The 137,376-nt window shown below is 50.6% G+C and overlaps 13 protein-coding genes across 21 annotated transcripts; 3 read left to right on the top strand and 10 right to left on the bottom strand.

The window, feature by feature from the left end:
* Positions 1-7,492: 7,492 nt before the first annotated feature.
* On the bottom strand, positions 7,493-12,664 carry LOC149299381 (uncharacterized). The gene is made up of 2 exons (XM_089486373.1): positions 12,501-12,664; positions 7,493-9,182 (listed from the first exon to the last, which is right to left on the bottom strand). Exons 1-2 carry the CDS (start codon positions 12,662-12,664, stop codon positions 7,493-7,495), a joined length of 1,854 nt encoding a protein of 617 aa, XP_089342499.1.
* A 303-nt stretch (positions 12,665-12,967) lies between these two features.
* LOC149299380 (U6 snRNA phosphodiesterase 1-like) lies at positions 12,968-15,413 on the top strand. The gene is made up of 7 exons (XM_089486542.1): positions 12,968-13,001; positions 13,356-13,535; positions 13,678-13,861; positions 14,355-14,408; positions 14,810-14,915; positions 15,089-15,172; positions 15,309-15,413. The coding sequence occupies exons 2-7, from the start codon at positions 13,421-13,423 to the stop codon at positions 15,411-15,413; spliced, it is 648 nt and encodes a 215-aa protein (XP_089342668.1). The 5' UTR covers positions 12,968-13,001; positions 13,356-13,420.
* Positions 15,414-16,056: 643 nt separating this feature from the next.
* On the bottom strand, positions 16,057-20,467 carry LOC149299379 (N-lysine methyltransferase setd6-like). The gene is made up of 8 exons (XM_089486372.1): positions 20,276-20,467; positions 19,733-19,877; positions 18,973-19,114; positions 18,598-18,792; positions 17,990-18,113; positions 17,543-17,723; positions 16,648-16,790; positions 16,057-16,368 (listed from the first exon to the last, which is right to left on the bottom strand). The coding sequence occupies exons 1-8, from the start codon at positions 20,465-20,467 to the stop codon at positions 16,057-16,059; spliced, it is 1,434 nt and encodes a 477-aa protein (XP_089342498.1).
* A 5,575-nt stretch (positions 20,468-26,042) lies between these two features.
* LOC149299378 (protein NDRG4-B) lies at positions 26,043-41,638 on the bottom strand. 4 transcript variants are annotated; one of them, XM_089486524.1, is made up of 17 exons: positions 41,602-41,638; positions 39,748-39,839; positions 38,760-38,804; positions 34,777-34,882; positions 34,570-34,690; positions 34,435-34,497; positions 34,281-34,341; positions 33,930-34,016; positions 33,059-33,115; positions 31,106-31,209; positions 30,962-31,018; positions 30,772-30,823; positions 30,420-30,467; positions 28,130-28,165; positions 27,647-27,698; positions 26,917-26,955; positions 26,043-26,197 (listed from the first exon to the last, which is right to left on the bottom strand). In XM_089486524.1, the coding sequence occupies exons 1-17, from the start codon at positions 41,636-41,638 to the stop codon at positions 26,043-26,045; spliced, it is 1,212 nt and encodes a 403-aa protein (XP_089342650.1). The 4 variants fall into 4 exon arrangements, with proteins under 4 accessions (XP_089342650.1, XP_089342651.1, XP_089342652.1 ...); XM_089486525.1 differs by lacking the exon at positions 26,917-26,955; XM_089486526.1 differs by lacking the exons at positions 38,760-38,804; positions 39,748-39,839; positions 41,602-41,638 and adding an exon at positions 36,262-36,282.
* Positions 41,639-44,569: 2,931 nt separating this feature from the next.
* On the bottom strand, positions 44,570-46,394 carry LOC149299377 (DNA replication complex GINS protein PSF3). Of its 2 annotated transcripts, none has more exons than XM_089486558.1 (3): positions 46,204-46,394; positions 45,254-45,479; positions 44,570-44,800 (listed from the first exon to the last, which is right to left on the bottom strand). In XM_089486558.1, the coding sequence occupies exons 1-3, from the start codon at positions 46,392-46,394 to the stop codon at positions 44,570-44,572; spliced, it is 648 nt and encodes a 215-aa protein (XP_089342684.1). The 2 variants fall into 2 exon arrangements, with proteins under 2 accessions (XP_089342684.1, XP_089342685.1); XM_089486559.1 differs by having other exon boundaries at positions 45,254-45,487; positions 46,227-46,394.
* Positions 46,395-47,160: 766 nt separating this feature from the next.
* On the bottom strand, positions 47,161-54,318 carry LOC149299376 (cilia- and flagella-associated protein 263-like). Its single transcript, XM_089486371.1, has 9 exons — positions 54,203-54,318; positions 50,810-50,953; positions 50,548-50,704; positions 50,311-50,469; positions 48,692-48,772; positions 48,394-48,549; positions 47,875-47,982; positions 47,411-47,566; positions 47,161-47,250 (listed from the first exon to the last, which is right to left on the bottom strand). Exons 1-9 carry the CDS (start codon positions 54,316-54,318, stop codon positions 47,161-47,163), a joined length of 1,167 nt encoding a protein of 388 aa, XP_089342497.1.
* Positions 54,319-54,879: 561 nt separating this feature from the next.
* Positions 54,880-58,204, top strand: LOC149299375 (casein kinase II subunit alpha'-like). The gene is made up of 11 exons (XM_089486296.1): positions 54,880-54,983; positions 55,436-55,547; positions 56,108-56,209; positions 56,312-56,362; positions 56,567-56,626; positions 56,727-56,810; positions 56,897-57,007; positions 57,086-57,187; positions 57,707-57,807; positions 57,890-58,038; positions 58,131-58,204. The coding sequence occupies exons 1-11, from the start codon at positions 54,880-54,882 to the stop codon at positions 58,202-58,204; spliced, it is 1,050 nt and encodes a 349-aa protein (XP_089342422.1).
* A 3,520-nt stretch (positions 58,205-61,724) lies between these two features.
* Positions 61,725-67,504, bottom strand: LOC149299374 (matrix metalloproteinase-15-like). 3 transcript variants are annotated; one of them, XM_089486397.1, is made up of 10 exons: positions 67,454-67,504; positions 66,789-66,937; positions 65,930-66,052; positions 65,553-65,857; positions 65,235-65,396; positions 64,769-64,989; positions 64,468-64,606; positions 63,092-63,242; positions 62,350-62,465; positions 61,725-62,122 (listed from the first exon to the last, which is right to left on the bottom strand). In XM_089486397.1, the coding sequence occupies exons 2-10, from the start codon at positions 66,890-66,892 to the stop codon at positions 61,725-61,727; spliced, it is 1,719 nt and encodes a 572-aa protein (XP_089342523.1). In that variant the 5' UTR covers positions 66,893-66,937; positions 67,454-67,504. The 3 variants fall into 3 exon arrangements, with proteins under 3 accessions (XP_089342523.1, XP_089342522.1, XP_089342521.1); XM_089486396.1 differs by lacking the exon at positions 67,454-67,504 and having other exon boundaries at positions 61,725-61,934; positions 62,007-62,122; positions 66,789-66,892; XM_089486395.1 differs by lacking the exon at positions 67,454-67,504 and having other exon boundaries at positions 64,769-64,998; positions 65,232-65,396; positions 66,789-66,892.
* A 2,842-nt stretch (positions 67,505-70,346) lies between these two features.
* LOC149299373 (CCR4-NOT transcription complex subunit 1) lies at positions 70,347-86,700 on the bottom strand. 3 transcript variants are annotated; one of them, XM_089486273.1, is made up of 48 exons: positions 86,599-86,700; positions 86,237-86,344; positions 86,044-86,142; positions 85,845-85,913; positions 85,712-85,766; positions 85,395-85,598; positions 85,022-85,190; positions 84,753-84,879; positions 84,559-84,669; positions 84,222-84,392; positions 84,015-84,146; positions 83,666-83,902; positions 83,242-83,361; positions 83,023-83,145; positions 82,592-82,743; positions 82,175-82,325; positions 81,796-81,994; positions 81,506-81,655; positions 81,192-81,316; positions 80,797-81,083; positions 80,627-80,705; positions 80,313-80,540; positions 80,069-80,209; positions 79,216-79,395; positions 79,016-79,132; positions 78,714-78,824; positions 78,563-78,640; positions 78,239-78,410; positions 77,933-78,063; positions 77,469-77,765; positions 76,994-77,134; positions 75,087-75,191; positions 74,743-74,862; positions 74,457-74,648; positions 74,226-74,365; positions 73,951-74,059; positions 73,678-73,847; positions 73,122-73,353; positions 72,701-72,970; positions 72,459-72,622; positions 72,227-72,344; positions 72,054-72,155; positions 71,806-71,979; positions 71,282-71,431; positions 71,016-71,196; positions 70,805-70,937; positions 70,572-70,706; positions 70,347-70,425 (listed from the first exon to the last, which is right to left on the bottom strand). In XM_089486273.1, the coding sequence occupies exons 1-48, from the start codon at positions 86,698-86,700 to the stop codon at positions 70,347-70,349; spliced, it is 7,140 nt and encodes a 2,379-aa protein (XP_089342399.1). The 3 variants fall into 3 exon arrangements, with proteins under 3 accessions (XP_089342399.1, XP_089342400.1, XP_089342401.1); XM_089486274.1 differs by having other exon boundaries at positions 72,701-72,949; XM_089486275.1 differs by having other exon boundaries at positions 72,701-72,949; positions 81,527-81,655.
* A 6,864-nt stretch (positions 86,701-93,564) lies between these two features.
* LOC149299372 (sodium-coupled neutral amino acid transporter 7) lies at positions 93,565-98,619 on the bottom strand. The gene is made up of 10 exons (XM_089486520.1): positions 98,380-98,619; positions 97,916-98,114; positions 97,438-97,579; positions 97,131-97,229; positions 96,529-96,586; positions 96,295-96,409; positions 95,012-95,159; positions 94,509-94,708; positions 94,267-94,321; positions 93,565-93,667 (listed from the first exon to the last, which is right to left on the bottom strand). Exons 1-10 carry the CDS (start codon positions 98,617-98,619, stop codon positions 93,565-93,567), a joined length of 1,359 nt encoding a protein of 452 aa, XP_089342646.1.
* A 1,829-nt stretch (positions 98,620-100,448) lies between these two features.
* On the bottom strand, positions 100,449-106,803 carry LOC149299371 (aspartate aminotransferase, mitochondrial). The gene is made up of 10 exons (XM_089486459.1): positions 106,724-106,803; positions 104,299-104,455; positions 103,519-103,647; positions 103,003-103,062; positions 102,516-102,677; positions 101,849-101,953; positions 101,350-101,500; positions 100,995-101,160; positions 100,708-100,858; positions 100,449-100,571 (listed from the first exon to the last, which is right to left on the bottom strand). Exons 1-10 carry the CDS (start codon positions 106,801-106,803, stop codon positions 100,449-100,451), a joined length of 1,284 nt encoding a protein of 427 aa, XP_089342585.1.
* A 2,825-nt stretch (positions 106,804-109,628) lies between these two features.
* On the bottom strand, positions 109,629-121,208 carry LOC149299370 (calretinin-like). The gene is made up of 11 exons (XM_089486370.1): positions 121,118-121,208; positions 119,070-119,146; positions 118,445-118,534; positions 118,283-118,363; positions 118,020-118,076; positions 117,840-117,917; positions 117,506-117,561; positions 112,920-112,959; positions 112,655-112,708; positions 110,275-110,346; positions 109,629-109,751 (listed from the first exon to the last, which is right to left on the bottom strand). The coding sequence occupies exons 1-11, from the start codon at positions 121,206-121,208 to the stop codon at positions 109,629-109,631; spliced, it is 819 nt and encodes a 272-aa protein (XP_089342496.1).
* Positions 121,209-125,392: 4,184 nt separating this feature from the next.
* On the top strand, positions 125,393-127,627 carry LOC149299369 (cap-specific mRNA (nucleoside-2'-O-)-methyltransferase 2-like). The gene has a single exon (XM_089486369.1). The coding sequence runs from the start codon at positions 125,393-125,395 to the stop codon at positions 127,625-127,627; it is 2,235 nt and encodes a 744-aa protein (XP_089342495.1).
* The last annotated feature ends 9,749 nt before the right edge of the window (positions 127,628-137,376 follow it).

The following is a 137,376-nucleotide window of genomic DNA, read 5'->3' as shown; positions in this document are numbered from 1 at the left end:
CAAGGATTTCTACCAAAAGCATGTACTAGACTCAGCCTTTTCTATTGAGAGAGACACATGGGAGGATAGAGGGGTTTATTAGTATTATTTGTTTTATATAGCGCCATCATATTCCGTAGCGCTGTGCAATGCGTAGACAGTGGTATGTAACATAATCATTTTAATTACAGAAGCAACAGTTGAGGAGGACTTTGCGCGCAGGAGCTTATTAGAGTTTATTTACTAAACAGTGAGTTACAGGGATCAGAAATGTCATCTCACTGATTAAGTCAGAGGCAAATGGAACCCAGAGATCGGTCTTGAGTAAGGACATCCACTGAAAAGCAGTGCTATGCTTTATACACACGGCCCGGCCGCGATGCATCGGATGCACAGACGTTTTCACTCTCACTCATTCGGACCGAGACATACAGTAACTTACCTCCCCTTGGAGTCTCTCCGGGTCACTGTAAAGAGACAGGACTCCGTCATTGATTGTATTAGCCATGACTAGTTGCTATTCACCGGGTTTTTTTACGGGCTCGTGTTTGTATGCCCTCAGAGGCACTTACACACTGCAGGGTGCTCCTCCACCTTGGGCTCTTCATCCTAGTAAAGGAACATCACATCAGGCTTGTATATCGCGTCCTATCAGTTTGGGTAGGAGCTTCAGCTAAAAGACGCCTTCGTATACAGAGACTTAGAAAAGCATGTAATCCAGAGAAGGCACAAGCTGTAAAATCCCAGGGATACCGTAAACCAGTAATATCTATGCCTGTAAATAGTATCTATATTTTATTAATATTTAGTAGGTCTGGATTGGAACTTCATTCATTTTACTTTACCATTGTGGACCTCTTGAAACTGTGTCCCAGACTTACCTCCACCGGTTTAGCAGGTGAAACGGGGACGTCTGGTAGAGGTACCACCTTCCCAATGCCCTGCATGAGCCAGTTCAGAACCCCTGCTCCGGACCTGGAGAGATACCGACACAACATTATTTTACATGATAACTGACCTCCTCAGGGTGTCCGCAGTGGGATGGGTGCAATGCTGCACCACGTATGGTCTGAACCCTAACACACACACACACACACACACACCATGTAGCACATATAACAACATCCTTATTCACGGTTCAGACCTCCATAACCTGGGGTATGAAAGCCAAGCACTGAAAACACCTCTGCTAGGACTAGACTCATACCCTTTGTCCGAAGCCATAGCCTGGGGTTCTGAAGTGGGTGCTGGATGAACCTCAATGATGGCTGGCGCAGACACGATCACCGGGGTCGGAGAAGGACTTGGGGGTGGAGAGGATGGTACAACAGCTGCTTCTAACAAGGAAAACAATAACTAAACACATTTAGGATTACAAATGATTTTCAAATAGCAGACCCCTCAGCCCATCCTTAGACACTACCCCTTACTTGCTATATAAAAGCTGTCCGCACTCTCTTTTGCAACCCTGTCTGCTCATGTCTCTCTCAGAAATGAGACTCTGCGTCGCCGTCTGCTCCTGCCTCTCCCTCCTAAATTTGTTTGACCCACCTTGCTCTCCTTTTTTAAAAAAAAAAACAAAAAACTAACCTTCACTTTTTGAGGGTTTCTCCTCTATGTGAGCTTTCTGGTGGAACAAGCATATCTTGCATTAGCCATAATTTGTAAATCAGCATATTTTCAGTTACAGGTTTTACCATTCTGTCTAATCACTCACCTGCTCAACACTCACTGAACTAGCCCCAGACCCCCCACTGACACTCGTCCTATGGGTCGAAGCTGGCTGAGGAACCACCTTCTCCAAGCCTTGGGACAACCAGGAAAGGACTCCTACTGAAGAGCTGTCACATGGGAAAGAGATATCGTGAAAACACGACATCGCATTGTGTCGCTGATACATGCCCAGACACCCTTTAGAAACAAGTTAGTATCCCTACAAAGACTAATAAAATGAACGTTACATAGCACTGTACACAAATGGTTCCTTCCTTTCTGCAGGTGCACATGTAAATGAGGTGAACTTACACTTCAGTCTGCTCTGTAGGTCCATTCTCGGTTCTCTTTCCCACTAAAAAATAAATACACAGTGATATACAGAATTATCACGTCAGACAAAGACTGGGGGGACAGCTATTGGCACAAAATCTACTGTACAGCTATAGCCATCATACACAGTCCTTACTCTTCATACTGACTCGAAACTCAATGCATTTATATGACCTCACACAAATAAAATAGATAACACAAATTACACACACACACACACACACATATATATACACATACATGTGACATAAGAAGGGTTGCTACCACTTCTAAGAAGAAACCGCATCCTTACCTGTCTCATTGCCTGCCGTTTGCTTCTGGAAGATAAAAACACACACCCATTAGACAACGATGCCAGTGAATGGCAGGAGGCATACGGCTCTTAATGCCAACTCTCCCCAGTCTTGCGCCAGCCTCACAGTACAGGGATGACACCGCTCCAAGGGGAAGCAGAGAGTCTGAGTACCTGCTGTTCCACTGCTTCGGGGCTCTCTTTGCTTGCACGGATCAGTGTGGGGCTCTCCACAGGCTGAGGGACAACTCTACCCAAACCCTGAGCCAGCCAGCCGAGTACTCCTCCAGGACTGCATCAAAAAACAAATCCAGAGAGAACGAGAGAAATAATAAATGTAGACTTTGTCCGCACAGGAAGACCCAACAGCCTCTGATAAACCTTAGCCTAAACCGCGTCTTTACGGACTTTAAGGAACTATCGGAAAAACAACTCTGCGGATTCCCTCCCTCCTCTGCTCTCAGTGCGGAAGGTATGGGTTATGAGGGACCAGACGACACCACAGCGATCATAATGTCCATCTACACCCTAACGATAACATTTAAAATCATGGCCGTTTCATTTCTATTAACGTATGAGAGGAGCTGCCATGGGGGCTGACTATGGACTAACCTACTTACCTGAACATGAGCGTCTTGTGAGTGAACCAATTCTAGCTTTAGAAACCCCAAGAAAACAGCAAGGTTTAAATGGGATACAACTAGATTATGGCCTGGCAGAGGTAGCCCAGCTGCTAAACATTACTGCCGTTTTACATTGCCGTCCATAAATGTGAAATAATAAAAATTATGAAAGCTACTATATACCTTTTCTCGGCCTCCAGCGGGGGCTCCTGTTCTTTTAATTCAACTGTAAAGAAGGAGGAAGCCAGATTCTGCTAAGTTTTTTAGTTTTTTTTGTTACAGAATCCTTGTATTAATACATTATTCAGCATGTCAACAGTATCCCGTTATAAAGCACTAACCAATATCCCGTTATAAAGCACTAACCAATATCCCGTTATAAAGCACTAACCAATATCCCGTTATAAAGCACTAACCAATATCCCGTTATAAAGCACTAACCAATATCCCGTTATAAAGCACTAACCAATATCCCGTTATAAAGCACTAACCAATATCCCGTTATAAAGCACTAACCAATATCCCGTGTAAAGCACTAACCAATATCCCGTTATAAAGCACTAACCAATATCCCGTGTAAAGCACTAACCAATATCCCGTTATAAAGCACTAACCAATATCCCGTTATAAAGCACTAACCAATATCCCGTTATAAAGCACTAACCAATATCCCGTTATAAAGCACTAACCAATATCCCGTTATAAAGCACTAACCAATATCCCGTGTAAAGCACTAACCAATATCCCGTTATAAAGCACTAACCAATATCCCGTGTAAAGCACTAACCAATATCCCGTTATAAAGCACTAACCAATATCCCGTGTAAAGCACTAACCAATATCCCGTGTAAAGCACTAACCAATATCCCGTTATAAAGCACTAACCAATATCCCGTGTAAAGCACTAACCAAAAAGGCATAAAAGTGCCATTTACTTACCGGGGGGGTTGCTGGTTTCTTTCACCATGGCCTCCACATTCTGAAATAGAAGCAGAATTATTCACACACGGATATTTGGAGAATAAACGTACGTTGCACCCCTGCCCCAGGAAGCCCTCTCACCTGGACGCATCTTGCTGGTTCCTGAGGGTCTGCAGCAGTTCTCGTTGGTGTTTCTGGGGGATGCGGGATGACTTTTTCAATCCAACCAAACATTGCAAGTCCTGCAGGAAAAGCAAATCATATCCTGAAGTCAGAGAAGCCACGAGTGCTTAAAAAGGGCCACGACAGAGAATGGGTGCTTCCTCACAAACCTTTTACATTTACAAAACATATAAATGGCACCTGCAGCACTGCGACTCCTTGTCTTCTCCTTGGGATGTCGGCCAGGCTCTTACCGAGAATCAAGGCGTAAGCTAAGGTCTGTGCCGCGGTGCTGAAAGGAGAAAGAAGCACCATACAGAGGACCTATTACCAATGTAATTTACACCTCTACAGGGAACACTGCCAACCATTTACGCCACATGGGGACTCCTGAGCCTGCCGCTTAGACTGAGCGACCAGATGTATGTGAAATGTACCAGAGCAGACCTAGTAAACTCCTCTTTTTACTGCTGACATCTCTTCATCATGTTACGGCATATACGTTGTCTTTACCTGCCACGCGTTTTAGCTGAGTATCTTCTCCACGGATGCAGGAGTCACTCAGGCACCCAGGCGAGGCAAGCAGGAGGACCTGCGTCCTTGGACTTAATCTCCCTTGTGCAGAGTCAGCCGATTACAGCCTGATCTCGTTAAGTGGCACACGAGTTAACTGGATTTCATGCTTACAGCCGTTCATAAACCCACGCTGGACAGCACTATGCAGGACCTGGATACGTGTTACTATGATGCAATGGAGAGTTAAACACTTCCACTCGATCATATCATATGTGCATCATCAAGGGCTAATTCCTGTATGCCGGGCCCTGCATAATGCATTGGTAAAACACGCCTCACTGATTGCACTATACATTACACAGGGCCGGCTCAATGGCTTATCTATACATTATACAGGGAAAACACAGCCCACCCTGCAGGAAAAGCTCCCCTGGGTCAGTTCTCTCCCCAAGGAGGTCCCCCCGGACTGACAGACATCAGCGTGATTCACATCTGCATGACTTTCACCCTAAGAGAGAGTGAAATTCTGCTTTGCACTGACATGTCGTACCTTCCCAAAGTGACTTCCGCTTCATAATAATAAGCAGGAAGAAAACGACTTTTATGGGTAAATGATATCTTTTTTCCTATTAATGCAAACAATTATTAACGCAGCCTGGATGGGCTTCACAAAGGGATTAAAAAGGAAAGCACTCATGCATCCCGTTTGGGATAAAATACAAGCTTTTCTGTAAACACTTACCATCCGGGAAACAGTAAACTTCTAGTGCGTTAAGCAGTGCAAAAACACACGACTTTGTAATGACGATCGCGTATGCGCTGCACATTCTTAAAGGGATTCCGACGCGTTTCATTCCGCTTCTGTAACGCAGGTCACCGCACGGGGTTACGTGCCCACAGCGGCTACGGCCGTTCTCAAGCATTGGAAGCTCGTTTGAGCCGGGCCCTCCTCACCTGTTGTCTCTGTAAGTCAATTTGTTATGTTACATGCTACTTGTTATGTCCTGTCCACCCGTTGTACAGCGCTACGGAATTTGATGGCGCTATATAAAACAATAAATAATAATAATGTGTCCCTCGCAGCTCATTGCCTGGGAGTAACAGTCTCCAAAAATGCAGAGCAAGGCCAGCGACACACACTCCAGACAGACACAAGGAGAGCAAGAGGATCCCCGTCAGCGAGACAACATCCTAACCGGCTCCGGGGCCGGCAACCCATCGATGCACGCAATATGCATATACCAGAACTTCTCTCACCCAATTGTGAAGGCTTATTAACTCAGGAGGGCGTTTAATCTGGCGTGGCCATCACTCAAGGACCAGGGCTCGCTCGGTTCACATGGCCCTGTCCACAAATTGGCTGGATGAAGCAAGCATTATAGCACCCATTACTACCCATTCTCCACAGAATGGGAACGGTCAGCACAGGGCATAAGCTGAGTGATGAACACTTAAGAACGAGCACGCCATATACCAGAGCTGCGAGGCTGGCAGAACAGTCTGCGGTTACACCATCGTTCTTTCCTTCAACATATGCTAAAAAAAAGGCTTATGACTTTGTGTCGGTTTGCGATATGCATCCCTCGGGTGATTAGTAAACCCTAATCGTCCTAAGCCCATTGAACGCTGCCTGAGCCTCACAAAGTATTTATTTGTACATCCTGGATAGATCAGCAACGCCACACATCACACGCGCTCTGGAATATCGCCGTCTCTCCAACCTAAACGCAACCATCTCGCACACACACACAATACGGTAACCTACCCATCTCAGGAGGTTACAGACATCGCACACAGCCAAGGGGCATGGTGGGGCCGCTAGTCACAGGTATACCGGAGAAAGAATGGAGCGGCTTCACCAAAGCAGCCAACTGGTCTAAAACCGGTTACTGCCCCTTCCTCTCCTCACATAGATACCCCCGGCTGCCCCTTTCTCTCCACACATATAACCCAGGGGCCCCTTCCTCTCCTCAAACAGACTGCCAAAAGGGATCCTTCTTCTCCAGAGTCGGGCAGTAGGTGTTTGTCTGTATTCATAAAGACATAGCCTAAAACACAGGGGTTTGTTTCTGTGTTCACACAGAGATAGCCTAAAACACAGAGTGGGGCAGGGGTTTGTCTTTCTTCATAGAGACATAGCCTAAAACACAGAGTGGGGCAGGGGTTTGTCTTTGTTCATAGAGACATAGCCTAAAACACAGAGTGGGGCAGGGGTTTGTCTTTGTTCATAGAGACATAGCCTAAAACACAGAGTGGGGCAGGGGTTTGTCTTTGTTCATAGAGACATAGCCTAAAACACAGAGTGGGGCAGGGGTTTGTCTTTGTTCATAGAGACATAGCCTAAAACACAGAGTGGGGCAGGGGTTTGTCTTTGTTCATAGAGACATAGCCTAAAACACAGAGTGGGGCAGGGGTTTGTCTCTGTGTTCATACAGACATAGCCTAAAACACTAAATGTGGGGCAGAGAAAGTGTGTGTCTGTGTGTTGATGAGGTTGTGTAAATGTGTGCCAATGCACATGTCAGTTACCAAGGGGGGCCGATGGGGTCACTTAGCTTTACCCGACACCCCCCCCCAAGCGTCAGCCCTCCCCATTTGTTTTCTGCTCATTCATAAATACATCTTGTGAAGATCAGACTTATGGACACACGCTGGATACGTATGTCTCAAAGGATAAAAAGAAATCTACAGACAGCCCCTGAAGCCGTCTCTTTTGCAGGTTAACGTGTGCGGCTTCTTAAACCTCTCTCACTTATTTGGCACTCAGTAAATGGCGGCTGTTAAAAGCTGTTTTTTATTTAAAAAAAAACAAACCCTTTAAAGCGATAAACACAAGGACAGGCAGACATGGGGTAACAGTGCAGGGTGTTTGTACGTCATGTGCCGACAAGGTGCATTTAGCATTAAACGGGACAGGGTGTAGAGGGTTGGTCCCTTTGACGGTTACGGTCTGTTAGGACAGACAGGAGGCCACCTGGTAGCCTCCGTCGGCAGTGTGCTGAGCGCTGTGTTCCTGCAGCAGGCCCAGCTCGTGGAACCGCTCGCCGCACCACAAGCACTTGTACTGCTGCTCCCGGTTGTGAACACTTTGGTGTTTGTTTAGATGCTCTCGCTGTTTGAAGCTTTTGTCACACGATGGGCACTTGTAGGGCTTTTCGCCCGTGTGTACCCGCCGGTGCCTTTGCATGTCCGAGGCGTATTTGAAGCGTTTTTCACAGTCTGAACACTTGAGCGGTTTCTCCCTGGCTGGATCGCAGCGGTGCTGTACAAACTCTGAGGAAGAGAAAAAGCGGTGCTCGCATGCAGTGCATCGCAGAGGTTTCTCCGTGCAGTGGGACGCCTGGTGTTTCTGCAGGGCTGAGGACCGCTTATAAGCCTTGTGACAAACGCCGCACTGGAAAGGCCGCTCTGAGCTGCTCTGCCCACACTTGTGCCGCAGCAGCTCCTGCGACTGGCTGAAGCCGCGCTGGCAAGCGTTGCATTTGAAGATGCTCTCGGCCCCATGCTGGTGGAAGAGGAGCTGCGTCGGCTGCCCCAGACCTTTCTCGCACACGGTACATTTGGCTGGATCGTCTGCTTTGTGCGTGCGTCGGTGCCTCATGAGCGCGTATTGCTGCTTGAAGCTCATTTGACACAGGTCACAGTGAAAAGGCCGCTCTTCGCTGTGGGTGCGCTCGTGCTGCCTCAGGTCCGACGGCCGACGAAAGGTTTTCTGGCAGGCGCTGCACTGGAAGGGTCTCTCTCCAGCAGGAGTGCAGGGGTGCTGCATGAGCTGCGCCGACTCCTTGAAACGCAGCAGACAGGTCTGGCACTGGAACAGCTGCTCGCCGGCGTGGGCATACATATGGCGCAGCAAGTGCGACCGGTGCTTAAAGCTCTTCTCGCAAACAGTGCACTTGTAGGGCCGCTCTGAGCTGTGAGTGCGCTTATGGTGCACAAGGTGCGAAGACTGGCTGAAGCTTTTGTCGCAAAGGGTGCATCTATAGGGCTTCTCTCCTGTGTGGACGCGCTCGTGCCGAGACAGCTCGGAGAGGTGCTTGAATGGCTTCTGGCAGAGGGTGCAGCTGAACGGTTTGTCGTGGGAGTCCTGGCTAAGCACGGAAACGCTGGGGACTGGAAGCCGCTCCGCCTCAGAAGCCTTGTATGTTTTCTCACAGATGGAGCATTTGAGGGAGCTGCCGTTATGGACATTGTGATGCTGGGCAAGCGAGGTAAGTAGCGAGAAGCCCATTTTACAGACACCGCACACAAATGGCTTTTGCTCAACCTGTGTGCATTGGTGCTCAAGGAGATCGGTGGCTTGATGAAAGATCTTCAGACACTGCGTGCACTGAAACGAGCGGTCCTGGCTCGCCGGGGCCACACACTGATGGTCCTGTGGATTTGCCAGATGGGATAGGTCCTGCCCGCACAGCCCACACTTGTGTATAGGCTCACTGGATGGTATTGGAGGGTGCGGAACCCCAAGGTCTGCTTGGAGCAGGATGCCATAGACGGCACAACCTAATGTGTTCTCAGTAGAGCCTGTAGTGGTGACGGGGTGCTCGCCAAGTGTGATGGTCCCAGGATGCTGTGCTGGTTGTTGCTGGTTGGGCTGGAGCGAGGCAGAGGGGGCCTGGGCTTGGGGCCAGCCCTCTGACATACTGAGAACACAGGGGGTCTCAGGGGGTCAGAGGCAACACAGAAAATGGGGCTTAAGGAAAGAGTCAAGACAGCAGAACCATCCTATACAGCTACGAGCCGCTCGGGACGGATGGAGCGCAGAGATCCCTGTAAAAGAACACACAGTGTGAACACGCAGCGTGTGCTGCAGCGAGACAGCATCTATGAACCCTGCGGTGTCCCCGACTGCCTGTCCGTCACCAGAGCTCTATCACACGGACACCACAAAATACTAAACAACGGGACCCGAAACCTCCCAGACCAAACACCCAGCACAAAACACAGCAGGTAATCCATACGAGAAGCACAGACCATTTGTTTACAAATCCACTGCACTGTGGCCCCCGCAGCCCACATCAGGAGCCAACATTCCCTCGGACCCACCAGCAGCCCACATCAGGAGCCAACATTCCCTCGGACCCACCAGCAGCCCACATCAGGAGCCAACATTCCCTCGGACCCACCAGCAGCCACGGGTTTGAGTCCCTCCACATGTCACATCGCTCTGCACCTGCCACCCTCCAGTCTTTACCCACAGACACCATGCATAGTGGATAGAAAGACGCCTACATACCCGAGTGCTAAGTGTGAGGGACCCCTGCGTGGGAGCTGGAGAGCGCTGCTCTATTTGGAAATGAAGCAGCTCAGTGTGAAGGCATCTGGTGCAGGGGTAGTTGGGCGTAGCGGCATCAGTAGGTGCTGGATGAGGAGGTACACCCCCATTATTTGTGTGGGATCTCTGCTACTGAGCAGAGGACCCTCTTATTGGGGAGCCTAGTGCTAGTTATGTGTGCGTTTAGGTGCAGTTTTATTTTTTGGAGAGGAAAACCGTCCTAGTTTGGAGACCTCTGTGCAATTTGGGGGTAGCCATTCTGAGAGCCCATAGCAACTGAGGGGTTTTAGGGACCACAGAAAATAGGGGGGTAGTTGGAAGGTTTTCTATTGGACATCAGTGCTAAATTATTTTGCTGTTTAGGGGTGCTAGTTAGAGGCCAGTGTGTCGGATTATCAGTGCCGTTTAGGTGTTGGGGGCCTGTATGATGGATTATCAGCACCGTTTAGGTGTTGGGGGCCCGTGTGCCGGATTATCAGTGGCGTTTATGTGTTGGGGGGCCCGTGTGCCGGATTATCAGAGCCGTTTGGGTGTTGGGGGGCCGTGTGCCGGATTATCAGTGCCGTTTGGGTGTTGGGGGCCCGTGTGCCGGATTATCAGAGCTGTTAAGGTATTGGGGGCCCCATGTGCCGGATTATCAGCGCCGTTTAGGTGTTGGGGGGCCGTGTGCCGGATTATTAGTGCCGTTTAGGTGTTGGTGGGCCGTGTGCCGGATTATCAGTGCCGTTTATGTGTTGGGGGGACGTGTGCCGTATTATCAGTGCCGTTTAGGTGTTGGGGGGCCGTGTGCCGGATTATCAGTGCCGTTTAGGTGTTGGGGGGCCGTGTGCCGGATTATCAGTGCCGTTTAGGTGTTGGGGGGCCCGTGTGCAGGATTATCAGTGCCGTTTAGGTGTTGGGGGGCCGTGTGCCGTATTATCAGTGCCGTTTAGGTGTTGGGGGGCCGTGTGCCGGATTATCAGTGCCGTTTAGGTGTTGGGGGGCCGTGTGCCGGATTATCAGTGGGGTTTAGGTGTTGGGGGGCCCGTGTGCCGGATTATCAGTGCCGTTTAGGTGTTGGGGGGCCCGTGTGCCGGATTATCAGTGCCGTTTAGGTGTTGGGGGGCCGTGTGCCGGATTATCAGTGCCGTTTAGGTGTTGGGGGGCCGTGTGCCGTTTTATCAGTGGGGTTAAGGTGTTGGGGGGCCGTGTGCCGTTTTATCAGTGGGGTTTAGGTGTTGGGGGGCCGTGTGCCGGATTATCAATGCCGTTTAGGTGTTGGGGGGCCCGTGTGCCGGATTATCAGTGCCGTTTAGGTGTTGGGGGGCCCGTGTGCCGGATTATCAGTGCCGTTTAGGTGTTGGGGGGCCGTGTGCCGGATTATCAGTGCCGTTTAGGTGTTGGGGGGCCGTGTGCCGTTTTATCAGTGGGGTTAAGGTGTTGGGGGGCCGTGTGCCGTTTTATCAGTGGGGTTTAGGTGTTGGGGGGCCGTGTGCCGGATTATCAGTGCCGTTTAGGTGTTGGGGGGCCCGTGTGCCGGATTATCAGTGGGGTTTAGGTGTTGGGGGGCCGTGTGCCGGATTATCAGTGCCGTTTAGGTGTTGGGGGGCCGTGTGCCAGATTATCAATGCCGTTTAGGTGTTGGGGGGCCGTGTGCCGGATTATCAGTGCCGTTTAGGTGTTGGGGGGGCATGTGCCGGATTATCAGTGCCGTTTAGGTGTTGGGGGCCCATGTGCCGGATTATCAGTGCCGTTTAGGTTTTGGGGGCCGTGTACCGGATTATCAGTGCCGTTTAGGTGTTGGGGGGCCGTGTGCCGGATTATCAGTGCCGTTTAGGTGTTGGGGGGCCGTGTGCCGTTTTATCAGTGGGGTTTAGGTGTTGGGGGGCCGTGTGCCGGATTATCAGTGCCGTTTAGGTGTTGGGGGGCCCGTGTGCAGGATTATCAGTGCCGTTTAGGTGTTGGGGGGCCGTGTGCCGGATTATCAGTGCCGTTTAGGTGTTGGGGGGCCCGTGTGCCGGATTATCAGTGCCGTTTAGGTGTTGGGGGGCCCGTGTGCCGGATTATCAGTGGGGTTTAGGTGTTGGGGGGCCGTGTGCCGGATTATCAGTGCCATTTAGGTGTTGGGGGGCCGTGTGCCGGATTATCAGTGCCGTTTAGGTGTTGGGGGGCCGTGTGCCGGATTATCAGTGCCGTTTAGGTGTTGGGGGGCCGTGTGCCGGATTATCAGTGCCGTTTAGGTGTTGGGGGGGCCGTGTGCCGTATTATCAGTGGGGTTTAGGTGTTGGGGGGCCGTGTCCCGGATTATCAGTGCCGTTTAGGTGTTGGGGGGCCGTGTGCCGGATTATCAGTGCCGTTTAGGTGTTGGGGGGCCGTGTGCCGGATTATCAGTGCCGTTTAGGTGTTGGGGGGCCGTGTGCCGGATTATCAGTGCCGTTTAGGTGTTGGGGGGCCGTGTGCCGGATTATCAGTGCCGTTTAGGTGTTGGGGGGCCGTGTGCCGGATTATCAGTGCCGTTTAGGTGTTGGTGGCCCCGTGGGGTACGTGCACAGTACCCCGAGCCACACGCTGAAAGGATGCGCTGCACGGACGGCTGGATTCCCAGAGATATTCAAGCCGAACCATGTAGGCCAGACTCGAAGCAATGGAGTTTCCTGCTCCCTCCAGCCGCCTACCACACGCGAGTTCCCGCGCCACTACCCGTTACCTGTCTGGGAGCTGGACCGGTGGGGCCTGCAGAGTTGAAATGGGCAGATCCGGACGGGCGACAAGAGGCGGGGCGAGAACCATAGACAACTGCCCCCTACCGGCCACCAGTGGGAGAAATGACAGCTCCGCGACCGGGCACATGGAAGTGACAATCACTCGCATGTAACGTACGTTCCCCCCATGGGTAACAAGCGTCCACGGGGTGATAGAGGCAAAACCACTGGGGTATTGGGGTACGGCCACTGAGTGTGGTTGACGGGAGTGTGTCTGTGGGCTACGGGCACTGAATGCGGTTGACGGGACAGTGTCTGTGGGCTACCGTCCCTGAGTGTGGTTGACGGGATTGTGTCTTTTACGTACGGTGCATGCAGGATGTTCGGGTAAGGGGGCGGAACTCTTCGAGCTGCTTGGTTTCCAGGAGGAAGAGATTGTGCGGACTCCGCTCTCTCCGCGTGAACAGTGGCTTTAGTAAGTTACAGCAGCTCTGACGATGAGGAGGAAGTGGCCGGATCCGCTTGCAGGTGAGCACCGGGCTGACATTGGGGCATATTTCTACGCAGCAACATTATCAACGGTTCCAGTATACACTGTCAGCCGCTCCTTCATAGGCGTGCAGTGCCACCTGCCCCAGTGTACATTATCAGCCGCTCCTTCATAGGCGTGCAGTGCCACCTGCCCCAGCATACATGTCACCTGTAATGTGTAACTCACGTTAAGTATACATTGTTCAGGGCCGGCCACGTAGGAGAGGCTGTCTGGGTGTCATACTGTTTGAGTTTCTCTGTTGGGAGGACCAGTCTGGAGAGCGTGCTGGGATAGAAGTGATCATGGAGATGGGTATGTGACATCACGTGTGTAACGTGTCTCTGTCCCCCTAGAGTGGCTCCTCTTCTCCAAGTACCAGAAAGCGTATTATGCATGTTTCAAGACCCAGACGATGTAAGGAGATCCGATGATGTCACTCAACATGGCGGCCGAATCCGCAGTTTTAAACATGAACGGGGCAATTGGGCCACACATGTGTATGTTCCGTGTAAGTATCAGATGCACGTTACGGATTCCCGTGATGCCTGATTATGGAGTGTGTGAGAAACTGCCGCCGCGTGGTCTCAGCTAAGCGCCACGTATGGCAGCAGGTTGGGGTTCTAGGCCAGTTACCCGCGTTCTTCTTTCAGGTCAGCCACATGAGGAATTTCAAGACCTGCTTGAAAAAATGGGCTCACTGTTGGTAAAACATGGAGTTGCATTGACTACGATGAAAGAGTTTCACATCAGCCAATCACAGACCGTCGTATTACGACATCACTGGATCAATCCATTTGTGCAATCACTCAGGGTCCGCCTGGGCTCCATGCACCGGTGAGTACCTTTTCTATATGGTGTGTTGGGCCGGTGCTGGACTGTATGCAGTGCTCGGTACCTGTCCCGCATGGCATAGCTTTTACACGGTTTCTTATTGTCTGAGATTTCATGGGGCACTTTATTGTGCCGGCACCTCGACAAGGGGGAGATGGCGCCAGTTTATGTACTGTGTTGGGGCAGATGATAGGGTGCGATATTATGCACAGTATTCAGTGGGGGGGGTCAGATGGGTGCAGTGTTATATGGGGATGGGTTGATGATGCCAGGGCTTGGCGGGGGATTAGTTGGGGGCACAGTATTCAGTGGGGGGTCAGATGGGTGCAGTGTTATATGGGGATGGGTTGATGATGCCAGGGCTTGGCGTGTGGGGGGGGGCAGTATTCAGTGAATTTGTGGGTGGGTGCGATACTCTGCAGGATGCTGGGGATTATTGACAGTAAGATTTCATGGCTGCTGTTCATTAATTCATTGTTTTTTTGCCGGCCTAAAGGTTTCTCTGCATCGCTGACAGGATACAGGTTTATACCAACAAGGAAAGAACCCGGTGAGTGGTGAGAAGCTATCACATTCCTGTGTGTTGTGTCCAAGGGGGCTGCATTAGGGCCACCACACTGTCTAGGAATTTAGCTGTATGTTCTGTTAATTGCCGGCTCTGGGTCATCGTTGTAAAGTGCGTATGAGACAGATTTGGGATAATGTGTAGGAATTATCGCTCCCCATGTGAGTTGCTTTCCTAAAGCAGGAGTTCGTATCTCAACTATACATTATACAGGGCCGGCTCCCTGATTGGACTATACAGAGCTGGCGTATCTACCATGTGGTTATCTCTCTAGCAGCCGCCTGTACTCTAGGCAGAGCCTAAACACTGAACTGAGCCATGTTATCCGTGGTTTCGCTCATTCGGTCGGCAGCCATGCGTGTGACCTCTTTCCTCTCTCTGCCTAGAACGTTTGTGGGCTTAGAAGTCTCCGTGGGAAGTGACCATCTCCTGGAGGTTGTGTCGGAGGTGGACCAGTCCTTGAAGGAGTTTAATCTGGAGACTTTCTACCAGGTGATTGATTCTCGCATCATGTAACATGACCGTTCCTTCGTTTTCAGTACTAGGTTTATGAAATGCAGAGTCCGCACTCTGTTGTTTTAATCCCTGTGGCTACCAACGTTGCAGTTATAATTCACCATGCCGCACAGACGTTGCTTTAACATGTTCCGGGGCTGTGTCTGTAGGACCCTTCCTTCCATGTGAGTCTGGCCTGGTGTGTGGGAGATGCCGCCGGGAAGATAGGAGGACCGTGCCTGGAGGAGCTGCAGGTAGGATTCTTACACTAGCCCTCCAGTCTTAAACGTCAATGGCATGAAGCCTGCTGGGGTCACCCTGTCATTCAGATTATTCTATCAACCCAGGGAAATGCCTGCTTTATTTACAACGTTCTTCTGATAACCGCAGAAAGCGCTGGACGCTCACGAAGACGCTGAGAGACTGACGCGCTTCTACGCTGAAGAGATTCGATGCAAAGCTGGGAACAAAGTCTTCTGTATTCCACTAAAATAAGACAGACGGTGGCGGAGAAGGTCTGAGCGGTGTGAAGGACAGTGAGGGGCTATGCAGCTAAAGCAGCAGCCCCCTACGCACCAAGCTTCTTGCCAAAAACCCACACAATAGACCAAATTGTCGCAACTGATGCAACTTGCAGCAAAGCTAACAGACTGTCAGGTCCGTTCCGTGCCGCTCTATGACCGTACGGACTCTAGCCGGCAATAAGTATATCTCCTAACCTTTCTAATAAAACTCACTGAAACGACGGCCCGTGGTCAGACGTCTTACTATCATCAGTGCTCCTAGTTTAGGAAATCCTCCCCTCCTCATGCTAGACGTTTGTTAAACGTTCCCATGTCTGCTTTGCGTTCTGGTTTTGTGGGTTATAATGTATAGTAAATGTGGGAAGATTTAAGTCATTGATTTAGCTATAGATTAATCGGGCAGTATAAACCCCGCTGTAACAGGAACAGCTCTCCTGCTAACTCCCCATACTCTGTCCACGAGAGAGAAATCAGGTATTCCACGCTGCGATTTTGGCTATATTGGTGTTTATTTAAAACGGATCTCGTTTCATGTTATAAACTACACGGAAAGGTACGGTCCTCCGCTCCACGGCTTCGGGCCCCAGGTACACGTAGCATGGATGGAACAGTTCCTAGCAGGCCGTATGCTCCAGGATCTGCTGTAAGATGACTTTCTGGCCGTATCGAACCTGCAGAGCGTGCTTCTCCCTGGAGCTCAGCTTGGAATATGCTGCAGCATCTGTTATCGCGGAGTGGTCTGTACCCAGGTCCGTCGCGTACGTTTCGAGGGTGAGCGTTGCACTGATATGCAGTAACTTGCGCCAGCGTACCGGCAGTCTAGATAGCATCTGTATTGTCATTGTCTGCTCTTCCTCCTCATCATCTTCCTCCCAGCCCTCGTTCTCCTTGAACTCCTCAAACTCCTCGGCAGTCATACAGAGCACCTGGTCGGGGGGAGAGCACAGCATGGAGTCACTCACCTTACTAGACAGGCAGTGAAGACATGACTGAAGGTGGACAGAAATGGCTGCGTCTGTTCCAAGCTCGACCAGTGGAAGATAGCAGCTGGCCTGACTGTCCTGTCTTAGGCCGGGTCACCTGCTCAGAGTTTAACCGCAGCCAGTAAGACAGGACCTCGCTGCCAGTATAGGTTGGGGGCCGAATACGTTCTGTCCACTCCCAGGTCTCACTGGAACGGGGCAACTATAGTTTTATCGCGTCACCTTCAGACACATTTGCAGTTCCTCCTCAGTCATGACCTCCTTGGCTCCAAAGACGAAGGCTCTGTCTTCTCCCACCATTTCCATGAGGCGCAGGAATTCCCAGCGCTCGCTCACGCGGCATCGCTCCGCTTCTGAGCCTGCAACTGGAACACAGCACAAAATGCTAGCTGCTCCGGAATAAAACGACACATCTTGTTTGCGTGGTTGGTACGGGTGTCTGAGCATGAAAACAAACGCAGAATGTGTGTAGGTTCAGCCGCGAGTCGAGTGCGCTGTGAGGACTTTACCACATGAATAAAGAGCATGCGCGAGGGAGAAGCTGCAGCACTACAGCAACCTGCTTCCGCAAGGTCTGATTCCTGCCAGCTGCTAATGAAGTCAGCCGGAGCGCTTTCCACATATGGGGGTCTCACCTGAACCGTGACCCTGGAGTCAACTGGCGGCAAGCAAACCGTGCACGGAGCTCCTGCATCTTCACCCAAAACAGCTTGGGGGCTGAAGGGGCAAATAGGGAATGCTGCAGATCCCCTCTGTGCATTTACAAAAGGGACACGATGGAACTTTTTTTTTTTTAGGGTATATTAACGTCTGTCACTGCGGCAGCCAATAAAGCGTTTACCTGCTCAGTCAGCTGCTGTGGTGGCAATAAACCCCCTTTGTATATACACGTTACGGGAAGGTTAGTACAGAGCTGCAAACAGCGTATCCTGCATGCCTAGCAGCAGCTTCGTTTGGTGTTTAACTCAGATGCTGGAGTCAGGTGGAAGACGTAGATGTGAGTGTGGGATAGGGTAGATGTGAGTGTGGGATAGGGTAGATGTGAGTGTGGGATAGGGTAGATGTGAGTGTGGGATAGGGTAGATGTGAGTGTGGGATAGGCCACGCTTCCACTAACCCTGCAGGGCAGCCTCCCGGAGGGTCTTCATCTGAATATCGGCAGTCTCATTGCTGTTCTGTGGATGTTCCTCGGAGAAGCCGTACATGTGCAAGAGCTGCCAGTTTGCCATCTGCCCGTACGTGTTGAAGAGCTCCTGCCCGGCCTGGACCGGGCGCGTGGTGGTCATGCGGAGGCATTCCTGCGGGTACAGAGCACGGTCAGTGGGGGTATAGGGTACAATCAGACTGCCCCAGGCGGCTTACTGTCAGTCATGAGATATTTTGGGGGACTTTCACGGGTCAAACACCCTTTTAACGGTGGGCGGCAAGAGAAAGAATCCGAATTCTGTCAATTCCAAGCAAAAAAAACAAGTCTCCAAGGAGGCAAAATCACCCGACTTCCCAAACGGTCAGTAAATCAGAAGCTGCGACCCCTTGGCGCGTCACACCGTATGCCAGAACTCACCGGCGTGAACTCTAACTGCGCGTTGTGCTGCGCCACGTGATTTAATAGGTCGGCCACAGGAACCATCATGGGCGGATGGACGTCGTTCTCAGAGTCCTCGTCCCCTTCCAGCGGCTCCTGGAAACTAAACAAATCCTCGTGTTATCGGAAGTCGACGGAGCCCACCAGCAGATAAAAAGCATCGTACGTCCAGTGGGCAGCAGATTATTTATACAGCTGAAATACACCCCCATTACAAAAATAACAGGGCACCGCGCATCTACCCGAATATTGCCCACGGGGCTTCTTCCTGCTCTGGCAGAGCTCGTTTACGAGAATGTGATTAATATCATAAAAATGATTCATTGCTTTTATCTCATTTGACCCCAGAAAAACGGCGCCACGCTGCACGGTCGTGGTTACCCCACTGGGGTATTTTAGCAAAATAGCACCCCTGAAGCAGTTAAGTGATTCAGTGACGGGAGCCCTACCCCGGCTGTCCACGGTGGGGCTGCTGGTAGAAAGAGTTACCGCGTGGTGCTAAGCGTGCAGGATCGTCTCCCACGATGCAGGAAGACACATGGTGTTGGTAGTAACATATTTAACCTCTGACCTCTGCGACCTCTCACCTGTAAGCCATTACGAATGCCACCAGCCTCTTGTACAGATCCAGCGAGTGCTTCTCCGCGCAGAACGTCTCTGGGTGTCTCCTGATAAAAGGAAGGACGACGGAGTTGTATTCACGTTCGATGTTGCGCAGGTCTTTCTCCACAGCTTCCGCCACCCCGGTGCCCTGCAGGAGCTGCCTCCTCTCGTCCTCTGACCTGGAACATGCGCGGACCATCCCGGGGGTTACATTTACACAGAGACACATCTGAGAAGGTGGCGCAGGCAACGGATACTCGATCGCCACATTCTACTAGCAAATAACTAAACGTCCTCGAGGCATTAACATGGCAGGTGTCACGGGCCACTAAGCAGAAGAAAGGCCGCGGGTCGCTCACCAGAACATCGGCAGATCCGGGGGGTTCAGTTCAGGCCACAGGCCAAAGTAAGGAGCCCATGGCGAGGTGCTGTCTGTCGCTTCATACATGAGAGCGAGGAGAAGGGGCACCCAGCCAGAGGTGCTGTCCAGGACCGTCTGTTCTGGGAAGTGGGAGAACAGTTAGGAACAGCTGATGCCCCCGATACGTACAGAGAGAGGCACCAGGAACAACGCTTCCGGTACGTGACGGGCAGAGAAACTTCCGGAGAGCAGGCTGCAGGAAGCAACGCGCGACTAACTCGCTATAACATGTTACCCGTAGCCTGGATTCAGCAACTTATCGCAAACTAACCCTACAACACGGTCACTCGGGTCCCTGGTAGCGCGCCGTAGACACGTCACCGTCCCTCGTGTCACCCGGTCACTCGGGTGCCTGGTAGCGCGCCATAGACACGTCACCGTCCCTCGTGTCACCCGGTCACTCGGGTGCCTGGTAGCGCGCCATAGACACGTCACCGTCCCTCGTGTCACCCGGTCACTCGGGTGCCTGGTAGCGCGCCTTAGACACGTCACCGTCCCTCGTGTCACCCGGTAGCGCGCCGTAGACACGTCACCGTCCCTCGTGTCACCCGGTAGCGCGCCGTAGACACGTCACCGTCCCTCGTGTCACCCGGTAGCGCGCCGTAGACACGTCACCGTCCCTCGTGTCACCCGGTAGCGCGCCGTAGACACGTCACCGTCCCTCGTGTTAACCACGTGCTTTGGACGTGGCAGTTTACCTCTTTCCAGTAGTTTGCAAATCCGCGTTGTGTTTTGGGATAGAAGAGCAGATCTGGGAAGACAGAACAAAACCTCCCCGGCAGGTAGATCCTCCTGTGCCAGCATGCCGTACTGCGACACGGTGCCATGCGTGCTGATATATACCTAGGGGCACAAAGCAAACATACATCCTGTACCAGGGCCATGTGTACCCACACAGATACACAGTGACCCCCTGTACCGATGCCTTGTATACCCGCACAGATACCCAGGGACCCTCACAGACACCCTGTACCTGCACCAATGCCCCATATACCCTCACAGATAACCAGTAACACCTCGGACCTGTACCGATGCCCCATGTCCCGTCACAGGTACCCAGGGACACCCTGTCCCCTCACAGGTACCCCATGTCCCCTCACAGGTACCCGGAGCCACTCTGTACCGATGCCCCATGTACCCTCAGGGGCACCCTATACCCTCACAGATACCCGGGGCACCCTGTACATGCGCCGATACAGTCACCCCCAAGCATCTTCTCCAATGCCGGGCGTGATGCTCACCTTGGGGCTCAGAGCCACCCCCATTTTCTTGCACCAGTCCAGGAATCCCGAAACGGGACAGCCCCCCCCGGTCTCCTCCGCTCCCCCGCCGGCCTGGATCAGGTGAGGAGGCCTGTGCGGACGGGGCGCTCGTTGGGAATTACCGGGCGCCCCTGCATCCCCCATCTTCCGTTTCTTGTTCTCCGGACCCATCTCACCAACTCTTTGCAAATCTCTATGCAACCCACGTGTTCCTCCGCGTCCTGAGTCTGATTACTTCCGGGACGGTACGTAGCCCCGCCCCCTAAAGGAGCCGCAGACGTCCTCGGGCAGGCGAGACTGCAGCTGCCTCTAAGGAGGGCAACATCTGGAGGCGCAAAAGGCCCCAATATAAAGACCCCCCCCCCCCCCGCATGTTAGGTGGCCACTAACGGGCACTTTTGTTTTGTGGGTGTGGTTAGATGTGTGGCTAGGGAGGGGTTATATGTGTATGGGCGTGGCTTTGGGGCTGTAGAACCCTGCGATACCCTCATACCCAGCAAACATTCTGACCTCCTAGAAAAGAGGGGCATCAGGGGAAGAGAGAGAGGGGGAATCAAGGGAAGAGAGAAGGGGCATCAGGGGAGGAAAGAGGGGCACCAGGGGAGGAGAGAGGGGCATCGGGGAAGAGAGAGGGGCACAGAGCAAGAAAGAGGGGCATCCAGCCACAGGTGTTCCCATACACACGGAATATATAATAATATTACAGCACGTGTTCCCATAAACATGGAATATATAATAATATTACAGCACGTGTTCCCATAAACACGGAATATATAATATTATTATAGAACGTGTTCCCATACACACGGAATACATAATATTATTACGGCACGTGTTCCCATAAACACGGAATATATAATATTATTACGGCACGTGTTCCCATACACACGGAATATATAATATTATTATAGAACGTGTTCCCATACACACGGAATACATAATATTATTACGGCACGTGTTCCCATACACACGGAATATATAATATTATTACGGCACGTGTTCCCATACACAGGGAATATAAAATAATATATTAAAGCACGTGTTCCCATAAACACGGAATATATAATAATATTACAGCACGTGTTCCTATAAACACGGAATATATAATAATATTACAGCACGTGTTCCCATAAACATGGAATATATAATATTATTACAGCACGTGTTCCAATAACCACCAAACATATAATAATATTACAGCACGTGTTCCCATAAACATGGAATATATAATAATATTACAGCACGTGTTCCCATACACACGGAATATATAATATTATTACAGCACGTGTTCCCATAACACGGAATATATAATATTATTACAGCACGTGTTCCCATAACACGGAATATGTAATATTATTACAGAACGTGTTCCCGTACACATGGAATATATCATATTATCACGGCACGTGTTCCCATAACACGGAATATATAATATTATTACAGCACGTGTTCCCATAACACGGAATATATAATATTATTACAGCACGTGTTCCCATAACACGGAATATGTAATATTATTACAGAACGTGTTCCCATACACATGGAATCTATCATATTATCACGGCACGTGTTCCCATAACACGGAATATATAATATTATTAGGGCACGTGTTCCTATAAACACAGAATATATAATATTATTACGGCACGTGTTCCTATAAACACAGAATATATAATATTATTACGGCACGTGTTCCCATAACACGGAATATATAATATTATTATAGAACGTGTTCCCATACACACGGAATACATAATATTATTACGGCACGTGTTCCCATACACACGGAATATATAATATTATTATAGAACGTGTTCCCATACACACGGAATACATAATATTATTACGGCACGTGTTCCCATAAACACGGAATATATAATATTATTACGGCACGTGTTCCCATACACACGGAATATATAATATTATTATAGAACGTGTTCCCATACACACGGAATACATAATATTATTACGGCACGTGTTCCCATACACACGGAATATATAATATTATTACGGCACGTGTTCCCATACACAGGGAATATAAAATAATATATTAAAGCACGTGTTCCCATAAACACGGAATATATAATAATATTACAGCACGTGTTCCTATAAACACGGAATATATAATAATATTACAGCACGTGTTCCCATAAACATGGAATATATAATATTATTACAGCACGTGTTCCAATAACCACCAAACATATAATAATATTACAGCACGTGTTCCCATAAACATGGAATATATAATAATATTACAGCACGTGTTCCCATACACACGGAATATATAATATTATTACAGCACGTGTTCCCATAACACGGAATATATAATATTATTACAGCACGTGTTCCCATAACACGGAATATGTAATATTATTACAGAACGTGTTCCCGTACACATGGAATATATCATATTATCACGGCACGTGTTCCCATAACACGGAATATATAATATTATTACAGCACGTGTTCCCATAACACGGAATATATAATATTATTACAGCACGTGTTCCCATAACACGGAATATGTAATATTATTACAGAACGTGTTCCCATACACATGGAATCTATCATATTATCACGGCACGTGTTCCCATAACACGGAATATATAATATTATTAGGGCACGTGTTCCTATAAACACAGAATATATAATATTATTACGGCACGTGTTCCTATAAACACAGAATATATAATATTATTACGGCACGTGTTCCCATAACACGGAATATATAATATTATTATAGAACGTGTTCCCATACACACGGAATACATAATATTATTACGGCACGTGTTCCCATACACACGGAATATATAATATTATTATAGAACGTGTTCCCATACACACGGAATACATAATATTATTACGGCACGTGTTCCCATACACACGGAATATATAATTATTATAGAACGTGTTCCCATACACACGGAATACATAATATTATTACGGCACGTGTTCCCATAAACACGGAATATATAATATTATTATAGAACGTGTTCCCATACACACGGAATACATAATATTATTACAGCACGTGTTCCCATAAACACGGAATATATAATATTATTACGGCACGTGTTCCCATAAACCCGGAATATTTAATATTATTATAGAACGTGTTCCCATACACACGGAATACATAATATTATTACGGCACGTGTTCCCATACACACGGAATATATAATATTATTACGGCACGTGTTCCCATACACACGGAATATATAATATTATTATAGAACGTGTTCCCATACACACGGAATACATAATATTATTACGGCACGTGTTCCCATACACACGGAATATATAATATTATTACGGCACGTGTTCCCATACACAGGGAATATAAAATAATATATTAAAGCACGTGTTCCCATAAACACGGAATATATAATAATATTACAGCACGTGTTCCAATAACCACCAAACATATAATAATATTACAGCACGTGTTCCCATAAACATGGAATATATAATAATATTACGCGCGTGTTCCCGTGTGCTGTAATATTATTATATATTCTGTGTTTTTGGGAACATGCGTGTAATATTATTATATGTTCCGTGGTTATGGGAACACGTGCTGTAATATTATTATATATTCCGTGTTTATGGGAACACGTGTTGTAATATTATTATATATTCCGTGTTTATGGGAACACGTGCTGTAATATTATTATATATTCCATGTTTATGGGAACACGTTCTGTAATATTATATATTCCGTGTTTTTGGGAACACGTGCTGTAATATTATTATATATTCCATGTTTATGGGAACACGTGCTATAATATTATATATTCCGTGTTTTTGGGAACACGTGCTGTAATATTATTATATATTCCGTGTTTATGGGAACACGTGCTGTAATATTATTATATATTCTGTGTTTTTGGGAACACGCGCGTAATATTATATATTCCGTGTTTATGGGAACACGTGCTGTAATAATATTATATATTCCGTGTTTATAGGAACACGTGCTGTAATATTATATATTTCGTGTTTTTGGGAACACGTGCTGTAATAATATTATATATTCCGGGTTTATGGGAACACGTGCTGTAATATTATATATTCCGTGTTTATGGGAACACGTGCTGTAATAATATTACATATTCCGGGTTTATGGGAACACGTGCTGTAATATTATATATTCCGTGTTTATGGGAACACGTGCTGTAATAATATTATATATTCCGGGTTTATGGGAACACGTGCTGTAATAATATTATATATTCCGTGTTTTTGGGAACACGTGCTGTAATATTATATATTCCGTGTTTTTGGGAACACGCACGTAATATTATTATATATTCCGTGTTTTTGGCAACACGTGCTGTAATAATATTATATATTCCGGGTTTATGGGAACACGTGCTGTAATATTATATATTCCGTGTTTATGGGAACACGTGCTGTAATAATATTACATATTCCGGGTTTATGGGAACACGTGCTGTAATATTATATATTCCGTGTTTATGGGAACACGCGCTGTAATAATATTATATATTCCGTGTTTTTGGGAACACGCACGTAATATTATTATATATTCCGGGTTTATGGGAACACGTGCTGTAATATTATATATTCCGTGTTTATGGGAACACGCGCTGTAATAATATTATATATTCCGTGTTTTTGGGAACACGCACGTAATATTATTATATATTCCATGTTTATGGGAACACGTGCTGTAATATTATTATATATTCCGTGTTTTTGGGAACATGTTCTGTAATAATATTATATATTCTGTGTTTATGGGAACACGCGCTGTAATAATATTATATATTCCGTGTTTATTGGAACACGTGTAGTAACAGTATTCTTTATTCCGTGTTTATCTCTATAGATTTGCAATTTACAAAGTAACGGGTGGCGTTCGCTGTCACGGCAGGTCAGTAACATGCGCCGGCTCATCCGGTCTCCTGCAAATAACCCCCACAGCCTGCACAGCGCATTCAGTAACGAGTCTGAAGCCAAACAAGCAGATGTGAGACGTTTATTTTTCTCTTATCTCTTCACGGGATATCGTAATGATGGCTTTTACTGCAACTAGAAGCATCAACCACCACAATGTACACACCAAAGAGTATTCCTATAGATTATATATGATTACAGAATCACTGCATACAGAGACAGGAGAAAGATTAACCAGGAACCATTCCATTCCACCAAAAAAACCCAAAACATACAGAGTACACGGAGTGGGGTCACAGAGATGGGCTACGGAAGATCTCTCTATGTATCACGTGTGGGTATTAATACAAATAAATCCGTAAGGAGGATCGGAGACACTGAGCTGGAGCGGAGGCAGACAGGACACGGACTATGACTCTCACATGGTCTCATCTCCAGTAACCCCTTCCCTGCCTGCTTCACCTACACTATACAAATGCTATTGTTTAACCCCCACGTAATCAAACAGCATAACCTCTTGTCTGCAGAGCTGACGCTCTGCCAGGGTTTACTGGTCTTGGTCATACTCGTGTTATTATGCAACCCCCTCGACTAACATGGGGGGGGTGCCCTTACATCCAATCTGGGGAACGAACCCTAAAACACTGAACCCGACGTGAAATGAACCACAGCCATTCTCATTACAGGATCCCCCAGAAACGCCAGACGCTGTTTAAAGGGGGTGCAGTGAGTTGGAAACAGGAAGCAAAAGCGGGAAGAGAAGGAACGAGAGATGACGGGGTAAGAAGAGCAGAGGTGGCTTCAGGGTCCCAGCGCCAAGTGCTCAGCAGGACACCTCCATGGTGTGGTTCATCTGCCCGATGCCCTCGCTGCTTTCTGACTGGGTGCAGGGCCGGGGACGGCTTCCATCCACAGAACTGGCGCTGGTGAGAGATGCCGTGCGGGAACGGGCAAGACGAGTCATGCTGGCCGACGGCACTGATGGCAGAGAGGGACAGAAAGTCAAACTCAAAGTTACGTGGCACTTGGCAAAAACATCCAAACCCAGTCCAGGTCCTCCATCCCGACTGCAAACACGGGCGGCGTGTCACCCGCAGGATACGCCGTCCACCCGGGACAGAGACATCAGCATGCACCGGGGAAGATGTGGAGCTGGGCGCCCTGCTGCTGCTCCAGCCTGGCGACCATTAAAATATGGTAATCTTCCCACGTGTTACATGCCATGGAAGCCAACTCTCCCCTGACCTTTCTCTGTGGGGTAAATGCTGCCAGCCGCTCTTTACCCCCCTGTGGTAACCCGCGTCACAGAGTGCCTGCATTGCCATGCTCTTGGGACGATGCTCTGGGTAACGCTTTAGTAATCCTCTCCCCAACACTTTGCAGTTAATGTACATTTTGGCCAATTTTGGATGGCTGGAGCTGCACAAAGTGGCGTAGGCCCTGCCACCCTTTGTCACCCTTCGTTCCTGAATCACGGGGGGCATTCTTCCTGTTCCCTTGCATATACATATATTTTTTTCTATAGCGCCATTATATTCTGTAGCACTGTACAAGAGGTAGATGGGGCAATACGCAGAGGTGGTTGCAGCAGACCCTGCGTTTGTGGGTGAAACACAAGGACGGGGTGACATGCACATTTCTGGGGCCACAGAGAGCATAACACAAACGGCAGGGCAGGTGATGGGGCACGTGGGTACCTGCGCTGGCACTCTGCCTCCGATCCTTCAGGGAAGCAACTGGGAGAGAGAGAGAGGGGGACGGGAGACAGAGACAAGGGGAGAGATGGCTGAGAACGAGATAACACATAACGAAGAGAGACAGACATCTACAGCATCATCACAGAACCAGGGAGACAACTATAGACCCCCAGAGAATCAGCACCGAGCCTGCGCGAGACCGTCAGGGCGAGAAAACACGAGCAGAGAGAAGACGATGGCAGGGGTAATGGACAGAGACGCGGGGGCACAGGGACAGGGACGCGGGGGCACAGGGACAGGGACGCGGGGGCACAGGGACAGAGACGCGGGGGCACAGGGACAGAGACGCGGGGGCACAGGGACAGACGCGGGGGCACAGAGACGCGGGGGCACAGAGACGCGGGGGCACAGGGACAGAGACGCGGGGGCACAGGGACAGAGACGCGGGGGCACAGGGACAGAGACGCGGGGGCACAGGGACGCGGGGGCACAGGGACGCGGGGGCACAGGGACGCGGGGGCACAGGGACGCGGGGGCACAGAGACGCGGGGGCACAGAGACGCGGGGGCACAGGGACAGAGACGCGGGGGCACAGGGACAGAGACGCGGGGGCACAGGGACAGAGACGCGGGGGCACAGGGACAGAGACGCGGGGGCACAGGGACAGGGAGGGATGAGAGACAGACGTTCACACAAGCAGTCTATCCAGCCCACTCACGCAGGCACTTACTGTATCCCATGCCTTGCAGGAAATACTTAAAGGCTTCCGTGAGCTTCCCGGGCTGGAAAATAAAAGACAATTTCACGGCTCACGGGATGTAACGATAATAAAATAATCCCAGCAATCAGAAGCCTCCCTGCCGCTTCACGCATAGGGGCAGCTCAGCATCTTATTACCCTCCATCCGGCAAAGACACGCCAACACGGGATGCTGTGCGGGAGCCGGGCACTTCACTTGGCCGGTGAATGCCTGCGTGGGCCTGGTGGAGTTTTAACCCTAATTACCCCACTCGTCTAACACACCGAGACTGAGACAGGGGCGCGGTGCCGCAAATAAACCCACAGACACAATGAGAGGCAGAGGGTGTAAGTTGCCCTTTTCAGCCACCGGTACTAGAACCATGGCCAGCTTCACATTCTCAGAACACAAGCGCATGACTCTATGACCCTGCGCTGGCTGTGTCAGAATGCACACGCTAAAGAGATGGCTTACCTGTGTGACCTGGGGAAGCCCACCGGAGTCGGCCATCTGCAAAGGAGAAAGAGAAGCACATTAGAAAAGGATACAGGGGGAGACAGGCTGAGGGCAGAGGCTGCGCTTAGAGTAAAGACGAGGCTGAAGATGAATGATGAAGGCTGGGTTTAGAGTAAAGTGGGAGAGGATGATGAAGGCTGGGTTTAGAGTAAAGTGGGAGAGGATGATGAAGGCTGGGCTTAGAGTAAAGCGGGAGAGGATGATGAAGGCTGGGCTTAGAGTAAAGCGGGAGAGGATGATGAAGGCTGGGCTTAGAGTAAAGTGGGAGAGGATGATGAAGGCTGGGCTTAGAGTAAAGTGGGAGAGGATGATGAAGGCTGGGCTTAGAGTAAAGCGGGAGAGGATGATGAAGGCTGGGTTTAGAGTAAAGCGGGAGAGGATGATGAAGGCTGGGCTTAGAGTAAAGTGGGAGAGGATGATGAAGGCTGGGCTTAGAGTAAAGTGGGAGAGGATGATGAAGGCTGCGCTTAGAGTAAAGCGGGAGAGGATGATGAAGGCTGGGTTTAGAGTAAAGCGGGAGAGGATGATGAAGGCTGGATTTAGAGTAAAGCGGGAGAGGATGATGAAGGCTGTGCTTAGAGTAAAGCGGGAGAGGATGATGAAGGCTGGGCTTAGAGTAAAGTGGGAGAGGATGATGAAGGCTGTGCTTAGAGTAAAGTGGGAGAGGATGATGAAGGCTGGGTTTAGAGTAAAGTGGGAGAGGATGATGAAGGCTGGGCTTAGAGTAAAGTGGGAGAGGATGATGAAGGCTGGGCTTAGAGTAAAGTGGGAGAGGATGATGAAGGCTGGGCTTAGAGTAAAGCGGGAGAGGATGATGAAGGCTGGGTTTAGAGTAAAGCAGGAGAGGATGATGAAGGCTGGGCTTAGAGTAAAGCGGGAGAGGATGATGAAGGCTGGGCTTAGAGTAAAGCGGGAGAGGATGATGAAGGCTGGGCTTAGAGTAAAGCGGGAGAGGATGATGAAGGCTGGGCTTAGAGTAAAGCGGGAGAGGATGATGAAGGCTGGGCTTAGAGTAAAGTGGGAGAGGATGATGAAGGCTGGGTTTAGAGTAAAGCGGGAGAGGATGATGAAGGCTGGGCTTAGAGTAAAGCGGGAGAGGATGATGAAGGCTGGGCTTAGAGTAAAGTGGGAGAGGATGATGAAGGCTGGGCTTAGAGTAAAGTGGGAGAGGATGATGAAGGCTGCGCTTAGAGTAAAGTGGGAGAGGATGATGAAGGCTGGGCTTAGAGTAAAGTGGGAGAGGATTTTGAAGGCTGGGTTTAGAGTAAAGTGGGAGAGGATGATGAAGGCTGGGCTTAGAGTAAAGTGGGAGAGGATTTTGAAGGCTGGGCTTAGAGTAAAGCGGGAGAGGATGATGAAGGCTGGGCTTAGAGTAAAGCGGGAGAGGATGATGAAGGCTGGGCTTAGAGTAAAGCGGGAGAGGATGATGAAGGCTGGGTTTAGAGTAAAGCGGGAGAGGATGATGAAGGCTGGGCTTAGAGTAAAGTGGGAGAGGATTTTGAAGGCTGGGCTTAGAGTAAAGTGGGAGAGGATGATGAAGGCTGGGCTTAGAGTAAAGCGGGAGAGGATGATGAAGGCTGGGCTTAGAGTAAAGCGGGAGAGGATGATGAAGGCTGGGCTTAGAGTAAAGCGGGAGAGGATGATGAAGGCTGGGCTTAGAGTAAAGCAGGAGAGGATGATGAAGGCTGGGTTTAGAGTAAAGTGGGAGAGGATGATGAAGGCTGGGCTTAGAGTAAAGCGGGAGAGGATGATGAAGGCTGGGCTTAGAGTAAAGCGGGAGAGGATGATGAAGGCTGGGCTTAGAGTAAAGCGGGAGAGGATGATGAAGGCTGGGCTTAGAGTAAAGTGGGAGAGGATGATGAAGGCTGGGCTTAGAGTAAAGCGGGAGAGGATGATGAAGGCTGGGTTTAGAGTAAAGTGGGAGAGGATGATGAAGGCTGGGCTTAGAGTAAAGCGGGAGAGGATGATGAAGGCTGGGCTTAGAGTAAAGCGGGAGAGGATGATGAAGGCTGGGCTTAGAGTAAAGTGGGAGAGGATGATGAAGGCTGGGCTTAGAGTAAAGCGGGAGAGGATGATGAAGGCTGGGTTTAGAGTAAAGTGGGAGAGGATGATGAAGGCTGGGCTTAGAGTAAAGCGGGAGAGGATGATGAAGGCTGGGCTTAGAGTAAAGCGGGAGAGGATGATGAAGGCTGGGCTTAGAGTAAAGCGGGAGAGGATGATGAAGGCTGGGTTTAGAGGCTTCAGATACCTTCAAGAACGTTGTGTTTGTTGGATCCAGTTTGGAGTTACATTCGACCTGAAAGACACACAGAATGAGTGCTGCCCACATGAGTGGAATCAGTGACAATACTCAGTATGTATCCCACACTCGTTACACACCCAGTACTAGTCCTATCCCAGCATCGTTATTTCCTACTCCCCCCGCTAGACACCAAGGGCAGAGGACCAGAAAAATGGGAATCATAGCATTGTTCTGCCGCCCTGCGCTGTGCTGAGCGTCCCAAGCTTGGACCTCAGCGCATAGACCACCGAATCCAGTGTGTGAGTTTCTGGAAGGAGAGGGCAGCTGGAGGGAGACCGTTACTGCGAGTGCCACTCACCACACCGTCTTCAGCCGGGGAATTATCTCCAACGACCAGCATCACCGGAGCCCTAAGAAACACACAGGTCTCAGCGATGGTGCAGGAGAAATGGGTGTACTTTGTGCTGTACAATGCGGAGAGGCGTGGGGAGACGGGGCATGATACATCACAGACTGACAGAGAGACAGACGCATGCGCAGGCACTCACCTCAGTGTTTTGGCGTTTGGTACAGTGCCGGGCCGGTTCATCTCGAGATCTCTCCGACTGAAGGAGACACAGAAAATGTAACGTATCGCTGGCAGCAGGTCAGATGGGAGGTCACTGGGCAGACTGGGGAACCTGCGCAATTACCTGTTGTACATGTTCCACAGGAGCTGTAGATTGTTGTGATTCACACAGCTGGCAATCTGCTGGCGGTAATTCTGGACGAGCTCTGTGTTATTCATCAGCTCCTCCTGACAGTGTGCGAAAAAATACACCCACGTGATAAAACTGCCCCGACACCCTGGGGCGACACCATCCCGATACCCTGGGACTACACCCTACTGACACCTTGGGGCGACACCCTCCCGACACCCCAGGCTACACCCAACTAACACCCCCTGGGGTTACACCCTCCCAATACCCTGGGACTACACCCTACTGACACGCCCTGGGGCTACACCCTACTGACACGCCCTGGGGCTACACCCTACTGACACGCCCTGGGGCTACACCCTACTGACACGCCCTGGGGCTACACCCTACTGACACGCCCTGGGGCTACTCCCTACTGACACGCCCTGGGGCTACTCCCTACGGATGCCCTGGGGCTACTCCCTACGGATGCCCTGGGGCTACTCCCTACGGATACCCTGGGGCTACTCCCTACGGATACCCTGGGGCTACTCCCTACGGATGCCCTGGGGCTACTCCCTACGGATACCCTGGGGCTACTCCCTACGGATGCCCTGGGGCTACTCCCTACGGATACCCTGGGGCTACTCCCTACGGATACCCTGTTATTCTGCTGAATTATTATCTCGAATCTACAAAGTATTGAAATATTGTCCACATTCAGCTATATGATCTTCAAGCCACAAACAATTTCACCACGTCGCAGCTCAAAACAGACCACGTCGCATCCACACACAGACCAAGTCTCATCCACACGCAGACCACGTCTCATCCACACGCACACAGACCACGTCTCATCCACACGCACACAGACCACGTCTCATCCACACGCACACAGACCACGTCGCAGCCACACGCACACAGACCACGTCGCAGCTCAAAACAGACCACGTCGCATCCACACGCAGACCACGTCTCATCCACACGCACACAGACCACGTCTCATCCACACGCACACAGACCACGTCGCAGCCACACGCACACAGACCACGTCTCATCCACACGCACACATCTCATCCACACGCACACAGACCACGTCTCATCCACACGCACACAGACCACGTCGCAGCTCAAAACAGACCACGTCGCATCCACACACAGACCAAGTCTCATCCACACGCAGACCACGTCTCATCCACACGCACACAGACCACGTCTCATCCACACGCACACAGACCACGTCTCATCCACACGCACACAGACCACGTCGCAGCCACACGCACACAGACCACGTCGCAGCCACACGCACACAGACCAAGTCTCATCCACACGCAGACCACGTCTCATCCACACGCACACAGACCACGTCTCATCCACACGCACACAGACCACGTCGCAGCCACACGCACACAGACCACGTCGCAGCCACACGCACACAGACCACGTCTCATCCACACGCACACAGACCACGTCGCAGCCACACGCACACAGACCACGTCGCAGCCACACGCACACAGACCACGTCTCATCCACACGCACACAGACCACGTCGCAGCCACACACAGACCACGTCTCATCCACACGCACACAGACCACGTCGCAGCCACACACAGACCACGTTGCAGCCACACGCACACAGACCACGTCTCATCCACACAGACCACATCTCATCCACACGCACACAGACCACGTCGCAGCCACACACAGACCACGTCGCAGCCACACGCACACAGACCACGTCTCATCCACACATAGACCACGTCGCAGCCACACACAGACCACGTCTCATCCATACACACGCAGACCACGTCGCATCCACACGTCTCATCCACACACAGACCACGTCTCATCCACACGCACACAGACCACGTCGCAGCCACACACACACAGACCACGTCGCAGCCACACGCACACAGACCACGTCGCAGCCACACACAGACCACGTCCAAGACGATTGTCATTTTGTACCTGGCTGAAGAGATGGGACAATATGGTGTCTGGCAGGGAGCTGGTGAGTCCAGAGAGCTGAATACAAAGAATAACATTTAAAAAGGACATCAACCCCAGACCCCTTTACCCCTCCCACTGCCCCACCCCAGACTCCTTTACCCCTCCCACTGCCTTACACATCACTCATTTACCCATCCCACTGGCCCACCCCAGACTCATTTACCCCTCCCACTGCCCCACCCCAGACTCCTTTACCCCTCCCACTGCCTTACACATCACTCATTTACCCATCCCACTGGCCCACCCCAGACTCATTTACCCCTCCCACTGCCCCACCCCAGACTCCTTTACCCCTCCCACTGCCTTACACATCACTCATTTACCCATCCCACTGGCCCACCCCAGACTCATTTACCCCTCCCACTGCCCCACCCCAGACTCCTTTACCCCTCCCACTGCCTTACACATCACTCATTTACCCATCCCACTGGCCCACCCCAGACTCATTTACCCCTCCCACTGCCCCATCCTACACTTATTTACCCCTCCCACTGCCCCACCCCAGACTCCTTTACCCCTCCCACTGCCTTACACATCACTCATTTACCCATCCCACTGGCCCACCCCAGACTCATTTACCCCTCCCACTGCCCCATCCTACACTTATTTACCCCTCCCACTGCCCCACCCCAGACTCCTTTACCCCTCCCACTGCCTTACACATCACTCATTTACCCATCCCACTGGCCCACCCCAGACTCATTTACCCCTCCCACTGCCCCATCCTACACTCATTTACCCCTCCCACTGCCCCACCCCACGCTCATTTAGCCCTCCCACTGCCCCACCCCACGCTCATTTAGCCCTCATTAAGACTCTGCCCCAATACCTTAGAGGCTGCCCAGTCGATCCAGCCCTTCCCATTGGGATCAATATTGATGAGAACCAGACCTTCGACCGACTCCGGGAATATCAGCTGCGGACGGAGAGCCACAGGTCAGAGTGCTGCGTAAAGCAGACACGGCCCGCAAACCGGCCGCCACCGCACAGTGGCAACCGGCATTCGCGTGGACAGTGGCCACCGGCAGCCATGACACGGCAGGAAGAGGCCAGGTTGTTCACGAGACCGGGGCGCTCGTGGATCTAAACTGGCAAGCGCTCGCACATTCATTACCGCTAACTGATCTGCACTGATGGTATACCTCCACGCAGCCGCACACCCTCACCGCCGGACACTTACAGCAAACTTGGCCAGAACGTACGCTCCCGCTCCAACACCGATGCCGATGATGCTCTGAAACCTGCAAAACACACGCGTGTCAGGCTCTGCGCTACTCCCCAATCCCCACCACCGCAGGTGCACGGCACTGTACATGCGCAGGGACGTGTCTCACCCGAAATGCTGCATCACGCTGGGTAACATGGCCGCCAGCTGCTCCATCGTTGGGTACTGGTACCTAGGAGAGAGGCTGTCAGGAGCGGCCGCGATAAAACTGCCCAAAGTGTGCTCAGCGCAGTACTCTACTTACCCCTGCGGGAACTGGGAGGCCCCCATCTGCTGCCCCGGGGCATCCACGTGGCACACCACAAAATGCTTGGTTATTTCCTGCATGTCTTCATAGTTGAAGAATGTGTTGAAGCAAAGTTTATCTGCAAGAAGAGAGCAGTGAGCCAGGGCCGGGCGGGAAACTGCCCCAAACTGCCCCAACTGCCCTGGCGCGTCACCCTGTACTTACGATTCAGCCCCACGTCGTGGTACGTGAGTATCGCAGGGCGATTCCCCTTCGGGGTTCCACGGATGACAACATGTAACATCCCGTACGAGGTCTCAATGTCATGTTCCTACCGCAAACGGGACACGCAGTCAGTGCACAGAGAACACGGCACACGCGTGTGCGTTCACACGCCCAACATACAGAGCCGCCCCGGGGAGAAAAAAGTGTATCTGCCGCAATTATTTTACACCTTTCCATAAATATCGGCCTGTTGACTGGTTTTACTCCGGCTGCAGTTTTTACCCCATAATATAATCTTTTCAGGCAGCTGCAAAGCCCTCGCTCTGCTATCTGAGCCCCGATCTACCCCCTGCCAGGGCAATAAATACACGGGTTCAAGAAACCATTAATAAATGTGGTGCTGCATGCCGGGGGGGGCGCATGCCGGGGGGCCGCATGCCGGGGGGGGGGGGCGCATGCCGGGGGGCCGCATGCCGGGGCATTTCATGAGCCGCATTGCCCCGCTTTCATTAGCTCGGCGGGGTCCAGTTGTGCCGGGGGTTGGAGGCGAGCGCACATACCCCACACCTGCACAGCCCTTGGGGCATCTGTGTCTCGCAGATTCCAGGGCCCCCGAATGGTCTCATCACACCCTGCGGTATCACACCCTGAGCACTGGCTGCCACCCCTCGCCTGTGTCCTTCTCAAGGTTACAGCCACATACAGGGCCACTGGAACCGGCAGAGCATCGCACCCCCCTCCCCTCACTGCCAGGCTGCAGAGCATCACGCTAATCCCTCCTATAATAAAATGCAGAGCATCCGATCCCTCACGGACTCCGGTACTGCAGAGCATCAGCTCAAAGCTCCGGACACAAGCCTTCCTCCTTTACACTAAAACAAATTCCCCCTTTCTAACCCACGAGCGCAGAGCGTTGCACCTATTGGGATTGCGTCCTAATGCTGCTCTGCATTAACACTTTCCGCTCCATTCTAGCAGAGACGCGCAGAGACGCGGCGCAGGCCGGTCATGTCTCATGGTTGGAATGGTCTTGGTTGATCTGTAGAGCATTGCCTTACGTCGCAGGTACGGGTAGTCTGCAGAGCGTCGCTTTATCTTATAGAGAGGGGTTCTCTGCAGAGCGTCGCTTTATCTTATAGAGAGGGGTTCTATGCAGAGCGTCGCTTTATCTAATAGACAGGGGTTCTCTGCAGAGCATCGCTTAATCCTACAGATACTCTGCAGAGCATCATTTTATGACATATCGCCATGCACCGCGTCCTCCCCGCATCTGCCTGGAGCTGCGACGTTCCCTGTGACCTTGGGCTGCTGGCGACGCTCCCAACGTGAGCCCCGCAGACAGGCGCAGCGCGGCAGCTCCGGGGGAGGAAAGGGATTTTCACTTTCAGCGACACCCAGCAGCGCAGCCACGGGGCAAATCACACCTTCTTCTTACATAGATGGCACGCGTGATCAGCACACGCTACACGCCAGGACGTTACTCACCCCATCCCAGCGCTCCGGCATCCTGACCACAGAGCAGTCGCTGAATCAGAGTGTTGTGCTGGACGGCAGGGAGAGCGATGGAGAGATGCAGGCGGAGGGACGCAGGCAGAGGCACATGCAGCTGTGCGGGCAGCAAGACCACCCTCCTCCACCCCTCCCTCCTTTTACTGCAGAGACTGCAATGCTGTGATAGGCTGAGCGGCCATGTACCCACCCCCTGCTCCTACCCTATCACACAAATCAATACAGCCAGAATGTGGAGTGCGCACCGCCACGGCAACGACACATGTCCCCAGATCAATACACGCATGCATAGTCTGCACAGTAACCTAGCCCCATGCAGCCCAATCCTTAATCCTGATAATTACCCAACGGGGCCCAATCCTCAATCCTGATAAATACCCCACAGCCTAATCCCCAATCTCCCTCTTCTCCTTAGATTGTAAAATCGCAAGAGCCTCTTCTCTTTTGCACCAGTTTGTTATTGTATGGGTTATTGTATGGGTTATTGTATGGGTTATTGTACGGGTTATTGTACGGGTTATTGTGCGGGTTATTGTGCGGGTTATTGTGCGTGTTATTGTATGGGTTATTGTATGTGTTATTGTATGTGTTATCGTGCGGGTTATTGTACGGGTTATCGTGCGGGTTATCTTGCGGGTTATCGTACGGGTTATTGTATAGGTTATTGTATGGGTTATTGTGCAGGTTATTGTATGTGTTATTGTACGGGTTATTGTGTGGGTTATTGTATAGGTTATTGTATGGGTTATTCTATGGGTTATTGTGTGTGTTATTGTACAGTTTATTCTATGGGTTATTGTATAGGTTATTGTATGTGTTATTGTATAGGTTATTGTATGGGTTATTGTGTGGGATATTGTATAGGTTATTGTATGGGTTATTGTACAGGTTATTGTATGGGTTATTGTGTGTGTTATTGTACGGGTTATTCTGTGGGTTATTGTATAGGTTATTGTATGGGTTATTGTATAGGTTATTGTATGGGTTATTGTACGGGTTATTGTGTGTGTTATTGTACGGGTTATTCTATGGGTTATTGTGCGTGTTATTGTATGGGTTATTGCATAGGTTATTGTGCGTGTTATTGTATGGGTTATTGCATAGGTTATTGTACGGGTTATTGTCAGTGGCGTCGGCAGGGGGGGGCCAGAGGGGGCCATGGCCCCCCCTAAATCATGCTGTGCCCCCCGGTGTGCCCCCCCAATTGAAACGCCGTCTTTTTTTTTTTTTTTTTTTTAATAGATCCGGAGGAGAGAGAGAGAGGCGCCGAGCGGTCGCTGAGGAATAAGTTCTCAGCGACCGTTCGGCGCCTCTCACTCTTTTCCGCGACCGCGAGGCCTCTGCCTTGGTCGCAGTGCCGGCATTTCAAGCCGAGCGCCGGTATATGATGTCATATCCGGCGCTCAGCAATGAAGCCGCGCACACTGCGGCAGAACCAGGAAGACAGAGACCTCGCGATTCCGCCGCTGGACTTCTACAAGCCCAAGGTAAGTGAACTTCAAAGGGGGGGGAGGAGGGTAGAAAGTTAGGAGGGGGTTAGAGAGTGAAAAGAGGTAGATAGGAAGTGAGAAGAGGTAGATAGGGATACATTGGGAGGGAGAGAGGGGGTAGATAGGATAGATTGGGAGGGAGAGGGGGTAGTTAGGATAGATTGGGAGGGAGAGGGGGTAGTTAGGATAGTTTGGGAGGGAGAGGGAGATATTAACATATATTGGCAGCAGGGGCTAATATTAATATTAATTGGCAGCAGGGTCTAGTATTTATATTCATATTGGCAGCAGGGTCTAGTATTTATATATATATCGGCAGCAGGGGCTAATATTAATATATATTGGCTGCAGGGGCTAAGTTTATATATATATTGGCTGCAGGGACTAATAATATATATTGGCAGTAGGGGCTAATATTAATATATACTGGTAGCAGAGTCAAATATTAATATATATCGGCAGCAGGGTATAATTTTTATGTATATCGGCAGCAGGGTATAATATAAGTATATATCCGCAGCAGGGGCTAATATCAATATATATCCGCAGCAGGGGTTAATATTAATATATATCAGAAGCAGGGTGTAATATTTCTATATATTGTCATCAGCAGGGGCTAATATTAAAGAATGAGAAATAACTGCCTAACGTGTGTGTGTATATATATATATATATATATATATATATATATATATAGTGTATATGTACCGTTTTATAATTGGCCCCCATACTTTGGTTCCTGGCCCCCCATGTGCCCCCCCTAAATATGAAAGCTGGAGACGCCACTGGTTATTGTGTGGGTTATTGTGCGGGTTATTGTATGTGTTATTGTATAGGTTATTGTACGTGTTATTGTACGGGTTATTGTGTGGGTTATTGTGTGGGTTATTGTGTGGGTTATTGTTCTACTGACTGTAACAGCGCTGCAGAATCTGCCGGCGCTTTATAAATAAATGTAAAGTAACTACCCCCACAGCCCATTACCTTCCAGTCGGTGTCAGTGGCAGATAGAAAAGTATCCGCAGATTCCTGAAACACAGACACAAACCTCATGTAACCACCGACGGGCTGAACAAACCGCACCGCGTGCCGGGACCCGATGACCTTGCATGTAACTGTCCTCTAATAAACAGATAAATGCCAGGGAGCAGTCACACATGCCAGGGAGCAGTCACACACCCCAGGGAGAGAGCAGTCACACACCAGGCAGCAGTCACACATGCCAGGGAGCAGTCAAATTCCAAAGTCATACACACCAGGGAGCAGTCGCCCTCCACAGTAACACACACCTGGGAACAGTCACGCTCCACATTAACAAAGGCCAGGGAGCAGTCACGCTCCATGGTCACACACACAACAGGGGACAGTCTCACTACACAGTCATACATATACACAAGGGGGCAGTCACACTCCAGAGTCAAACACATCCAGCAGGGGGCAGTCACACTTCACAGTCACACGCATACACCAGGGGGCAGTCACACTCCACAGTGACACACATAGATCAGGGGACAGTCACACTCCACAGTGACACACATACATCAGGGGACAGTCACACTCCACAGTGACACATACATCAGGGGACAGTCACACTTCACAGTGACACACGTACATCAGGGGACAGTCACACTTCACAGTGACACACATACATCAGGGGACAGTCACACTTCACAGTGACACACATACATCAGGGGACAGTCACACTTCACAGTGACACACATACATCAGGGGACAGTCACACTTCACAGTGACACACATACATCAGGGGACACTCACACTTCACAGTGACACACATACGTCAGGGGACAATCACACTTCACAGTCACACACTGTGATATCTATTAGTAATGCATAGAGAAGCCTGAAGAACTACCGTTTCAACTCTCTACAATAAGGTCTTCATCAGGCACCATCACGAAAAAGCAGGCGTGTTAAACCAGAGCAGCTGAAACAACCTGTAGCACATACTCACCATCTCAGTATCCTGTCCTCTTAAAAGAGGCTTCTCCTCGGGAAATCGAAGTTCACTCATACCGGATAAACTGACCTCAGGCAGCAGCAGACCTGTACAAAGAACAGCAATAAGGTATAGATCACAATAAAACTGCGCACAATCACACTATCACAGAAAGGCTAAGAAGTGGAGAATGCGGCTGGATTCCTGGCTGAGGAGGAGTAGAGGACAAGGTTGGATTATTATCTGAGAAGCAGTGAACGGTGAGGTTGGGTTCCTGTCTGAGCAAGAGTGGAGGAAGAGGTTGGGTTCCTGTGTGAGAAGTAGTGGCTGAGGTTGGATTCCTCTCTGAGGAGGAGTGGAAGATGGGTTTGGGTTCCTGTCTGAGGAAGACTGGAGAAAGAGGTTGGGTTCTTGTGTGGAGCAGAAGGAGTAGAGGCTGAGGTTGGATTTCTCTTTGAGGTGCACAGGAGGATGAGTGGAGGATGAGCTTGGGTTCCTGTGTAAGGAGGAGTAGATCAAGAGGTTGGGTTTCTGTCTGATGAGGAGTAAAGGATGAGGTTGGGTTCATATCTAAGGAGTGTGGAGGATGAGGAGAATTGCACCCTGCAAACCAACATAGCACGAGCAGCAACTGCCCCACCAGCAGGATGGTACCCTGCAAACCAACATAGCACAAGCTCCAACTGTTCCTCCAGAGGGATGACCCTACAAGCCAACATAGCATAAGCCCCAAACGTCCCACCAGCAGGAAAACACCCTGCAAACCAAAATAGCACAAACACCATCAGGAAGATACCCTAGAGACCAACAAGAGCAGCGACCCTCAAACCAGGAGAATGCCCTCCCTGCAAGCCAACATAGCATGAGCACCAACCGTCCCACCAGGAGGATGGCACCCTGCAAGCCAACATAGCCCGAGCCCCAACCATCCCACCAGCAGGAAGACACCCTGCAAACCAGGAGAATGGCACCCCGCAAGCCAACATAGCATGAGCACCAACCGTCCCACCAGCAGGATGACCCTGCAAGCCAATGTAGCACGAGAACTGACCATCCCACCAGCAGGAAGACCCTGCAAGCCAACGTAGCACGAACACCAACCATCCCATCAGCAGAAGGACCCTGCAAGTCAACATTGCATGAGCCCCAACTGTCCCACCAGCAAGAAGGTACCCTAGAAACCAAAGCAGCACAAGCACCGACCGTCAAATCAGAAGGATGGCCCCCTGCAAGCCAATGTAGCATGAGCACTGACCATCCCACCAGCAGGATGACACCCTAGAAACCAACGTAGCAGAGCACAGACCGACACACCAAAAAGATGCCCCCCTGCGAGCCAACATAGCATGAGCACCAACCGTCCCTCCAGGAGAATTGTATCCTGCAAGCCAACGTAGCACAAGCACAGATCGTCCCACCAGCAGGATGATCCAGCAAGCCAACATAGCACGAGTACTGACCAGCCCACCAGGAGGATGACACTGCAAACTAACGTAGCCAACGTTAACCAAACTCTCGGCCACTGCTTAAAGGAAAATGAGCCCCTTACAAAGCTATGACGACAAACAACCCCAGCCATGTCATGCCAGACAGATCAAGGTCTTGCACCATGAGGTGAAATGGCCAATACGAGGAGGTGCCTGGGGCAGAGACAAGCCTTTGCTGATGGCACAGCTGATCGGAGAGTGAGGCACGGGGCTGATTTCTCATCCGAGACGCGTTTATCGGGAATCTATCATCATCCGTCACTGATCTTGCATGCGAGGGCACTTATCACGGTAACGGCACTTATCACGGTAACGGCACGGAGGCGCGGACACTGCCCCGGTAAACACGCACACAAGGTGACTCATTCACGCAGCCCGTTACCTGCCCAAAGTTCTAGCTTATGGCCCAGGAGCTTCATTATCTCTGCAGCCCCGTGCAGAGATACGGCTAGGAGCTGTCCAGCGGAGGCAGCAGGACGGGAAGAGGTGCGGGGCAGTTCTATAGAAATACCCAGGGGCAATAAGAGCAGGGCACAGAGGGTACAGATGGCAAGAGCTGGGGCAGGAAAAGGGGGCATACAAAAAGGATGATCACAGAGATCTCTCCAGCAGATCTGTACCAGGCATTAAGACAGAAGGGAGTGACAGGGAGTGGAGGAGGGAGAACAGACAGAGGGAAGAGAGCCAGGGAGAGCAGCCAACACTAGATGACAGCTCAATGCAGATGTGTCAGGGAGAGAGGGCTCTGCCCCAGCCACTGCAGCCCTGTCCACGGGGGTCCTGGGGGGCCACAGCTGGATGCCTGGAACGATGCTGCACACAGCCCTGCCAAATCAGCCCCATTAACACGTTCCGTGCCACAGCTGGCCGAATGCAGCAGGGGGGGCACACCCCAGATGTGGCACGGACAAAACACTGAGCTGCCATATTTAAAGCCCCCGCCCATCCTGCGCAGCTGGCACGGCAACCCCCCCCCCCCCCGGCCTCAGGGGCCCCTCCAGCCGTACTCACACTCAGCTCCCCCTCAGATCCCCGAACCGGAGCTGGCAATCCACGTGGTGAGATGTGTCTATTCTCCGACTGTCACGGGTGGGCAGGGGAGGGGTCAGTTGTACTGCGTGGGGTGGGATGATCCCGTGAGATGCCCCCAGCCCGGTGCTCGTGTGCGGAGCTAGAAACACATAGCGCCTGCGTGAGTCCTCGGCGCTGCGTCAGCGGGGAGGAGATTTATCAAGGTGGAGCGAAATTACCCGCAGCTCAGACACCGCTACGGCGGCAGTGAGAGTGCAAGCTCTGCAGCCAAGACTCCCCAGTGCGTGGGTAGCACTAGCTAGCTGCTGAGATGGCACCCTCATACCCTCTGTGCTGTTTGGAGTGCAAGCTCTGCTGCCAAGCATCCCCAGTGCGTGGGTACCTTTAGCTGGCTGCTGAGATGGCACCCATCATACCCACTGTGCTGCTTGGAGTGCAAGCTCTGCAGCCAAGGGCAGTTGAAGCAGCGGATTGACGCATGTACTGAGCGGGGACCGACCACCGGCAATGGTTGGTTGTTTTTGCATCCTTATTATTATATTTTATGTATTACACACCAACAACGTACACAGCGCTGTATAATTTATTTGGAAGTAAACACACAGTGACACCCGCACAGCAAGACGCGCACACCCGCCCAGCAAGACGCGCACACCCGCGCACACAAGAGGTAACGGGCATGTCCAAACCTCCTTTTTTAGTCTGTCCAGCCTCCTAAAAGCTCAGAATGTTTGCTGGGTATGAGGGTATCACAGGGTGCTACAGCCCTAAAAGCCCCGATAATGTATAGATAAAATCAATGCTTCTTACGAAGTCACCAAAGAGTCCAGTTAAAAGCTCGCATGGAGCAGGATGTGATAGGAATTGCCCCAAGTACTGTGGCTGGCACTGTGTGGAGAGGCATTGGGGCAGCCACAGCCAAGGAATGAGGTAAAAGCTCCCCTAACATCATGGAATAAGACAATGGAGGGGGTTCGGGGCAGATGGCGCTTGAGGGTGAGTGGACGCTTGCTTGACACCCCTTGCTTTCCTCCTGCGCCATAATGGTGCAGCAGAGGGTAGGAGCAGGGGTTCATAGGCCACACGACTCACCCAAGTCCTGCAGACGGAGGTCACTATACCCCCAGCCGCCCGGCCCCGTGAACCGTCTCCTGCCGCAGCACTGGGGACCCACCAGCCTCACGCACAGCCTGGCCCAGGGAATCCGGCTTCCAGTGCGTTGGATTACTGATAAGGGCCCCTCCGGGCTGCGGCCATAATCACTCTGTCCGGATTACTAAAAGGTGCTTCGCGGCTCAGAGGAAAACTATGTGACAGCAGAGATAAAGCGTGCGCGACGGCAACCAGAGCGGCTGGGACTGGAAAACCCCTGCGCGTTTCACAGCAGCCATTAAACATTCCCTTCAAACAGCCAATCAGCAGGCCAGCTCATACCCTACATCAATTTTAAACAGACCCCAAAAGTCAGGAAGTGCACCTTATTTAAAGCCCCTCATAGACAAAGCACACACCCTTCCATGCTGCAGCGGCTGTATACTGCGGCTCGGTACAGGCGATGGTACCAACAACCGGGATCAATGTCAACTTTATCAGTCACTGTAATATTAGACGTAAGAGCAGGGGCCACCGCACATTTAAATAAAGTACAGGGGAATAAAGCAGCTAGCGTCTTTAGAGATGGGGCTGGATGACGCCATCGTCACTGAAGACATGCATGTTACATGGCCTCTAAGCTCCATGCACTGAAGCGCAGCGCTGACCCCTCACCCAGCGCAGACCCCGTAACGCCGTGATGCTGCCGGCCTTACAGCTCACTCGCCCCCTCAGAACATCAAAGGATGAATCAGCTCCTCACCGGCAGCATCCATTACTGCAGCCGTGTAACAGCCGGTGCTGCCGGAGGAATAGAAGTCACACACAAACATTCAGGGACTTGCTCTTCTAGCAGCTGCTTTAATAAAGGTTCAGGGGGGTTACCATCACACGAGGTGGGACAGGGGACTAAACCTGTGTACAGCGCTGTGCTTATTACCCCAGGGGCTGCTGCTAAACATGTCATTCGCATGGAGACAGAGCCTAAGAACACGTTCTCCACATTTTAAGGACGTGCCGAGACTGCTGTAGAGAGACGCCATCACCACAAAGCTTGAGTTACACCTTTTAATGAATGAAAGCCGCGCAGGAGGCAGACAGCCCCCAGCCCACGTGCCTCTTACTCCTTCTCCGTGTCCGCAGGAAGAGACACCGTCTCGAACCGGTCCAAGAAATATTGCCAAGCACTGTCCCACCCACGATGGCACGTAGATGACAGGCGCTCTTCAGGTATCAGTCTCGTTAAACTTTCTCTTCCGGTAGCTCTGCACCAGACTGGACGCGGTGATCTGCGAGGCTGTCCCCCTCTCCCAACTTTGAAAAGCATTTAGCCCTTTCTGGCCAGCTCGAAACAGCCCACGTTCCAGTTCATCCAGCCGTGACACCAGCCCAGACGTGTCCTCGTTGTAGGCATTTTGCGATGAGTCCATAATGCGTCGGAAGCGGCCGACAAAGGTCTAAGAGACAGCGGAATACAGGACATGGGCAGAGGGAAGATAACGAGTGTAAACGGCTCATATTCTCTCTTGGTCACAGCAAGGGTGCCACATTCTGCCACTTACACACAGGCTCTTCGTGCCATGGGATTTTACCTCTACCTATAGCTTCATTCATACACATGCGTGTATTATTTCAGTGCCATCATACATTATTATATATATATATATATATATATATATATATATATATATATATACATACACATACACAGGGCAGTCAAAGTTTCAGTGACGCTATGGGCCAGAGTACGAGGTCTAATGAAAATCCCCTCCAGCACGAGGCCTGCAGCCCAACGCAGAGTTACTGAGCGACACCACGGTTAAAGCAGGTAGCCACATTAATAAAACCAATTAACCAGGGGTCCAGTCAGCTCTCGGCACGGGAAGGGGGTGTATTACTAACGCCATTACCTGCAATATCGTCTTTGCTATCTCCGTGTTCTCTGGGCTGTCAAAGTTAAGGAGCTGAGAGCCAAAGCCATAGTAATAGGGCCCCATCTTGTGAAGGTCCACCACATTGGCATCAGCTCTGAAGACGGTGCGCCAGCCCTCTCGGTAAATCTTCGGGAGCTCCATGGACAGGATGCGCCGCTTGTTATCGTAGAGACCTTTGGCCAACCAAAGAGGCAGCTCCATCCTAATGCCCTGAGAAAGAGGGTTAAAAACGCTTAAAACGGGGCAAACCCAACATAATCACCCTCTACAAGAAGAGGGATCCGTTCCACGACTCAACGCGTGAACATGGCGGAGCAGCTACCCCGTCTCACACTCTGGCACCATTCATAACCCGCCATCTTTCCAATACATTAACGAACAAGTGAAACGCAACCCGCTAGCACAAGCACTAAAGTTCTGTGGGGCCCCTGCTAAGCCTCTCATTGGTCGCTCCTCTCAGGAGCCCCTGCTAAGCCTCTCATTGGTCTCTCCTTTCAGGGGCCCCTGCTAAGCCTCTCATTGGTCTCTCCTCTCAGGGGCCCCTGCTAAGCATCTCATTGGTCTCTCCTCTCAGGGGCCCCTGCTAAGCCTCTCATTGGTCTCTCCTCTCAGGGGCCCCTGCTAAGCCTCTCATTGGTCTCTCCCCTCAGGGGCCCCTGCTAAGCCTCTCATTGGTCTCTCCCCTCAGGGACCCCTGCTAAGCCTCTCATTGGTTTCACCTCCCAGGGGCCCCTGCTAAGCCTCTCATTGGTCTCAACTCTCATGGGCCGCTGCTAAGCCTCATTGGTCTCTCCCCTCAGAGGCCCCTGCTAAGCCTCTCATTGGTCTCACCTCTCAGGGCCCCTGCTAAGCTTCTCACTAGTCTCTCCTCTCAGGGGCCCCTGCTAAGCCTATCAGTCTCTCCTCACAGGGCCCCTGCACACCACAGGGTTCTGTCTGGCCTGGTTACCGCAGGGATGCTGTCGCTCTCTCCCCCCTTCTCCAGAAAGCCCAGACGGGGGAGGCCGCTCTCTATGCGGCAGGGCAGCTTCTCTTGAGACATGAGCACATCCTCCAGAGACAGGAAATTGTCCTCTCGGCCCAGGCCAGCCTCCACCGCCTGGTACGGCTCCCACATGCCTGTAAACCGACCGACAGTCCGCCAGCCGCTCGCCCCAACCAATATGGCCGCTCTTCAAATGCAAAGCGAAACTCCCGCCTTCCGTAGGACACACCCACTGGCGCGTTCCAAGCCTCGCTCTCAGCGTGTACACTTTCTGACTCGTTTACCGTTTCTGTTACCATGGCCACGGTGGAGAAGATTTCCATAGTAACTGCATCAGCATCCGCTGTCTGAGTGGCTGGAAACCCTTCCTCATGGGTCTGTCTGTTGCTGCCTGTCAGCGTGGCACAGGGTACCCTGTACAGGCAGGAGCTGGTGGTGGTGCGGTTTGGTGTATTACATGGCACAGGGTACCCGGTACAGGCAGCAGCTGGTGGTGGTGTGATATGGTGTATTACACGGCACAGGGTACTCTGTACAGGCAGCAGCTGGTGGTGGTGCGGTTTGGTGTATTACATGGCACAGGGTACCCAGTACAGGCAGCAGCTGGTGGTGGTGTGATATGGTGTATTACACGGCACAGGGTACTCTGTACAGGCAACAGCTGGTGGGGGTGCGGTATGGTGTATTACTAGGCACAGGGTACTCTGTACAGGCAGCTGGTGGTGGTGTGGGATGGTGTATTACAAAGCACAGGGTAACCCATTTAGACAGTAAAAGTAAAACGGGGTGTCTGTGTAAAACGAGAAGGTGCACTGTCTGTATCATACTGCGCGAGCAGGGAGTAACACACACAGCACACATTGTATTTAATGATCTTTTATTTACATAACTGTGGCATTCAGTGGCCGGCGGCTGGCTGGGTGTAGCACTGTATGTTACCGGCTCCCTTCAGCTGCTCCCACGCCCTGCCACGTGTATTCAAGGAAAGCTGTAAAGAAGAGAGCATGTGGGAGATCTTCAAGCTGTGACCTGACGAATCCGGGTGACTGGCAGCAACCAGAACCCGACGACCCCCAGTGACTGAAGCTAACTAGAACCCGAACGCCTGGACTAACTGACTGAACCAGATCGGCACCCTGTGTGGTTACCTGGGCTATCTCTGCTTTCCTCTCCCAAACGCGAATGGTTTTTTGCAGCTGATCTTGCTCCATTTTCTCCTGGACATACTGCAGCACATCTGGGACCCGGTAGTCACTTAGTTGTCTCCTCAGCTTCTTGTTTACATTCTCTGCTTTCTGTCGCTCCTTCCAAGAAAACGCAAGATCACACGGAACGCAACATTATGGCGGGAAGCCGTGAGGTTACCAGATACTGGTTAGTGGCAGGTCTTTTCTCTGGCAGTCCAGACTCACCCTCTTCTGCACCTGCTCACACGATCCTCTCCTCCTTGCACAATCGTCCTCGCACTATCCTCCTCAAACACTCTTTTCCTCCCTGCTGTATCACCCTCTTCACCTTATACTTCACTCTTCCTAACAGTAACGTTCCTCTCCCTCTCACCACTATCATTTTCTCCTCCCTCGCACCACCCTCCGATAAAGACTCCAGATACCTGCTCGACCAGGTGCGTCTCACACTCGATCCTCCGCAGCATCTCGCTCCTTGTGGAAATCTCCTTGTCGAGATGGCAGGACTCCATAGTCGAGTTCTGAAGCTTTTTCTGATATTCCGAAAGGAAAGAATTGTAATGCACAGCGGAGCCTTTTGTACGCGGACATTAAGTGGATGGGAATTACTCAACACTGTTTCAGGATACATAACAACCAATCCACCACTCTTCCCCACGAGTCCTTTACTCACGTGATCACCACCCATGACCCTGGATGATAACGCTGCAGTTACTAATGGCCTCCTGGTGGCTAGTTCGATGACAGTGGGCAATGGGAACACCAAATGATTCTGGTGAAATATTTGAAATGTGGCCTTATGGTCCTTAGCAATCCACGGAATGGTGAGGACATTGGAAAGGCAAGTGTTGCCTACCGTTAGCTCAACGTGTTCTTAATATGCAAACATGGCCACTGGCCATCCCAAACGTCAACCCTTTGGAATACCCACACAAGTCTCTTACCTTGTAGGAGTTGAAGACCTGAAGCGTGTCTCCGGTGGTGAGTTTCAGCTGTAGCAGATCTTGGTTCCGTTCATCAATCCTCTCCAAGAACTGTGCATTTTCTATCTTCAATTGCTGAAAATCCACCTCGTGCAATACTTCCCCCATCTCCTCCTTCTGGGAAGCAGAGCCCTGATTACTCTTTCACCTGCCCTGCGTATGTGGGGTCTAGAAAATGCCCTCCTAATAGACCTCACTATCAGGGTTCAGGCTGTAATCTTGCACTCATGGGATGGTAACCGTACTATTAGACAGATACCTGTTTGAGCTGCATCTGTAGCTTCTTCTTGTGGACTTTCAGGGATGCGTTCTTCAGACGCAGCTTGTCTATCAGACTGTCCTGTGAAGTGAGAAGGACACATTTACAAGTTGGACCCAGAAACAAGGGTCGTATGTGCGCCCCGGACATGTACAGCACGGTGACGGACGCGTATGTGCACCCAAGACATATACAGCACGGTGACGGACGCGTATGTGCACCCAAGACATATACAGCACGGCGACGGACGCGTATGTGCACCCAAGACATATACAGCACGGTGACGGACGCGTATGTGCACCCAAGACATATACAGTACGGTGACGGACGCGTATGTGTGCCCCGGACATGTACAGCACGGCGACGGACGCGTATGTGCACCCAAGACATATACAGCACGGCGACGGACGCGTATGTGCACCCAAGACGTATACAGCACGGTGACGGACGCGTATGTGCGACCCGGACATGTACAGCACGGCAACGGACGCGTATGTGCACCCAAGACATATACAGCACGGTGACGGACGCGTTTGTGCACCCAAGACATATACAGCACGGTGACGGACGCGTTTGTGCACCCAAGACGTATACAGCACGGTGACGGACGCGTATGTGCACCCAAGACATATACAGCACGGTGACGGACGCGTATGTGCACCCAAGACATATACAGTACGGTGACGGACGCGTATGTGTGCCCCGGACATGTACAGCACGGCGACGGACGCGTATGTGCACCCAAGACATATACAGCACGGTGACGGACGCGTATGTGCGACCCGGACATGTACAGCACGGCAACGGACGCGTATGTGCACCCAAGACATATACAGCACGGTGACGGACGCGTTTGTGCACCCAAGACATATACAGCACGGTGACGGACGCGTTTGTGCACCCAAGACGTATACAGCACGGTGACGGACGCGTATGTGCACCCAAGACATATACAGTACGGCGACGGACGCGTATGTGCACCCATGACATATACAGCACGGTGACGGACGCGTATGTGCACCCATGACATATACAGCACGGTGACGGACGCGTATGTGCACCCAAGACATATACAGCACGGCGACGGGCGCGTATGTGCACCCAAGACATATACAGCACGGCGACGGACGCGTATGTGCACCCATGACATATACAGCACGGCGACGGGCGCGTATGTGCACCCAAGACATATACAGCACGGCGACGGACGCGTATGTGCACCCATGACATATACAGCACGGCGACGGGCGCGTATGTGCACCCATGACATATACAGCACGGCGACGGGCGCGTATGTGCACCCAAGACATATACAGCACGGCGACGGGCGCGTATGTGCACCCAAGACATATACAGCACGGCGACGGGCGCGTATGTGCACCCAAGACATATACAGCATGGCGACGGACGCGTATGTGCACCCAAGACATATACAGCACGGCGACGGACGCGTATGTGCACCCATGACATATACAGCACGGTGACGGACGCGTATGTGCACCCAAGACATATACAGCATGGCGACAAAGGCATATGCGAGCCCTGGATACATACAGCACAGCGACGGAAGCTATTCCTTTCCACAGCCTTGCATAGAACATGTAGATGTATTGACTCACTCTGGCACGGGTTTTCTCTTCCAGGTAGCGAAGGATCTTGTCAGGGGCCACACTTGTGGCCTTCTTCCTACTCACAGCGGCCCTGCCGATATCTCGCTCAAACTCGTATGTGGCTTTTTTAATCTCTGCTCTGCGAATTTCAGCTTCCTCCATTGTGGCCTGTATGAGAGACGACAGAGCGGAGTGAGCCACGCTGCGCGCTCCGACGCGGGGAGAGCCTCGGAGCTCAATCATTACCTGTAAACTCTGCACCAGCCTGTCCGCGTTCTCCTTATCCTTCCGCGCTTCCTCCTTTGACCCCTCCAGCTCTCTCTGCACCAGCTCACACTTCTGCTCCACACTCAGACTGAATAACCGCTCGGAGATTGTGCTCCGGGACTTGGACCTGCGCCGACTGCGCATCTACGGAGAGAGAGGCCCCGGCGATCGGCGCATGTTACATACCGCTAATACCGTCACTAATAACTCATCCACTTTAGGCTATCCCGACCAAGGTCACCGGCAGAGGGCTAGTACCTGGCTGAAGTCCAGGCTGGGGGGTCCAGCTTCAGTGATGGGGGCAGGCGTGAGGTCCGCTGCATCCAGCCTCTTACAGAACTTCTCAAACACTTCGGTCTCGGCCTTGAGCGTGGACACTGCATTGCTGAGAAACGGGACGCGGTCACAAAGACAGCTCCTGCCCCAAATGAGTGCGCAGCAATGCAAGGGGGGCAATAACTGGCTGTATTGGGGGTCTCCTTTGTATTATGGAGAAGCAGCTGGCTGTATTGGGGGTCTCTGGTATTATGGGGAAGCAGCTGGCTGTATTGGGGGGTTTCCTTGGTATTATGGGGAAGCAGCTGGCTGTATTGGGGTCTCCTTGGTATTATGGGGAAGCAGCTGGCTGTATTGGGGGTCTCCTTGGTATTATGGGGAAGCAGCTGGCTGTATTGGGGGTCTCCTTGGTATTATGGGGAAGCAGCTGGCTGTATTGGGGGTCTCCTTGGTATTATGGGGAAGCAGCTGGCTGTATTGGGGGTCTCTGGTATTATGGGGAAGCAGCTGGCTGTATTGGGGGTCTCCTTGGTATTATGGGGAAGCAGCTGGCTGTATTGGGGGTCTCTGGTATTATGGGGAAGCAGCTGGCTGTATTGGGGGGTTTCCTTGGTATTATGGGGAAGCAGCTGGCTGTATTGGGGGGTTTCCTTGGTATTATGGGGAAGCAGCTGGCTGTATTGGGGTCTCCTTGGTATTATGGGGAAGCAGCTGGCTGTATTGGGGGGTTTCCTTGGTATTATGGGGAAGCAGCTGGCTGTATTGGGGGTCTCCTTGGTATTATGGGGAAGCAGCTGGCTGTATTGGGGGTCTCTGGTATTATGGGGAAGCAGCTGTCTGTATTGGGGTCTCTGGTATTATGGGGAAGCAGCTGGCTGTATTGGGGGTCTCCTTGGTATTATGGGGAAGCAGCTGGCTGTATTGGGGGTCTCTGGTATTATGGGGAAGCAGCTGGCTGTATTGGGGGTCTCCTTAGTATTATGGGGAAGCAGCTGGCTGTATTGGGGGTCTCCTTGGTATTATGGGGAAGCAGCTGGCTGTATTGGGGGGTTTCCTTGGTATTATGGGGAAGCAGCTGGCTGTATTGGGGGTCTCCTTGGTATTATGGGGAAGCAGCTGGCTGTATTGGGGGTCTCCTTGGTATTATGGGGAAGCAGCTGGCTGTATTGGGGGTCTCCTTGGTATTATGGGGAAGCAGCTGGTTGTATTGGGGGTCTCCTTGGTATTATGGGGAAGCAGCTGGCTGTATTGGGGGTCTCCTTGGTATTATGGGGATGCAGCTGGCTGTATTGGGGTCTCTGGTATTATGGAGAAGCAGTTGGCTGTATTGGGGGTCTCCTTGGTATTATGGGGAAGCAGCTGGCTGTATTGGGGGTCTCCTTGGTATTATGGGGAAGCAGCTGGCTGTATTGGGGGTCTCCTTGGTATTATGGGGAAGCAGCTGGCTGTATTGGGGTCTCCTTGGTATTATGGAGAAGGAGCTGGCTGTATTGGGGTCTCCTTGGTATTATGGGGAAGCAGCTGGCTGTATTGGGGGTCTCCTTGGTATTATGGGGAAGCAGCTGGCTGTATTGGGGTCTCTGGTATTATGGAGAAGCAGCTGGCTGTATTGGGGGTCTCCTTGGTATTATGGGGAAGCAGCTGGCTGTATTGGGGGTCTCCTTGGTATTATGGAGAAGCAGCTGGCTGTATTGGGGGTCTCTTTGGTATTATGGGGAGGCAGCTGGCTGTATTGGGGTCTCCTTGGTATTATGGGGAAGGAGCTGGCTGTATTGGGGTCTCCTTGGTATTATGGAGAAGCAGCTGGCTGTATTGGGGATCTCCTTGGTATTATGGGGAAGCAGCTGGCTGTATTGGGGTCTCTGGTATTATGGAGAAGCAGCTGGCTGTATTGGGGGGTTTCCTTGGTATTATGGGGAAGCAGCTGGTTGTATTGGGGGTCTCTGGTATTATGGGGAAGCAGCTGGTTGTATTGGGGGGTCTCCTTGGTATTATGGGGAAGCAGCTGGCTGTATTGGGGGTCTCCTTGGTATTATGGGGAAGCAGCTGGCTGTATTGGGGTCTCCTTGGTATTATGGAGAAGGAGCTGGCTGTATTGGGGTCTCCTTGGTATTATGGGGAAGCAGCTGGCTGTATTGGGGGTCTCCTTGGTATTATGGGGAAGCAGCTGGCTGTATTGGGGTCTCTGGTATTATGGAGAAGCAGCTGGCTGTATTGGGGGTCTCCTTGGTATTATGGGGAAGCAGCTGGCTGTATTGGGGGTCTCCTTGGTATTATGGAGAAGCAGCTGGCTGTATTGGGGGTCTCCTTGGTATTATGGAGAAGCAGCTGGCTGTATTGGGGGTCTCTTTGGTATTATGGGGAAGCAGCTGGCTGTATTGGGGTCTCCTTGGTATTATGGGGAAGGAGCTGGCTGTATTGGGGTCTCCTTGGTATTATGGAGAAGCAGCTGGCTGTATTGGGGATCTCCTTGGTATTATGGGGAAGCAGCTGGCTGTATTGGGGTCTCTGGTATTATGGAGAAGCAGCTGGCTGTATTGGGGGGTTTCCTTGGTATTATGGGGAAGCAGCTGGTTGTATTGGGGTCTCTGGTATTATGGGGAAGCAGCTGGTTGTATTGGGGGGTCTCCTTAGTATTTTGGAGAAGCAGCTGGCTGTATTGGGGGTCTCCTTGGTATTATGGGGAAGCAGCTGGCTGTGTTGGGGGTCTCCTTGGTATTATGGGGAAGCAGCTGGCTGTATTGGGGGGTTTCCTTGGTATTATGGGGAAGCAGCTGGCTGTATTGGGGGTCTCCTTGGTATTATGGGGAAGCAGCTGGCTGTATTGGGGGTCTCCTCGGTATTATGGAGAAGCAGCTGGCTGTATGGGGGGTCTCCTTGGTATTATGGGGAGGCAGCTGGCTGTATTGGGGGTCTCTCTGGTATTATGGGGAAGCAGCTGGCTGTATTGGGGGTCTCCTTGGTATTATGGGGAAGCAGCTGGTTGTATTGGGGGTCTCCTTGGTATTATGGGGAAGCAGCTGGCTGTATTGGGGGTCTCTCTGGTATTATGGGGAAGCAGCTGGCTGTATTGGGGGTCTCCTCGGTATTATGGAGAAGCAGCTGGCTGTATTGGGGTCTCCTTGGTATTATGGGGAAGCAGCTGGCTGTATTGGGGGTCTCTCTGGTATTATGGGGAAGCAGCTGGCTGTATTGGGGGTCTCTCTGGTATTATGGGGAAGCAGCTGGCTGTATTGGGGGTCTCCTTGGTATTATGGGGAAGCAGCTGGTTGTATTGGGGGTCTCCTTGGTATTATGGGGAAGCAGCTGGCTGTATTGGGGGTCTCTCTGGTACTATGGGACATGCGGGGGTTCTTACCTGGTGTCCCGAATTAGGGCCCGCAGCTGCTCGGGGCTCAGCTCGGTGAGGGGGAGGAAGGGGTCCTCCCCGGCCTGGGACTCGGTCCGGACACTCTCTGCGTCGGTATCCGTCATAGTTGCTATAGAAACAGTAAAACTTCCCCTACCAGGCGATGCAGAGCGCACGTGACAGCCTTGCTATAGTTGCTATGGAGACTGAGCGCTCCTCCCTTACAGCGTCTTGTAACCCTTTCACCACTGATGGCCTCTATAGTGAGGTAATCCAGGGGAAGCCACCTCTCCCATCATCCTCAGCCAGCCGTAGCCCCAGGCAGCTTCTCCAGCTGTGGTTACCCTGTTCCATTATCCTCAGCCAGTCTTGGAAGCTTGAATAAATTTGTGGTCATTGTAAATCCCCATTATCCTCAGCCAGCATGCCCAAGCTATTTACCCTATGTTACAGTGAGTCGGTGGTGCCGCCGCGTGCCCGGGTGCTGCTGTTCCCCTCCCAGCCGGTAGGGTGCGCTGTGGCCCGTGCGCCAGGCTCCTGCGTGTGTCTCGCTGTCCCGGAAGCCGCTGACCCGGCCCGAGCTGGCTGTCCTGCGCACGGCTACCCTCCTATTCCAGCGCGCGGCCGCTCGCCGCCTGCACCTTCCGGGCCCCTGGGGCCCCAGCCGCTCACCTTCCGCCGGAGCCATGCCGGGTCCGCAGGCCGGGAGCAGAGCCCGAGTGTACGCCGACGTGAACACCCTGAGGAGCCGCGAGTACTGGGACTATGAGGCGCACGTCCCCGCCTGGGGGTAAACACCGAGGGTCAAAGACCTAGGGGCGGGGGGCAAACGCCGAGGGGCGGGGGCAAACGCCGAGGGGTAAAAAAGAGCCGAGTGTTCCGCATAATAAATGGGGCAAAAGGAAATGCAAAATCTAACGCCCCTGCGGTGCCGGCGCCTAAACATTACACCCCTGCGGTGCCGGCGCTTAAACATAATACCCATCCTGCTGCGGTGTGGATCTTATTGGCTACAATGTAGCAGCCGCGGTATTTATTTTGTGCCATAACAAAGCGGTCACTATGGCTTTTAGTGGCCCACGTGGAGCCTGGCACAGTGCCACGTCCCGGAAAACAGGCTGGGGGGCCACAGTGCCACGTCCCGGAAAACAGGCCGGGGGGCCACAGTGCCACGTCCCGGAAAAAAGGTGGGGGGCTACAGTGCCACGGACGGGCCAGAAACTCTTGCCTTGTCACCCACAGGAATCAGGAGGATTATCAGCTGGTCAGAAAACTGGGCCGGGGGAAGTACAGCGAGGTCTTTGAAGCCATAAACATCACAAACAACGAGAGAGTCGTGGTCAAGATCCTCAAGGTATTGCATGAACAGCATGGACACGTGCAGCGGTATACGCAAGTGTGTCCGTGTTACACAGAATTGGGGGTATATACTGTGGGAAGCTCACGTGTTCTGTGTCACACGGAATCGGGGGTTGATACTGCTTGAAGCTCACGTGTTCCGTGTTACACGGAATCTGACGTGTGTGCGGTGTGGTTTTGTATGGCACCATCACATTCTAGAACGATGACATTTTTTGGGTCTTTCTGACTCTAGTAAATAGTGATACGGCCGATGCGGAGGGTTTAAATGGCCTGTTGTGAGTCAGTTGCTGTGGGGCCGGTTGCGGTTGTGTTGCAGTTGCTGTGGGGCCGGTTGTGTTGCAGTTGCTGTGGGGCCGGTTGCGGTTGCGTTGCGGTTGCGGTTGTGTTGCAGTTGCTGTGGGGTCGGTTGCGGTTGCTGTGGGGCCGGTTGCGGTTGTGTTGCGCTTGCTGTGGGGCCGGTTGCGGTTGTGTTGCGCTTGCTGTGGGGCCGGTTGCGCTTGCTGTGGGGCCGGTTGCGGTTCGGTTGTGATCCCCGTGTCATCCTGTTCACAGCCCGTTAAAAAGAAGAAGATTAAGCGTGAAGTGAAGATTTTGGAAAACCTGCGCGGCGGCACCAATATCATCCGGCTGGTGGACACCATCAAGGATCCGGTGGTGAGTAATCTCCCCGCGGTGTGGGGTCGCACGGCGTGTATTCCGACTGATATCTTCTCTGTGGATGTTCTCCTAAGCTGTGCTTTTTCCTCCCCGCTGCAGTCGAAGACCCCAGCTCTTGTGTTTGAATACATCAATAACACCGACTTTAAGGTACGTGAGTGGAAGCGGCGGGGTTGTAACGCGTAATGTAGTGTGGGGACTTGGTGTTAGCGGGGCGCCCGTCTTACCTCCTCTTTTAAGGGTCTCCCCGGTGAGTTGCTTTCGGTCCCCAGAGTAGACGGGGGGGCAGTTAGTCCCCCATGAGCCGTCCGCCGGTGCCCTTTCTGATGCGGTTTTCTCTTCTCTCCCGAGCAGCAGTTGTATCAGGTCCTGACCGACTACGACATCCGCTATTACATGTACGAGCTGCTGAAGGTGAGTCCGCGGAACGCGCGCTCAGGTTTAACCCCAGTCGGTTCGAATGCCCCCTCCGGGGCAGGTTCCTCCACGTCCTGACGTGTTGTGTCTTTGGCAGGCCCTCGATTATTGCCACAGCCAAGGGGTCATGCACCGAGACGTGAAGCCACATAATGTGATGATTGACCACCAGCAGAAAAAGGTATTTACCCCTCTTCAGAACCCAGCTGCCCCTCTCCGTCCTCTGCAGACACCCTTTTCACAGCTTCCTCTGCCCCTTCCTTCTAGCTCCGGTTGATAGACTGGGGCCTGGCGGAGTTTTACCACCCAGCCCAGGAATATAACGTCCGCGTGGCCTCCCGATACTTTAAGGGGCCCGAGCTGTTGGTCGATTACCAGGTCAGTGCGGGGCAGTTATATGGGCTTAATGGTGGCAAGGCGGGCACAGGGGGTAAATGGCTCGGCTTTTCTTGGCAGATGTACGATTACAGTCTGGATATGTGGAGCTTGGGCTGTATGCTGGCCAGCATGATCTTCAGGAAGGAGCCCTTCTTCCACGGCCAAGACAACTATGACCAGGTAATGAGGGGATGGGACTCCGATGCACAGGGGGGGACTAGCCGGAGGGGATGGGACTCCGATGCACAGGGGGGACTAGCCGGAGGGGATGGGACTCCGATGCACAGGGGGGACTAGCCGGAGGGGATGGGACTCCGATGCACAGGGGGGACTAGCCGGAGGGGATGGGACTCCGATGCACAGGGGGGACTAGCCGGAGGGGATGGGACTCCGATGCACAGGGGGGACTAGCCGGAGGGGATGGGACTCCGATGCACAGGGGGGGACTAGCCGGAGGGGATGGGAATCCGATGCACAGGGGGGGACTAGCCGGAGGGGATGGGACTCCGATGCACAGGGGGGACTAGCCGGAGGGGATGGGACTCCAACGTACATGGGTCGGCTACCTGATTGGGCTCGGCCTCTGTGCATTGGAGGAGTAACCAGTCCCTATTGCATATGGCGGATCGCAGCATGAAAGGTACGGCGTGGGGGTTCCTGATATGGAAGTGGGCATTGATGCTTCGTGTTCATGCGCAGCTGGTCCGGATCGCCAAAGTGTTGGGCACAGATGAGCTGTATGGATACCTAAAGAAATACCACATCGAGCTGGATCCTCACTTCAACGACATCCTGGGGCAGTAAGTAACGAAGCTGCCGCTCGGCGTGCTTTCTAAAGCCGGCGATGGGACTCGCTGAGCAGCCTTTGTGGGCTCGTTTCAGGCACTCCCGGAAGCGCTGGGAGAATTTCCTGCACAGCGAGAACCGGCACCTGGTGAGCGCCGAGGCCCTGGACATGCTGGATAAGTTACTGCGTTACGACCATCAGCAGCGGCTGACCGCACGGGAAGCTATGGAGCACCCTTACTTCTGTGAGTCCTCTCTCCCCGAGCAGCTTCTCCCGGTGACTTCTGTCTTCTGTTTGCGGTTTCTTTGTACTCGGCGTCTCTTTCTCCCTCCGCAGATCCCATAGTAAAGGAGCAGCAGGCTCAGACAGACGGCACTGTGCTCCCGGGCAGCCTGTCAGCCGCTCGATGAGGACTGGGGATTGTGGGTAATGACAATGCCAAACGGGCCAGCGCCTTCTGCTGTGCCTTTATTCCCCCTCCTTTCATCAGAACACCTTACATTTCAAACCATTTATACCGGACCTCCTTGTCCTTGGTGGACCTTTATACGGGACCTCCTTGTCCTTGGTGGTCTTTATACAGGACCTCGTTGTCCTTGGTGGTCTTTATACAGGACCTCGTTGTCCTTGGTGGTCTTTATACAGGACCTCGTTGTCCTTGGTGGTCTTTATACAGGACCACCTTGTCCTTGGTGGTCTTTATACAGGACCTCGTTGTCCTTGGTGGTCTTCATACAGGACCTCGTTGTCCTGGGGGTAATTGTGTAGATTGAATAATCTGGTTACTGCCGCTCAGCCGTTGCCTTTCTCTCTCTCCACCCCCCCCGTTAGGGCGCCGCTGCTGGTCCCACCGCGTTTCCGTGAGCAGAATGGAATAACACGCAGAAACCGGAGAGAGCCGCAGGAAACATGGACAGCACGGGACCCGTCTTCTTCATTAGTCCCCGCAGCACCGGTGTCCGCAATCCCGGAGGAGTGAGAGGCCAACGGCTCGTTCCAGTGCTGGACTCAGACCTCCCACCCCTTCTGCACGCGTGAGGGTAGGAAGATTCGGAGTCTGCTAAATGCACCCTGGTTAACCCTTTGCCTTTTGGACAGAGCTTCCTCGTAGGGTTGATCAGGCGTCTCCTAGCAGGTCCTGCGCAGTGTCACAAGCAGAGCTCCTCGAGCCACGACGGTGGATTGAGTTATTTGGAGTCACGCAGTAAAGATCTGAGAGATACGGTAGAGTCACCTCTGTAGAAGCAGCAATAGCCCCTTTACTCGTTACGGATATCCAGGGATGTTTTAGCTTCTAAGGCCTGCGAGTCTGAGCGCTCCTTTTCGGGGTAGGATTAGTGTTCCTCGAGGAGCGGGTCTTCAGGGCTTTTCCCTGCCGCGGGGAGGTCTACTTCTTCCTGTTTGTTAAAAAGTTACATGAGAGACCCCCTAGGACAGCCCGGTGCCAGGCAGACACTACATCTGCCATGTCCCCCCCGGCAGCAGCTCATGCCTCGGAAACGCGGCGTGACGGACAGCGCGACAGCTGCAGCGCCCCCCGTCCCCAGTAACACGTCTACTGCGGGTTGTAACGCTACCTCAGTGACCATGTGGCCTCCTCGGCTACGCCGCCTAAAGGATCAGACATTGTGTCGCCCTCTTTATTCTATTGTGCAAACTCATGGGGTGACTGCCTGCTGCCCCCTCCTTCAGCTGCTGCCCCCCCGGGTGGTGGAAGGGGCTGCCGAAGGCTTGGGGTGTTTTGATAAGAAGAGGTCTGAGGGGCAGAATCTTTCAGCCATTTCCAGGTCTGAGGTCAGGAACTCCTAGTGTTAATCCGGGGGGTCTGAAGACTTTACCCCTGTGCGGGGGGCTGAGAAGTGCAGTTTTAGCGGCCCCTTTTTGTTTCTCAGGTGGGTGAGGGATTTGTGTCTCACCCCCAGGAGTGTCTGCTCCTTACATTATGGACGGACCCGCGTGGACACGAAGTGTTGGCTGAACGTTGTCCTCTTGGCTGTATGATCTCCACCGCGCAGGATCCGCTCTATAAATACCTCTGTTAAGCAGCGTGGACTCTTTTCGGTCTGTTTCCTGTGTGCGTGACACGTGTGCTTTTGTTTTGTGTGTTTGCGTGCAGCAGTCGCGTGGCTCTGTGTACATCCTTTTGCCAGGTCTGGTGGTCCGGAGCTCCCGGTTGGTGCGATGGGACTGGACGGAGCCGGCGGTCCCCGGGAAGGCGTTATCGGTGTGACAGCGGCTTGGCGGGGAGTCCTGCGGCAGCAGCCAGTCTGACCATCGCACCCCGTGTCGTAAAATGAGGATCTGTTTAAATAAACGAGCTGCGCATTTATAGAAATGTGTTTATTTTTTAAGGAATGGGACCTAGGCAGCGACTCCCATGAGGCTCAGCCGGAATGATAGCGAGTGTCGCCGGAGCTGGTGCATTGTGTATGTTGTATGTCTGTGGGATGGGTTGTGCTGCGTGTGTCGGGGGGGAGACGGGTGCGCGCCGGTGCTGCGTGTGTCGGGGGGAGACGGGTGCGCGCCGGTGCTGCGTGTGTCGGGGGGAGACGGGTGCGAGCCGGTGCTCCCCTCCATTGAGTGCGGCATGGAGGGGAGTAGAAATAGAAACGGGCGGCTGTCTGGATAAGAATGATCCCCTTTGTCAGCGAGAGACCACCCTGTCCCTTTAGGGCGTTCCTACCAACCAACCTATATTCTGAGGGACAGTCTCTGCATCTGAACAAAGATGCATCTTTCCGAGTGAAGCTTTGATTGGGTGTTTAGGGGTCCTGCCGGAATCTCTCGCTGTCTGTCCGTCCTTCCTCTCGCTGTCAGTCTGTCCCCCCGGCCCCAGTGTTTTTCTTGGCCGCAGTCCTAGGGGTGACGCTTCCAGCTGTTTTCCGGAGCCTGTGAACCGTCTTGTCGCTTCCTGTCCGAGGGGGATAACATGCTCTGTGTCCTTGGCAGCAGAGCTTGCAGTCTGCCAGAGGGTCCCAATGCACCAGCTGTGGTTTGCTGGTTAAGAACCCAAATCGGTGATTGGCTGATGCCGCTGACCCCCCCCCCCGTGCACACGCAGCCGTTCCTTCGTTTGATTTGAGTCATCGGGCGGATGGGCTCTGGGAGGCGAATCTCATTAAGTAAAGTGCATCTCCATGTCAGGCCGGCGTCAGCATCTCCGCACAAAGAGAGGGGGCAGGATGAGCCAATTACCCCCATCCCCCCTCACCCGCAACCACGGGCCGAGTGACGCCAAGCAACACAGCATTAAAAAAAAAAAAAAAAACTTTAATAAAACGAGGATTTTTAAACTGAAATCACACAGAAACCGTAAAACTCTTTAGCCCTTTGTGTTAGAATTTCAGGCACAGACCCCGAGAACCGACAGGTATGGAAACTGCGTAAGAGCAACTTCTCCGGCCCGGCCCCCGAGGCTGCGCAGGGTGAACGGAGGCTCAGAGCGAGCGGCCCTTCTTCCTCCCCGGGACGTGTGAGCCGGCGGTACGCGCAATAAAGGCTGTCATCTAACGTCATCGAGACTTTTCTCACCAGTGCAAAACGAGTGGCATAAATATCTCACGGCTTGAGGAACAATCACCGGTAACCGGCAGCGGGCAGGCGGCGCCCGGCGGGCTTTTCTAACGCATAATGTTTCTAGGAAATGTACCCTTAAAATCACAGTGTAAAACCAAAAGGAATCGGGCAATTGCTACACGCAGGTTAGCTGCACTTCCAGGTGGGGGGCACCCTAATTTATACCCCCCCGCAATACTCATGGGGGGGGTATAAACGTCTCCCTGACAGACATGAAGTCCCGTGCCCACCTCCACTGCAAAGGATGGAATGGAAAGAAGGAGAAGGACACAAACCCCTCCTGCCCCGACCTCCCCGCATCAGCACCACAAAAAAAAAGAACGATAAGCTGGAGACAGAGGGCGCCGCGCACGTTCAGACCCACTCCTGGAGGGAGCGCTTGCAGTATCGTAAGGCTTTAGACGGTCCTTTCCTGTGCAGCTGAATAATGACATAAATCAGTCCCAAAACACACACAAGTAGGAGAAGTGGCACCATAACCATGGCAACACTGACAGCCCACGTGTACTCACTGACGAGGACCGTCACGCCACCATCCCCGTCCTTGTCATGCTTGTCATCTGACTCCACGTCAGGGTTAAATGGTGGAAGGTCTGCATCCGGCCAGCGGGGGGCCGCGTCCGGCTCTTTCAGCACGTCCTCCTTGCAGCCCATGAAGTCCTGCAGAATAGACTTGGGGTATCCCGGCTCCGTCTTCAACCGCCGATTATCGTACTTCCAGTAGCTGGCGCCTTTATAGAAGTAGGTGTAGGCTGTAGGGAAAGAACAGGGTAAAAGATCAGGGCTCTGTTCCCCGAAGGGTTAATGTGAGCTCCATGCCAGGCTCAGCGTAGTCTGGGGGGAGCAGAAAGCCGCGGCCCCCTATCGTCCCGTTTCTATCTCCCCCCTGTGCCTGTCTATACCCGGATGCCACCGAGACGCCAGCCGTACGGCACCCACCAGACTAATGTGATTACTGCCTCGTCCACAAGATACTCACACGCGTCGGCACTCAGGAAGGCGCCTTTTGGGGTGTCTGGAATACCGGCCCAGACACTGATAGGTTTGGGGTAACCCTCATCTGCTGAACGGGTCTCTTCATTAAAACGCCAGTATCTGCAAAAGAGAAATACTATACCCGTGAGACCCCCAATGTGCAGCCTTCGTGCATCCCCATAAACTACCCTACAGATCCTCATCCCTACCAGCACGGCCCCCTATACACAGCACCGGATACCCTACAGATCCTCATCCCTACCGGTGCGGCCCCCTATACACAGCCCCGGACACCCTACAGATCCTCATCCCTACCGGTGCGGCCCCCTATACACAGCCCCGGACACCCTACAGATCCTCATCCCTACCGGTCCGGCCCCCTATATACAGCCCCGGATACCCTATAGATCCTCATCCCTACCAGCGCGGCCCCCGATACACCCCCGCCGCTGGTCACGCTATCTCCCTGAGCTTTTCCGGGAAGCTCCGGCGGCTTCTGTCCATACAGAACCTTTCCTGTTTTCCCACTGAGTTTATCTAAACATCCGGCCGTATCTGCGTGTGTCCTTCCTAATGTATACAATGTGCATCTACCGCAACACGTTACATGCGATACGCACATACAGCCCCGATACCCCTATACGGAGCCCCCCACTCCGCTGAGCAGGGTGTCTCCAGCCACCAACGAGGCAGATCGTTCCCTCTCTAGGATCCCGAAATCTTTATGTAAGAAGATCGTGACTTACTTGTCTCCACGGAATAAGTAAGTGTGGCCCATGGGCTCCCACCAGATGGCCGCGTCGACTCGGTCGTAGGGAATCCCGTATCCGAAGCTGCCGAGGGGCTGAGGGTACCCGCTTTCCAGATTTGCCTCTCGAAACAGCCAGAACTTCTCTCCTGCCAAATAAACAGCACCAGGTAAGACCCCCTGACACGGGAGATCTACCCACGCCGAAAACCACGGGTGACACGGGAGATCTACCCACGCCGAAAACACCGGGTGACACGGGAGATCTACCCACGCCGAAAACACCGGGTGACACGGGAGATCTACCCACGCCGAAAACACCGGGTGACACGGGAGATCTACCCACGCCGAAAACACCGGGTGACACAGGAGATCTACCCACGCCGAAAACCACGGGTGACACGGGAGATCTACCCACGCCGAAAACCACGGGTGACACGGGAGATCTACCCACGCCGAAAACACCGGGTGACACGGGAGATCTACCCACGCCGAAAACACCGGGTGACACGGGAGATCTACCCACGCCGAAAACCACGGGTGACACGGGAGATCTACCCACGCCGAAAACCACGGGTGACACGGGAGATCTACCCACGGCAAAACACCGGGTGACACAGGAGATCTACCCACGCCGAAAACACCGGGTGACACGGGATATCTACCCACGCCGAAAACACCGAGTGACACAGGAGATCTACCCGCGGCAAAACACCGGGTGACAGCAGGAGATCTACCCACGCCGAAAACACCGGGTGACACAGGAGATCTACCCGCGGCAAAACACCGGGTGACACAGGAGATCTACCCACGCCGAAAACACCGGGTGACACGGGAGATCTACCCACGCCGAAAACACCGGGTGACACGGGAGATCTACCCGCGGCAAAACACCGGGTGACAGCAGGAGATCTACCCACGCCGAAAACACCGGGTGACACGGGAGATCTACCCACGCCGAAAACACCGAGTGACACAGGAGATCTACCCGCGGCAAAACACCGGGTGACAGCAGGAGATCTACCCACGCCGAAAACACCGGGTGACACGGGAGATCTACCCACGCCGAAAACACCGGGTGACACGGGAGATCTACCCACAGCAAAACACCGGGTGACACGGGAGATCTACCCACGCCGAAAACACCGGGTGACACGGGAGATCTACCCACGCCGAAAACACAGAGTGACACAGGAGATCTACCCGCGGCAAAACACCGGGTGACACGGGAGATCTACCCACGCCGAAAACACCGGGTGACATCCTACATCTAACACCGAGAACTCAGGCTACTGTGTCTACAGGAACGGGCAACACCGTGTGACGTTAACACACAACACAACTGAGCATGCGCAGGAGAATGCGACCTCTGACCTTTAAAGAAGATGAACTTCCCATCGTGCCTCTCGTAAGCGGCTGTTATATTTGCTGGAAGACCCCGCCAGAAGTGGCCAATCGGCATTGGGTAGTTGTCGAGAACTCGGTTATGGCGGACCCTCCAAAACCAGCCTCCCTAACAAGGAAAGCACATGTAATCAGGAAACCGCCTCATGTATTATTGAGAAATACTCACCTAGAAGCCCACCACACGTGGACCCTCCGCTGCTCTTAGAACGCTCAGGAACAGAGGGCAGAACATTCTGGATTCCTGATCTGAAACAAAACATATTCTCACCTTGAACACAAACATCTCTCCTCGCAGCACGCTGACTGCATCAAAGTTGCCTTCGCAGATGTTTGGCCCGTACTGATCGGGCCTGGATGGGCTGCGGGGTGGGGGGGCTGCCCCAGGCTGCTCCGGCTTGCCCCTAGGAGGTGGTCTTGGGGGCTTCTTGTCAGGATTCTCAGTGGGTGGGATGATAGATGGGGTGAGGGGAACCTGATCCTCAGGAAGTCCTGCGGGACAAAAACGAGATAAAAGAGAGTGGAGGGGGAGAGAGCAGACAGGACCCAGAGCGACATGAGTGACGTCTACGAGACGTCGGTCAGGAAGCCCTCGACGTGGAGTAGGATCTCGCGGACAGCACGGGGAACCCGAGAGTGAGTGCGAGTGAGACCTGGCAGGCAGTGGTCACGGTCTAGAAGCGGGGAGGACTCCGCGAGACAGCGGATGGAATCTGGCCGAGAATTCGCATTCTTACCATAAAGTTGCTGTATCCCACGCCTATCATCATCAGGCAGATGGAATTCTTCCGTGTCCATCCACTGGTAGAAAGGAGCCATGATGGCCGTTGGGTTGTTGGAATGCTCTAATCCCAGCGAGTGCCCCAGCTCGTGAACAGCCACCAGGAACAGGTGGTTCCCTGTCACACAGATAAGAGTTAGACGCCAACCTGCGCGACTCTGCGCGGAACATACAGGAACGCTTCCCAAGGCGTGTCAGTTCCATGTCAACGAGCGCTAAAGCACGCTTACTGAAACCACCGTACACTGCCGCCCGCCACACGCCAACATCTCACCTGAGAGATCCGCGTTGTCAACAGTCCACGGCTCGTCCGAGTCGAAATGAGCGTCTCCTCCCATGCCTGGTCCTGGAAAATAGGCATGTGCCAGGAAACCACCAGGGCCGTCAAAGGGGGAGCTATCCCCATGGAAACCGGAGGCAAAGAGGATGAGGATGTCCGCGGCGGTCTGGCGCTGTAACCCGGCTTCGTACGGCACTTCCTGAAAGGTCAGCGGGGTCACGCCAGCCCACACCGCGAAGGCCCTGCGGATGGCTTGGAAGGAACTGTCGGCTCCCACCTTATGAGAGTAGTTCTGGATGCTGCGGGGAGAGAGCAGGCCGTCGGTGTCACGTCAAAGAGCGTCAACGAGAACCAGGGGGTCCGTTACCAACCTAAAAGTGAGCTTCTTGTGGCTCCACTTGCGTCCTGTGTGCGCGTAACGCTTCATTCGCATATTTGATTTGCCACGAGTCCCAAACTGATCCGGAACGCCGCAGCGAGGCCGCTGCATCCACCTGAGAACAAGCAGCGAGAAGTCCGGGAGATGGTTATGCAGTGGGGCTTGCTGGTGGGTAATGGCGTCTCTTGCCATCCATTCTAGAGACACCACACATGGCAGCCAAAGGTAAGGGGGTAAGTGGAACGCAGGAGGTGCACGGAAACAAATACCCGCTGTAAAGGAGCGGGTAACAGCGCAGGCATGATGCACAGGTCCCATTCACACTGGGGCATCAACAAATGCCGGGGTGGCAGGTTCTGCATTACAGGGGTAACAAGGGGTGGGGCAGGTTCTGCATTACTGGGGTAACAGGGGGTGGGGCAGGTTCTGCATTACTGGGGTAACAGAGGGTGGGGCAGGTTCTGCATTACTGGGGTAAAGGGGCGGGCAGGTTCTGCATTACAGGGGTGACAGGGGGTGGGGCAGGTTCTGCATTACTGGGGTAAAGGGGCGGGCAGGTTCTGCATTACAGGGGTGACAGGGGGTGGGGCAGGTTCTGCATTACTGGGGTGACAGGGGCGGGGCAGGTGCTGCATTACTGGGGTGACAGGGGCGGGGCAGGTGCTGCATTACTGGGGTGACAGGGGGTGTGGTGATGCAGAGAAGATGAAAGAGTTGCCCAGGTCGTCTGCACGAGTTGATTTGCCACCATGGTGCCAGCGCTGCCCGCTGCCTTTACCTTCCCCTTAGTAACATTTGGTGTGATCAACCGGTTCAGAAGACCTGGCACTCTGGCTGGCCGAGGACATTACTCTTTGGTGGTTTGGTCGAGTTCCCCGGTCACCGGGATCCCGTAGAACGCCTGCATCTCGGAGACGGCCGAGGCCAGGATCTGCGCAGAGCGGAGGGTGGACATCTGCCGGCTGCCCTGAGGAAGGTACCCATAGAGCCGCAACCAGGCCTGCAAAACACGGAGAGGAGCCGCCGGCCGGCAGCAAACCCAAATCAGCCGGAGCCTTCCACTTACTTTCAATGAATTCACAGAACAGGCCGAGTTCACGCAATGTCCCTGAGAGGCAAAGAATCGATGGCCAAGCACTAGATTTATGAACATTAACCCACGGAGCTGCGCTCTGTTGGGGGCCGTGTCAGAGCCAGTCAGCCCCCTACCCTGCTGTGGCACCGGGGCAGGCTGCGTACTGGGATTATGTTCTATCAACTCCTACTACCCCTGCCTGTTACTGCCTCTGGTCCCCACCTTCTATTACCCCCTGTCAGTCACTGCCTCTGGTCCCACACTTACTACCTCTGCCTGTCACCGCCTGCCGGTCCTCACTCTCTATTGCCCCTGCCTGTCATTGCCTCTGGTCCCCACCCTTTATTACCTCTGCCTGTCACTGCCTTCGATTCCCACTCTCTGTTACCCCTGCCTGTCACTGCCTTCGGTCCCCACCCTCTATTGCCCCCGATTACTCACCTCCGCTTTAGAGTCCCCTTCTGTGGTTGCGAGGTGTCCGGGACAGTAAAGCAGCAGGAGGAGGAGGCCCCAGGTCAGTAGGGGGGCTCCGGTTCGGATTGAGGGCCCCCCGCACACACCAGCTGCCATGGCAGGGGCTCAGACTGTCCCCTTTCTGTTTTCCCTTCGTCTCGTCCCGAGCCCGGACAGAGTGAGACACTCCCTGCTCGCCCCCCCCCCCCCACAGTCCCCGACCTTACAGCGCATGCGGCCAGGCACTGTCTACAAAGCGCTGCTGCTCCCGGTGGCCGCACCATGCAAGCCCTGAACTAGCCGCGTGGACCCTGCAGACCCCCGTCTCCCTGCGGCCACCGTCACAGGCCCCGCCCCGCATCCTGCCACCGGCCTCCCCTGGGTAGTGGGTACTCTTAATACTGCCCTCAACCAGGGCTCCACTGTGCGTAACCGCTTTATACTGCCCCCACCTCACCCCCCCCTAGGCACCACTGTGTGACTGCCCCCCTGCTAGCACCTCCTAACACCCTCTGCCAGGGAACTGCTGTGTGTAACCTTTTACTTCTGACCCCAGAAGCCACCGCCTAACACAAGTCTCCGAGGCACATGAACACAATGGTTTAATCCCACTGCTTCCCCCTACACACCACGGCACCATTACCTAAAGACATCACTATGGTATAAGTTCTCAACGCTGCCCACTGCTTCACAAATGCCACCATCTGTGAAATACCCTAGCCTTCCCAGATGCCACGATCCGCGCCCCCCCCCCCCCCAGCTCACAGTATGGTAATGCCCCACACCACACTGACACAGGGTTCTAATAGAGCACGATCCTTTGGCCACCACAGCCAGCGCAGCATAAGGGACCCTCAGGAAAGGAGCTCTGTGCAGTGCGCGCCATCATCTCTCTGCACTGGAGACGCAGCAGCCGGGGCGCCGTTCCATGTCGGAAGCGCAGGATACATCCCTCGTACGGTACCGCTCGGCTGAGAGGAACGACGGTTTTTACGTATAAGCCGCACACGCAACCGCGGAGCGGTGTAGCAGCTTCAAACGTTCCTCCTTCTTCGGGGAAACAAGGACGTTAGTCAGTGGAGGCTCCTCCATAGGAGCACATGCGCACGTGATCCACCAAAACCAAAAAAAAAAAATAATTTGTCCGAATTCATTAAAACCCCATTTTAATCTAAATTAAGTTAAAATGTTTTTTTTATTATTTTTTTTCCTTTTGGGGTTCACGTGCCATGAAGCCTCCTGTCTCCGGATGGAGCCTGCCTGTGTCTCTGCCTACAGCACATGCAATAGAGACCCCATTCGGCTCAACCGCTGCCGCGCTTGCTAAAGCGCCGGCTGAGCCACCTAGTAGTGATGTCCGGATCATGAAACAATCGTTCTTTTGATCCGATTCTTTTCAACGATCCGGATGAATCGGTTCAGTAGACTGAACGATTCATTTGTAGCAGTTCGGTCTGTGAATCATGCAGTTGTAACCTGATCCTAGAGTGAGTCATCTGCAGAGCACAGACTCTGGGACCAGGTTACAGTTCATTCATTCACAGTGGAACGATGGCGCAGAGTCAGAGTCGTTCAATGATTCGAATCATTCAGAGAATATCACTGACAACATACTTTTATAAATACATTAATAATTTTCACTGCCCCCCAGGATTTATATTCCCATTTGCGCCCCCCCCCTTTACCTCTAACTGCACCTTAAGTTAACTATTAAATTAACCCACATCCGCAGCATCAAATTAACCCTAAAGACCCCATCAACCATAACAGTCCCGAAACGAACCTGAAAGACACCATCAACCATAACGGCCCCTAAATTAATTGCATGTACTACAGCTAAATTACCTAATAAATTGGTATGGTCTTTAGGGTTAATTTAGGGAAATGTATTTTACCTGTACATTACGTCGTAAATGTACATTTCATTATCAAAATGTATATATTGTGAACCCCCATTGGAATTTTCACCAGCCGCCACTGAGAATTATAGAGCCGTAAAATCACACCGTGTTATCAGTGTACAGCCAGTACCCACTCCAGAGGATGGTGGCAGAACAGCCGCCGCAGCACCACCAGCGCCCGCGTGCCCGAGAGTTCTGCTACACACACACACACACAGCACTTTCTCCCGCCGTCCGCTTTAGACTGTTTAGAGGAACCACAACTGCACCAGCACTGCCTCTCCGATGCCCCGGGAGACCAGGCCAAAGCCTACACGTAGATCCAGGCAGCCGGGGCGGCCGCGCACACACAAGGAGATGGGCCGTTTGCTGCACGTGATGACTTTAATGTATAACTACAGAATTTATACATACAAGAGGGACAACCGAAAACCTACAAAATACAACACAGGACCGGTACATTTACAAAACATCCAAAACCTCTTACAAAACGGCCTGGATTGGTCCAGATCTTTGTGTACAAACCCAACAGAACCGGCGGGGAAGCCGCTGCCAACGTACAGACGGCACCCGCGTCATTTACAAGTCCAAAAAAAATAGCGTTTGATTCGAGTCAAACGTGTCCCCAGCGGCCCCGGCCCTCTGCGAAAGCTCCGAAAAGACCAGCCCAGACTGTTGGTTGTTTTTTTTTGAATTGCATCAATATTTACAAGAAAGAAAAAAAAAAAATATATATATATATATTCACAAAACCCTCTTTTTGGCCACACTTTGGGAGAACGGGGGAAATAATAAAACAAACAAAAGTAACCTGCCAAACCTTAGAACACCCCCCCCCCCCCCACCAAACCAAAGACATGCCGGCTGCTGGATTACCAGCAGGAAAACAGTGCTGTGAGCTGCCGGGGCGGAAAAATAATCAAACTGTACAGTGCGAGGGATTCTTCACATTGCAGACACTTCTTCAGCATCTTCGCAGCTCAGCTGGCACCCGTTCCTTCCATGACTTGCTGGGCCTGCTTCTGTCCCATGCAGCACTGGGCAACCGACTGGAACAACCTGGGTATCAAGAGCAACGGAATCAGAGGCAATGCAGACAGGGAGACAACAATGGTGCTCTAGACGAGTCGGCGACGGACACGCAGCAGACGTCACAGAATTTAATAGCGCGCGGCACCGATAACCAGACGGCGCACTGCACTCACTTCTCAATTTCCGGGGCACAATGAACAAACTCATGGTTCCAGAACTTAAAAGCAGGGTTCTTGATCAGCTCGATGAAGGTTATGAGAAGCCCCCATGGGTGAGGCCTGTTCACAATCAATCGCTCCAAGAGAACCCTAAAGACAAAATATATATCAATTGTAGCCATGGAAACTGCCCCCCCACAAACTTCAGCTAATCGGTTAAGGAGGCCAGGTGGCTTCGAGGCACGCACCTGGTGATCTGCTCCTGAATGGCCTCGGTGTTGGCCTCGGCAAACAGGTACAGCATGGTGCAGCTGAAGTAGTGCGTGTGGCTGTTGGGGTAGCGCAGCTGGTTGGCAATGGCGTTCAGGAAGAGATAGCGACCTGCAGGAGAAGCACGGATATAGCAAACGCGCAGCACCTGACCATTTTACCCCGGACGGGCCAAAGCCACAGCCTCACCTTCTGTGTCCAGATCCACAGCCAGGTTCTGGAAGATGTCCATGTGAGCAGAGTGAGTGATGGTGCTCATGGAAGGAGTGCTGCCTTTGTTGTGGATATGAGCAATAGCCTGAGTGCCGACATACAGGACCAACGCATTTATCAGCTGGATGTTGTAGCGATTGCCAGGCTCGTTGGATACCTGAAAGCACACGAGGTTACACACACCTGGCGGCTGAGCAGCGGATGCTGCCCCCCTCCGGTGCCGCGCTCAGGTAAATACCCACCTGCAAGTTACTACGGAGCTCAGACAGAAAGGTGACAGGCGAGCGGGTTTTCAAGTAAGAATCCAGATCCTTTTTGAACTGGGGAGGCATAACTCCCGTGAAGTTGGTGAGGATTCGTGGAGCGATGTTAATCTCACTCAGCATGTCCACCTGTAAAGGAGAGCAGCAGACGCCGCAGGGCTGTTAATGGGGGACTAAACGTAGAACGATGGCATTTTAAGTTCACGTTGGTTGCAGCAGTTGGTGCATGCAGCCGAGTCTTCGAGAGACACACACACACACACACACACACACGCATACACACCCGCAGTGTCCCCAGCTTCCCATGTAAGCTGCGCATGGTCTCTGCAGCGTCCATTTAAAAGAAAGCACGGGCTGTTTTGTTGCACCACAGCGTAACCACCGTCTAATGTTAAAACACTGGTTTAAAAATGGTGCTGCAATAAAAGCTCTATGAACAACCCTCTATGACAGGCTCTCGGGTGTCAGGATAATCCAAATGCTCCTGTCCTCCCCGGCAGTACCTTGAGGTTGGGCGTGAAGGGGTCTGGAAGTCTCATGTTGCGTGGGAAGGCACTCAGGATCAGATTCCTCAGCTGGATACAGTTCGGTGGGATAACATCGCAGAAGCCATAGTGATAATCGCACAGGAACTCCGGGAAGTCGTGGAGCAGCACAAGCAGCACACGCAGAGTGCCCTGTGATAGACAGACGTGTAAGCGGCCTTCAGAGATGACAGTCCTCGCTGCCAAGCGCTAAGCCAGACACTCACCTTATACAGAATTTGCATAGGTTTGGTGAGCTCCACGTTCCTCAGGAATGGAGCCAGGTATTTGAAGAGATCGATCAGTAGCTGCGCATACATGGGCCAGCCCTATGGAGACATTAAAGATTAGATCACAGCCCGGGGGGTGCCAACAGCTGGCTTCGGTCTGGTCACCTCACCTTTTGTTGCGGCGTGTGAGCCAACATCCGAGCAATGAATATGCGATGAGAAATGAGCTCCAGCCACGCGTAGACAAACCCTGCTGCTTTGGTCGGTCGGAGTATATGGAAGGTGTTGCTGGAAGAGAACGTCAAGACTTCAGGAACAAAGCGGCAAGCCCGTATCTAAGGGGGCTTTAGAGTTTTTTGAAGAACGGACAAGATGCCAAGGTCTACTACAAAGGGCACATACCAGAAAGCGGTCAGAGTCTGAAAGTTGATGGTTTCCAGGACGTGCTCAGGAGCATTCAATTCCAACAGCAGCATGATAAAGATTCTGTGGTATGGCAACTGCTGAAACTCACTCTGCCTCACCTCATGGTCCTGGAGGAGAACTCCCACAACAATACCGAGCACCTGGCGGAGAGGACGACAGCCATCAGGCGACGGGGCAAGACGGAGGACGCCCTCACACAGCCACCGGCAGCCACTCACCTTGTTCAGAAGGTTTATTTTAGTGACCGTATTGGCAGCTTCTCCAGAATGTTTTACCAGCAGAGCAATGAGACGCACGAAGGCATCCAGGTTATGGTAGCACTTGGCGCGGATCATGGTGGGATTGGCTGCCGGGTTATGCTGCTGTTCTGCTTGGGCGCGGTAACTGATCTCCACACACATCTCAGTGCACAAGCGGAAGAAGCGGGTGATGAGATCGTCAGTCTTCAGGATTCCTTGCTGATGCATCTGGGCAGAAGGGAAGCAAATCTGTACATCCAACAACCACAAGTTGTCCAAAACAAAGAAAATACGCTGGTATACACCGTGTTCCGTGTCACTTTTTTGGGTTATAGGGACCGCACGAAGCTTTGCAGGGATGACTCTCCTAGGAAAGTCCTAGAGGTGCTCTGATAGTTACCTGTCCAACAAATGCAGAGAAAGCCTTGGTGCTGTCCCTGCCAGCGGCTGCAGAATGGTACAGGTTCACCCATTCTCTCAGCAGGTATTCTGCCTTCTCCCGCAGACCGGGTGGGTCGTCGTACTCTGAAGCTTGCGAGATTCCAGAATGCATCATGAAGTTTGGACCTCCCTGGGCCCGTTCGATCATAGCTTCAAAGTTGGATCGCACAACATCCATTAGCTGGGGGAGGCTGTAAGTAAATACACAATTGACAGTTCAAGGATCCATGACTCTTACCGGATCTACCATTAACTTTGGAGAGTGAAACTCCACTGAAGGGCACCCTGTACTACGCTACCACACCACGCCGACATCAAAAGGTGCGGCTGGCATAATGGAAGCAAGAGAATTGCTATGCCACCACAGCGTAACCCTAGCCTGAGTCAAGGAAAGGGTTTAAAAATGGTGCATTTATTAAAGACACCCAGATCTGTACGAGAACAAGACCTCGCTGTACAGGGACACGAGACAAAGACCAGCAAAGCCAAAAAAAACAGCGGCAGGGCCAACTCACCCTTCAGGCGCATTGCCTCTGGAGTGCGCGTTAATACGCATCAGAGTCTCGATGGTGTGGAAGAACTCAGCCTCGGTGACATGGCCCACGCTGCGCTCATCCACCAGCAGGATCTTAACAAGCTGCATGGCGAAGGCTACAGCCATGTAATTCAGTCCGTTCTCCATTGACTGGATACAGCAAGACAAAGACCATGAGTAAGTTATCACATACAAGAAGCATTTGAGGAGACAAAGCGTATATGCCTCGTGCCCCAGCGGAACACGACATTACCTGAGCCAGGTGGACGTCATACTGCTGCATGTTCACCAGGTGATTTCGAATCAGCAGCTCAACGGCTTCCACATTATACTTATACTCATCTCGGCACTCCATTAAACATCTGCAAGGTACAGCAAGAATTAGGAAAGGTTCAAGCCTTCCAGCAAGTCGTCGTTACCAACGCAAAGTAACGTGTGGCTGATTTCGCGTACAAAATCTAGCCTTGGCCACGCCAATATTACATGCAATAAACTAGGCGTTCGTACAATAAGACGTCACCTACACACCTGGTAATTTGTTTGTTGCACCAGGGAGAGCCATAAGCACGGCCATCCTGCAGAGCTTTAAGAACCAAGAGGTGGCATTCCCGGTACCGAAGCAGGTCTGCGTCAGCACCACTAGTAGCATCCAGCAGCCCTTCCACAGCCTGGAGACGGAGAGACAGAAATACCGTTAACACAGAAGATCAGCAACATACACTACCTAACGACAACGCAACCGATGTGGCCTCTTCTCACCTTTTGCAGGAGTCCAAGGGCAGCAATGGCATCTCTGGAGTTGCGGGCGAGTGCTACAGCCTCGAGCAAACTGCGCAGAGCCTGCGACTGAGGATTCATGGCGAGTGTGGGCGGAATTGTATGCAACTGCTGCTCCAGTTCAGTTATACACTTGTCATAGATCTGGGCCACATCATCAGTAGCCCAGGCCTGCTGCTAAGAGATTGAAAAGAGGAAAGACTCATACCAGATCCTACTGTAGACTTATCTATTTAGCAGACAGATCCCTAACGACACACGCACATACCTTCATTGGCTGTGCCAGAAATCCGGTGGGCTGTGTTAAATCATTGGTGGGAAGGAATCCAGGAACATTGCGTGCAAATTCCTCATAAACAGCCAGCTGTTTAGGGTCCACGCCACCAACCTGTGAAACACCAAAGTTCACAATTAAATCACAGCAGCATTCGCTCTACTAAGGATCGTGCAACCGGGACAATGGTCTGCAGGACTGATGCAGCGCATGCGTATCAACAAATAGAACAAAAGTCCATTTTCATTTAATGCAATTACTGAGCCCTCAGCCATTTTGCTTTTGGGGTAAAGGCAATAGACAGAAAACTTGATTGCAAAGTAGATACACAATCTCACCTTCAGTCGGATCTGCTCCGGCATGCGCTCGGCCTGGTAAGTTAGAACCACGGGATCGCAGTAACGCCGTCCTTCCTGTCTAGCATGCTTCCTCAGCTCAAACTCCTGCAAACATTCAGCGCAAGCATTAACCTCAAAACTCTTCACTTTCCGCCTCGCAAGGAGTAAGTCTGAATTGTCAGATATTTTATGATAGAAAACATGTATTCTATATATTCTGTATTTTACATGAACACAAAATAGTCAGAGCCACTTTAATCATATAATGATTATTTCTTTCTTTCTGTCTTTGTTCCCTCTATAATTGAGAACAAAGAAGTATTCATGTATATAGATGTTTCAGTATATATGATCCAATTAACGTTATCTTCCATGAGAAAGTTAAGGAGTAGACACTACATATCCTTAGGAATGTAAATTGGAATGGGGGATACGTCGTAAGACCCCCAAAACCTAATTTACTACCTAGGAGGCAACGTCTGGAGATATGAGTGACTACAGAGACCTGATTTACTATCTAGGAGGTAACATCTAACGATAAGGGTGACCATGGATGAATTCCAAACACATATGTAACGGTCTTAAATTATTTCTTAGACCAGAGCGTCTCTCGCAGGTAAATTAAGAAATTACAACGGTGTAAATATGAGTAGAAGTCCTAATTATAATGGGTAAAACCCACCGTTATGATTGGAGAATTCCAATCAAGAGGTGGAGGCTATGATAATGAGCCCTGTGTTTAAAAGCTTAGGTCTTTAATAATTAAGGAAACTGACCCTGGAACTCACCTTAAAAACTCACCCTGGGACTCGCCCTGAAACAGACAGACCCTGACGGACTCATTCATTTAAATTTACCCCAGAGAATTGGAATCTTAAGATCCTGGCACCATAATTTTACTCTTAGAGTTACTTTGAGTTCTTTTAGAAAGTTATATTTCTTTCCACTTAATTTCTTGCCGCTGAACCTGGATTCATTTCTGCAAGGACCAGTTGGACCACAGCAACCATGGTGGTAAATATAATGGTTTTATTACTCTGAATAGAGGTGAATTTTGTCTTCTTCGTATAGAATTCCCTGTTTCTGGGAAGTACTATATTGCATTATTGTATATGACGGCTTGTGAGACTGCAGCTTATAACCCGTGATAATAACAATAATGAAAAGGTACTTTTACCTGTAGAGGAAGTTTGACATTATTTGCATCTATTAGGAACTTCACTAATACTCTTAGACATTATTAAATTTTTAATGTCATATTAGTAGAACTAATATATAAATAGAGTTAGTGATCTTTTTATTACTACCCTGATTATTATTATTTGGTTGCTGAGTGGACTGGAAATTAATTGTGTGTTAGACTCATAAAGTAGTAATTCATATTGATAATATCGATTATATATTCTGTATTTGAATTGATTCATTTTTGACATGTTTTAAGAATTTTGTGTTTTATATCATGCACTGTGTGACTCATATTTTATAAATTGTGTTTACAATAAATAATATTTTCTTGATTGACTATCGTGGCGATATCCATCTAATTTGAATTATAATTTTCGGCGATCTGAAAGAATTTAGGATCGGAGATAAAATATAGGGTATCTCCTTAAATTAATATTGTGGATGCGGTACTACAATATTTGGTAGCGTCGTTATTTTGCGTGTGTGAAAATATTGGTTTTGCCTATTTAGTCTCATTAATATCCCTAACATACTACTTCAAAAGGCACATTTGAAGCTAGTGACCAGAACAATGGACGCAGTCCAGAGCAATAGCTACTCGAAAGAAGAGGCATTAGTGTGAGAGTCATCTGATCCCAGGCACTTTAACCAACAGCCCATAAACAGCCCAATGTTTTACACAGAGAAAAGAAACTCAGGAGGGGAGCGCGCGGGAAACATACCGTGGCGAGTCTTTTGTCCATTTCGGGGCCAGCCTTCTCCACGGCTGTTTTCTGTATGAAGCAGCAGGCCAGTTCACAGTTGTCTTGAGCAAGTTGTGCTGCCGCCTGCTCCATCATCTCCCGCTGCTGAGGGGAAGCCGCCTGAAGAGCAGAAGATAAGCGGTAAGTTTATGCCGAGTGCAGAGACGGCCAGCTCGCCAATATGCTCAGGCATCAGACCTCCTGTACATTAGCTCTGTAATCAACATCTAGCAAATGCAGTTCATATGCAGGGACTCCTCATACTAAAGCATCAGGTACTTCGGCAGCGCAGTCTTCATAGAGCCAAAGGTCACCATTACCACCACCTGAACTCCAGGTACATTAGATCTGTTTAGGTCTTAACACTACATGCTGCAGCATAAGGACTGCATAACTGCCCCCGACTTTACAATGCAGCCCTTACTGCATTTCCAGGAGGAGGCTGGTACTTTACCCGCATGGCTGTGGCAAAGCTGTTCTTCAGATTGGTGGCTATGCTCATCAGCAAGGGTTCCCTGCAGGTTATCATGGCCATGCCAGCAGTCAGGTTGCGCATCATGTGGTGAGCAGCCACTCGCATACGAGATTCCTCAGAGTCCAGAGCAAAGTCCTTGCGTACGATCTGTTCACAAGTAGTCATGGCAATTTTGATGGAACGATCTACCACAGGATGCACCAACTCCTGCACAGCTCTCTCAATAGCTTGGCGCACACACTGCTTCAGCTGAGGATGGGCTTGAAACAGAGGAATCTGGGAGGAGAGAGAAAAAGCACGATGCTTTAAAAATAGCAGCTGGAATCACGAGACAAGACCATGCTTACCAGAACAAGTACTATGAACATCATAAAGCAATCAAGACTTAGGAGAGAAGGACACAGGAAGCTTATAGCGAGCCCCTGGAGGAACATGGTACTCACTGTGGGGTTGAGGGTAATGTGAGGAGCAAGTCCTGCAAGCGAGTAGACGTGTATGTCATGGTAGCTGTATTGAGGCTGCGGAGGAACGCTTGACGTGCATGTTGTACTAGGAGGGGGAGCAGTCGCTGTGGCTGAACAGGAGAAAAAAGTGTTAATATTTCACGCGTGATGAGCTACACTGGTAACGGGTGTCACACTGGGTGACTTTAGTAGAGGGCAATTCACCTGTGAAAACCGCATCAGACTCCTGCTTCTCTACAGATGCCCATAGCCGGCCTGCTGTACGGATAGCATACTCGTTGGCACCCGTGACAGGCGGGGGCTCCTCTCCTTGCTTTAGGTCTTTCTTGGGGGCAGAGAGCTGCTCATCCAAGCTCTTCAGGCGGTCCTTGTCCTTCAGGAGACTTCCAGGCTTCAAATCATTGATGTCCAAAGCCAGATTTTTACACAAAACCTCAATCTCAAATTTAAGATTCAGCTGCAAAGCACGATCAAAAACAGACCGGTTACACAGCGGATTAGTCTAGCTGGCACGGTGCACAAAGCCGCTACATAAATACAAACAGCCTCGGATGCCAAGAGGGAGTCCTGAGACACGATGCTATAGATATAGGGAGAAGTCGAGCTCACCTTCAGGTCATGCTCCTGGTGAAGCTCAGCCAATACATTCATTATAGCCATAGTCCAAGGGTTGGGAGGACGAAAAACCTGCGTGAAATAAATCTTCAGGTCGTGCATTCTCGATGGTTAGACTTTATGGCGAGACTAGCCAGATACTTACCACACTCCTGACACTGGACTCCAACACTTTGGCCACAAAAGGCACAACATACAGTAGCTCCTGCTGGCCTTTCACATACGCTTCCAGCAGCAAGGACTTCACATCCAAGTCCTGAGGAATAAGGCGATCAGTGACTAGATGCACAAGAAACACGCATGCTACATGCCCACCCTCAGCCAACATTAATGATTAACTCCATGGATTATCTACACAATTTGGCCACAACTTGTAAAACCTGGACGTGCAGCTTTTTTGTATAACCATTTGAGAAATTACAACAGAGGATATAGTTATTCACATACTGTGTGCAAGATGGGCTTGTTCTTTGCCAAAGTGATCATTCCCAGCCAGTGACCCAGGTTCTTCAGCAAAGAGCGGTCAGAGAAATTGGCAGCAGCTTTGTCTGAAGTCAACAGGACCTGAAAAGAAAAAGGTCAAGGAACCCTTAGAAAATCATAGCAACACAGACACGCACGGGACCTACAAGAATGCGGCATATTACCTTTATGTTCCGGTAAGTCTCTGCCAGTACCATCTTATTAAATTCCAGGTTTTTCAGGGCGTCCATGAAGTTGGAATACAGGCTGTGGAAATTAAGCTCAATGCTCACCCTCTTCATAACCAGATACTGAGAAACCCATGGCATGAACTCGTCTTTCACGGTCTCTTTCAACTCTTCCACCTGGAGGACACACATTAACATTAAGCAAACATTCAGCGAAGCGGCACTTCACATAAAAAGTGAGAAAGCTGCTTCACCTATGCATTGACCAAAAATGAAAAAACCAAATATCCCACGTGTAGAGATAAAAATATAGGTAAATAAATACTTTCCCACAATGAAAGCAGCTACCAAAAAAAACACTCTTCCTCAACACTCTTTGAGTTGTGCTTCATCTTAACTAATTTATTTCCACATGCTTTTGCACAATACTCTGAGTTGTGCTTCATCTTAACTGTAAGTGTATACCGATCTTTCAAGATCAACTTATAGAAGATACTGCACCGTCCTGGTTTTGTTTGCTTTTGCAGAACACAGTCTTTTGAAGCTTGAATTTTGATGAGCCTGCTTTATCCAGTCCTTTTGTGAGTGTTACTAACACCATAAAATATTTTTTATTATTTGACAATATCACACTATTGGTTGTGTGTTTATGCGCTCCATTATCCCTTGTCCTCACCTATGCATTGAGCATGCCAACTGAGCAAATCATTTTGGGGGTTTAGCAGATGCCATATCCCCAGAACAGCACGCTAAGAGACATGGCGGGGAGATTGATATGCAATCTGCAGCAACTGCTGCGAGAAGAAACTGCTCATTCAAACTAGTAAATGGTGGACATAGAAAGACAAACCTTTTGTGTCATGTTTGACTGTGACAAGTTATTAAATATAAAAGCTATCTTCTCCTGGACGTTTTCGGGAGGCTCCACGGTTCTCTCTGCCTGGTCTGTGGCCACCAGCAGGGTGTCTATGTTTGTAGTATTGATCGAAGGCTGCAATCAAGCATATTATATTGTTAACTGCACAAAAACAGATGCCAGGGCAGCAACTCTTACCAAGCACGAGATTACCAGTGTCCGAGGACTGGCGGCTTACCGGAACGTCCTTCTTGAAGCTGACGCCTGTGGGTCTGGTTATGGTGATAGTTTTTGCAGTAGCAGTGCTGGCGGAGGTAGTTACAGCATTCGTAGTGACGGGGCCAGGGAGCGGAGCTTTTGCAGGAGCTTGGGCCTGTGCCTGGGAAAGTGCAATACTTCCTGGAGTGGTGATGGAACCCTGCATCTTCACCGGTGGATCTCTGGACTGCTGCCCATACTCTATGTACTGATGGGAGAAACACACACGCTGAACAGAATGCAGGCAACACACCGCTAGCTATAAATACGGTGCCAAGTCAGACGGCAGCTCACCTCCTGCAGGTGATGGGGGAATTGCATAAAGTGACTGATAGAAGCCAAGTGCTGACAGTACTGCGGATAATCCTTTAACCTAAAAGTAGAGCCAAAACAGTTTGAAATGTTCAACGAAACGTAGATATATAAAAAAAAAAAAAAAAAAAGTGATACTACTACAAACTTACCTATTTTTAAACCTATCTAGGGCAGCAATGCCAAAGAAATACATTTTGGATCCATAAGGTTTGCGCAGGGCTTCCAGGACATAGCGCAAGGCCAGCCCGAGAGCCATGTAAGTGACCAGTCCCTTCTCAATGATGCCCCCAAACAGACATGCAGTTATGTGCAGTTCTTTGTCTGGATACTGAGGGAAGAAGCGGTATTCCTCAAACAGGTTCCTCAGCATGCAGTTAAATACTTCCCGCTCACGCTTTATGGAGGAGTCTTTAAACCTCTGTAACATTTCCAAAACCTGAAAAGAAGATGGTACCATATCAGGACCCCATCGTTCTGGCAGACAGAACACGTAGAAAGGGTGAGCTCCGTCAAAACGAACAGCCTTTCAAAATTACGCACGTACCTCGTCCACAGACATAGTCGGATGGGGAGGCTGGTTGTAAATCCGCTGGAAGTAGCTGTTTGCTTCATCGTCAATTTCTTTACTGAAGTGCTGATTAGCCTCTGGCCAAACCTGAGACAAGTCGGCTACAAGAATGTCACAGTGTTAGGGGACCAGAGTATTAGGTGCAATACACCCCACAAACAGTAATAATGATTGCCTCGCATCAAATGAGACGCTTCCAATTACCCCCACACGACACAAACCCAGCTCAGACTGCACAATGCATGCAAGGAATAGACAGATTGCAAAAAGGCTTCCGTGGCTACTTAAACAGAGGAAGGGATGTCTCTTACTTTGCTGGAACGTAGGCTGGTTCAGTCCAGATGTGCTCAGTTTCCTTTGGCCAAACGGATCACTATTCACCGGTGGAAGGCCAAGGCCTCCAGAACCCATTCCTGTCAAGCTGCCAGTTCCAAGTCCACCTGCACAAGAGAGCAGCCAACATTACAGTGGACGTCAGGAACACATTCAAGATCCATAAGCATTGCTACATAAGATTGGGCCAGCCATACACATGGTCAAGCTACAGGTGAAGCATGCTGCACCAAAAACAAAGCGCTACCTGGAAGTTGAGAAGACAGGCCCCCGAGGCCACTAAACGCAGTGGGCTGACTTGGAGTGGTAAGCGGGGGAAATGCCTTTGCTGGTGACTGAGGGGCACTGAAAGCAGAGCCCAGGTTGGGAGGGAAGGCAGGCATGCTCTGTGTATGAGGAGCTGAGCCCCCAATACTGAGTGAGGCCATAGCAGAAAGAGGGTCAATCTAGAAGGAGAAAAGAAAAAAACATTAACTGGTTGTGCCAACCGATTTCAATAAATATTTAAACAGTCTGAGCAGCCAACACAAATATTCCTAAAGTCTGCTGCAACTAATGTAAGATGAATGAAACAAGGTTACTCTAACCACCCAGCATTGACATAGGTGCTAGCAAGTGAGAGATACCTGTACAGGGGATATCGCGTCCAAACTGCTTGTGCTGGGAGGACGACCTTTTGGCATCACACCCGGTGGTGGCTGACGTGCTTTGGTCACCACATTACTGCAATTGGCAACCATTGTCAGGATGGTCTCTGATAGTTCCTGTGAAACACTCCTGCGAAAACAATTCAAATTATCCATTTAACACAAAAACGTACGATTCGTAGGCAAAACAGCGAAAACCCGGAGTTCAGCCATACGCACATGTAACAGCGCAAGGCACCGGAGTCTCTTCTACATACACCCCGCTGTTCTCAGAAATATTCCGCTACTTCTGCAGAACATTGTTTCAGAGCAAAAGCCAAAGCATTCTGCCAGGAACACAGGCAAACCTGACGGTAACATGCTTAGCCGTCGTAACAGATGAGGCAGAATACTTACCCCGCGCAGGCCTGGAGACATGCCAGCATGGTAGCCAGGGTCTCTGGAGGGAGCTGGGCGCTCTTAGGCTGATCTTTTTCTGGTGCTAGGCCTCCCAGTATGGAAGGACATCTTCTTTTCAAAAAGGTCATGCAAGCTTGTATAAAGGGTTCCTACAGGATGCAGGATAAGGTATTACTTTAAACATGGAAAGCAGAGAAAACATTTTTATTATTACTCCCTCAGAGACACGGAATACAAAAACAAATCAATATGGCAATTAGTAAATGTGATTAAAACATCTCAGTGAGGTTCTCTAAAAGACTTGAAGGGTTAAAATGTCAAGCCTCAAAAAAATAAACCAAAAAGACAGCAGCGCTAAGGGGATTCAACCAAGGAACCACAACATGGCAGACTTCAGACCCATGAGACAAACCGGGATTCGGTCTTACCCCATGCTCTCGTATTTTATCCGTGAGCCATTTGTCAAGTTTGAGGTACTCGCGTCGAGAGGCCAGCGCAGCAAGGTCAATAACGAATGCAAACGGTGTAGCATTTAGCAGCATTGACAATGCCTACGGACAGGAAATGACAGAATGCGGTTACAAGTGGGACACATGATTCACAACATGTTATAATCTGTTTACTTTGACGTGTGCAGCAAAAGTCACCTTTAAATCCTGCGCCACATCCAGTATACGCGAGAGCCGGGCCTGGTCGTACTGTTCTCCACGCATGTACCATTCTGCCATGGCATGCATGATAAGCTGGCGGATGGAAGGAGACTGGCCCTGATAAAAGAGTACACAAAAGGGCAAGTTACACCAAGAGCACGATGGAAGCCACATTTAGTCTCATCACGCCCCATGATCTCCAGGCTCCACAAGCAGGAATTCATACAATGGCGGCAAATATTTCACCAGGGTACGCACGTAACGTTAAGAGCTTCATGAGAAACACACAACTAGAACTTGCTATGGAAAGCCGTCTAGCAAACTGAAGACATTTACACTAGAGGCCACGCTACCAGTCACTGGTTCAAGCACCGGTAAAGCCAGCTATTAACAGTAAATTGCATGAAATAATGCCACTCACCTGGCCATGCCACGCATAGTGCAAAATGATGGCAGAATTGGGGTGGTTGCCCAGGAATATCGGCATGAGTGTTGAGATGAGCTCATGACGCAGGGTATGCCAGGAGGTGTTGATCTGTAGCAAGGCCAGAACCAGCATGTCCGGGCAATGCTTGATGGGATAGCTGAAGAGCTGTTTTACTTGTTCATACTGTCCCACCTCTGCCAGCCGAAGAAGGGACTCTATCAAATCTAAACTCTTCCTACAAACACAGGAGATGTAAATCAGTCACTGCTTTGAAGTTTCAAAGCTCCAGAAGCCCTCAATGACAGAAAAGGCCCATCGTCCCTGAGCAATGCCACATTAATACTTGCCATGTCGCAATCTCCCGGTTGTCATCTTCTGGAGGAGCCTTGAGGATATCAGTTGCCACAGTGTGGCAGGAGTAGTCAGCAAAGCAGAAGATATCTGGATTCATTAGGGAATGCTGAATGAAGGAGAGCTGCAAGGAACAGCAGCATTAATACACATTCCATTCACCGCATGGACTTTAATGATCATATAGAGATTTACTTACCTGGCCCTCAGCATGTTTCCAGGGTCTGTAGATGAGATCAACAGGGAACGACTCCATGCAAAGGCCTCTCTGGATACCAAACACCACTGTCTGAAGACCTTTACTATCACGGATTTGAAACCCTGGGTGATCAAGCTCATACGTGACCTCTTTAAAGTTCAAGGTGGGATTCTGTAAGAAAGCATAAATCACTAAGACATCAGTACCAACAGAAACACTGGGGCATTTGCATGTAACAAACATGAAACATACAGGTAAACATTCAAACTGAACATGGTTCTAGAGATTAGAGATTCTGATTGACTAGCAAAATATACACATACGCTCACATACTTACAAGTTCCTTAACCACATCTATGAGCACTTCAACATTCCACGTGTGAGCCTGCGCTCCATCAGATTTATCTTTGCCATCACTCCAGATGCTGCTGCCAGGGGAAGAAATAGACTACAAAACAGAAGTCAACAGGTTACAATATACCCCCACCGACCCAGCACCAACCATTCTCTAAGTTAAAGACAAGTCTTCACCTGCAACGCAATACCATCAGTCAGACCAGAGTGTGTCCGAGCCATCATCCCAAGCACTCGCGCAATCTGTACGGCCGTAACTTCTCTAACGCCAAACTGAACGATGATATTGCGGCATTCGTCCAAACTGAAATACAAAAAGGTTCAATAGTAACCAATACATTGCAGATACCAGCCGTACCTCAACTGAGATAACCGTGCTTGGTGGCAAAGACGCCCACAATTTCAGAAGGCAATTCCTCAGGCACAAGCTTCTGCTTGGTACAAACCTGGAACAGAAGCCATATCCAACTTCCTGCATGAAGTCTGCTAGAGAGCTGTCCATCATGGTTTTGGAAATTCCGCCAGAGTCAGATAAAATACGGTCCATCAGGACGTCCCGTTTTTCAGGGTAAAGAAGTGGTGCAAGCACCACCGGACAGCGCTCCTGGGGAAAATCTAACAAAGGCAACACTTACTTTGCAGCGTATGATAGCAGCATACAACATATGTCCCCACTTGAAGCGGGTACGCAGCACCTTAAATCACGTCACCAGCTTTAAAAAATGGAGCGCTAGTCACGTGTAAATGCTGATCTAGATTAAAAACATCGAGCTTGCTCCTGCAATGCAAACACATCAACCACTCAAGACTGCAAGATACCTCTGCGTAGGGTCTTCAGAAATGCAACAATTTGCTCCTGTCCAACCCCGAAGGCTCCCTTCTGGCCAAAAAGGAGATTGGAGAGGAGGAGGTGCAGGACCTCTATGGCAATATCTTGGAAGCCACCTTCTTGGCTGCCGGACACGTCCACGTCAACGTAGGAACGCAGAAGGTCAGGGAGCTTCTGCTTCACAAACTGGGCAGCTTAGAAAGAGAAGTCAGGGATTAGAAGCAGTGACATTTCAGCGCAGGTCACCAGAACCAATGTTTATACGTGTATTACAAAATATAAAGGATAACCAAGGAACTAAACATACCAAATCCACGCAGGTCACAGCTGGAAGAGTTGAGAAGCGCAAGGCCGAAGATAACCTGCACGAGAGGTCATGTGTAATGAGATAAAAGTAGCGGCACAGCAGGGGGGGGGTTAATATCGGGTTCCATACACACCTCTTGAACCTTGCTGAGCTTCAAAACTTTACTGAGCTGGGCAAAAAGGTGGGGAGAAGGTTTGAGGCTCTAAAACAAATACAATAAAAGATCAGTAAGGCAAGTAGTCAAACCCATTCCTGCTCAATGAACAAAACTGAAGGCACTTCTGTAATCACACAGAACAGGCCACAATGCGGAACAGGCTGGGGTTACTAACCTTCTGGTAGTGCAGAGGATTGTCTATTGCGTAGCACAGAGTAGAGATGAAGTTTGGTTTGGTTATCAGTGATAAGCACTCTTGAATCAGAAATTGTGTCTGTGGGGGAAACATAATAAACTTTTCAAACACCGGCCACAACAACCCACAGCTCACGTCTAAAAACACCCGCAACTGCCAAGGCACCGCTTACCTGATGAAAGTCTTTCCCACTACTTTTACCATCGCCACTGAAATCCACGTGTGAAAATAGACAGCGTAACAAGTGCCTGTCTGCTTCAGGGCCGTGCCGATTCACAATCTTGGGCCCGAGAGAAAAAAAAAAAAGGTTGCTTTTCAATCACACCGATATGCATTCACTATGCTCCTCAAACCGCACTAAATGCATGAAGCCGGCTCGTGGGTGTTCAGCCATCCGCACGCGTCTCTATTATACCTCGGGGAGGCAAACCCCAGATAAGATTTTCCCATCCCTAACTGATAAATCACAATTTATTAACGGCCGTTAACGAGGAGCATAAAGTCCCAGCCAGCGCTTGACGATTTCCCACTTACATGTTGTATTTCCAGTTGGCTAGCTCGGTAGTTTTTCTTGGTTAAATTGTCCACAAGGTAGCTTATTTGAGACAAGGCCAGCGAGAGCGAGTCAAGATTCATTGCTGGTCAGGGCGGAAGCAGGCGGCCGAGCCCGGCGCAAAATCACCATTATTCCCCTTTAGTCACTTCAGAGACAGGTTAATTTCTTTTAATTAGCCTACCACTGAACTAGGAATGGTCTCCTCAGTCTGACTGGATGTCCTCAAACATGGCACCTAGAAGCAGAACAGACCTGATTTATACAAATTATAATATTTAACATTAAAAATGAACAAACACGCAGTCCGCCCCAGCAGCTTACAGCCGCAGGAAGGTTTCACAGAGGACAGATCCGCCGCACTCTGCTCACCCAGGTCAGAATCTGCGAGGATCGGATATTTCAACACTAGGGAGTTAAGGCAAGGGAAGGTTAGAGCAACGAGGGGCGCGCCCGACAAATAGTGTGGGAGGGGCTTGAGTCGGTGAGTGCCGTCGGGCAAATAGTGTGGGGGGGCTTGAAGAGGGCAGCCGTGAGAATACTAGAAGGAGGGGCGCTTGGGCACATGCGAATACTAAGGGGGGCGCACTTGTAGCAGCGATGGCGCCGTGCGAATAGTACGGGGGGTTAGGAGCAGCGGGGGTGCCGTGCGAATAGAACGGGGGGTTAGGAGCAGCGGGGGTGCCGTGCGAATAGAACGGGGGGGGGTTAGGAGCAGCGGGGGTGCCGTGCAAATAATACAGGGGGTTAGGAGCAGCAGGGGTGCCGTGCGAATATTATAGGGGGTTAGGAGCAGCGGGGGTGCCGTGCGAATAGTACGGGGGGGGGTTAGGAGCAGCGGGGGTGCCGTGCGAATAGTACGGGGGGGGTTAGGAGCAGCGGGGGTGCCGTGCGAATAGTACGGGGGGGGGGGTTAGGAGCAGCGGGGGTGCCGTGCGAATAGTACGGGGGGGTTAGGAGCAGCGGGGGTGCCGTGCGAATAGTACGGGGGGGTTAGGAGCAGCGGGGGTGCCGTGCGAATAGTACGGGGGGGTTAGGAGCAGCGGGGGTGCCGTGCGAATAGTACGGGGGGGTTAGGAGCAGCGGGGGTGCCGTGCGAATAGTACGGGGGGGTTAGGAGCAGCGGGGGTGCCGTGCGAATAGTACGGGGGGGTTAGGAGCAGCGGGGGTGCCGTGCGAATAGTACGGGGGGGATTAGGAGCAGTGGGGGTGCCGTGCGAATAATACGGGGGGGATTAGGAGCAGTGGGGGTGTCGTGCCAATAGTACGGGGGGGATAAGTAGTAGGGGGGGAATAAGGAGTAGGGGGGGGAAATAAGGAGTGGGGGGGGGAATAAGGAGTGGGGGGGGGAATAAGGAGTGGGGGGGGAATAAGGAGTGGGGGGGGAATAAGGAGTGGGGGGGGAATAAGGAGTAGGGGGGGAATAAGGAGTGGGGGGGGGAATAAGGAGTAGGGGGGGGAATAAGGAGTAGGGGGGGGAATAAGGAGTAGGGGGGGAATAAGGAGTAGGGGGGGATAAGGAGTAGGGGGGAATAAGGAGTAGGGGGGAATAAGGAGTAGGGGGGAATAAGGAGTAGGGGGGAATAAGGAGTAGGGGGGAATAAGGAGTAGGGGGGAATAAGGAGTAGGGGGGAATAAGGAGTAGGGGGGCCGTGCGAATAATACGGGGGGGAATAGGAGCAGTGGGGGTGAGTGCCAATAGTACAGGGGGGATTAGGAGCAGTGGGGGTTCCGTGCCAATAGTACAGGGGCGATTAGCAGTGGGGGTGCCGTGCCAATAGTACAGGGGGATTAGGAGCAATGGGGGTACCGTGCCAATAGTACAGGGGGGATTAGGAGCAGTGGGATAGCACGGGGGGGGTTAGGAGCAGTGGGGGTGCCGTGCCAATAGCACGGGGGGGATTAGGAGCAGTGGGATAGCACGGGGGGGGGTTAGGAGCCGTGGGGGTGCCGTGCCAATAGTACAGGGGCGATTAGCAGTGGGGGTGCCGTGCCAATAGTACAGGGGGATTAGGAGCAGTGGGGGTACCGTGCCAATAGTACAGGGGGGATTAGGAGCAGTGGGATAGCACGGGGGGGGGTTAGGAGCAGTCGGGGTGCCGTGCCAATAGCACGGGGGGGTTAGGAGCAGTCGGGGTGCCGTGCCAATAGCACGGGGGGGTTAGGAGCAGTCGGGGTGCCGTGCCAATAGCACGGGGGGGTTAGGAGCAGTCGGGGTGCCGTGCCAATAGCACGGGGGGGTTAGGAGCAGTCGGGGTGCCGTGCCAATAGCACGGGGGGGGTAGGAGCAGTCGGGGTGCCGTGCCAATAGCACGGGGGGGGTAGGAGCAGTCGGGGTGCCGTGCCAATAGCACGGGGGGGGGGTAGGAGCAGTCGGGGTGCCGTGCCAATAGCACGGGGGGATTAGGAGCAGTGGGGGTGCCGTGCCAATAGCACGGGGGGGTTAGGAGCAGTCGGGGTGCCGTGCCAATAGCACGGGGGGGTAGGAGCAGTCGGGGTGCCGTGCCAATAGCACGGGGGGGTTAGGAGAAGTGGGGGTGCCGTGCAAATAGCACGGGGGGGTTAGGAGCAGTCGGGGTGCCGTGCCAATAGCACGGGGGGGGGTTAGGAGCAGTCGGGGTGCCGTGCCAATAGCACGGGGGGGTTAGGAGCAGTCGGGGTGCCGTGCCAATAGCACGGGGGGGTTAGGAGCAGTCGGGGTGCCGTGCCAATAGCACGGGGGGGGTTAGGAGCAGTCGGGGTGCCGTGCCAATAGCACGGGGGGGTTAGGAGCAGTCGGGGTGCCGTGCCAATAGCACGGGGGGGTTAGGAGCAGTCGGGGTGCCGTGCCAATAGCACGGGGGGGTTAGGAGCAGTCGGGGTGCCGTGCCAATAGCACGGGGGGGGTTAGGAGCAGTCGGGGTGCCGTGGCAATAGCACGGGGGGGTTAGGAGCAGTCGGGGTGCCGTGCCAATAGCACGGGGGGGTTAGGAGCAGTCGGGGTGCCGTGCCAATAGCACGGGGGGGATTTGGAGCAGTGGGGTGGCGTGCCAATAGCACGGGGGGATTAAGAGCAGTGGGGGTGGCGTGCCTATAATACGGGTGGATTAGGAGCAGTGGGGGTGCCGTGCCTATAATACGGGGGGATTAGGAGCAGTGGGGGTGCCGTGCCTATAATACGGGGGGATTAGGAGCAGTGGGGGTGCCGTGCCTATAATACGGGGGGATTAGGAGCAGTGGGGGTGCCGTGCCTATAATACGGGGGGATTAGGAGCAGTGGGGGTGCCGTGCCTATAATACGGGGGGATTAGGAGCAGTGGGGGTGCCGTGCCTATAATACGGGGGGATTAGGAGCAGTGGGGGTGCCGTGCCTATAATACGGGGGGATTAGGAGCAGTGGGGGTGCCGTGCCTATAATACGGGGGGATTAGGAGCAGTGGGGGTGCCGTGCCTATAATACGGGGGGGGAGTAGGAGTAGTGGGGGTGCCGTGCGAATAATACGGGGGGTTTAGGAGTAGTGGGGGTGCCGTGCGAATAGAATGGGAGGTTAGGGCATAATTAACCGAACAGAGGTGCTGTGTCACGGTGCAAGCAGCTAGGCCTCATACTCCGGGAGACACAGGAAGTTGTTTGGGGCGCTAGAAGTCAGGGGCCGTGACGTCATTGAGAGCGGGCCCAAACCTCGCCACAGCCGCTAACCTCACCTCAGGTACCGTGGCGTCCACTCGCCTGCCCGCGTCTGGTAACCTCACGTCCACTGGCCGCCTGCGCTCCGTGCCTCTTACTTCCTATGCCGCTTTTCGGTGCTGTCCGTTTGTATCCTCACAAAATGGCGCAGCAGTGCGCTCGCTCCCGTCACGGGCTCCCCTGCCCGCTCTTCGTGCCCCACCTACCAGCCTCGCGCCTGCGCACTACGCACTGACCAGCCAATAACACAAGGCCTCCGAGTACGGCGCCCGCCCACTACAGTTGACGGCACGTGCGCGTGCGCGTTGTCCTCCGCGAGGAGAAATGATGCCTGCCAATGAGAAGACGAAAATTTGGAAGCACGCGCCCTAGCCAAGGCTGGACGTGCTTACATCAGCCGCACCCCCCCTCCGCACTGCAGTCCGCCAATCACAAGGTGGCAAAATTCTAATGAGCAGCTCGGACTACCTCCTTTGTTTCGCCTTATCGTTTGTTGTTGAGGGAAAAGCTAAAAGCAGATAGTTGTGGTGGGTAGGGGCTGAGTTCTCTGCATTTACTGCACAACATTTATGTACATTGGCCAAGCTTAACCGCACTAGCAGATACACATGTGGCACTCTGGCTACATAAAATGGTACGGTCTGTTGCTGGGGGGATAAATTCAATTCGGCATTGGGTTACGTATACCCTCGCGAGACGGCGCAGGCTTAGTTGTTGGGCATTGGATGAACACTTAGCGCGTGATTTTCTCGTTGGCCAATGGGAACGCAAAGTCAAATTACCTCAGGCGCTGCCAAGCTAGAAAGTGCATTTTGTGAGGCGCTTGGAGCAGACGTAGAGTGAGGGCTTTGGAGGCAATATCACTTTTTATAGTCGACGGGTGAGTACATAGGGGGCTCCCTTGCAAGTGTTACTCGTAAGATTAGTATAAAGGGGCCCTTAGGTTGTGTTACTTGTAATAAGGCCCATGGTCAGTGTTACTCGTAGGCTTAGTGCATAGGCGGTCCCTGACCCGTTACCTGTAGTGTTTCTGCCCAGGGTTAGCAGGTGTCACAGTGATAAATACACCCGTTTCATTTCACTTTTAGTCTTTGGACATTGAGTAGTAGACTGCTGCCTGGCTGAAGAGGTACTTTTTGGGGTTTTTCACTAAAGAGAGAGCTCACAGTAGTGGGATTCTAGCCCCATGATCCTTGAATGACCCAGTGGGTTTCTACTGCTGAAGGCCCTTGGCTGGCCCTGTATACTGTAAGTCGATGAGTGCCGCCATCGCTGGGCTTTTGTAATGAATAGTGAATGAGGGGATTGGACCACATAGCTCTCCTGGCCATGCGGTTTGTGGCTCCTACAGATACAAGAAAACGGTGATGTTACGGTTACAGCGTATCATTTTTATTTCCACAGATACAGTGTTGCGGCAGAAGTAGACACACTATGTTTTGCACACGTGGAAGACAGGTTTTATTGTTCAGGCACATCTGCCCGGGTTCTTGAAGGCGCTCGTTACCTGGCACAACTTGCTAGTAGGTGTTTTTTTCCACAAAAGTTTACTGAAATGCGTAAATAGAGTGGTTTAGTCCTGCTTTGTAATGTTGGTGTTGATAAAACATGGCTTATTTTGTTACCTGTTGGAGATGAGGCTGGGGTACATCTCCCACCTCCAGTCACAACCGACTACACCCAGACACTTAATGTTTTAACAACGTAAGATAAGTTTAACTTTATTTTTATTGAAGAAACGGTTGTAAACAAAACAGGTTAACCAACAGAGCACCGGGTACCCTTTTTGCCCCAAAACAGCATGTATGTCACCTTAGGTGCAGAAAGGGCAACTTTAATACTCACAACCACTCTTAGGTTAAGATGGAAGACAAAATGACTTGGTTTGTTAAATTCAGATATTGAAAATTAACTTTGGTTTTGTAATTTTTACGCATGAGGCCAGAGGGCTGGCCCACTCTTATTCTTTTTACGCTGTAATTAAACTGAATTTATCATTAACCCCTTAAGGACAACGAGCGGTCCCTAAACCCATTGAAAACAATGCATTTTGAGCCTGTACATGTACGGGCGTTGTCATTAAGGGGTTAAAGGAATATCCACAACAAGCAGTGTCTACAGAATGAACATGTGCAGGAATGCTAAATGCATACAATGGTGGGGCAGCTTACTTGAAGTCAGAGCAGCCATGTTTGTGTGTTTAAGCAAACGGTCCTGGAGTATAATAGGGTCACGTACGTGATACTAATGGGGGCTCCCTAAGCTTATGAAGAGAACTTGAAATAACAGAAGGCCACCCGATCCTTGATCTGTTTCATCAAAACCGCACAGTTAAAAAAATAAATGCTAAACTGAAAAACGTCTTTTGTTCATTATATGATTGTACGTAATACACTGAGGATGAAACTCAATGTAATGTTTATTATCTGAGATGCTCACACTACACCTATACATCCAGAAGCACACTGGCTCCATTTCTAAAAAAAGTTAAACCATCACCATATGTAATTAACTATTAATAAAATGTGCAATATTGCAAGAGTCCCTTTATAAATGAAAAAATGCAAGTTTCACCAACAATCTGTACATTATAGTAAACATGTCTATATTTGGTTATCATCGGGCGGGTGGGTTGGTGCCGCTGTTATTTAGTAGCCTATTCCTAGCAATATACATAAAGGTCACATTGCGTGGCTGTAGCCAGTTACAAGACGAACACATTTTTGCACGTGTTAGGAGTTCATTAAGCCCTGGAGAACGGAATGCAGTCTTTGTTTCACCTGGCAAACTATCTGTGCCCAGTGTCTTCAATATTTAGATTTATGTCTTTACAACAGCAGCACCAAACATCCTTACTGTTTTTGGCCAGGTCCACTTGATTAGTAAGAATGCTTAGAAGACTTGTCAGAGAACCCAAATTCCAATCATGTAAAGCTGAGCAGCCTAATAAAAACCAAAAAAAATACACCTTTACTGCACTATGGCAGATGACAGCCACATGCTTGATGGAGGTATAAGTTCCAGTTCAGCAGCAAAAACTGTATGTATGTTACCTTGCCGGATATTTGCCAATAAAATATATATATAAAATCAAATCGCTTGCACGATGCTTGGATCCCTTTTATCTACTCCCAGTTGTTGGGAATGTGCCTTTACCCGGGAGGCCTCTGAAGAAGTGGTGGACTGTGGGATTTCCGCTTATTACGGATGAGGAAGGAGTATATTAGATAAGTTTGCAATATTCAATCATTTTCTAGCAGTCCAGCTGCAGGTTTCAACGTCATCCCATTAGGTCCACGAAGATGGCCTTCGTAGTTGTTTGTCCAAAGATGAAAGCTCCAAGGATGATCATGGCAACTCCATAACTGACCATTGCCCACCAGCTGCAATATCAAGACAGATGGTTAGGACAACACGCTTAGCATTCACTGCTTGTATACATGAACTGAGGATGATAGGGAGGGATTGAAGCAAGGTTACAGTCTTTGAGAGTGCTTTATACGCATGGGTTAGATGTGGAAAAGCCTGCAGAATCTCTTTTCAGTAAACTTAATCAGCACGTCTAACTTTCAGCCCTGGAGAAACACTATTCACACTGTAACGTGTGCGATATAATCTCTCGATTTAGTCAGATGCATTAGACGGTGACAATAACGGCCGCATAACAAGAATTGCCATGTGAAAGCACACAATCATCGTATATGAAACTGCAAGTGGTGGGTGTGCGTTCTTCTAAAAACGTAATCTGAATAACAGATAACTAACATTATAATCATGAGCAGTTTAAGAAATAGGTGCATTCCTTCCAGGAACCAGCCACTGTCCGTGCGATTCTTGCACAGTGCATCTGATCCTTACATGCAAAGCAGACTGGAATCCCTGTGACTTTGCGCACTCAGTAGGAGTGGAGAGACTCTATATGCAGTGCCCGAGGAATCAACATGAACACATTCTATAAATGAAAAGGCAAAGTGGTGTTTACCTCCTGCTCTTTTGTTCCTGTATTTCAGACAGCTTCAAATGTATTAGACAAAGACCTGTGCAAGACAGATAGATATTTAGATAAAGTGTCTCTTCTCCATCACAGAATACTCCTGCTCCCCTGTGAGTTCTGTCAAGCATAGCAGCAGTAGTGACAGAATATGCTGTGTTCAATACTATAAGTCATACACAAGCATGTTTGGTTAGTACAAAACTCTCCATTTCCACGACATGACATCTGACCTGGAAATATGAATATGAAGCATGCGGCAAGCCCTCCGATCAGGGATATAACTTTGCCAATGTCTGGAATGAAGAGCGCGAGGAGCAATGTGAGTAAAAACCAAATCACAGTCTGAAAGATCCGCCTGCGCTGTTCTCTGCCACTGTCTTCCCCGGGCTCTTGTGCAGTCATACGAAGCCAGAGACCCTCCATCACTGCCCTGCAAGAAAAAAAAACACGGCAAGGGTAGTGCACGCCGAGCTAATAGTCAGCAGCGGAGGACACTCGAGTCTCAATAACGACCCGTCTCATTAACGACCCGTCTCATTAACAAATATTAAATCATATTCTGGTGAAACTTCAGGGAACGTTAGCAGGGTCCCACCTCTAAATGTAACATATGTACATGCAGACTTGGTCATATTTTTACGTGTGTTATATATGATCTTATGCAATCTTTAGCTGAATCCCGTACTTAAACGAGTACTAGGAACACATAGCAATGTAATGTTATAAGACTCACCGGCCACAGAAGTGCAGGATAGGATATGAGGTAAGCACACACAGAATAATGAAGGCTCGCGCTACAGCAACCGCAACATCATTTGATGGAAATGAGAGCAGAACATCCTGGTTCACATCAGAGCCAAAGAGCAGGAAGCCACAAACTCCTAAACAGACAGAAATGACCAGTAAGCAAGCATGCTGGCAAATAAAACCACAATAATCATGGCTGCAGAAGAAAAAGGACCAGCAAGAAGAGAATATTACAGTCTAAAGGCCAATAAAAGAAGATCTCAACCAGCAGTCTATGCAAACATGTGGATGCACTAATTAAATAGGACAACAGAGAGGCAAGAATAATAGCGTTCAGTGTACACAGAAGAAAAAAAAAAAAAAGTAATGCCCCAACCAAAAGAGCAAGAAGGGGAAATTACTATCACTGGTGCACGGAGAAATGGTCCCAACAAAGAAGACAGACCAAGAGGTAAAGAACGGTAAAAGCGGTCCCACCACAAGCGGAGGGACTAAACAAGACATAACCATGAGAAGATAATATCCTCCAGGCTGGGATCAGGAGGACCAAATAGACACCAGGCAATAGCCAATAATGTAAGATAGGGAGGAGCAATTTGCGGAAAAACAAAAGAGGAAGCAGCCAAGAGAACAAGAGCAGGTTCTGATTGACAGAAAATAAGAACAAGAGGTCCCTGTCACATGCAAAGTGAAAATAAACATGGTAAGAAGACATCATACAAGAGAAAGAAATAATCACTAAAAGTAAGAACATCCAAACAAGCAGGGCAAGACCACTGTAAGAAAACATGGCACAGCCAAGAATCACAGAAGAGAAGGTACCAACCGAGTGCAACATAAGAATGGCAAGAAAAAGGTGTCCCAGCAAAGAAAACAAACACCAAGGCACCAACGTAGAGGTCAAGAAGAAAAGGCTCCTGCCAAGAAGGCCAAAACAAGAAGAAAATACAAGAATGGGCTACCCAAAAATGCAGAACTAAAACGGGGCAATCAAAAGACCTCAAAAAGGGAGGACCATAGTGAAAAGCACAAAGGAAGTGACAAGCACAAGCAAACAAGAAACAGTATAGAGACAATGGCCATCTGGAGAAGGGACCCACTAGTAGGAATGTCTTTAATAGGTAACTTAATAGAGGATTAGGGAAACAGGGAACAATACTAATTCAACAAACCGAAGCGAAGAAGTCTTCTCCCAGTTCCTTAATACATTAAAGTGCTGCATGAGAACCCCACACAGAGAAACACCATACATTTTGTGTCGATTCTTACCTGTACCAGTGTAAACACACAAAGCGATCAACATGGCCACCGTCACTATATAACCCCAGCATCTGATGTCCTGCTGCTGCAAGCTGCCATACACTGGCACACTACTCACATGGCACTGCCAAGGACAGTTTAAAACACAGTTACCAGAGAAGAGAGTTACGAGAAAGATCAAAAAAGAAAGTACACAGAGGGCAAATAAAACGAGAGACAATGTAATCGTGAAGTGGAATTTACCTGAAATCCAAAGCAGATTGTGGGCACTGCATTGAACACAGCAAGCCAGGAGGATGGGCTGAAAAGGTACCAAAGGAAAGAAGTCAAAGGGGATTAAGCATAAGATGTAAAGATAAGCAATGCAGGATCACTGAAAGGCGATACAAAGTAAAGGACTGACAAGAAACTCTGGGCAAAAGATTTTGCAGAAGTTCATGTCCACAGAAAAGCCGACAAAGAAAGAAGAACAAGATCAGGAAATATATGGATGAGAAAAGCAGAGCTGCACGGCACGTACACAGAAGCGGTCAGAGGGGAAGCTAGGAAGACATTCTGAGAGAGTGTGAGGGTGAATGACAATCAATTTTGTTTCCAAAAGGAAAAGCCCCCTGAATAGGCATGAAGCTTACTTCGTTGTCCGAAATGGAATGGACCAAAAATGAAACAAAACAATTGTCCAAATGGTTTTTGATTCATTAGTACACGTGTAGTGGACAGTGAACACGTAGAAAGAATAGCTGTGGCTTATGTGTACATCAGCATAGACATTACAGTTTCAAAAACTCATGGTACCTTGCTAGACAAAGCAAAGAACCTTAAAAGTAACGTGTAGATCTCAGTACCTGGTTGGGGCATCATTCGATGGACTCTCACTATTTGGCCAGATACAGCGGACAATGACTATAACGGTCACGTAACATGTGCCAAGAACACTGAGAAAACTGAAAGAGAAGCAATGAGACCCATTGGAGTACAGTGGTGTAAAAAGTCAAAGGAGGAGGTATACTGCTATAAAGAACACATGTAGAAATGGGTCCAGGACATCATTAAAGAAAGAACGGATGAGAAGGCGTGTAATCATTAAAAAGCCAAGTCAATGCGCGCATCAGCGTGAAACCCTTCCGAGACAGAATGCAGGGGTGTCCTCACCTGGCGTACTTCTGGACACTGATCTCTCGGGGAAGGGAAAGCGGCAGGATGAAGAGAAGACCGGTAACAGTGATGGTGAATTTTCTGTCTGCGAACCACGGCACACTGCTACCCGCCTCACTGTGCATCATGGCGCCAAGAACTGCTCCAGTGTGCCGTCACAAGCATAGAGACCACAGGGAAGAAACAGAGAAACAGCCCACTCCATTAGGAAGTGATTACCTTAACGTTACAAGATGTGTCATCACCAGACTCGTGTTTGATATGCTTAATAATATTTACAATATTACACTATGCTCTGTTAAAAGTACAATGCATTGATGTAGTTGGCAAGCAGCGTACGTCTGCAGGACTACAATGTAAAATACAGCAGCTAAGCCCACAAAGACTCAGCGGCATGGCTGCACTTTCTCCAGAACTAGATAAATTAGCACTGTAACGGGAACAGCTAGAAACACACCCTTACTGGATCACTTACGCTTGTCCAGCTGGTCCCCGATAATGATGAAGAAAGCGATGCAGGTGCCGAACGTGTACACGGCTATGAGAACCTCACAGAGCATGCCGGCGCTGCGTCCACAGACACCGCGCACCACTTCCTGGTACGTCCGCTCACTGCAAGCATCTGCACAGTATGCCAGGATCACCAGACCACTGATAACGAAGAGCAGGAGGACCTACAAACAATGGTAGCCACGTCTTGTCATATCCCTTGAATTTATGTATTGTATTAAGCGCTGCGTAAACTGTTGGCGCTATATAAATAAAGGATAATAATAATAATAATAAAATATGATCAGAGGCACGAACCAGGCTACCCAGCAGCAGAACACGGGAGGGTACGAAGAGTAGCTAAATCAGCAGAGCCTGTCTTCTGCTCACAAGTACAGGACAGTCAGCATATTCTTGAAAAAGCCACTCCTGCTTGCCCCGTTTACTCACCACCTGTAGAGATATTCCAGCAGTTATGCCTCCGGCAGCACTGAACGCAGCAGGAAAGTTTAATAGCCCGGCACCCAGTGCTGCATTAACAACAATGAAGATAGCCCCAGCAGGCGATGTTCCCCCAGCCAGCCTCCGCGACTCTGGGCTTGTCCCAACGCTAGGACTCTGCAAGAGTCTAGCCCTCTCTCCTGCATCCCACGAATAGTCGGCATTGATAGCAACATTTCCAAGGGACATTTTGCTTTTGCAGCCTCACAGCCTCTGCTTGTGGTGTTTAATCCTGGAAGTAAAACGGACACAGGGGTTAATAACACAAGAGAATATCTCAGAGTAATGGCACTGCACCAGATCTGCCTGGGCACTCAGGACTCTTTGCAGGGGTTAAGGTAAAGGTCATATCACACAGTCACGTTACCATGCGCGGAGGCCTGTGGTGTCTCAACATCATGACTGAAGCAAAATTGGACAAGAGTCACTCACGGAGCATTTTAACTGCTTCAGCCAGACTGGAAGCTTCTTCTGAGGCCCTTTGCCCGTTACTTGCCATTTTGGTAGGTACGAGAAAGAAGTTAAACATAAGGATTTCGGCCTCTGCCCTTCTGCACATGCCCACGGTACAGATTTGCCCTACATTGTTTGTATTCATCAAAGGCATTGTCTGCCCTTAACCAAGAGTTCAGTCCCCAAATTCTATTTGCCCCAAACTAAGGGGTCCCTGGGTCTTTTTATCAGCGTTAAGACTTTTTGCCTCTTAGCTACCCCACTCTGCATGCATGCATACTAGATGTACGAGGCCCCGGACTCCCTTTCCCCCTCTGCCTGCGGCTTCCATGCGCTGATCCATAGTTACCTGTTCCTTATTTCAAGTCCCCCAAATCACTAGCTGCCCTCCTTCCGTCAGCGGGGATAGGGTTAAACGAACGTTTTCGGGTAACAATGAATCTGCTCCCTCTTACCTGATCAGCTGAGCGGCTTCCAATCCCAAAGCACGTGATATGCTGCACAGGCATGTGACCGCTGCGCGCTGCCCTCTGGGAGATGTAGTTCATTTCCTGATGACGCTTTCCGTGCAGGGGGCGGGGCACGTACCGCCGTTAAGGGAAAAGCTAGTAGATCGTTACCCATAATGCAGTGATGCAACTATGACAGTTGCTGTAGGGGGCGCAGTAATTCAATTGTAAATATGCAAATGAGACTGTAGATGGTGGATAGACAGGGTCTGGATACACTTTTTTGTTGCTCTCATAACCCTGTATGCCAGACGTCTCTGCTTGTTACTACATCCTAATGAGCACAGGGTTACGTCTCCTTTCTCAAACATTTGTGCTAATACTAAAGGAAGAGCAATGCCGAGCAAAAGGTGATTCAGGTGATCTCTCACTGTTTTCTTAGCCACACAAACTACAAATGGATTTCGCTACCATTCTCAAGCAGAGCCCTGTGAATTAGGAACGGTCAGACAGCCGGTGCAGATAAGAAAAGAATTAGCAAGATACACCAGGCCTTCTACAAGAAGCAGTAAAACCCAAGAATAATCAGAAGTGAATGGGGAAAAAGGAAGACCACATTCCTGTTCTCAGAGGGACTTTATTGAAAAACCAGTACATGTAATTGGCAGACATTCATACGGATGCACCCTCCCAATACCAGCATCAGAGATGGATGGGGAACTTGGCAAGTGGAAAGAAAGGACCACGGTGCAAACTAAAAGCTTAAATCAAGTGACTACTAAGCAAATTTGCTACCAGAGAGGCTTAAATCAAAGGCCCCAGGATAGGCAGCACATCCCCTCATAACCTTTTTCTACAGACTTCCATTCAGCACTTGTACTACAGTTAATTTTGTATGCCATCTAGTACACATTGGGTTAAAGCCACCTTAACCAAGGCTCTTCCCCATCACAAGCCACTTGAAAGCAGTACCGCATTCTTCTTGGAGGTTGCAAGGAGTTTACAAAGGCCGGCAATTATGGGAACTGTTTTAATGTAGTAATGGTTTGAGATGACATGCGAAAGTGCTCCATGTCAGTCTGGTTGCTGAGTGAGGGTCAATTAAAGCGCTCTCTCTCACTTTGTGACCTGGTGGATGGCATGAGCAAGATAGCCAACATTTCCAGATGTGACACCTGCTACAGAAATGCGTCCATCCTTAGTCATGTAGATAGAGAACTCTTTCATGAGACGTTCCACCTAAGAAAGAAGACATTAGAGATGGAGATGATGGGTAAGAAAATGGAGTGATTAAGAAAAGGTATTTGGGTAGTTTATTAAAAATATAAGAGTGGTTTCTGTTATCTAGTAGAACAGCAGCTAATACGCATCTAACCTGCTCCGGACGTAGGCCAGTGAAGCAGAACATTCCGATCTGGTCGCTGATGTGCTGCCAGCTGTGGATGGATCCTTCCTTTTTGAGGTTAGATACAAGCTGCTCCCGCATGCTGATTATTCGGTTGGCCATTCCTTTCACCTCCTGCAGCCTACAGAGTTTCAAGACATAACACTCCACTTGTCAACATTTGTTATAAAACACAAAAAAAACCACAGCATGTGCAAACACGGTCGATCGTGCACCGATACGTATGACAGGCTCCAATATCTACCATTTTTTATTACCATTCACTGCGCAGCTCAGGCTCGGTAAGAATGGAGGCTGCAATTCGGGCTCCATTAAGAGGTGGGTTGGAATACATTGGACGGATCAAAATCTTGAGCTGAGACTCCACTCTCTTAGCTTCATCAGGATCACTGCACACCACAGTGAAAGCACCAACACGTTCACCTAAATATGAAAACACCTGCTGAAACCGACAGAACTTGCATGAACACGGAATTCACTAGAGCTTGTTTTTCAGGGTGGTGGTGTTGTTGTTGTTGTGTATTTTAGGGCCCATCTGTGTCAGTCTTTCCTAGATACTGCTTATTTTATCGATTCCTTTAATCCTCTTCACTCTGCGCTCAAATTTCTTACCATACAGCCCCATATTCTTGGCGTAGGACTGAGACACCACCACATTCAGTCCCTCCTGGATAAAGTAGCGAACAGCCCATGCATCTCTGTCTGTGTCTCCACTAGCAAATCCTTGATATGCCATATCAAAGAACGGGAAGAGTCGTCGACTCTATAAAATAAAAAAGGAAATATGGGAGCATGCTGAGACGATTTAGCAAAAAAATACATAAAAGCACCCGACCACACAGATGAAACCTACACATACTTTTCCAGAGACACAACCGAGAGCTGTGCAACAGTTCTAAGGCAAGGCCATGTATCACGTAAAAGACTAGGCTACAAAGACCAGACCTGATGCCCAGTGGACCTTCACATGGAAAGCCTGTACAGTTGGGTACTGCATACCTAGTTCAGAAAGACTCAGCTCCAGAAGGTCTAGCATACTCTTACCTATCTGACCACAGAAGAAACGGACGTGGTTCAGAGCAGATAAAGATTTTGCTGCCCTGACAAGTACCTTGACGACAGCTGCCAGTTCCTTCCACTGCTCCTGCCTCGGGTCCACGCCAGTGGGATTGTGAGCACAGGCATGAAACAGGATGATGCTCTGTTCGGGAATTTTCTAGACACAAGAAAATTATAGATTCACCTTAGTCTGTTGTTGCTGGAGTTTAAATGAGAGACTCTTTAGGCACCCAGCAATATCACTCATGGTTAACTCGGGACATCCTGAGCCCATCCAAACACCACATAGCATAACGTAATAGTAAGTCATCAAATACATTAGTTGGCACTGAAGGATGTTCCGTCCTGTCGTCTTCGACTTCAGCAGGGCTGAATCCCAGCCGACGTACAGGAGATCAGGCTGTCAGTTAACAGTCTGGTCTCCCAACTTCTATTGTTTGGCCGAAAGCTCAGCTACTTAACGTGAGAGCGCTCAAAATGATCAGTTTTACTTTACAGATGATTTAAATGCCCCCCCCAAAAAAAGTATAGGTATCCGCCTTCCGGTGAAATCATCATTAACACCACCAGGGATCCTTCTCAGAGGCACAGAACATAAATTGCAGCGAAAGCAGTTTGTACAGCTATAAGACAGGGCACTGAAAGCGGAGCATGCAGATATCAGAGGGAGGGATGGGAAATTCGAGGAGAGAACACGTTTATGCATGTAACCCTCTTACCGAGATGTCATCCAACGCCCCGGCGAAGTCAAAGCCACATGTCTTGGGGTCATAATACCGATAACCCTTCAGTTCTAGGCCAGCATCACGGAATATTGGAGTGTGGTTGCCCCATGATGGTTTTGGAAGATATACATCACGACTGTGTTTGTAGAATCTTTGCTATTAAGATACATTAACAACAAAACAAAGCAAAAATGTATTAGATACAAATAAAGGGCTGTTCCAGGGTTAGCAACAAGTATCAGTGCCAGCTGACGCATATCTCATGTGTGTTATGTGTACAATATACTGCAGTCGCAGTATGAGCTAAGCACACGGTAATGTCGATTTTACATCTTCACCATGTTCACAAACGGAAACTCGAGTTCTTATGAGTTTGTTCCTAAGACCCAAGTAACTTTTTCCAGTCTTTGGATCGGAATGACAATTATAAAGAAGCCCTATTGTGTGTTGGTGGCAGGTTGAAGTCTGAAGTTTAACTCACCAGGAAACTTGCTCCAACACGCAACGATCCAGTTCCAGAAATAGTCTGTACAGTGATATACTGCAACAACAAGGTGAAAACTGCTAAGTGTTCCATGCCCATTTCCACACAAACAAAATCTATTGCCAATGCTTATACAGCCCTAGGTTTAGCTTTCAGGACAAACTGTTATAAAAAACAAAGGACACTCGATACCAGGGCTATCCAAAAGCTTGTTGCCAGCTGTTGTCAAATCTAGCCACTTTCCTGACAGAAGTCTTCAATGTCAGGAAAGCCGCAGATCTGCCACAGCTGGAACTCTTTTTGTGCAATGGTTCTCTACATTGTAATGCATTTTGTGTCACCGATCAGTCCTCCTCATGAACGGGCACGATAGCCTGGCTAGCATTAAAGGGAGATCCCAAAGACTAGCAATGCAGCTAAACACTAGTCAGGAGGCAACCTCGGGTGAGGGCTTCGTTAAGTTACTTTTTCACTGCAAACAAAAGAAAAATTTAATAACGTATAGGTTCTCACCCGTCCATTCTGAACCACCTCACTGCCGTCACCCAATGCCAGCTGAGCCGATGCCTTGGTGAAGTCCGACAGGCCACCAATGGGCAGGTATTCCTTGTCCAGGTTTTTTGATGCCAGTATTTTCTCAGCCTGATAAATAGTAGGAGGGACACAGAAATACAAAATACAAGGAGGGTTAAACGTAGACGAACACCAAAAGGCGCACCTCTGGGAGCCGACACTCCATTTCATGGAGGTTTTCTGTGCAACATTTGGCCCTTTAATTATAACGATCTGAGATATCCCTTGACGTCTACTAGGAGCACGTCTCTAAGGACTGAGAGACATGGCCGCACCGTTAGTGTTTTGGCTTTCTGCCACTCAACGGAGGCAGAAGACTTTACACTTCCTGTCAATAACCTGGGTTTCAGTAGTACACAGGCTCACGTGTCAGACACGGGAGTATAAGCCATGCATACACCTCGTGCTAGGCCTTTCAGGGACGTCGGGACGTCTCGTGTTTACATTTTGTTTTTGTTTTTTTAATTCTTTGGCTAACTGGACCGTTGTTGATTTTCACAATCCATTAACTCCTCCAGCAGCTGCATGAGAGTCATCCCATATCAAAAATATTATTAAGCCACGTTATCCATCAGATTAAAGAGACAAATATATATTTTTTAATATACCTAGCCATCCTCTTTACTTTCCGACAACGGCAGCCACCTTTTTTTTTTTTAAAAATATCAGTTTTTGCAATCGTAAATTAAGTTAGCGAGTTACCGGGCTCTCTCAGATTACCTTGCGCACGCTGTTTAGCACATAGGGCTTTCCGTTGTCGTCCCGATAAGCCCCCACACCCAGATTCATCTTCTTAGGGTTAGCGTCCCTTTTGTATGCCTCAGTCACACCCAGGATGGGATCGGGGGGGCCCATCTCAACATGAGACCACCAGGAACTGGAAACAAAATCAAGTTTTAAACGTGAACCAGAGGCTGTGCTACCAAGGCAAACAACACACAGAGCCACCAGTCTCCCGGTGATCTACTGTGTTAATGGGCACACCTGCACTGCCCAATGGATTAGCCATAGATCACAAATGAAGGAGATTTTTAGTCCCAATGCAAGGGAGACACTCCATCCTGCGCAGCTAGCAACTAGCGTGCAAAGTCCACAAGTTTCTGCACTTTAGTGCGTTTACATGAGTTAGGGAGAATGCCAGTACCTCGATTTCCCCATCTCTGCTGCCTGTGCCAGGTTTCATGAGCATAACAGGGTCCGTGCCTAGGTCATTAGCAGCCAATACATTAGACCATTAATATGCATAGACCCCGCCGTCCACCCTCTGCTCGGAGAGGTGTACATATCGGAGAACAGGGAAAGAGGTTGGGTAGAGAAGGAGCACGCTGCGGACGAGGGACTGCCAGACACCGTCTGCTGCATTCAGCAGGGACAGTTATAAGGTCAGGGACACACAAGATCATCTATAAACAGAAACAGTCCTTACCCAGCTCCTGAAATAATCTCTCTGACCGTTTACCCAGGCACATGGGCAAGCTCAGTGTTTGATCATAGGGACCAAGGGCTTCACACAGTGGATTCTCTAGAACAATCCAAGATCCAGGATAGAACAGCTTAAATTACTACCTGCCACAGGCAGCAGGAAAGTATCAGACCCCTTTCCCTCATCTACTAAAATGCTCCAAGTATTTGTAATTATGCCACGGCTCCCGCCTCTACCTTCTCCAGTATATTGTGATAAGTCTTTGGCCGTTATGTCACTAATTAGCATGTCATACACAGGATGCTACGTGCTCAGGGGTCTAAGCGTCCTCTGTCGGAGGTCAAACGTCTCTCCAGTAACATCTCCCATAGTCCATTGGTTTTCCCTAGCTTTGTTAACACGCACCCAGGAAAACCAGACCATTCTGAGCAAAGGCCAATGTCCTCAGATCCAAAAACATACTCAGCAAGGACTAAACAACTCAAAGGAGAGGCCCGACATTGTTAACAAGTCCTGAAGGCAAACGTTCACCAGTTACTAAACCACACCGAGTAGAGGACCACTGGCTTTCACCAGCTCCCAAAACACACTCATCAGGGACAGAAACCATGCCAAGAGGAGCCCCATCAGTATTGACCTGTTCTGAAGGCAAACACCAGTCAGGGACATCCCAACAGTTAAGAATAGGACATATGAGATGAGCACAGTTTGTCACAGGCGGCTACGACAGATGAGTAAAGGTTCTGAATCCCAGAGCAAAATACAAAGAACAGCCCCAAGGCATCTAGAGGGCACAATAGCAGGGTATGTGAAACAAGCAGAGCAAAACTTGCCTGGCCAGTGAAATGAATCCACTGTAGCGCAGATCTGGTCCAGGTTTTCCTGCTCACAGAGTGGGTAACTCACATACCAGAGTCAGTGGAATCAAAGCCCACTCTTTCCAGCTCACAGCATTCTAACAAAACACTGCAGCGTAACACGCTTCCCTGTACTCAGAGCAAGCCTCAAGCATTTCACCCATTCGCTTACAGAGATCAGCATTTCATAATTTAAAGGGATAGTATCATAAATACCAGCTTTTAACCCCTTGGAAGGGTTTGTCAGAACCTTGACCTTGAAATGCCCTTTAAATACTGTAAAGTGTGGCTCACTGTTGTCAGTTAAGGGTTAAGCCTAACATGTCATAGTAAGCTACTTTAAACATGGTATATCACATCAGCACCATCTGACATGCGCACACACAATACAGCACCTGGGGATTTAACCTCAGAAGGCTTTTAACTTTCACCGTGGCCAGACAATGGATTAAAAACATCACCTCACCACTTTATGGATTTAGGGTAGTTAATCACTTTGATTGATCCCCCAGAGTAAAGAGTATGCAGAATACTAGGGTAGGCATTTCAATTAAAGAAATGAATAAATCAGTCCCACATGAGGCACACTCAGCAAATGCTAAAACCAGGCTAAATCCTCAGGCCACTTGGGCATTTTAATCAACCAGACCCTGGGCCTTCTAGCCTTTGTGCAAGCAGATGGCAAGTTCCCAAGGGCAGAATATATTATGCCTTGCAAGGGCCAGGGCTTAGCAGGATACGACCACCAAATGCCAGCCCACTCCGCTAGCATAACAGGTAATTGCTCATACAAATCCCAGTAAACTATCCATTAACAAACCAAGAGCCATCGCTTATCAGGAAGCTCCCAGGCACTCACACTTACCTGGCCCTGGCCTGCAGGGCAGGCACACAAGGCTGGTGACGTGCCACAGAGGCAAACAGCCTAACCTTCAGCAGAGCCATGTTAGCAGGAGAACAGGAGAGTAGGACTGACAGAGCTTGTCTTAATACAGGGTGACACAGACACACCCCCCCCCCTGCTCGTCATGAAATCCAGCGCACACAGTGACACCTCCAGGGCTGGAGGCTCCCTGCACCCAACACCTTAGTTAATAAGTGCAGCTCTGGCCACTCTTCATACACTAGTTCCTTAACCACATGACAGCGATCAGAAGCTGGCGGCCAATGCGGAGGGCAACGACCGCTGAGCTTTAGTAACGGGGCAGACGGCTGCTTCTGAACTCATATTCAGGGCGCAGAGCTGCTCATTCTTGTCTCTCATAATTATTCTCTTTTATTTACATAAGCAACCCTTCTTACATTACATATATAAAAAAATTATAAATAAGGCATTACTGTGACGGGATGCCCTGTACGCCGACTGGGTACTCCCGCCAACATGCGCTTCCTTCTGCCGAGAAACCAGCGGTTAGCCCTTTCCAGGTTGAGACTAGTGCTGGCGAGCCGTGGTGGCACTCTGGCTATCCGGAGCGTAGCTAAACAGTGCTAATATTGTGCTGAAAAGGACAATAAGTTATCATAGCAGCCCACCCCAATCATCATACAGAACTAATGTTGAGGTGGAAAACACAAACTGAGTTTATTTGGAACAGCACAGATATTTATTCATCCAAACATAAATGCCCACCGGACAAAGAGTCACTATTTCGGGGTGATACCGAGGGGGCAGCGTCAATCCCGGATACCAACGGAGAGCTCAGGGTCCGAGGATATTATGTTCCAAAAAGCAACTTGATCCGTCGTCGGAAACGTCCCCGGGAATAGTCCACCAGAGTTCCATAGCTGTGGCTGGGTAAACCCCGGTCCTAAAGATGGGTAATAAAACCAGGGTTCCCAAATGAGCTCCCTTTCCGTAACCACCTTTGAGTGTTGCCCACCACGAGCATATTGTAACCCCAAAAGAACGACATGGTGGGACAGCAGGTGTCCGTAGCGACGTAGTTCTAATTGTCGGCGGGCATCGCCACCATGACAGCCAATCAAGATATTATTTATCTACATAATATCGATACAATCTGTGCAGCGCAAACAACAACACAGAAAAATTATCATCAAAACATGTCAAAATAAATCATGACATAAAATATTGTGTATTACTGATCAGGTATGAATTACTTACAATAATAAAATAAACCCGTCTTAGTATCAAAGCAGTTCACTACCATTCCGCTCAGCCACAATAATTACAGTGGGAACCAGAAGAATCCCGGTCTCTCACTGTACTAGTCTGTACATCGCTTCTAAAAGCCACTATCCACAGATTTTGGTTATAATTAGAACCAAATAGGCTATTTCCACAAGTTTGTTTCCATTATACACCACTAAGTGGTGCTCCGGTCCAAGGAATGATTTTAAGGAGGTTAGTGTGTAACCATCTGCTGCTTATCTTTGGCCAAAAGCATTGCATCTCTGGAAGACGATACCCACGGATTATGAATGTGTTTCAGTTTTAGCAGTGTAGCGACCTGTGGGTGCATGCCACGTACACTCCAGATACAAAGTTACTCATCAGATCCCTGAATATCTGGGGACGGTGCATGACATTCTCATCCACACAGGTGTCTGTGTGCGTGGATCTTCCCAGACTCATCATCTTTTCTTTCACGTACACTCTCTTGACAGCATGCACATCGCTGGAAGTGTCACCCAGTTGGGTTTACGTGGTATATACACACGATTCCTCTAGACAGTCTAGTCTCATGTCTGCGTCTCTTATCCCTATTGTGTGGTTGATCCTACGTTTTGCAGTGACAGATGTGCTTTACTGTCCCCTTATGTTAAAGGAAAGGCTCACACAGTATGCAGGATGCCTCCACTTTATTTATTCTTTGGTAAACAGGTTAACAAACAAGCAAAACCCAGAAAAAAAGAACACAATTGAATCAGAAATCCCAGAAAGAGCAACAGGGGGAGACCCCCCCCCCCCCAACCTATAGCAGGGCCACAGGGATCTGAGGAGAGAGGAGAGGGAGGAGAGGTAGGCAGAGGAGCCAAAAACCACAAGGGAAAACTGTGGGGTGCAGCTGGATTCCTGCAGAGAGAACCAAGTTTAACTTAATCTCAGTGAGCAAGAGCAATATGAGTGGGGCAAGAGCCATCTCACTGGGGCAAGATTGAGCTGAGTAAATCCAGAGCCACCTGACTAAGGCAAGAGTGAGCAGAGTGCTGGAGCAGAGGAAGCATTCTTCTCCATTCACACTCACTGCACACTCCCCATTCCTTCCAGACTCTCTCCCCCATCTCCTGTATGTACAATTCTCTGCATCCAGTCCTACACCTTTCACGCAATGTATTACCCCCATACAGCATTCTCTCCCATAACACCCCCAACACAGCACTCCATCCCCTAACACCCAGAACACAGCACTCTACCCCCTAACACCCCCAACACAGCACTCTCTCCCCTGATATCCCCACACCGCACTTTCCCCCTAACACAGTACTCTCTCCCCCAATACAGCGCTCTAACACTGCAAACACAACACTCTATCCCCATACAGCACTCTCCCCACTGATATCCCCACACAGCACTCTCTCATCTAACACGCCCAACACAGCAATCTTTATTTTCTGCCTGCTGTTATTTTTTTTTAGAACTTCTGAGTGCTCGATGACCTGTTACCCCAGGGCATGCCTGAATTGCCCTCTCTCCCTCATACAACTCCTCTCCCTTGTAACACTCTCTCCGTCGGTCTCTTAGTGGTGGGGTGGGGTAAGATACAGGATGTCAGTGCAGTGCTCAGTGTGCAGGGTTGGGTGACCCAGGATTACTTGAGAGAGGAAGAGTCATTACAAAGTACAATTTCCAGCTCTTTGCGGTAAAGACGACCCCCGTCACACAGGGACATGATGCTCTGGCGATACCCGGTCAGGCTCTGTATGTTCACATCCTGCAATTAAAAGGGTTTTTAGAGTCAGGGAAAGTTTCTTATTGGCAGGACCACATCTGCTGCTGCACATCTGCTGCTGCATCCAAACTGGCAATCTGATGCCCTGCAATCTGATGCTACTTCTGGCAGGGCTGCGCAAATCTGACGCCGCGTCAGACCGGACAATCTGCTGGCGCGACGGGCAGGGCCCTACAATCTGCTGCCGCATCAACCAAAACCGCACTCTGTCCAACTAAATGGAGAGATAGCACTGTGTCCCAGTGTGCAATGCAGGCCTAAGCCTACCAGACCTGGACTCTTCAAGTCCTGACGAATGTCACTTGGGATAAGAGAGTAACAGCACAGAAGAAGCAACGCGATTTATATCTGCGCCATTCTAATACACTATACAGAAGAAGAGGTATCCCTCAGTGCAACCTGTCATGGAGGTAGCATTTTGTTTCATTAGACATGATACTAAATAGAAACAGTTAATATGAGAGTGTTTTAAAAAAAATGTCATTCCTGGGGCTCTCCTACTCACCTTCTTATTCTTTTCAAAGAAGTCTCTGAGTAACGCGTCCAGCTCGTTCTCATCAATGTAGCCGTTCCTGTCCTGGGATACAGAGATGTCATGTTACACATGCCTTTCATGTGCTATGTGCCCTGCATGTACTGCTGCCAAAAGTGATGTACTGTTCATGAACAAATCTTTCTTTTGAACTGATTCTTTTCAATGAACTGGATGAATCAGTTCAGTAGACTGAAAAACTCCTTTGTAACAGTTCAGTTTGTGAATCATTAACTGCACTGGTAATATGATCCTAGAGTGAGTGATCTGCACAGTACACAGACTCAGAGATTACAGGTTACAGCTCATTAGTTCACTGACTCAAAGAATCGTCCAGAGCAGCTCTGAGTCATCAATTCACTGACTCAAAGAATCGTTCAGAGCAGCTCTGAGTCATCAATTCACTGACTCAAAGAATCGTTCAGAGCAGCTCTGAGTCATCAATTCACTGACTCAAAGAATCGTTCAGAGCAGCTCTGAGTCATCAATTCACTGACTCAAAGAATCGTCCAGAGCAGCTCTGAGTCATCAGTTCACTGACTCAAAGAATCGTTCAGAGCAGCTCTGAGTCATCAGTTTACTGACTCAAAGAACCGTTCAGAGCAGTTCTGAGTCACCAGTTCACTGAGCCGTTCAGAGCAGCTCTGAGTCAGCAGTTCACTGACTCAAAGAACCGTTCAGAGCAGCTCTGAGTCATCAGTTCACTGATTCAGACTTCAGAGCATATTCAAGTCATCAGTATACAGTACACTGACACAATTATACTTTTATAACCAAATACATGATTAATCTTCACTGCCCCAGGAGTTAGATTCCCTTAAATTTGCACCCCTTTACCTCTAACTGCACCTTAAGTTAACCTTATTAAACTAATTAAATTAACTTCTCAGGCCTCCCCACTAAATTAACCCTAAAAACCCCATTAACCTTAACTACCCCTAAATTAACCCCCACCTCCCCTAACTTTCAGCAGCCCAAATATGAATGTTATAGATAAGGTGATGCACTTTACTGTAAGTTGAGTTGCTGAGCAGTGTGGACACATATTACATGACTGTACAATAGATTGGTGTGTAACACATATTACATGACTGTACAATACATTGGTGTGTAACACTTATTACATGACTGTACAATACATTGGTGTGTAATGCCAATAAACAAATAATCCTGATTAGGCAGCCAGGAGAATTCATAGACTATAAGGAAATGGGCGGGGCCAATCGTCAGAGTGACTGGAAAGCAGTAACTGCTGTGAGTCACATTGAGTGAAACGATTCATTTCAATGAATCACTCGAAATGAATCGATTCACTTTACTGATCTGAACTTCCCATCACTAGGTGGCAGCAGCCAGTTTCTCTGTGCTCGTTTACTTTTTCCTGGTTCGGGTGTGCCTGCCCCTCCTGCATATAAGCTGCTCCGCCCAGGCACTCTTCTTGCTCAGTCTGGGGTCAGACTGCTACAGGTGCGCGTCTTGCTCGCGTGTCTCTGTTATGCTGTCTAAGGGAAATACTGTGGTGCTTGTGCTTTGCCTGTTCTGTATGGCTTAGTTAGCATGCTTTTGGTTGTGTTATTTCTTATCTCTTTGGTTTGCCATTTTTTTACCCTGCTTTTCCCTGGCTTAGCCTCCAGCTCCAGTGTTACCTAGGCTTGGCATGTCTATGGATCCTACAGGTATGGCTTTCCTAACCTACCCCCTGATGAATATCTGTCTCGCATACTTACACTGCCTTACTCTGGGTGTATTAAGCAGCCCAGTGCTATGAGGTGCTTTCTGTTGCAGTTGGGGTTTTATTCTATTCATCTTTGGTAGCCGTATGGTGTGCTTCATTTACGAGGCTTCATACAAAGTATTGTGTACTGTCTGTACCTTTATTCACTAAATGGATAGCTGTTAGCGATGTGGTTCCAGGCTCTTTCTGTTCCTTATGTGTGGTAAACACTCATTATACAGTATACAAGGCTGCTTGCACATTTAACTACACTTTGTACAGGCATGGACAAGTTGTAGCTGAAGCTCACTGGGGTTGGCTTTTCATAATGTATGTCAAACTACAGCATAATGTTTTTTTTTTTCCTATTGATTTCATTTTAGAGGTGGGTGCTGGCTGTCTGGGGCCCCTTGCTGTTCTCTGGCTGTTTGTTATCCCTTTATGTACATAGATTTATGGCTGCTTTGGTCTAAAATAAAGCCTTATATTAGTTCTCTAGTGCAGTGTTTTGTCTTTAGTCTAACTTATGTAGTAGGCAGATTGTGTGTGAGTAATGCCCTGGTGTTGTATGTGATTGGCAATGTGACAGCCGTTCAAAACAGGTCTTAAAGCCCAAAGGGGAGTTTCTGGCAACTTTACCTTATCATAGAAGCTGAAAATGGTGTTAAACTCTTCACAGCTCAGCTTCAACCCCTGCAGGTAACACAATCACTAATTAAACAGGTATATGATCAGCGTTCTAGGGACGCATGTGTCGCATTCTAGGTCGCGCTAAGTGGGGACGCATGTGTCGCATTCTAGGTCGCGTTAAGTGGGGACGCATGTGTCGGTTGTCCGTTCACTCACACTCATGTACTGTCACTCGATAACTAGCTGGGCTATGGGAAGAAAAGATTTCACTCACCTGAAACTTCAGCAAGAAATTCTCCTGCACAGGAAGCAACCTGCGGCAGTACACAGTAATGTTACTACAGAGTTACTACAGAGTGAGAGGCAGCCCGCGGCAGTGTGCAGTAATGTTACTACAGAGTGAGAGGCAGCCCGCGGCAGTGCACAGTAATGTTACTACAGAGTGAGAGGCAGCCTGCGGCAGTGTGCAGTAATGTTACTACAGAGTGAGGCAGCCCGTGGCAGTGTGCAGTAATGTTACTACAGAGAGGCAGCCTGCGGCAGTGTGCAGTAATGTTACTACAGAGTGAGAGGCAGCCCGCGGCAGTGTGCAATAATGTTACTACAGAGTGAGAGGCAGCCTGCGGCAGTGTGCAGTAATGTTGCTACAGAGTGAGAGGCAGCCTGCGGCAGTGTGCAGTAATGTTACTACAGAGTGAGGCAGCCCGCGGCAGTGTGCAGTAATGTTACTACAGAGTGAGAGGCAGCCCGCGGCAGTGTGCAGTAATGTTACTACAGAGTGAGGGAGCTTGCGGCAGTGCGCAGTAATGTTACTACAGAGAGGCAGCCTGTGGCAGTGTGCAGTAATGTTACTACAGAGTGAGAGGCAGCCCGCGGCAGTGTGCAGTAATGTTACTACAGAGTGAGAGGCAGCCTGCGGCAGTGTGCAGTAATGTTACTACAGAGTGGGAGGCAGCCCGCGGCAGTGCGCAGTAATGTTACTACAGAGTGGGAGGCAGCCCGCGGCAGTGAGCAGTAATGTTACTACAGAGTGAGAGGCAGCCCGCGGCAGTGTGCAGTAATGTTACTACAGAGTGAGAGGCAGCCTGCGGCAGTGTGCAGTAATGTTACTACAGAGTGGGAGGCAGCCTGCGGCAGTGTGTAGTAATGTTACTACAGAGTGGGAGGCAGCCTGCGGCAGTGGACAGTAATGTTACTACAGAGTGGGAGGCAGCCTGCGGCAGTGTGCAGTAATGTTACTACAGAGTGAGGCAGCCCGTGGCAGTGTGCAGTAATGTTACTACAGAGAGGCAGCCTGCGGCAGTGTGCAGTAATGTTACTACAGAGTGAGAGGCAGCCCGCGGCAGTGTGCAATAATGTTGCTACAGAGTGAGAGGCAGCCTGCGGCAGTGTGCAGTAATGTTGCTACAGAGTGAGAGGCAGCCTGCGGCAGTGTGCAGTAATGTTACTACAGAGTGAGAGGCAGCCCGCGGCAGTGCACAGTAATGTTACTACAGAGAGAGGCAGCCTGCGGCAGTGCGCAGTAATGTTACTACAGTGAGAGGCAGCCCGCGGCAGTGTGCAGTAATGTTACTACAGAGAGAGGCAGCCTGCGGCAGTGCGCAGTAATGTTACTACAGAGTGAGAGGCAGCCCGCGGCAGTGTGCAGTAATGTTACTACAGAGTGGGAGGCAGCCCGCGGCAGTGCGCAGTAATGTTACTACAGTGGGAGGCAGCCCGCGGCAGTGCACAGTAATGTTACAACAGAGAGGCAGCCCGCGGCAGTGCGCAGTAATGTTACTACAGAGTGGGAGGCAGCCCGCGGCAGTGAGCAGTAATGTTACTACAGAGAGGCAGCCCGCGGCAGTGCGCAGTAAGGTTACTACAGAGTGGGAGGCAGCCCGCGGCAGTGAGCAGTAATGTTACTACAGAGTGGGAGGCAGCCCGCGGCAGTGTGCAGTAATGTTACTACAGAGTGAGAGGCAGCCCGCGGCAGTGTGCAGTAATGTTACTACAGAGTGAGAGGCAGCCTGCGGCAGTGTGCAGTAATGTTACTACAGAGTGAGAGGCAGCCTGCGGCAGTGTGCAGTAATGTTACTACAGAGTGGGAGGCAGCCTGCGGCAGTGTGCAGTAATGTTACTACAGAGTGGGAGGCAGCCCGCGGCAGTGCGCAGTAATGTTACTACAGAGTGGGAGGCAGCCCGCGGCAGTGAGCAGTAATGTTACTACAGAGTGAGAGGCAGCCCGCGGCAGTGTGCAGTAATGTTACTACAGAGTGAGAGGCAGCCTGCGGCAGTGTGCAGTAATGTTACTACAGAGTGGGAGGCAGCCTGCGGCAGTGTGCAGTAATGTTACTACAGAGTGGGAGGCAGCCTGCGGCAGTGGACAGTAATGTTACTACAGAGTGGGAGGCAGCCTGCGGCAGTGTGCAGTAATGTTACTACAGAGTGAGGCAGCCCGTGGCAGTGTGCAGTAATGTTACTACAGAGAGGCAGCCTGCGGCAGTGTGCAGTAATGTTACTACAGAGTGAGAGGCAGCCCGCGGCAGTGTGCAATAATGTTGCTACAGAGTGAGAGGCAGCCTGCGGCAGTGTGCAGTAATGTTGCTACAGAGTGAGAGGCAGCCTGCGGCAGTGTGCAGTAATGTTGCTACAGAGTGAGAGGCAGCCTGCGGCAGTGCGCAGTAATGTTACTACAGAGTGAGAGGCAGCCCGCGGCAGTGTGCAGTAATGTTACTACAGAGTGAGGGAGCTTGCGGCAGTGCGCGGTAATGTTACTACAGAGAGGCAGCCTGTGGCAGTGTGCAGTAATGTTACTACAGAGAGAGGCAGCCTGCGGCAGTGTGCAGTAATGTTACTACAGAGTGAGAGGCAGCCTGCGGCAGTGTGCAGTAATGTTACTACAGTGAGGCAGCCCGCGGCACTGCGCAGTAATGTTACTACAGAGTGAGAGGCAGCCTGCGGCAGTGTGCAGTAATGTTACTACAGAGTGAGAGGCAGCCCGCGGCAGTGTGCAGTAATGTTACTACAGAGTGAGAGGCAGCCCGCGGCAGTGCGCAGTAATGTTACTACAGTGGGAGGCAGCCCGCGGCAGTGCACAGTAATGTTACTACAGAGAGAGGCAGCCCGCAGCAGTGCGCAGTAATGTTACTACAGAGTGGGAGGCAGCCCGCGGCAGTGAGCAGTAATGTTACTACAGAGTGAGAGGCAGCCTGCGGCAGTGTGCAGTAATGTTACTACAGAGTGAGAGGCAGCCCGCGGCAGTGCACAGTAATGTTACTACAGAGAGAGGCAGCCTGCGGCAGTGCGCAGTAATGTTACTACAGTGAGAGGCAGCCCGCGGCAGTGTGCAGTAATGTTACTACAGAGAGAGGCAGCCTGCGGCAGTGCGCAGTAATGTTACTACAGAGTGAGAGGCAGCCCGCGGCAGTGTGCAGTAATGTTACTACAGAGTGAGAGGCAGCCCGCGGCAGTGCGCAGTAATGTTACTACAGTGGGAGGCAGCCCGCGGCAGTGCACAGTAATGTTACAACAGAGAGGCAGCCCGCGGCAGTGCGCAGTAATGTTACTACAGAGTGGGAGGCAGCCCGCGGCAGTGAGCAGTAATGTTACTACAGAGAGGCAGCCCGCGGCAGTGCGCAGTAAGGTTACTACAGAGTGGGAGGCAGCCCGCGGCAGTGAGCAGTAATGTTACTACAGAGTGGGAGGCAGCCCGCGGCAGTGTGCAGTAATGTTACTACAGAGTGAGAGGCAGCCTGCGGCAGTGTGCAGTAATGTTACTACAGAGTGAGAGGCAGCCTGCGGCAGTGTGCAGTAATGTTACTACAGAGTGGGAGGCAGCCTGCGGCAGTGTGCAGTAATGTTACTACAGAGTGGGAGGCAGCCTGCGGCAGTGGACAGTAATGTTACTACAGAGTGGGAGGCAGCCTGCGGCAGTGTGCAGTAATGTTACTACAGAGTGAGGCAGCCCGTGGCAGTGTGCAGTAATGTTACTACAGAGAGGCAGCCTGCGGCAGTGTGCAGTAATGTTACTACAGAGAGAGGCAGCCTGCGGCAGTGCGCAGTAATGTTACTACAGAGTGAGAGGCAGCCCGCGGCAGTGTGCAGTAATGTTACTACAGAGTGAGAGGCAGCCCGTGGCAGTGCGCAGTAATGTTACTACAGTGGGAGGCAGCCCGCGGCAGTGCGCAGTAATGTTACTACAGTGGGAGGCAGCCCGCGGCAGTGCACAGTAATGTTACAACAGAGAGGCAGCCCGCGGCAGTGCGCAGTAATGTTACTACAGAGTGGGAGGCAGCCCGCGGCAGTGAGCAGTAATGTTACTACAGAGAGGCAGCCCGCGGCAGTGCGCAGTAAGGTTACTACAGAGTGGGAGGCAGCCCGCGGCAGTGAGCAGTAATGTTACTACAGAGAGGCAGCCCGCGGCAGTGCGCAGTAAGGTTACTACAGAGTGGGAGGCAGCCCGCGGCAGTGAGCAGTAATGTTACTACAGAGTGGGAGGCAGCCCGCGGCAGTGTGCAGTAATGTTACTACAGAGTGAGAGGCAGCCCGCGGCAGTGTGCAGTAATGTTACTACAGAGTGAGAGGCAGCCCGCGGCAGTGCACAGTAATGTTACTACAGAGTGAGAGGCAGTGCGCAGTAATGTTACTACAGAGTGGGAGGCAGCCTGCGGCAGTGTGCAGTAATGTTACTACAGAGTGGGAGGCAGCCTGCGGCAGTGTGCAGTAATGTTAATACGGAGTAAGGCAGCCCGCAGCAGGGTAGTAGGGATATACAGTATTGCAGTGACCGGTCTGCACTCACATGTCTTGATCCCCACACATCAAGCCTCGCTGCAAACTGCAGCTTTTAGTGAATGCAGATACGCAGAGGATGTTTACCTGGACATCTCGGATAAACACAGCTTCCCGTCACCATTCAGGTCAAACATGCGAAGCTGTAAGATAAATTAAGTGTCAGTTCACTGGGTCAGTGGTTTATTGAGGTACTAAAAGTATTAAGTTGAAAACACATGGAAAGTGTGTGCAGATTAGTGTACTCGCTCATCCCTGATGTGCCTGCTGTTCACCCAGTGAACGGTTTCACATATAGCATGGATTGTGTATTCACGATCATACGTATTTACCCATCCCTGATGTCTGTCTGCTGTCTCTAGTGAACAGTTTTACTTGTAGTGTAATTTGCGTATTCACTATCACACTGTAGCACACTTACAATAGTCTGTGTGTACTCGTGAAGTTTCTTGTCCTCAAGTGGCCGATTTGCTTTTTTAAGCAGGTCTGACAGAAATCCCTGGTGGTACAAACGGAAAAGGCAAGTAGAAGCAGTAACCACTTTGACTGACACACACACACACACACACACACACACACACACACACACACACACACTCACCTTGAGTTCATTGGCTTCTATGTAGCCACTTCGATCTGTGTCATATTTTCTCCAAGCCTGAAAGAGTGAAGTTAAGTGTTTAGTAGATGTTGCCTGGCTAGTTATTTGGGAACTAATGTTACTCATATGTGGCAAGTACCATGTAGGCAACCTTGGCATGGAATCAGCCCCTCTATTGATTCTGACCCTATGGATGGTAGAAATCCCCTATACATTGGCATGACCCTGCTGTGTATCTGCCCCCGGTGTGTATTGTCTCTGACCTCCATGAATTCACTGCTGGATCCAGCATTCTGTCTGAAGCAAAGCAGAAAGTTCTCCTCGGTGGGAAGTATCTGGGCCAGCTGGAAGACAGGATCTGGGATCAGGCGTGTCCTCATACATATGTACAGCACAACTCTATACATTGAGGAGCCCACACTCACCTCTGCCATCTCAATGCGCCCATCTGCGTTCTTGTCATATTTCTGCATGAATTCTTTCATCTTCTCCCCAAAATTAACACTGGAACTCTCCTAAAATCCAGAGGAGAGAGTCACAGGATGCGCTTGGTGCAAGTGGGAGGTCTCTCAGGGTCGGTTACATAGCATCCGGTTGAGTATGAAGACTTCGGCTCTTGATTTGGGCTTCCCGTAGACCGTCCCAGTTAAACTGTTTATCCCCAGCAAGAACCTCAGAGCAGCTTTTAATGTTTCTTGTGTGAGCCCCCACTAGTATAAAATGGGGGTTCAATGTGGACTGAGTTCAAATGTATTGGTGTGTGTGTATAGTGGCCTCAAGTCAGATCGGATGACCGCCACTTGGAGGATCTGCTGCAGGAAGTCTTGGTAACTTTGGTACCAGCAGGTGGCAGTGATGTTCCAGTTGTGGACCACTCATGGTACCCATGGTTTGGTTGTACGGAGAGTGAGTAGAAACCTGCCCTCTGTATTTACTCTGTTGCCATAATGGATTTCTAGTGGCTTTGTAGGGAGGTGGCTCTGGGTTTTAAATGACAAGTAACGGCAGATACATGGAGAGCAGCGAGGCTCCTGACCCCGTAGCACTTACCACTCCAGCTCCTTTCCGCGCTGCTTCAAGCTCTTGGAAAAAGTTCTCCAGCTCTTTACCCTCAATGTACCCATTTCCTGCGTAGAGAAATCAGACATAACTTTGTCGCCTGTCCCGAAACACACAGCCGCGTTAAGACTATTGGGACAAGCCAGCCCAACGGCCCACTAACACCGTACAGTCTCTAACAGTGCATACTAAACGGACATGTTAAGTGACTCAATGGATTAGGGTGGATGGAGTGGGGGCCAATTGTTGGTGCAAATAAAACCTGTGCATGTTATACAAGCCTGCACTAGCAAGAAAGCACTCTGCCTCTAATCATGATGCTGCTGGCTCTGTAGTCTCATCATTAATATTCTGCAGACTGAGGACACAACTAAGCCTAGGGTTGCTTCTTTACCCCCCTGGTAGAGTACTTGTCACTTGCCCCTCCTTGAGTAAATAATGAGATTCTGACAAGGCGACGGGTGCAATGTTTTTAGTGGTTACATCATGAAGATGTCTAGAGGGGTAATGCAATCTCCAAATACTCCTGTGTCGGGGCTCGGAGCGCCTGCCAAAATCAATTCATATTTACAGTCAAAACCGTAGCAAAGATGCGCATAACTGGCGGTTGCCACCATGTATGTCTGTTACACGGCAAGTGCTTGCCGTGTTTCCCCTGTGGTGCATGATATGCTTACATAACACTTTGTAGGTCATTTCGTTAGTCCTAGGCACCGGCTGCTTGGCCATGTCTCGGTGGCGGATCTGGCTGCGCGTGATTGAACTGACGAGACGTGAGTGTATAGTTCACCCGTGAATAGATCTCACTTCCCTTTAACCTTTTTGACTGCTTGACCCAGTACAATGAGCCCTCAGCCCTAATCCTTAGTCTTGTTGCTGGCCGGCTGTGGCATTTGGGTGGAGGAGGCAGGTGTGAGGACTCTTCTCCTCTCCCTCACTTACTGCTTCCATTACGGCACCAGTCCTGGAAAAGGCACTCTATGTACAGTCTGGAACCTGCTGCTATGGTTAGCGTGTTCAGATGAGCCCCCCAGCAGGGAAGACTTTTTAAGGACTGTGGTCATCCTGAGATTTACCTACGACCAGCCAGCCCCCACTGGGCAGGAGTGTGTGTGTGTGTGGCTAGCGCGGCAGCTGTGGTTTAATGTTAGAAGAATGTGGGAGAGTGTGGAAGATGCAGTTACATTTTGATAAATGTAAAGTAATGCACTTGGAAGCTCCAGCATGTAATACAGTATTGAGGTCCCTGTGCTTTCAACATACAAACAGAGGGACTTGGTAGGAATTAAAGATAAACAGGCAGCGTTGACAAAGGGGTGGAAAAAGCAAGCAGGGTGTATAGCAAGGTGCATTAGTGACAAAAGGGTCAGAGGCTTGGAATGTAAAGTATCGGTAGTTTTACTTTACGAAGAGTAGTAGATGGATGGAACAGTCTCCCAGCAGAAGTGGCGGAGGCTAATACAGTGAGGGAATTTAAACGAGTATGGGATAGAAATTAAGCTTTCCTCACTATGGGACCAGACCTAAAGAACTAATGGACAGTCGATGGTCGGAATGTGTCTTATAGCTTTGGCCGGAAAATGTTTGTGGTATGCTGTGAGTTACATGTGGTATACGTGGTCCTGCAAAATGTACCCGTTATATGATTTGGATTTAGCCTGCCGAGACCTCAATCTCCAGTCAATCTCCATTTAATCTAACGAGTGCTATCTAACGATGGCAAACGGTGCAGAAGTAATGAGGTCTGATGTGCCGATTGGAATGTACAGGGTCTCGTAGTCATAGAATCCATCATACTGGTTACGCTGAAATATCTAAAGCAGATCAACAGAACGTAGCAGGATTTCGGGAACAATTGCGGTAACATCTGCTTTTACACACGATCGACGGCTAAAAATTCCCCATAGTTTCCTTCCCCAAAGGTGTGCTGCTTGTGTTTGGGGGGTTTAGGAAGTGGCATGGGGGGGTTGTTGAATGGGGTATTTGGGAAGTAGTGAGTTCATGATGCAGGTAAATCGCAGGGCTGAGTGCCTTCTTACCGTCAGAGTCGTAGTGCTTCCATATATCCAGGAACTGCGAGGCGGTGAGCTCTGCCAGGTGCAGGTACAGCGGCTGCTGCTTGTGAGCCATCCTCTATTCCCAGTGAGAGCAGCGAGTGACTGAGCGGAGCGGCTTCTCTGCCAATGATGGCAGCTCTGGTTTACACGGGCCCCTTTTATATGTTCCACACTACGTGCAGTGTAGGCATGTGACCCACAGAGGGCGACAGTGAACCGTGCTCGCTGGTTCTAGTCTGTAGCTCAAACTTCAAGGGGCTCTCTGATGCTGGGGGAGTAAACCCCCCCCATCTGTCAGGGGTGGGCAAGAACACAGCCCATACCCAGTGCTACATAATTACATTACTCACAATGGGCCCAGTGTATAAGCTCACTGGCGTGTAGACCGATTGTATGGGATGTTCGGGGGTCTGCCTCCCACCCTTTCTCCAACACCTGCATTCAATGTGGTGTTGCAAATATGTGCATGCGCTGGAACCTGGCAGTTTCTGAGGACTTTATCAGAGAGGGTATCCTGTACCCTATAACAAGATGGGGTTATTTAATAACTGCATCATTGACTCTCTCTGATATATCTCTGGGGAACGTTCACTAAACGGCAAACTGCAAGTGGGTTTCTGTCCATGTTATACTACAACAGTATCTGCAACGGGTCATGGGGTTTATCTCCAGCACTGACCACCACAATGCAGGGTAAACAGGCAGGTGTATGGAGCAAATGTCAGATCTGCCAGGAGTCTAATCTGTCTGTCTCTCTCTCGCTACTTCTGTCTGTGTCTCTCTCTCGCCACTTCTGTCTGTGTCTCTCTCTCGCCACTTCTGTCTGTGTCTCTCTCTCGCCACTTCTGTCTGTGTCTCTCTCTCGCCACTTCTGTCTGTGTCTCTCTCTCTCGCCACTTCTGTCTGTGTCTCTCTCTCGCCACTTCTGTCTGTGTCTCTCTCTCTCGCCACTTCTGTCTGTGTCTCTCTCTCTCGCCACTTCTGTCTGTGTCTCTCTCTCTCGCCACTTCTGTCTGTGTCTCTCTCTCTCTCGCCACTTCTGTCTGTCTCTCTCTCTCTCGCCACTTCTGTCTGTCTCTCTCTCTCTCGCCACTTCTGTCTGTCTCTCTCTCTCTCGCCACTTCTGTCTGTCTCTCTCTCTCTCGCCACTTCTGTCTGTCTCTCTCTCTCTCGCCACTTCTGTCTGTCTCTCTCTCTCTCGCCACTTCTGTCTGTCTCTCTCTCTCTCGCCACTTCTGTCTGTCTCTCTCTCTCGCCACTTCTGTCTGTCTCTCTCTCTCTCGCCACTTCTGTCTGTCTCTCTCTCTCTCGCCACTTCTGTCTGTCTCTCTCTCTCTCTCTCGCCACTTCTGTCTGTCTCTCTCTCTCTCTCTCTCGCCACTTCTGTCTGTGTCTCTCTCTCTCGCCACTTCTGTCTGTGTCTCTCTCTCTCGCCACTTCTGTCTGTCTGTGTCTCTCTCTCTCGCCACTTCTGTCTGTCTGTGTCTCTCTCTCTCTCGCCACTTCTGTCTGTCTGTGTCTCTCTCTCTCTCGCCACTTCTGTCTGTCTGTGTCTCTCTCTCTCGCCACTTCTGTCTGTCTGTGTCTCTCTCTCTCGCCACTTCTGTCTGTCTGTGTCTCTCTCTCTCGCCACTTCTGTCTGTCTGTGTCTCTCTCTCTCGCCACTTCTGTCTGTCTGTGTCTCTCTCTCTCGCCACTTCTGTCTGTCTGTGTCTCTCTCTCTCGCCACTTCTGTCTGTCTGTCTCTCTCTCTCTCGCCACTTCTGTCTGTCTGTGTCTCTCTCTCTCGCCACTTCTGTCTGTCTGTGTCTCTCTCTCTCGCCACTTCTGTCTGTCTGTGTCTCTCTCTCTCGCCACTTCTGTCTGTCTGTGTCTCTCTCTCTCGCCACTTCTGTCTCTGTGTCTCTCACAAGTGCGTTATTTTACTTTTATCAACATTAAACTGCTGCTGCTATGCTCCCCACTTTTATTTACTCGTTGAGTTTTCCCCCAGAAATGGTTGCCCTGCTGCAGACCTTTATATCTGCAGAGACCTCACTGTTATCTTCTGTAATATCACGGATAAAAATAAAACAAACTGATAGTCGGAGCTCCAATACTGACCCGTGAGGGGCCCCACTAGTAACAAACCCTCTAAATTTACCCTATCGATGCCAACATAACTTGTAGATATATTTGTAAATGCTACTTATGTTTCTCTACCACAAATGGGTCACCAGCAGTGGCGTTCTTCTGCAGTCTGCCGTGCCACCACCCGCTGCAAACAAATGCCCCTTTAAGCATGCAGGCTAGCTTCAGTAAGCGCACCTCAGCTGTTCTATAACCTAATAACGCGGTCGACTAGCTCTCGTACTGTTTCTAAAGCTTTAGTTCATCTGCAGTGCCACGCAGGTAATACGGGTGTCATGTCAATGGTTGAACTCTCCATGGTGCTGAATCTGAATGGCGCTGAGGCCTTGTGAACCATCGTCCGGTGTAACACCCCTGGAGAGGGACCGGGTAGGAGTGGTGACCGGCAGCGCCTGGAGAGGGACCGGGTAGGAGTGGTGACCAGCAGCGCCTGGAGAGGGACCGGGTAGGAGTGGTGACCAGCAGCGCCTGGAGAGGGACCGGGTAGGAGTGGTGACCAGCAGCGCCTGGAGAGGGACCGGGTAGGAGTGGTGACCAGCAGCGCCTGGAGAGGGACTGGGTAGGAGTGGTGACCAGCAGCGCCTGGAGAGGGACCGGGTAGGAGGGGTGACCAGCAGCGCCTGGAGAGGGGCCGGGTAGGAGGGGTGACCAGCAGCACCTGGAGAGGGACTGGGTAGGAGGGGTGACCAGCAGCGCCTGGAGAGGGACCGGGTAGGAGGGGTGACCAGCAGCGCCTGGGGAGGGACCGGGTAGGAGGGGTGACCAGCAGCGCCTGGAGAGGGACCGGGTAGGAGGGGTGACCAGCAGCGCCTGGAGAGGGACTGGGTAGGAGTGGTGACCAGCAGCACCTGGAGAGGGGCCGGGTAGGAGGGGTGACCAGCAGCGCCTGGAGAGGGGCCGGGTAGGAGTGGTGATCAGCAGCGCCTGGAGAGGGACCGGGTAGGAGGGGTGACCAGCAGCGCCTGGAGAGGGACCGGGTAGGAGGGGTGACCAGCAGTGCCTGGAGAGAGACTTGGAGGGGGCAGCAGTGCCTGGAGAGGGACCGGGTAGGAGGGGTGACCAGCAGCGCCTGAAGAGGGACCGGGTAGGAGGGGTGACCAGCAGCGCCTGGAGAGAGACTTGGAGGGGGCAGCAGTGCCTGGTGGGACAGTATGTAAGGGGGGTGGGGGATCGGCACTGCCCAGAGTGCCTGGAAAGACTATGGAGGGGAGGGGAGCGGGGGATCAGCACTGCCCAGAGGGCATGGAGGGGGGGAGCACCACTGGCCGGAGGGGGGAAGAGACATAATTTAATCCTGCTGCCCGCTTAATTCCTTTTTTTTCCGCTGTCTAACAGGAGCCTTTATTCTAGAGCTAATCCTCCGTTGCTTTAGCAGCAGCGTGTTAGCCTCCTAGACACGCCCCGTCACGTGACTTGGTGCGATTGTACTTCGTGACGACGCTCCGTGTTGCTTCCGGGTTTCCAGCGTGTCCAGGTAAAGAGGGCCGGTGGGGAAGAAACGACTGGAGGGGCGCAGAGGGCCGGTGGGGAAGAAACGACTGGAGGGGCGCAGAGGGGATGTTGGGGGGGAGACGCAAAAAGCATGGAATAGAAAGGAAAATGTCCCTTAACTAAAGCTCGACAGAGTAGTGCATTTGCAGCTAGAAAATTGCTTATTTGGCCAGTGGATGGTGTGACCACCCAGGGTATGCATTTTCTGGATGCCTTGGAGTGACTGCCGCAGACCCTGAAGCGTGTAGCTGGGGAATCAGGAAGCCACATGTTCCTTCTGTGGTCTGGTGGCACCTCTGACAGGGACCTCCAGTACTGGGTAGCAGCTTGACAGCCTGTGGTGCTTAGTCTCAGTATTTGGAAATACTGATAGCTGATGTCCTAACAGTTCAGATCTGAATTTGGCTGCACAGCATGCTTTCATCCCATAAGAGGTTACTGGTGCACCTCTTGGTATTGGCTTTGCTGTCCTACAGGCCTGTATGTGTGAAGGCAGCTGAGTTAGAACAGTATTTACAATATCTGCCCTTGTCACTTGACACAAATGTGCTATTAATATGTTCCTAATATCTCTTTATAGCAAGTTGTGCTGTCCTCAGGGAAAAGCACAGGCACCGCAGTGACCCCAACTCCACCATGCTCCAGGATGATATCCCAGCAGAGATCGAAACCCTGTTCAGCAAACACTACCAATACGTGAAAGAGGCCAACTGGCTTCTTCCAGACTCTGGGGAGGCCTTTATCTCTGAACATGAGGAATTCCAAGAACTTCTAGCTTTGAAAGACTCTCTCAATCAAGTGAAGAACCTTCTGAGTGACAAAAGGCTGGATGAATGGCATCAACACACGTCATTCACAAACAAGGCAGGCAAGGTCGTGTCTGAGGTACGAAGATCCGCCAATGCTGAGCTTTGCACCCAAGCCTGGTGCAAGTTCCATGAGATTCTGGGCACCTATTCACTTCTACCCAATGAAGCTTTGTGGAACAGGGAGCTGAACACCATTCATCTCTGCGAGGCACCGGGGGCTTTTGTGGCCAGTCTTAACCATTACCTGAAAACACAAGCTTTGAATTGTGATTGGAATTGGGTCGCCAACACACTTAATCCTTACCACGAAGCCAATGACGGGCTGGTTATGATTACTGATGATCGCCTGATAGCAAACACACTTCCTTGGTGGTTTTTTGGACCAGACAATACAGGGGATGTCATGACTTTGAAACACCTGACAGGTCTACAGCATTTCATTAGCAACATGCCCACTGTCCATCTGATCACCGCAGATGGAAGCTTTGACTGCCAAGGCAACCCAGGAGAGCAGGAGTCTCTCGTTTCACCTCTACATTATTGTGAAGTGGTCACCTGTCTGGCAACCCTTGGCAAGGGAGGGTCGTTTGTTTTGAAGATGTTCACCGTTTTTCAGCACTCCTCTGTCAACCTCATGTATCTTCTGAATTGTAGTTTTGATCAGGTGCACATTATTAAACCCGGAACGAGCAAAGCTGGAAACTCTGAGGTTTATGTCGTATGCTTGGGGTTCTCTGGGAAAGAGCCTATGGAAGACCTCCTGTCAAAAATGATCCAGAACTTTGGCGCAGATATCGTGAGAAAAGCCCTGTTCCCCCACAGAATCCTTCCAGCGTCGTTTATGAGATGCCACCTAGAGTGCTGTACTCTCTTCCACAAGCATCAGACCGAAACCATCATGGAAAATCTTCAGCTCTTCTCGTATATGGGGGAAGAGGAGAAGTCCCGGTTGAATGCCTTGCGGGATTATGCAGTTAGCTATTACTTCCAAAAGTTCCAGATACAGAGTATTCCCAGAAAACACTGGCTTGTTAGAAAAGTGCAGGCCGGGTGCAGTGTCGGCACACGATGTGTGAGCGGCCGTGTCCGAAGCACTGACACCTTCAATGAGAGGAAGCAGCTTGAGAGCTTAACCTGGGCCGCGAAGGTGGCTGCTGGTTATTTTAGCCCCTGGCTTAAAGAGCATTTTCAAGACAACGTGGGTGCTGGTTGCTTTCTTGAAGGAGGTTATGGTGACCCGAAAATCAGTGAGTGGTACATCCTGGAGGGGAATCTGCTGACAAGAATCCAAAGCTCCCCCTTCTGTGACAGCGAGGAATTAAAGAGCTTAAACGAAGCCATTGAGGGGTGCTTTAAGGCGTCTGCAGAGGACTCTTTCCCAAGCTGCCCGCTTTGTGTTACGTTGGCCACAGAGACTATTGGCACAGAGGTGGTAACTATGACACAGGCCGGTCAGCGTGTTCTGGTTTGTGGCTCTCGTTCTCTCTCTGAGTTTCTGAATGCCAGGCAGGTGCCTTGTCTTTTCATTCAGTCTCCATGTTCACTTAAGTGCTCTTCTGTTCTGCACGATGGGGATCCAGCCTACCAGCAGCAGCTCCTCAACTGGGTTCTGCGTGCCCTGAACCAGCTTCAGGACGGTGACTCTTTGGTGCTCCCTGTCCTGTCTTCCTTCACCCGTGTAACTGCTGGTATACTCTATGTACTGTATCATTGCTTTCAGGTGATAACATTCACGTGTCCTGCCACCAGCCTTGCTCCAGGAGCTGACACTCTGCTGCTCTGTTGTGGCTTCCGGGCTCCTTGCGATGTGTTCACACAGCACTTGGAGATGCTGAAGGAAAGGACAGAGTGCTTACTGAGCTCTGGCTCTTCCCGACAGGTCCTACAGTTTGCTCCTATAGAGGCCCTGCTCAGGGGTCCCTTTTTGTACTTTTTATGGGATTTAAATGGTGCCATTGTCAGGTATAGACTGCACGTGATCGGTCGCCATGAGAGCGAAAAGACATTGGCTTCAATTAAGCCGCAATCCCAGAGATTGTCACACGATGCGGAGCACACGTAAGCACGGCTGTTACTGTGTATGTTTCTCAGTGTTTTTGCATTGACTCTCAGAGAATGAAGATCTCTTCCTGCAGGAACTGTCTTAATTGTGTGATTTTATTCATTCCCATAGGGCAGGAGGCTTCATTGGAGCGCGTTCTTTGGACATAATGGAGTTTTGTTAAGCTGCAGTCAAGCATTTATTGTTTGAGGTTATCTCTAGCCAGAAGTGTATTTTAGTTACTTTTTATGCTGGAATGTTTTATTTTTACTGTGACATACACATTGAACAGTAAAACACTTCACTTTCCATGTTCCCGTCTTTATTCTTTACAACACAATTTTAGCTTTTCTGCGTATACCTACTGTAAGAGCCATCATGCTCCAGGGCTATGGATGGTTACACTGGGGGCCAGAATATGCCTAGGGGACTCTACTGACTTATGGTTCCTATTCTTTTTTTTTTTCTGCTGTTAAGAATTCAAAGCCTTATACATATATTAGTAATTGAGTGCCTTACCACTGCATGATTTAGGAATAAACGCAGCCATATTCCCAGTCGATGTGCCGAGAATGTGGGACCCCCTGGTGTGCCATGGCCAGGGCTGATTCCAGTCCGTAGGACCTGCCCCGCTGAGGCTGGTGCAGTAGCTTAGCGGCTTTGGTAGAGAATGCCCCTTTTGGTGGGAGCTCGGCTGGTCTGACTGTTCCATATCTCTTGGCTTTAGTTGGAAGGTGGGGATTATCGGTTCATTTTCAGGAACCTTCACCGGCTCCTCATTAAAGCTATGGTATTATACAGAACAGTGCCCCCTCTCCTCCAAACACAAAATGCCCCCCACCTCCTAATTATCAACAGACTTTCCCTGATGGTTGTGTGTTTGATAGGGCTCACTCGCTGCCTCTCTAGATGGAAACTTGCCACCATTAGCAGAGGCATAATCAGAGAGCCATGGGCCTTCATCAGCTGAGTGCCACTGAACCTTGGCAGCTGGGTATGATGGCTTCTGATAGAGGCCCTGGGCCTTTCCATGTAGTTCTTCACCAACACGGGATCTTCTATTGGGTATCTCGGTATCTATCGATGCATTGAAGTGAAACGGTGTTCTAGTAGGCAGATTATGAAGGTCCATCCTGTGAGCTTCTGCTGCCGGGAGAGCTTGGTTGGTCCTGAAAATTAATATTTAAATCACCATCAGTATTTCCCAGTCTCCATCCCCACTGCGCAGTTTCCTCTGCTGGCTGGGGGGGGTATGTGAGGGACGGTTTCCCATACGCAATTCTCCCTTTAGTGAATAGACAATAGTGGGCTGGGTAACATCTAACACTGTCTGCATGCTCTAATGTAATCTTATTTGCAATGACTGTACAGTTCATTAAACCTGTAATCCCCACCACCTGCTTAACAAAGAGCGGCCCATGCGTGGACAGGAAGTGCAGTGATTAATTGCCCCTGCGGCTTGTGATTGGCTGTATATGCTGCGCCGGTGTCCCCCACTGTGGCTGTCGCTCTGTGGTACTTTCAGGCCTTTCTTTGCCTGGTGGAGCGAGGGCCGGTTTGGACCTCGTAGTGGCCACTTTTGGCAGCTTATACATTCCTGTGGTGACCTCCTCTGCTTACGGCTCGTCCCGTCAGCCATCAGGGTTTCTTCCTTCAACAAGCTCAATTATTAAGCAGATTATGGCTCAGCGCTGGGAGGGAAGACATTAGTGTTTCCAGTCCAATGCCCCTTTACTGTGGCCGAGGGGGGTAGGAGGGGGAACAGTCTCATCTCTTTCAGTGTTTAAAAACTGATTTGTGTTTGGTGACCTTGATTTACCCAACAGCTGTGTAGCAGAGATGCAAAAGATCAGCGTACCGGTATTAGCTTTATTATTAAGGGTTCAAGTGGTCTGCTGGGTGCCTACAGCGGTCTCCTGCACCATACCCCAATCGGTCCGTCCGCCAGCGTCCATAACCGTCCAGAGCCATTTACAGCCTCAGAGCCGTGTGCATTCTGTGTAATACGGCCCGCTGCTGCAGCTCTCTGCTCCTGATACCCCATAGCTTCCAGCCATACACTTCACGCGTGAGCTTTGTATCTCTTCCAAAATGAGCTCTGTGAGGCCGCGCATGGACCGCTAAATTCTTTGCGATTGCTTTGGAAACAAGTTCAGTTTTAACCATTTTCACAGAGCTGCTTGTGCCTCGGCAAGCTTTCTGCCCATCATGGTCTTAACTGAGCCGTAATGTGACCCACAGCCCTTCTCCCCGGGCCAAGCGCTGCTGGCGTTGTAGATCTGCACACGAGACGGCCAGACGGCAATATAGTTCTTCACACCGCGCAACCAGCGCCACCGCAGCCCTCCGATGGGAAGCCGCTTACCCACCATCGTAAGCAGCTGCAATAGGAGGTGCTCCTTCGAACCGTTCATACGCCTGCTCTGCCGCTACTGCCCCTGTTACACTGAATTTAGCGACCCCTGCCCTCAAACTTCTCTATCAGCCACTCAAACTGCACAGGTAGGGGCTTTGAGTGGGATAAGTTCCCCGGCACGAGGTGGCCACGCTGGCCTCAGACCTTCTGCTTGCACCTCTTTCGTACGGTTCTCCGAACGGAGAATAAAAGCTCATTGCACAAGCCTCATCCGATTAACCCGCTATGTGCCAACGGCAGTGTGGAGTGGGACCCTGGCAGGCGTTGTGGAAAGGACCGGTATGACCGGCACATTTACTCCATTGTGGTTTCTAATTGCAGACTTTCATTTCCCTCGTTAGTGGTGTTAAGGTGCGGTGACGTGCTCTGCTCATAGGCATTGAACTGTCTGTGTATGATGGTATCTTTTATTAACAGGCCATGTTACTGGGCTCATTATTATTATTAATGTCTTTTATTTATACGCAGCGCTTAATACAATCCATATATTCAAGGGGTGTGACGAGACAAGAATTGAAAGACTAAGACAAACCGATACATTAGGTGGAGAGACTCGGCTCACAAGCTTACAATCGTGCTCATGCCTGTGGCTGCCTGAAACTGATGGTGGGTGGTGTCAGGAGCCACAGTGATGTCATCAAGGGCTACAGCGGTGCAGGGAGCAGTCGGTCAAGGGTCACAGAGGTGCAGGGAGCGGTCAGTGGGGGGGAGCAGTTAGGAGGTGCAGTGGTGCCGGCAGCTGTCAGGGAGTGCGGTGTTGCAGGGACCTGTCAGTCAGGAGGTGCAGTTATTTTATTAAGACCCGCAGCGGTGCAGGGAGTTAACAGGAGGTGCAGTGTTGCAGGGAACAGTCAGTCAAGGAGTGCAGTGTTGCAGGGAACAGTTAAGGGGTACAGTGAGCAGTTACTCTGGGGGTGCAGTGGATGCAGGGAGCAGTCATTCAGGGTGTCCAGTGTCGCAAGGAGCAGTCAGTCAGGGGGTGCACTGGCTACACTTCACACGGCGTACCAGGAGCAGAAGGCAGGATGCTTGCTATACGGTGACACCTGGGTGGGCGGGACTAGTGATGGTTTCCACAGAAACAAACTGAAGCGCTGGGGCCCAATCACAGGGCGTGTTGTTAAGAGACTAAGCGTTTCGTTTCTATGGCAACCAACGATCTACAGCTTTCCTGTGAGGCGGTATACGGTATGTACACCGGGGACACATCCGGGACGCTGCAGCTGATTGGTGAGCGACGCGGGGTTTGGGCATTCACATAAATCCATGTTATAGGAATGTGGCTCATAGGGGCAAGTTGGCAGATATTGTATTATGTTGGGGTAGTGGGGCAGTTACGGCTTGTATGGGGCTAAGTGGGCAGATATATCATTAGGTTGGGTTACTGGGACGGTTATTATGAGTTATAAAGAGTTAGAGGGCAGACATAGTAGGGGGCAATAATGGTTTATATGAAGTTATTAGGCAGATATGGTATTATGTGGGGCAGTTATGGTTTATATGAAGTTATTAGGCAGATATGGTATTATGTGGGGGTAGTGGGGCAGTTATGGTTTATATGAAGTTATTAGGCAGATATGGTATTATGTGGGGGTAGTGGGGCAGTTATGGTTTATATGAAGTTATTAGGCAGATATGGTATTATGTGGGGGTAGTGGGGCAGTTAAGGTTTATATGAAGTTATTAGGCAGATATGGTATTATGTGGGGGTAGTGGGGCAGTTAAGGTTTATATGAAGTTATTAGGCAGATATGGTATTATGTGGGGGTAGTGGGGCAGTTAAGGTTTATATGAAGTTATTAGGCAGATATGGTATTATGTGGGGGTATTGGGGCAGTTAAGGTTTATATGAAGTTATTAGGTAGATATGGTATTATGTGGGGGTAGTGGGGCAGTTAAGGTTTATGTGGGGGTAGTAGGCAGATATGGCATTACGTCAGGGTAGTGGGGGGCAGATATGGCATTACATGCGGGTACTGGGCCATTTATGGTTTATATAGGATATATATAGGATCAGTGGGCAGATATGTTATTATCTGGGGGTTTTGGGGCATTATGTGGGATATTGGCAGTTATGGCATTATGTGGGTCTACTAGTGCAGTTATGGGTAATATTGGATTATTAGGCAGATACTGTATTATGTGGGGGTAGTGGGGCAGTTATGGTTTACACAGAGTCTGTGGACTGATGGCAATATGTGGGGCTATTGGGGCAGTTATGGGTTATATAGGATTAGTGGGCAGATATGGCATTATGTGGGGCTACTGGGGCAGTTGTGGGTTAAATATGATTAGTGGGCTGATATGGCATTATGTGGGGGTAGTGGGGCATTTATGACATTACATGGGACACCTGAGAGAGTAAATGCAGGACTGTATGTGGCTACATATGGTATGTGAGATGTGATTGGGTGATTGGTGCGCCTGCGCAAGCTTGGCATTTCATTTGCAGATGGATGACCTGGTGATTATAAACCTGACGTGTGAGTGGACTGCAGCCCTGTCAGATACCATTCAGCTGCTGGGTTTATCACCAAACACTTTAAAGCCTTCTTTCTCTGTCATTCCATCTGTTTTGTGATAGATTCAGTTTATGGGCCCCTGGGGCCCTTTCACAATTTTCTGTACACATGGAAACAACATTCCTGCTCTCCTGATTTACAGAGTACACAACAGCTCTAGAACATGTCTTCTGGTCTGCAGAATATACAAGAGTTCCAGAGCATTATCAGGGTCACTGAATATAAAGCAGTTCTAGAACACATCTTCTGGTCTGCAGAATTTATAGAGTTCCAGAGTATTGTTTGCAGAATATACAAGAGTTCCAGAGCATTATCAGGGTCACTGAATATACAGCAGCTCTAGAACACATCTTCTGGTCTGCAGAATTTATAGAGTTCCAGAGCATTGTCTGGGTCACTGAATATACAGCAGCTCTAGAACACGTCTTCTGGTCTGCAGAATTTATAGAGTTCCAGAGTATTGTTTGCAGAATATACAAGAGTTCCAGAGCATTATCAGGGTCACTGAATATACAGCAGCTCTAGAACACATCTTCTGGTCTGCAGAATATATAAAAGAACACTATTCTTCTGATCTGCGGGATATATAACATATCTAGAATCCAGGGATCTCTTGCATTACAGAACATACAGGAGCTTTCGAACACTGAGGTCTCCAGAAGAACTCTGGAGTGCTTTGATCTCCCGGTTGCAGAAAACACCGCAGCTGTGAAACACAGAGATCTTCGGGTCTGCAGAGCACCGAGCTCTCCCAATATACAGAATCGAGATCTCGTGGAATACAGAACATACAGCAGCTCCGTGCACAGCGGTAAAGCAGCCCTCTCTGAAATGCCTGTCCCGTTAGAGTCTATGTTCTAAATACTGCAGCAAATTACAGAAGTGATCACTAAAATGGCACCAATTCATAGAAGCGAGCAGGGAAATGCCCCTAGGATTCTGGAAAAATGTCCTGTGGGGGACTAATGTGGCTCACATGCTGATTAACCTGTATAGTTATCCCACCGATTGGGAAAATGTCGCTGGGACTGGGTGAGGCTGCAGTTTATTCTTTGCATCTCCGTACTGCTATCTAGGTCACTCGCAGACCATGCCGTCTCTGCTTTGAGGAGCGCACTGAGGCTGGCGTCGTTCCTGCGCGCTGGGGGCTGTGTGCTTTCACTAAAGCTGAGATTCCGTTCTGCACATGCCCGTTCCCGTCCTGCCTGGCAGGGCCTAGCAGAAAGCTGCATCCTAATCCCCCCACACGCCTGTAATCTGCCTGCCAACCACGGATTAGTCCGTCGGTGATGGGACAAATCTTGGATAATATGGGGAATACACTGAATTGCTCTAGGATGCCTGCTGTAGGAAGGGACTCTCCTGCACCTGCTTGTTCTTCATTCACTTGTTTTGTTTGCCCCTTTGCCCTCCTGAGAACACCACTGGCTTCCTACAAATACAATGGGCGCTCATAGGTCGCCTCCTTGGATGTGAGACCATAGCAGAGGGCCTGTTTTAGAGATCTGTCTTAGATATAAGACCCAGGGACAATGTGCCATTCCAGAAACGAGATCCAAGCACGTAGGTCATCTCCAGTAATGTTGGAGCCCAGCTCATGAAGCATGCTCAGAAGCGGGGACCCAGGCGTGTAGGTCATCTCCAGTAATGTTGGAGCCCAGCTCATGAAGCATGCTCAGGAGCGGGGACCCAGGCGTGTAGGTCATCTCCAGTAATGTTGGAGCCCAGCTCATGAAGCATGCTCAGAAGCGGGGACCCAGGCGTGTAGGTCATCTCCAGTAATGTTGGAGCCCAGCTCATGAAGCATGCTCAGAAGCGGGGACCCAGGCGTGTAGGTCATCTCCAGTAATGTTGGAGCCCAGCTCATGAAGCATGCTCAGGAGCGGGGACCCAGGCGTGTAGGTCATCTCCAGTAATGTTGGAGCCCAGCTCATGAAGCATGCTCAGAAGCGGGGACCCAGGCGTGTAGGTCATCTCCAGTAATGTTGGAGCCCAGCTCATGAAGCATGCTCAGGAGCGGGGACCCAGGCGTGTAGGTCATCTCCAGTAATGTTGGAGCCCAGCTCATGAAGCATGCTCAGGAGCGGGGACCCAGGCGTGTAGGTCATCTCCAGTAATGTTGGAGCCCAGCTCATGAAGCATGCTCAGAAGCGGGGACCCAGGCGTGTAGGTCATCTCCAGTAATGTTGGAGCCCAGCTCATGAAGCATGCTCAGAAGCGGGGACCCAGGCGTGTAGGTCATCTCCAGTAATGTTGGAGCCCAGCTCATGAAGCATGCTCAGGAGCGGGGACCCAGGCGTGTAGGTCATCTCCAGTAATGTTGGAGCCCAGCTCATGAAGCATGCTCAGGAGCGGGGACCCAGGCGTGTAGGTCATCTCCAGTAATGTTGGAGCCCAGCTCATGAAGCATGCTCAGGAGCGGGGACCCAGGCGTGTAGGCCATCTCCAGTAATGTTGGATTACCGTCTGAGTTTTGCATGCACAGGGAACAAAATGATGAAACACCTGGTTCAAGCTGCTACCCCATCAGCACTACCTCCTCCTGCACACATTTAATACCTGGAACCTCAGCGCTGGCTTCTAATGGAGGGACTGTGCAAGCGTGCTTCTAATGGGCAAAGCAAACCAGACACAAACTCGTGGAGTGGAGCTAGGAGGATGGCCAGATTGCTCTTAACAGCCAGACATGCTCAGTTTTATGGTGTGGCTCCCAGAATACAGAAGAGGATGATAAATGCCTGGAGAGAAGACAGACGTAAACTGACAAAATAACGAGCTGGTGTCAGCCATCCATCATGTAGATAAAAGAACATATCCCGGTTTGCGAGTGAAAAGGAAGGAAAAACCGAAGAAATGGGTCTGCCTTGGATAACAGATCGCACACCTATACCCAGGGCCAATCTTCACACCAGGCGGTCCAGACAGGGGATGTCGGGCACAGTTGTATTGGTCCTAGGGAAAGCCCCTGGGCCACCTTACTGGGCCCCCCAATCACTGCGCCCCTCTTTTCTAGGAGGTGAGAATGTTTGCTGGGTATGAGGGTATCCCAGGGTTCTACAGCCCTAAACGCCCCGATAATGTGTATAAAAACGGCTTTATAAATTAAACCAAGTAAATATACAATAATTGGGTGAAAACATAATACAATCCAAAATCAAAAGACAGTACACCTATTTAAGGTGGAGAAGGGGCTGGCGGCAGCGCGCATGCGGGCGGGGGAGAAGGGGCTGGCTGCAACACGCACACAGGCGGGGGAGAAGGGGCTGGCGGCAGCGCGCAGGCGGGGGAGAAGGGGCTGGCTGCAGCACCACACAGGCGGGGGAGAAGGGGCTGGCGGCAGCGCGCACACAGGTGGGGGAGAAGGGGCTGGCGGCAGCGCGCATGCGGGCAGGGGAGAAGGGGCTGGCTGCAGCACGCACACAGGCAGGGGAGAAGGGGCTGGCTGCAGCGCGCGGGCGGGGGGGGAGAAGGGGCTGGTGGCAGCGCGCATGCGGGCGGGGGAGAAGGGGCTGGCGGCAGCGCGCATGCGGGCGGGGGAGAAGGGGCTGGCTGCAGCACGCACACAGGCAGGGGAGAAGGGGCTGGCGGCAGCGCGCGGGCAGGGGAGAAGGGGCTGGCTGCAGCGCGCGGGCGGGGGAGAAGGGGTCAGAGGCAGCGCACGCGGGCGGGGGAGAAGGGGTCAGAGGCAGCGCACGCGGGCGGGGGAGAAGGGGTCAGAGGCAGCGCACGCGGGCGGGGTAGAGGGGGTCGGAGGTAACATTTTCTCTATTTTGGATTTAAAAAAAAAATACAGCAAGAGAAATGCCTTTACATGAAAGAGGCAGCTGTATATAATGTGCTGCGCTACGGGCAGATGTATATAATGTGCTGCGCTACGGGCAGCTGTATATAATGTGCTGCGCTACGGGCAGATGTATATAATGTGCTGCGCTACGGGCAGCTGTATATAATGTGCTGCGCTACGGGCAGATGTATATAATGTGCTGCGCTACAGGCAGCTGTATATAATGTGCTGCGCTACGGGCAGATGTATATAATGTGCTGCACTACGGGCAGCTGTATATAATGTGCTGCGCTACAGGCAGCTGTATATAATGTGCTGCGCTACGGGCAGCTGTATATAATGTGCTGCGCTACGGGCAGATGTATATAATGTGCTGCGTTACAGGCAGATGTATATAATGTGCTGCGTTACAGGCAGATGTATATAATGTGCTGCGTTACAGGCAGATGTATATAATGTGCTGCGTTACAGGCAGATGTATATAATGTGCTGCACTACGGGCAGCTGTAGATAATGTGCTGCACTACGGGCAGATGTATATAATGTGCTGCGCTACAGGCAGCTGTATATAATGTGCTGCGCTACGGGCAGATGTATATAATGTGCTGCGCTACGGGCAGATGTATATAATGTGCTGCGCTACGGGCAGATGTATATAATGTGCTGCGCTACGGGCAGCTGTATATAATGTGCTGCGCTACGAGCAGATGTATATAATGTGCTGCACTACGGGCAGATGTATATAATGTGCTGCACTACGGGCAGATGTATATAATGTGCTGCGCTACGGGCAGCTGTATATAATGTGCTGCCCTACGGGCAGCTGTATATAATGTGCTGCACTACAGGCAGCTGTATATAATGTGCTGCGCTACAGGCAGCTGTATATAATGTGCTGCGCTACGAGCAGATGTATATAATGTGCTGCGTTACAGGCAGATGTATATAATGTGCTGCGTTACAGGCAGATGTATATAATGTGCTGCGTTACAGGCAGATGTATATAATGTGCTGCGTTACAGGCAGATGTATATAATGTGCTGCGTTA

This window comes from Sceloporus occidentalis, unplaced genomic scaffold, assembly GCF_023333645.1.
Source record: "Sceloporus occidentalis isolate IW3139 unplaced genomic scaffold, rSceOcc1.0.p SCAF_29, whole genome shotgun sequence".
NCBI classification, from domain to species: domain Eukaryota; kingdom Metazoa; phylum Chordata; class Lepidosauria; order Squamata; family Phrynosomatidae; genus Sceloporus; species Sceloporus occidentalis.
Note: the sequence above shows the minus strand (reverse complement) of the source record. Positions and strands in the feature narration are given on the sequence as shown.

What these genes read in the sequence shown, in the direction of transcription:
- LOC149299381 (XM_089486373.1), bottom strand. Translation starts at nt 12,664, where the DNA reads ATGCGAGTGATTGTCACTTCCATGTGCCCGGTCGCGGAGCTGTCATTT. An exon ending in CCGGTCCAGCTCCCAGACAG is followed by an intron (nt 9,183 to 12,500) that starts GTAACGGGTAGT and finishes CTGTGTTCTCAG; the next exon opens with TATGTCAGAGGGCTGGCCCC.
- LOC149299380 (XM_089486542.1), top strand. Translation starts at nt 13,421, where the DNA reads ATGTTTCAAGACCCAGACGATGTAAGGAGATCCGATGATGTCACTCAA. An exon ending in CACACATGTGTATGTTCCGT is followed by an intron (nt 13,536 to 13,677) that starts GTAAGTATCAGA and finishes TTCTTCTTTCAG; the next exon opens with GTCAGCCACATGAGGAATTT. An exon ending in ATCTGGAGACTTTCTACCAG is followed by an intron (nt 14,916 to 15,088) that starts GTGATTGATTCT and finishes CTGTGTCTGTAG; the next exon opens with GACCCTTCCTTCCATGTGAG.
- LOC149299379 (XM_089486372.1), bottom strand. Translation starts at nt 20,467, where the DNA reads ATGGGTCCGGAGAACAAGAAACGGAAGATGGGGGATGCAGGGGCGCCC. An exon ending in CGCAGTTAGAGTTCACGCCG is followed by an intron (nt 17,724 to 17,989) that starts GTGAGTTCTGGC and finishes CTGTACCCGCAG; the next exon opens with GAATGCCTCCGCATGACCAC. An exon ending in AACTGCAAATGTGTCTGAAG is followed by an intron (nt 16,369 to 16,647) that starts GTGACGCGATAA and finishes CCCCCCGACCAG; the next exon opens with GTGCTCTGTATGACTGCCGA.
- LOC149299378 (XM_089486524.1), bottom strand. Translation starts at nt 41,638, where the DNA reads ATGAAGCTCCTGGGCCATAAGCTAGAACTTTGGGCAG. An exon ending in TAAGCTAGAACTTTGGGCAG is followed by an intron (nt 39,840 to 41,601) that starts GTAACGGGCTGC and finishes TTCTTTGTACAG; the next exon opens with GTCTGCTGCTGCCTGAGGTC. An exon ending in CCACGACGTGGGGCTGAATC is followed by an intron (nt 34,691 to 34,776) that starts GTAAGTACAGGG and finishes CTCTTCTTGCAG; the next exon opens with ATAAACTTTGCTTCAACACA.
- LOC149299377 (XM_089486558.1), bottom strand. Translation starts at nt 46,394, where the DNA reads ATGTGGGAGCCGTACCAGGCGGTGGAGGCTGGCCTGGGCCGAGAGGAC. An exon ending in ACCAGGCCAGACAGAACCCT is followed by an intron (nt 45,480 to 46,203) that starts GTGGTGTGCAGG and finishes TCAGGGCATTAG; the next exon opens with GATGGAGCTGCCTCTTTGGT. An exon ending in TAGCAAAGACGATATTGCAG is followed by an intron (nt 44,801 to 45,253) that starts GTAATGGCGTTA and finishes GCTGTCTCTTAG; the next exon opens with ACCTTTGTCGGCCGCTTCCG.
- LOC149299376 (XM_089486371.1), bottom strand. Translation starts at nt 54,318, where the DNA reads ATGACGGATACCGACGCAGAGAGTGTCCGGACCGAGTCCCAGGCCGGG. An exon ending in AAGAGAAAACCCGTGCCAGA is followed by an intron (nt 48,773 to 50,310) that starts GTGAGTCAATAC and finishes CTCACTTCACAG; the next exon opens with GACAGTCTGATAGACAAGCT. An exon ending in AGACGCACCTGGTCGAGCAG is followed by an intron (nt 47,567 to 47,874) that starts GTATCTGGAGTC and finishes TTTTCTTGGAAG; the next exon opens with GAGCGACAGAAAGCAGAGAA.
- LOC149299375 (XM_089486296.1), top strand. Translation starts at nt 54,880, where the DNA reads ATGCCGGGTCCGCAGGCCGGGAGCAGAGCCCGAGTGTACGCCGACGTG. An exon ending in ACACCATCAAGGATCCGGTG is followed by an intron (nt 56,210 to 56,311) that starts GTGAGTAATCTC and finishes TCCCCGCTGCAG; the next exon opens with TCGAAGACCCCAGCTCTTGT. An exon ending in TTGACCACCAGCAGAAAAAG is followed by an intron (nt 56,811 to 56,896) that starts GTATTTACCCCT and finishes CCTTCCTTCTAG; the next exon opens with CTCCGGTTGATAGACTGGGG.
- LOC149299374 (XM_089486395.1), bottom strand. Translation starts at nt 66,892, where the DNA reads ATGTCCACCCTCCGCTCTGCGCAGATCCTGGCCTCGGCCGTCTCCGAG. An exon ending in GAGAGATGTTTGTGTTCAAG is followed by an intron (nt 64,607 to 64,768) that starts GTGAGAATATGT and finishes TTTCCTTGTTAG; the next exon opens with GGAGGCTGGTTTTGGAGGGT. An exon ending in CTTCCTGAGTGCCGACGCGT is followed by an intron (nt 62,123 to 62,349) that starts GTGAGTATCTTG and finishes CTTTCCCTACAG; the next exon opens with CCTACACCTACTTCTATAAA.
- LOC149299373 (XM_089486273.1), bottom strand. Translation starts at nt 86,700, where the DNA reads ATGAATCTTGACTCGCTCTCGCTGGCCTTGTCTCAAATAAGCTACCTT. An exon ending in GTGGGAAAGACTTTCATCAG is followed by an intron (nt 86,143 to 86,236) that starts GTAAGCGGTGCC and finishes TTTCCCCCACAG; the next exon opens with ACACAATTTCTGATTCAAGA. An exon ending in ACTATGCGTGGCATGGCCAG is followed by an intron (nt 83,362 to 83,665) that starts GTGAGTGGCATT and finishes CTCTTTTATCAG; the next exon opens with GGCCAGTCTCCTTCCATCCG.
- LOC149299372 (XM_089486520.1), bottom strand. Translation starts at nt 98,619, where the DNA reads ATGTCCCTTGGAAATGTTGCTATCAATGCCGACTATTCGTGGGATGCA. An exon ending in CAATCTGCTTTGGATTTCAG is followed by an intron (nt 96,410 to 96,528) that starts GTAAATTCCACT and finishes TGTCCTTGGCAG; the next exon opens with TGCCATGTGAGTAGTGTGCC. An exon ending in GTGTGTTTACACTGGTACAG is followed by an intron (nt 95,160 to 96,294) that starts GTAAGAATCGAC and finishes CTGTCTGTTTAG; the next exon opens with GAGTTTGTGGCTTCCTGCTC.
- LOC149299371 (XM_089486459.1), bottom strand. Translation starts at nt 106,803, where the DNA reads ATGGCTCTGCTGAAGGTTAGGCTGTTTGCCTCTGTGGCACGTCACCAG. An exon ending in AGGTGGTTCAGAATGGACGG is followed by an intron (nt 103,063 to 103,518) that starts GTGAGAACCTAT and finishes TTGTTGTTGCAG; the next exon opens with TATATCACTGTACAGACTAT. An exon ending in AACTGGCAGCTGTCGTCAAG is followed by an intron (nt 101,501 to 101,848) that starts GTACTTGTCAGG and finishes TTTATTTTATAG; the next exon opens with AGTCGACGACTCTTCCCGTT.
- LOC149299370 (XM_089486370.1), bottom strand. Translation starts at nt 121,208, where the DNA reads ATGGCTCACAAGCAGCAGCCGCTGTACCTGCACCTGGCAGAGCTCACC. An exon ending in TGTTTATCCGAGATGTCCAG is followed by an intron (nt 112,960 to 117,505) that starts GTAAACATCCTC and finishes GTACTGCCGCAG; the next exon opens with GTTGCTTCCTGTGCAGGAGA. An exon ending in ATTTCTTGCTGAAGTTTCAG is followed by an intron (nt 112,709 to 112,919) that starts GTGAGTGAAATC and finishes TGTTACCTGCAG; the next exon opens with GGGTTGAAGCTGAGCTGTGA.
- LOC149299369 (XM_089486369.1), top strand. Translation starts at nt 125,393, where the DNA reads ATGCTCCAGGATGATATCCCAGCAGAGATCGAAACCCTGTTCAGCAAA.